Here is a 144,179-nt window from a genome sequence, read left to right as displayed (position 1 = left end):
CTTTTAATCCTTTGCCCTCCTTTATTACCAGTTCCATATTCAGCCCTTTCACGATCACTGCTTGAGTGATGACATTCCTTCTTCTTCTTCTTTTTCTTCTTTGATTCTTTCATCTTCTGTTTCCTATTGCGCTCGACTCGATTGAAGTGCAGGTGTTTGCCTTCATACGGACCATCTGCAAAGCTACACGGAAGATTTAAAAGTGACGACATGTTTGATGATTCAACAGTACTGTAAACATTGATAAATATCACTTTATTTGAAGTATGGGGTGGGAATGTGGAAACTAGAACTATCACTCAATGTGATTAATACCCCCACCTCATACCGAGGGAATCACAATGTAGCTTAACCAGCAATTACTTTGTATGCTTTTTGTTCCAAAAAAAAAAAAAAAATAGTTACCATAGCAGTGGATTGTTCAACACTGAATTTTTGTTCACTGATAGTCACATGTGCCATATCTCAAGTCAAGTGCTCAAAATGTGAGGGAGCAAGATAAGAAAATTGGCAATTTCTATGATTTTCATAAACAAGGCAAGTAGTCCAGTCAAAATATGGTTTCACTCACCGCTAATTGCAACAGTAGGAATTCCACTGCAGTGCAACTTGTTATGGGCTTCTAAACACCATACTAAAAGTCCCAAGAAATCCAGCGGGGCAAAGTGGTTAAATTTGTATAATATGCAAATTAGCTCCCATAATGATAAAAAGCTGTGTTTCTATGAAAACTAGGCTTCTAGGTTTCAGATTGGAACACCGAAATTGTTGAAACCTATATTTGCAATGTTAGTTAGTGCGATGCAAACATTTCCATGTACATAATCTGGACCTCATTTGCATAATATGCAAATTAGCTCCCATAATGATAAAAATACAGTGTTTCCATGAAAACTAGGCTTCTAGGTTTCAGATTGGAGCACCGAAAGTGTTGAAACCTATGTTTACAATGTCAGTTAGTGCGATGGAAACATTTCCATGTACATGGTATGGGCCTCATTCGCATAATATGCAAATTAGCTCCCATAATGATAAAAGTACAGTGTTTCCATGAAAACTATGCTTCTAGGTTTCAGATTTGAACACCGAAAGTGTTGAAACCTATGTTTACAATGTCAGTTAGTGCAATGCAAACATTTCCATGTACACAATCTGGCCCTCATTTGCCTGATATGCAAATTAGCTCTCATAATGATAAAAATAGTGTTTCCATGAAAACTATGCTACTAGGTTTCAGATTGGAACACCAAAAGTGTTGAAACCTATGTTTACAATGTCAGTTAGTGCGATGCAAACATTGCCATGTACATAATCTGGACCTCATTTGCATAATATGCAAATTAGTTTCCATAATGATAAAAATACAGTATTTCCATAAAAACTATGCTTCTTGGTTTCAGACTGGAACACCGAAAGTGTTGAAACATATATTTGCAATGTCAGTTAGTGCGATGCAAACATTTCCACGTACATAATCTGGGCCTCATTTGCATGATATGGAAAGGGTACCGCGCCAACGGAGTATTCAAATGCTTCAAAGCGCCCGATATGAGCATATTAAGAATGTTCAAATATGATATTTCAGTTTCTCTTCACCAAAAACAAACCCTACAGCATTAGTAACCTAGCATGAATGATATTATGCAAATTGGAGTTTGTTATCAGACAGATAATGATAGCTTATCCATTCATTACATAGAATCAAAGTACAAAATTAAACAAGTGTCAACATCTATAACTTGTCCAATTTTGTAATGGATGAACTCTATTTGGAGGGTGGTTTATTCAAATCTTAATGATTCAGCTCTTGCATTATTGAGGCTTTTGAGATATTGAAGATGGCACAGTCAAAGGAAACCCTGTGGGTAGTGCCCAAAGTTACCCCTATCGATCATATTATCCCCACGATCACTTACAGAACATGCATAAACCAACGTGATTTCCGTTGTTCTAAGTGTACAATATTTTTTTTTTAAAGTCGTTTGGCCGTCTAGCAAAGACTCTTTTATTTCCATGAAATAGAATTGGCACTGACAGCGGAGACATTTTTCTACAATGTGTATATCTTTTTAAATAAAAGGTGGTGCACAGTCAAAGTCACTGGCAGGGAGGTACCCGAATTTATCCCTATACCCTCACGGCCCGGTACAAAACATAATCATACGTACATGAATACAGCTGTTTGAAGCGAAAAACCTCTATAACGTCCTCTTCATTTCATTCCCATTAGAATTCAGTGGAAGTTATAGAAGAATTATTGTTTTACAATACCTATAAGGTGAAAATGGTTCACATACGAAGGCAACCACGTGGAGGTTGGAGGTTACCCAAAATTACCCCACCCAAAGGCAGTCTAAGACCTGCAATAATCATGTACCAACGCAAATACATAATTATGTTCTATGGGTACATGCCTTTAAACAGTCCTTCTGGTCCTCTAGCAAAGAAACTTTTATTCAATGAAATTCAATGAGGTTAACAGAAGATATATTGCTCTGCAATTTTGACTTACACTGACATAGTTAAAGTGGTGATCATTCGAAGGGAGCCTACTACAATATGGGAAGTGCCCACATTAAATGCCTCTATACATGACCTATATAACGCAAATACCAATGCAATTACAGTTGTTCCAAAAATGCATGTCTCAAAAAGTTTTATGACTTTCAATTGAGTTTTATGACTATGTATAATTATTGTAAGGTGCTATACAATCATTGTACATTCTTTTCAATCAACATAGTTTTATGCACCTCATTTTCTGTTCCCCCCCCCCAAAAGTGACGTCTATATGTTCTTGTCGAAAAATGAAATAAGAATTGAATTGAATTGTATTGAATTGAATTTCTGCTATATCAAGACAAATTTATTTCTATAAAAATTGCCAGGGTAAAGATAAAATAAAAACATTGATCTACAATATCTATACAGTCCAAAGGGTTCACTTGCAGAGACCACCTTGTGGGAGGTGCTCAAAGTAACCCCATACATCCTAAAGGCAGTGAAAAACATGCAGTATATACAACCGCGAAAAATGTTCCATGGGTAAATGCCTCTGAAAAGTTCTTCCGCCTGTATAGCACATACGCTTTTATTTTCATTAAAATGCAATTAGAATGCAATTAGATGTTGCTTTACAATATTTATTTTGTCAAAAAGGTGGACATTCAAAGGCAAGCCCTTGGGAAGTGCCCAGATCACCCCTACCCTGACCGTCGTGGTCACAAAAAAGGTTAACAACACATGCATTATATGCCAAAGCAAACTCAGTTGAACATGCATGTTGAAAGTCGTTTTGCCGGGTGGTAAATAAAGACACTTTACTTTTCATGATTTTTAAATGGTAGAGACTCTGCTTTACAATAATCATGTAGTCAAAGGGGTGCACATTCAAAGGCAACCGAGTGGGATGTGTTCAAAATCATCCAACCCCCAGGGTAATATAGGTACACGCACTACCATATAGCACGAATATGTTCCAGTTTTCCATGCCTTCATATAGTCAAATTGTCAAAAGGGTGAACATTCAACAGCAATCTCTTGGGAAGTGTCCAAAATTACACCTCCGCTCAAGCCTCATAATTACAACACACGGATACTATGAACGCAAATACCGACGTTCTTTCGTGCATGGTTTTAGAAGTAGTTCCGGCAATACAGCTACACACTTTTATATCAATGAATGTCGTGGAAATGGTAGAAGAAGCATTGCTTCACAATGTCTATACAGTGAGAGGATGCACATTAAATGTCAATCCTGTGGGATGTGCCCCAAAGTACACCACCCTCATGGCAATATAAAAAAACCTTGAATATCATTAACGCGAATATACTATATGTTCCAAACGTACATGTTTTCAAACATCGATCGTGCTGTGCATCAAGGGCACTTTTGTTTTCAAAAATACATTGTAGTTAATAGAGGAGACATCGCTTTACAATATCCATATTGTCAAAAGGGTGAACATTAAAAGACAATCCCTTGGGAATGGTCCAAAGCTACACCTACGCTCACGCCCGCTTAAGACAAAACACAGATATTAGCAACGCAAACACCATTGTTCTAGCATGGATGGTTTTAAAAGTAGTCCCTGCAATACAGCAAATACACTTTTTATCAATGAAAAGTCATGGAAATGACAGAAGGGGTTTAACTATACAAGATCTATACAGTGAAGAGGATGCACATTAAATAGCAACCCTGTGGATGTGCCCAAAAATATTCCATCCTCACGGCAATATAGAAAACATATGATACATTGTATCATCAATCACGAATATATATTATTATGTTCCAAACGTACATGTTTTCGAAATTCCATCGTGCCGTACAGCAAAGGCACTTTTGTTTCCAAGAAATACAACTTATTAATAGAGAAGACATTGCTCTACAATATCTATATTGTCAAGAGGGTGAACATTCAAAAGTAATCCCTTGGGAAGTGTCAAAATTTACACATATGCTCACGCCCCCTAATTACAAAACACAGATTTTAGCTACGCAAATACCTTTGTTCTAGCGTAAATGGTTGTAAAAGTAGTCCCGGCAATACAGCAAATACAATTTTCATCAATGACAAGTAATGGAAATGATAGAAGAGACTTAACTTTACAAAATCTATACAGTGAAGAGGGTGCGCATTAAATGGCAACCCTGTGGGATGTGCCAAAAAATAAACCACCCTCACAACAATATAGAAAACATAATATCATATAACGCGAATGTTATGTTCCAAACATACATGTTTTCGAAATTCCATCGTGCCTTATAGCAAAGGCACTTTTGTTTCCAAAAAATGCAACTAATTAATAGAAGAAACATTGCTCTACAATAACTACATTGTCAAAAAGGTGAACATTCACAGGTAATCTCTGGGGAGGTGTCTAAATTTACACCTACGCACACGCCCTTTATCACAAAATACAGATATTAGCAACCCAAATACAGTTGTTCTAGCGTGAGTGGTTTTAAAAGTAGGTCCGGCAATACAGCAAATACACTCTTATATGAATGAAAAGACATGAAAATGATAGAAGATTTGCTTTACAAGATCTACACAATGAAGAGGGTGCTTATTGAAGGGCGATCCTGTGGCGCGTGCCCCCAAAATGCCCTTTATCCACTTGGCAATATAGAAAACATATAATATCATATAATGCAAATATATATGTTCCAAACGTACATACTGTCGAAATTCGATCGTGCCTTATAGCAAGGGTACTTTTGTTTCCAAGAAAAGCAATGTAATCAATACAGGAGACATTGCTTTACAATACTTGTATAGTAAAAAGGGGTGCACATTTAAAGCGGCCCCTTGGGAGGCGCCCAAAGTTACCCCCTCAACCCCGCATCCCCATATGCAAAACGTGCATTACACCAACGTGAGTACCATTGTTAAAAGAAAACTGTACTGACATTTTCTAATTGTCTGATAATTCTAATCTACATTTTTTGATGCCTACAACTGGAAAGAGAGGATTCTAAAACCCAGGATAAGCCTGTAATGATTTTTTGAAAAAAAAAATGAAAACTAGGAAGCCAAGGAACGATCCACACAATTTGGCATACGTCACAGGTGCCACCCTCTGACTTTAGCAAAACGAACTACACATGTCAATTTACTGATGAAATCTCACATGAAGTACTGCAAAAACTGTTATTTAATAAAATTGCATTATGGAGCTGAAATAAACATGTTAAATAATACTAATTAATTTTTAAAGGAATCTCTTCAAAAGCTTTTTATTTAGATAAAATTTGTGGGGAATATTCCAGATATGCAAAATGAAATTGGCATCATTGTCCGGACGTGCTGCCCATAGAAAACTGTGTGGAAGTAACGTTGCACTAACTAGCTATACTATGCATTGATGATGAGCGATAATGGTTTGACAGTTCAAACTTATCTAACGAAGATGAGGACTGAGTGATAGTCAACGGTAATTACGGTTTACGCCTAGTTAGAAGAAAACGGCACCCAGTACACATAGACTCTTGACTAGAACTAGGACTAGGACTAGTGAGCAGTCAAGGACCGAGTAGATTCTAATGTTACGTGGCAGTTCAAGTCTTGATGAGTGGCCCCTACACTCACTAGCCGCCCCGTCGACAGCTGTACGTGCACAGCGCTAATAGGCACAGCGTAAATGTTATAGTATACATACCCCTGCTGCCAGAACTTGAAGAAAGTCCAGACGAAAGTCCAGACTCCAAGGTCTAGCGTTGCCGTTAGATCTAGGCCCTTGTGCTGCAGACCCTGTTGTTTCTGTGCTGAATTTTGCAGGTAGGGTATCTGCTTTATGGATTTTCAATGTTTTTGTAGTCGAGATAAATTTCATGGTGGTCGTATTAACACCAAGGACTAGATCTAGATCTAGTTTAGTTTTAGTAGTACCCATACCTTGGAAGAGTGGCCTGACCACGTAGATACTAACAGTGCCGCCGCTTCGCGATCCAAGCGCTGGTGTAGGTATAGTGCTAGCGTACTTCCATATCCATGTAGATATCTCAAAATTCACTTAACCAAATTGCACCAAAATCACAGGAAATACTTTATAACTCATGTCCACTTGCTCACGCTAATTGGAACCAAATCGCAAGTCGGGAAACGTAAGTGAAGTTGTCGACTTTCCTGTCGTCGCTAAAAATAATCTGCTCTGTACGACTAGACAAGAGTGATCACGGCATAGGCCCTACCTGCCTGCGCACGCACAGACTGAAGTTAGCCATGTAATATGATGAAACAAATCTTTCAAGTAATCGGGAGCAAAAAATCAATTCATAAATTATTTGAGCTAAGTCAAATGAAAAATATAGATCGTAAATCACACAAATCGCCAAAATCATGACATTTTTTAGTTTAGTTCCCGCGTAAATTCCCCGTTCCAAAGTACTAGTCGGCTAACTTCAGTTCTAGATTGTGCATGTTGCGTTTACCATGATCTCTCACGAAGAGTGAGTTTTTTTGAGTGACGACTCGAAAGTTGGCGTCAATATTGATACTTCTCGATTACCGATTTCGTTCAAATAGAAGACAGTATTTTGAAATATGCTTAGAAGTATATCCTGTAATTTTGGTGCGATTTGGTTCAGCGAAATTTGAGACAGCTGCATGAATAAGACAGTACACAAGTGCAGCCTGCTAGCTAAATTGGGCCTAAGCGTCGTCTGCTACTCAGTACGATTTAACGCACGCGTATGCGAGAGCTTGTAATCAGTGATATAGTTGGCACCTGTGACGTCACGACATCCGGGCTCGTCAGCTCATTAGCATAATTCTCACCCAAAAAGTTCAATTTTTAACATGAAATTACGGGTTAAATCGTTATGAAAATTTTGATTCTGTTTGCACCGCTGGGTCTTTTAGAATTAAAAGAACAACATATAAAAAAATAAAAAACCGGTATAATGCCCTTTTAAGAATGTACTCTTACAGCTACCGCTAATTTGCATTTTATGTAAATTATTTTTGTATGACCAATTCAAAAAGGCATCCATCGTGTTTATTGGCCTTGGCCTACAAAATATAAGTTCATAACTTAGCTGAGATCTGTCAATTTTCTCTCATTACAGGTGCTAATTTGCATATTATGCATATTAGACTATTTTGCCCCACTGGATTTTTTGGGACTTTTAGTATGGTGTTCAGGAGGCCTCAACGACTTGCACTGCAGTGAAATTCCTACTGTTGCAATTAGTGGTGGGTTACCCCCTAAAAAGCGCTAGATTGACTGGACTAAAGTGCCAACATGTGTCTCGCCCATCCCCGTAAAAGGAAATTAATGTTTTTCTAAATCCTGGAAGTTCATTAACCATGCCTATGATCTTTGACCTTGTGGTGACCTTAACCTCCCCAAGGGACATTTACCAGCCAAGTTTGGTCACAAACGGACATACGGATCAAAAGTTATGAGCCATAATTGAAACGCGCCGTAAAAACTTAACATTGGGCCCTAAAAGTTTGTTGACCTGTCTTTGACCTTTGACCTTGTGATGACTTTCAACTCCCCTAGGGACATCTACCATCCAAGTTTGTATGGTCACATACAGACATTGGGATCAAAAGGTATTAGCCATAATCGACCTTAAGTGACACCTACTATTAAAGTTTGGTCACAAATGGACATACCAATTAAATGTTATGAGCCATAATCAAAACACGCCGTAAAAACTTAAAGGGTGTGTACAGTTCTGGTTGAGGTGAGGATTAAGCTTTTAATGTTTTGTGAGACATTCAGAAACCACTCTATGAGATGTCAAAGAGCATGCAATTCTAAAGGGTATCAAAAGTTTATTTGATGAAAATCGGTTTTGAAATGGCTGAGATATCCAAAAACAAGGTGAAACAAAGAGATCCTAATGAAAGGTATGGCCTGTCACATTTTATTATCACTTTTTTTGATATCTCAGCCATTTGAAAACCAATTTTTATCAAATAAACGTTGAATCCTTCTTAAAACTAGAACTATCACTCATTGTGTTTAATATACCCCCACCCACAACTGAGGGAATTAGCTCAACCAGGATTATTTTTTTTTTACTCTTTAATGAAAAAAAAAAAATTTTATCATGGCAATGCACTGTTGAACAGTGAATAAATGTATTGCTCACTGTTAGTCAAATGTCCCACATTCCAAGTCAAGTGCTCAAAAACTGACTGCGCAAGATAAATAAACTGACAATTTCTTTCATTAAAAATAGTGTTACCACGGCAACACAATGTTGGACATTAAGAAAAAAAAATGAAGTTTGCACAACTATATCATAGGCGTCACATGTGCCAAATTTCAAGCCAAATGCTAAAAGGCTGAGGGGCTTAGTTGAATTCACAATATAAGTGTATCATTTTCATTCAAAATACACTGTTACCATGGCAACACATTTTCAACACTGACAAAAGATTTTGTGCACATCTAGGTAATGTAGAGGCAACATGTGCCAAATTTGAAGCCAAAATGCTCTAAAACAGAGTTAGGAGAATCGAAATGTTTGTATGATTTTCATTTGAAATGCACTGTTACCATGGCAACACATTGTTCAACAATGATGAAATATGAAGTTTGCATATCTCTGTACTATAATGGTTGCATGTGCCAAATTTCAAGCTAAATGCTCAAAGACTGAGGGAGTTACTTGAATCCACAATATTTGTGTATGATTTTAATTCAAAATATGCTGTTACCATGGAAATGCATTGATCAACAAAAACAAAAGGTTAAGTTTGCACATCTGCATACCATAGTGGGCAGGTATGCCAAATATCAAGCTAATTACTCAAAGACTGAGGGAGATAACTGAATCCACAGTAATATTGTATGATTTTAATTAAGAATATGCTGTTACCGTGGCAACGTATTCTTCAACAATGACGAAAGATCAAGTTTGCACATATACGTACCATAGCAGTCACATGTGCCAAATTTCAAGCCATATTCTCAAAGACTGAGGGAGTTAGCTGAATCCACAATATTTTTGTATTCTTTTTTAGTGAAGAAATGCTGTTACCATGGCACAGCATTGTTCAACATCGACAGAAGATGTGCCCTGCCAATCTACATACTGTAGTGGTCACATGTGCTAAAATTCATATCAAATACTCAAAAACTCGAGGAGTTAGGCCAATTCACATATTTTTGTATGATTGGTATAAAAAAAAACTGCTGTTGCTATGGCAACAGATTTATTCACAAACTAGAGACCCGGGGGTCTCGCGCTCACTTGAGTATCGCAAATTCACCTTCCATGCATTCTTGCAGACTCATAATCTGAGAACACTTGAAACTTGTGGGGGGGGGGGGGGGGTGGGGTAGCTCTGAGAGCTGGGGGCATGGTGTCCATTTGCATATTCCATCTTACTGGTAAAAATACCTGCCAAGTACACCGTACTTAATTTACCATAGAATGTTGGATTATGCAGTTAACACAAAAAAAGACTTTAAGCCCTATCACTTTGATTTTAGAGAAGAATATTATTGAATATTCCTTAATTTAGGAGGTCTGGACCCCCTGGGGCCCCCAAGGAAAGCATAGTGCCCATTCAAACACTTTGAAATCCTATCCCCTGAGGAATGCTACAATATGTACTAGCCAAGTTTGGTGGAAAACAATTATGTTGCTTTCAGCAAGAAGATGAAAATTTACATGTAGGTCCACATTTGGATCCCCTCCCCCCCGAGTCGCAGGGGGCAGCCCTGGATCTGCAATGAACACACTTGGAACTAAAGTCATCAATGTACAAACTCAAAGTAACTGTGCTTCATCACTTCTGATTCTAGAGAAGAATTTTAAACATTCCTTAATGTGAAGGATATTATTGAATATTCCTTAAGGAGGTCTGGACCCCCTGGGGCCCCCAAGGAAAGCATGGTGCCCATTCAAACACTTTGAAATCCTATCCCCCGAGGAATGCTACAATACGTACTTGCCAAGTTTGGTGAAAATCAATTATGTTGCTTTCAGCAAGAAGATGAAAATTTACATGTAGGTCCACATTTGGATTTGGATTTTAAACATTCCTTAATGTTGGGGGGAGGGGGAATTAGACCCCCTCAGGTCCACAAGGGGAGCATGGTACCCTGTTGAACAAATTGAGATCTTAACCTCCTGGCATTGCAACCTGTCAAGTTTGGTGAATATTCATCAAGGGTTTTTTTTGAACAATTTTGAACATGTATAATTTACATCACCATTTGGACTCATCCCAGCCCACTCCCTTGGGTCCCCGGGGGGAAGGGAGGGCACCTCTGATTCTGCCATTAACAAACTTGAAACAACAGACATCAATATACTGACTCAGTGTATTAAATTAGCTCAATCACTTCTGGTTCTAGAGAAAATCTTTAAAGATTCCTTACTGGGGGGGGGGGGGTTGCCCCTAGGGATAGTATCTGCCAAGTTGGGTGAAAATTCATCTTGTGGTTTTCAAGAAAAAGATGAAAATTTACAATTTCTATCCCCTTAGGGATGCTACCTACCAAGTTTGGTAAAAATTTACCATGGCATTTTCAAGGAAAAAGATGAAAATGTACAATTTAGGCCCCATTAGGACCCTTCCCCATCCCCTCCCCTGGGTCTCAAGGGGGTCACCCCTGATTCCGCCATGAACAAACTTGAGACTACTGTCATCAATGTACTAACTCATTGTATTAACTTAGCTCTATCACTTCTGGTTCTAGAGAAGAAGATTTTTTAAGATTCTTTAATTTTGGGGGGCTTGGGCCTCTCTGGGGGGCCCCAGGTGGGGTATGGTACCCACTTGAACAAATTGAGATCCTATCCCCCTAGGGATGCTACCTGTCAAGTTTGGTGAAAATTGCTCAAGAAGAAGATGAAAATGTAAAAAGTTTAGGCACCACGCATGACGGACGCCGGACAAAGAGCGATCGCAAAAGCTCACTTGAGCATTCGGCTCATATGAGCTAAAAAAAGGTGTCCTACACAACTACACATTACGTGTACATTGATCGTATATCCCAAATTTCAACTGGATTGCTATAAAACTGAGATTTTCTGATCCACATTTAGTACATAAAAAAAATTGCCGTTGCCATGGCAACACATTATGCAATGCTAACGAAAAAGGTGTCTTGCACATCTTCCTTTGATAGCGGTCAGACATGCCAAATTAGGGGTCAACTGCTCAAACAAGGCAAGTGCCACAATGTGTCTCGCCCATTCGCATACAAGAAATTGTACACGAATGGGATATAACAGATAAGAGGTATAAAAGGGTAAAAATTTATGGCAAAAAAGAAATGTGCCATAAAAACTTAACATTGGGCCCTTAAAGTTTGTTGACCCCTGCCTGTGACCTTTGACCTTGTGGTGACCATCCACTCCCCAAGGGACATCTACTATCCAAGTTTGGTCCCAAACGGACCTATGAATCAAAAGTTATGACCCATAATAGAAACGCGCCATAAAAACTTAACATTGGGCTCTAAAAGTTCGTTGACCCATGCTTGTGACCATTGACCTTGTGGTGACCATCCACTCCCCAACGGACATCTATCATCCAACTTTAGTCACAAATGGAGTTATGGATCAAAAGTTATGACCCATAATAGAAACGCGACATAAAAATTTAACATTGGGCTCTAAAAGTTTGTTGACCCCTGCTTGTGACCTTTGACCTTGTGGTAATCATCCACTCCCCAAGGGACATCTACCATCCCAGTTTAGTCACAAACGGACCTATGGATCAAAAGTTATGACCCATAATAGATATGTGCCATAAAAACTTAACATTGGGCCCTAAAGTTCATTGACCCCTGCCTGTGAGCTTTGACCTTGAGGTGACCTTCATATATAGTAAAATGTGAAACTTTGTATGACCCCTCTTCACTCGAAGTTTGATTGCAATTGAAGCCCAGAGTAAAGAGTTATTGAAGTTTTTGTAGCGTTACGGACAGACGACGGACGGACGATGGACGGACGGATGGACGACGGACGGACGACGGACGGACAGACGCCGCAGGTGATCCCTTAGTCTCCCCTCACCTCCGGTGGGCTCGACAAAAATGAGAGAGTAGTTCGATCCACAAAATTTGGAAGATTTTTTTCAAAATTTGCCATTGCCATGGCAACACATTATGCAATGCTAACAAAAAAAGGTGCACTGCACATCATCTTGATAGTGGTCACACATGCCAAATTTGGGGTCAATTGCTCCAAAAATGAGAGAGTAGTTCAATCCACAATCTTTAATGAAAATATGCCGTTGCCATGGCAACACATTATGCGATACTAACGAAAAAGGTGTCTTGCACATCTACCTTTGATAGTGGTCACACATGCCAAATTTGGGGTCAATTGCTCCAAAAATGAGATAGTTTGATCCACAAGATTTTGCAACGGACTGACTGACCGACCGACCAACTCAATATTTAAGTGATACTGAATCTTAAAGGAAACCAAAGTCCCAAAAAAGCAGCAATGCTGGTAGAACAACATCCTTGGAAGGTTGAGGAAAACCAGACTATTAATAAAAAAGTAATGAATTGTTAAAAGTCTGATGCCGTTGGTGCTTGATAAGGAAACTTCTACAGGTCATCATGTCGTTTTGGAAACCAATTGATATGAAGAAAATATAACATGCATTCCACAAAACTTGTCTTTTTTTTTTCACAAGAAGTACAGATTCCATCACTTTGTTACTGACAATAAAGAGCAATATTATTCCACCTGATTTATGAAAGAGGAAAGTCAAGTACTCTTTCATAATGCTTGACAAGTGAAAAATGTTGAATTTTCTTTATATTGTGTCATTATACATACCCTAATTGTTTTATCTATGATGACTTATCAAGGTGTAGTAGTGTCATTATGAAGAGATGAAAGCACAGGAACTTTAAAACTTCAACATTTTTTCATCAATTGTCCAATATTCCTCAAGCTTTCATGGATGTGATCTACAAACATTTTCTGCTTTCACTTTAGTCCATATCTATATTTAGGCTTCGGTTTCCAAACATGCTTTATGAATGTGCTAATTCAAGAAAAGCCAACCACTTCCTTGATGACCATGGCTTGGAAGAGTATGATGACTTACTCGTGACGTTTCTTCAGCTTTTGCAGCAACACTGCATCTATTCCTTCAGTTCTCGCTCTCTTCTGTGAAGATAAACACAGCAACAAAACTAGAGCAATTCCATCATTGCACAATGTCAACTGGGACCCCTACACTTTTCATGTGATCATTATTGGTGCCAAGGAACACAGCCCTTCATTTATTTAGATGATTCAAATCTGCTTGGATCACCCTTTGAATATCGAAATTGTCAAATCTGATTCACTTCTGCCACTTTTTTTGTGTGTGCACAACCCCCCCCTCCCCCCACTAGAAATGTTGCTATGGCGACTGGTATGCCTCCGCCATAATGCATGATTCTCCTAATAGGTCTATAGTAAATGTATGTGGACAATGTGTTATTACATTTTCACAAAATTGGCAAAATATTGAAATGACATGTTTGTCACAAATGTGTTGAATGTTCACCTTCCTTGACCTATGTTTAATTGGATGAATGGGAGAGCATGTATTTGGGGATTTTAAGACTTTTACTTGACTTTGACCCTTTCATAAATTTATGCATTGAGTAATTTTCAAGGTATGGAGAAAAAGTGCAATTTCTGTATTGAAATAGTAAATTGTTACCATTTTCATCTGGCCTTTGACTCTTGCCCTTTGACCCTAAAATTCATAAGAGAATCACTGTCAGGCAGAACATGCATAAACATGTACTAAGTTTCAAGATAACTTGAGCCACTTCCGAGATATGGAGGAAGAAGTACAGTTCAGCACTTTCACTTGATCTTTGACCTTTTGGGCAAAAAAAAAAAAAACTTCCCAGAGAATCTCTATTGGGATATACATGCATGCAACAAGTTAAAAAAAAAAAACCCTGCAGACATTGCATATGAGGGAAATAGTAAAATTTTGAAGTTTGCCCTTGGCCTTTGACCCCATGAACCCAAAATTCCCTAGATAATCACTGCCACTCAGTACATGCATATATAGCTTCATGTTCCATGGTGATACCTTGAACCATTTCCAAGATATGGAGAAAAAAGTGAAATTTTAACATTTCTACTTGACCTTTTGAACTTTGACCTCATGACCTCAAACTTTCATCAGAGAATTCTAATTGGGTAATACATGTATACACTAAGTTTCAAGAAAATATCTTCAGGCACTGGATAAATATGGGGGAAATAGTGAAATTTTGAGCATTTGACTTTGACCTTGAGCATGTGCACCCAAAAGTTGATAGGTACAACTTCACCCCCTAATACACATACATGCCAAGTTCCATTAGGATACCTCAAAATGTTTTTCAGTTACGCTGTCCACAAAATTCATTACGGACGGACGGACGGACTACCCGAAAACATAATGCCTCCAGCACCACTTCGTGGTGGAGCCATAAAAATACTTTTGTGCACAGCATACCATAAACACTCATGTATTGTTTAAGGCACATCTGACTTGGACATTGGGCAGAAAACAACAAAACAAAACACAGACACAGGTACTCAGGTACTCAGGTACACTGATAGTGTTTTCTCAATGAAACAGTTATAATTCTGTCAAGATTTTGACATTCGACACATTTATCTCCATTTTACATGTTTTACATGTTACACACGCTAACAGAAAATGAAACACACACACACACAACTTAATTTTTTTCTGTGAATCAATTACTGATACTCTACGATTAATTTATCTGACACTCATGAAATTTGCATTAGTTATCAGTGAGCAAAGTTGATTGCAGTTTCATTCTGGGCAAAAGAAAAAAAAAAAAGATTACAGTACACATGAAGATTTTTCTTTCAGCAATCAGATTTTGATCATTTCTAGACTTAAAGAAAAATCCAGTGCAATGGAGATTGTTAACTTTGTTGTTTAACTGCCCTGATGACAATGTCATGCTACTTTCTTTTGGAAAAAAAAAAAACAGGAAGAGTTTACAAAGATTTTTGCCACATGGTGGCCATATGCATACTGTCCATCGTTTATGCTCATGCATACATGTGGTATCACCAGGTAGGAACTTCATTGTGTGTGTGGCTGTGTCTGGCTGTGTGGTGGTACATGTACGGTACTTTATATACAATGTTCAGTAGCGTCACCCTGCATCGCAGATATCACACATGCTGCAAGTGTACCGGCAGTGGGTTGAGTTACAGCTTGGACATATTCTACTGATGATCACAGGTGCATACACAATTGTCAATACAGACAATACATTGGCTTCTCGCAATAAGGCTTGTACACATTGGCCCGAATTCTCAAAGCTGGAATAACTATTCCGCTGAATAGTTATTCCGGGGAATAAGTTATTCCACCTTTGAAAATAGATTCCGGGGAATAAATCGCGTCATTTTACGTCACGAGGGCCTGATTTGCATAAGAGGCGTAATAAATCGGCAGAATAAGCGGTGTAATAAAGTTATTCCACCTTTGAGAATTCGGGCCATTGTGTGTAGTACAAGTGAGCGGGGATTTGCTTGCATTCATGTTTAAGGTGCAACCGCGACTTTTGATAATTTTCACGACAAAAAAAGGTGTCTTATACAATAGTGAGTGTTTACAGTATCTAACATATCATCTCATGTCTTATGATCTTTTAATTTTTATGATTTATTATTATTATCATTTCTTTAATTCATTGGTTAATATGACTTTAAGATAGTATGGTTGCAATTTCAGTCTGGTCACTCATGCATGAAGTCAGTGTGATCAGTCTGTAAACTGTTGGACTATATCTCTATTTATTACTGAAGGTCATATTTCTAAATGAAACTTGGTAGAGTACAACTGTAATAATAATAGCCTGTACAAGACTCAAACTATGCATTTTGCACATGAATGTGAACATATGCTTGCATCAAAATTAAACAAAAGACCCGAGGGTCTCGTCCTCACCTGGGCACAATGTACTGTAAGTTCACCTTCCATGCATTCTTGCAGACTACTGAGAAAATTGTCAACCTGGGGGTGAGGGGACAGCTTTGAGGGCTTCTATGGGGAGCCATAGTGTCCATTTACATATCACTCCATTACACTGGTATGAGTTATCTTTGTTTTGCTTTTATTTCTTCATCGTTTATATCTCATGTGAGTGTTTAGTTATGCCTCAGCCATATTTCTCCGTATCTTGGAAATGGTTCAAGGTATCTTCATGGAACATACTATATAAGCATGTACTGACTGGCAGTGATTATCTAGGGAATTTTGGGTTCATGGGGTCAAAGGTCAAGGGCAACACTTCAAAATGTTACTATTTCCCTCATATTTATGCACTGCCTGCAGGATTATTTTTTTAAAATTTGGTGTATGCATGTATAACCCAACAGAGATTCTCTGGGAAGTTGGGTTTTTTTTTTTTTTGCCAAAAAGGTCAAAGGTCAAAATAAGATCAAGTGAAAGTGCTGAACTTTACTTTTTCCTCCATATCTCGGAAGTGGCTCAAGTTATCTTGAAACTTAGTACCTATGTGACCTGCTACAACAAAAGGATCCTAAAGTCGCTGACGGCTGAGCTGAGAAAATCGAGATTGAATACGCACCATCAAAATTGGTCAAAACAGTCGGATTTCTGTTTTTGGCATAATTTTGTAGTCTCATGTTTTGTCTATCATCTGCCAAAATTTCAAAGCTAAATGATCAAAGGAAAGCCAAGAAATCAGTGTTTTTCTGGACGATTTTCTGACTCTCAATGTAAGAGAAACATGTCCGAAGATTTGGATTTACCGCCGTAGCTAGACTCCGCCCCTAGCAACGAGGGAGTGATCTTATTGGTCAGAGCGTGGCATCCTGATTACTGATTGGTCGTGCGTAGACCACTGGCACTAAGCTTGAATGAACATTGCGGAGGTCGCTAGGAGCATGCCTTCTATTGTAAAGCGGTGAAAACTGATAGCGTCGGAAGGAAAACTTTGAAGGCGTTTTTCTCGAAACTCTGATTTCCTCAACCACTTGACATGCGCTGATAAAATCATTGATATCTCCGCAACCGAGTACTCTTATGAGTTGTGCTATATATGAAATTAAAGAAGAAGAGTAAGGGAATAACGTCGGATCCTTTTGTTGTAGCGGGTCACATATTTATGCATGTTCTGCCGGACAGTGATTCTCCTATGAATTTTAGGGTCAAAGGTCAAGGGTCAAAGGCCAGATGAAAATGGTAACAATTTACCATTTCAATACAGAAATTGCACTTTTTCTCCATACCTTGAAAATTGCTTAATGCATAAACTTATGAAAGGGTCAAAGTCAAGTAAAAGTCCTGAAATCTCCAAATGCATGCTCTCCCATTCATCCAATTAAACATAGGTCAAGGAAGGTGAACATTCAACACATTTGTGACAAACATGTCATTTTGATATTTTGCCAATTTTGTGAAAATGTAATCACACATTGTCCACATGTACTACAGACCTATTAAGAGAATCATGCATTATGGCGGAGGCATACCTTTGACCCCATAGCGACATTTCCAGTTTTGTTTTGTTTTGTTTCTTTTCGTAGCCTTCTACTCAATTGTCACTTTTTTTTACTTACATGTTCTTCGCATATATTGTTATTGCTTGCTCTATCAATTAATTACTTATTTCTTGCGAAGTTGTTAACTCTCCCCTACTGAATGTTTGTTTTTTTTGTACTTCAGTTTGGTTAAACCCCTTTGAAAAAGGTGTGTTTGTGTGTTTCTTAATGTGTCTGTATGTGTGTACTTCATCTTTGTTTTACTTCACTCTTTTTTGCCTTGTTTCATCAATTTTGTAATTACAGTTTTTTCTTATGAGGGAACTGCAAACTATGAGCTCTGCTTTTTAGCAGTCCCCTCCATTTCCTACCATTTTCTTTCTGCACTTGTCTTGAAATTTAAAAAATTAACAAAATTGTACCGTTGTTAATTGTTTTTCATAACATGTGGAGCCACGTCCCACCCTTCAACTATTGAAGTAGGTGTACCTCAAGGGTCAATTCTTGGTCCCCTTTTATTTTCAATTTATGTCAACGGTCTACCTGAGTGTACTTCAGAAGGTGTTATAGATATGTAGACTGACGATACGACCCTCACTGTCAGTGCTAACGCAGGGAATAATTTTCCTTCTCAAAATTGAATAGCAATTTTTGTCGATGGACATACATTTTCAACAAAATGGTATACAAATCTATGTAATGAAACTGCTATGCAAATTACGTTTTGTATAGCAGTCATACCAAAATGCACAGCAAATTGCTATGCGATACCAGGAAAATTATTCCCTGTGATGACACAGCAGTTCTAGAAGAAAAGATAACTGTTGCACTAAACAAAGTAATGGGATGGATTAAGGAAAATCGTCTTGTCCTTAACACTGACAAAACTTCTGTCATGATTATCGGTTCCCGTGCTAATCTTGGGAAAATTGAAAATTTCAGTATTTCATTAAATGGTAGTCTGATTGAAAGAGTTCAGTTCACCAAATGTTTATGTGTTTTAATAGATGAAGAACTAAAATGGTCTAAACAAATCGAAAATGTATGTAAACGTACCCAGAAAAGTGTCTACATGATAAAGAGAGTGAAGGCCTTTTTGCCCCAACAATTCTTAAAATTACTTTATAACAGTCTAGTGTTACAATTTGATTACTGTTCTGTTGTTTGGTCAAACAGATTTCAATCCCATACAATTAAGCTACAAAAAATTCAAAAGAGGGCAGGACGAATAATATTGGACAAAACATATGACACACCGTCGGCTGATTTATTCAAAAGTCTTAAATGGATGACACTAGACAAACGTTTCGAGTTCAGTCGTGTTATGATGATATATAAATGTGTTCATCACTTAGCACCTTCATACCTTCAGGTATACTTAGATAAGCCTAGTGATGTACAATGTCATGAACATCTCTCTCTCTGTTCTGCCATGGACGTCACTGTCCGTTGGCTATCACTGATGCAGTAAGCCTCCTCCAGCTCCCTCTATTGTCGCACGAATGCATCAATGTGGATGCTCTCTCGCAAGCTATCCCAGCCACTGTGGAAAGGAAAGTGAGTCGTTGTTGTCCACGTGATCTCTTTCCGTTTACAAATCCAGTCAGGACTAGATGTTCCGCTTCCCTCTTCCTCACGACATGACCAAAAACTGCATCTGGCGTTTCCTGATGGTCGAGAGCAGTTCACGTTCAGCCAACACCATTTCTAGTACTTCTGTGTTTGATTTTCCCTCTGTCCATGATATTCTCAACATTCTCCTGTAGCACCACATCTCAAAACTTTCTATTCTGTGTCTCATCGCACTGTTACATGACGTGTAAGTGACCATGTCTCTGCACCGTATGTCATAGCTGACCATATGTATGTCTTCAAGACCGTTTCCTTGTAGCGATGGACAATTTGCGGTTCGTCATCACCTTGTGCATGTTCTGAAACGTTGTCTTTCCAATGCCGATTCTACACTTGATTTCTTGTTCTGAGCGGCTGTCTGAAGTCACCAGGCTACCGAGGTAATTGAAAGATGACACCTGCTTCAGCTCTTGTCCATTTATCATTATCGAACATCAAGGTGGCTGCGCAGTTTTGCTGAAGACCATGGTTATCAATTTAATCGACAGTCCCTTTTCCTCGCTTGCTCTGGAGACAAAATTCATCAATCTCTACAGTTTCTCTGCACTGTCAGCTAGGATCACCATGTCATCGGCGTACCTCATGTTTGTGAGTTGACTGCCCCCGATTGCAAAGCCAGGTAATTCGTCCAACTGTCGCATAATTGACTCTGTGTATAAGTTGAACATGTATGGCGAACCGACACATCCTTGTCGCACATCTCGCTCAATATCCTGCCAATCACCAACTTCTCCATCATGCTGCACCGCGGCTGATTGCCTCCAGTACAGGTCTGCCAACAACCTTCATCTTTGTCATCAATGTCTAGCTCGTTGAGTGTCTTGAACAATTCTTCATGTTCAACCTTATCAAACGCCTTCGTGTAGTCGATAAAACATACATACATATGTTGCTGCTTCTCTATAGCTCTTTCTGCCAAGCAGTGCATGACGAAGATCGCATTCTGTGTTCCTCTGGCTGGAACAAATCCATATTGCTGCTGCGAAATCTCATTGCATGTTCGACCTCTGATCCGGTTTATCAGCAAACTAACAAGTATCTTAAATGGCTCATCAAACTGATGGTTTGGTGTTCCTCACATTTGGTGGTTCCTGCTTTCTTCGGTAGAGCTATAAAGATTGATCTGCACCAGTCGTCTGGTATACGTCCTTCCCGATATACTGTGTTCATCATCTCTGTGACTGTGTCAAGGATTTCGTCTTCAGATGCTTGTAGCATCTCAACCAGTATACTATCCGGTCCTGCCGCTTTTCCGGAAGCGCTCTTCCATATCGTGTTTCTGAATTTATCTTTGGTAAATTCCAGCAACCGACACTCTCCTGCATTGTCATCCCCATATGTAGGCTGCGGACCCCTATTGTCAGCGAATAATTGGCCCATGTACTCTTTCCATCTGTCTGATATTGCTGTTTTTTCCATCAAAATTTCACCACTGGTATCTCGTAGGCAACCGCCGGCAGCTGACTTTTTCCACTTTCCAGTCACTTTCTGGATGGAGCTGTGCATGTCGTTATACTTCTTCTCTTCTTCCAGTTTCTGGATGTGATCACATTGTGCGTTCAAAAATTCCTCCTTTGCCCTTCGGCACTCGTATTGCACTTCCCGGTCCAGCTGTTTGTACAGCACAGCATCTTGATTTTTTTGCTTTTCTTCTCTGATCCATTAGTTGAAGGATATCGACGGTCATCCATTTCTGCTTTGCCTGTCTCGGCTGCTCAGGTACTACGTGTACCTCTTCTGCTGCCTGTACCAATGCTTCTGTCAGCCTCATGTTCAATATCTCAGCTTCATCTGATGCCGACTCCTTGTTCAGCAGTTCTCCCACAAGCTTTCTATATTGATCAGCTACCGCCGGGTCCGTTCTTAGTAGATCAAACCGACGTCTTGGCTTTTGAGATGGATTCCTCTTCGCAGGCCGGTTGATCTTTAACCGCAGATTGCAAATCACTGGAACATGATCACTCCCGCAGTTTGCCCCAGGGTACGTCTTCGTTGCTGTAATCCAGCTATGAAAACGATGGTTGATGGTGATATAATCTATCTGGTTACGCACTCCATCTCCAGGACTGCACCATGTGTAGAGGCTTCCAGCTTCAATCTCTTCATCTCCAGAACGTTTGCAAGTTTTTCCTGACTGATACAGTGATCTCACGTTCCACGTGCCTATTCTCTTTTCCGATTTTAGCTGCATGGTAGTTTGAAGACAATCGAGGGAGTCTCGTGCTGTTGACGACTCAGCACTACCGAGTCCGTTGTCTCGAATAGCATTAGTACATATGTATTCATTATTGCATCATTAATTCTCATAGCAATTTAAGATGGTGGTTTTCCGTTGCCTTCCGAATCGCAGTGGCTGCTAACTAGCCTGGTCCTGCCAGTCGATAGGAGTTATCCTGCGTCTCCACGACACTTCGCCTGCCAGGGTGACATTATATACCGTAGGTCTGGTCATTTCACACCCGCCATACAATGTCAGCCGACTCCTGCTGCCAAGCCGACTCAGGCAATCAATTTTACAGCCAGAGGATGCCCTCGACTCCGTGCCAGCGTGGTATTAATCAGGACCACGGACCCTAGATGGGATGCAGACGATGGTACTGCTGAAGAGCCCACGTAGCTCCTTAGACGAAGGTCGGACGGAGTCCTTAATCAACTCGCGTGCCAACGTGCTGTGACTGTCGGTGTGCATTAAACAATTGACGTCACAATTAATATTGCGTGCTTATTATTGTTTTACTACTCACAGTTCCTTAACTCTTATGACGTCACAATGAGATGTGTTGACTGGTTATGCAAGCGTTGTACAATATGTATACGTTTCCATATGCCTGTTACCATCCTGATGAAAAACAGTGTTGTGATGTCCTTTCCTTATCTCCGGTGATGTCACAATTGTGGATTGCGTCACAGCTGGCGGGTTACGCGTGCTTTGTGTGCGTTTCCACAGCACAAGTGCCTGTCCACATACAGATACTGGATAAACGTGGCTCAGAGTTCAACAGAAAGAAATGCATTGTTATAGGAGACAGGTGTAGGGGTTGCTACAGGGGACAGGCGCAGTGAAGATAACAGGAAGATGCGTAAAATCGTCACACACACGGATACCAGAATATAGTTCAAAGTTCAGTAGAGCGACGTGCAACTTCCGCGTCAATCCAATGACGTCACAATGAACTCAGTTAATATTGCGTGCTTCTGCTGGTGACGCACTCAGGGCATGCGCGAAGTTTGTTATGAATTTACGCGATAACAGTCATAGAGCTAGGACCAAAAGATGACGAAAATTCAAGCATAAAACATGTAACTTACGAAAATGAGACAGGATACACTTGCAGTCATTGATTCCTTGTTGAAGAGGATCACTTCCACTTTCCAAAGATATAAAGAATGACTGCACAGATCCAGTATATGGCAATAAAAAGATCAGGAGTATGTGAGCTCGATCTGCACACGTCCGTCCTCAATGTACATACTAGCATGAACATCACACAAGGCTAATAGACAGTGGAAGTCTACATGTGCCAAGATTTCGCTCTGATTGTCACAAGTGCAGCCCAATCGTATCTTCTCTACTTGAATGGAACAGGCTGCATTATTCAAATAGATCAGCTTCTTCCATATATTCATTTAAGAGATTGTTTAAGCAAAGTTATTTGTAAGTAACACACCAAATTTATTCTGGGCTAGTTAATCATTCCTGTATGATAGCGTTTTAATTGTTATTTCGGCATTCTTGTGAGCTCTTGTTGTGGCATAATTAACATACACTGTATTTTTTATGTTACTTTGCAATGTACAGTACGTATCTATATGTTATCTTCTGTATATATGTTTGCTATTTAATGTACATATGTTCATCAATATTATTCAGGGCTCCATGGAAGACCAGTATTTATTGATGAATGGGCTACCCTGACCAAAGTTTAGAAATAAATAAATGTTGTACCATTAGTATATATTTATCATTTATTCAGGCGGGTGGCTGTCTGTCCAAATTCATGTGAAATGCAGTGTGGTTCCAAAACAATGTCTGTATAGTCATCATGTGAGTATGTGTGGTGAGCAGAACTGCTGTGGTGTTGCAATCTGTGGAAAAGGTTTGGATAACTTTTTTTCCCCCACATGTAAACTGCTGTTCTTTTTAGCCAGATACTGTGCTAGTAATCAGACAGCAAAGCTGGGCAAGTAATCTGAACTGCAAGCTCACACGTGGAATCACCCTTGAAGGCAAGTTTTACCCCCGACGGTGATTGTTTCTTCAAAGCTCACCCTTGACGGCCCAGTAAATTTAGTATGACTTGGCTTTCAGATGTTTAGGGGTATACTCAGGGATATAATCAGGACCTCCCAGCACATCACCCTTAAAGATAATATAAAGTTTTGGTATTACCTCAAAAGTTTCCCTGAATTTCCTTGTCTTAGTTTGTGTTTCAGGTTAAAGTACCTTTCATATAACTAACACTGTGAGACTTACTCGCCCCAAAGTGCTCTCATGTCTTAGTAATCATGCAGTAATGGTTTCGTACCAGAGCCACCGCCGTATGGCGGCGAGGTAGTACACGTATTGTACGAAACCATTATTGCATGATAACTGCGACCAGCAGCATGCAGCCCCATACGCATACTGAGTAGCTAACTGCGACCAGCAGCCCCATACGCATAGCTAAATGGGGCTTCGCATTGTAGCTTACAGGATCATGACAGATTTAGTATCGCGGGTAAATATCAACTTAAAATCCAACAAGGAAAAGTAGAAATTACGCGGTGCGTAAAATATGTCCCCGCCGGAAGTAGCATTTAGTAGCAAAATGTACAATATAGGTAAAAAGATCAAGGTCAAAGGTGAAAGAAGTCAAGGGTCAAAATTCTATGTAGAAGTTTTGAAGCCCTCACCTAGTGCCATCACATAAAGCAAACGGAATCGAAATCGGGTTAGAAATGACGAAGGAGTAGCATTTTGTAGCCAATGTACAATATAGGTAAAAAAATCAAGGTCAAAGGTCAAAGAAGTCAAAGGTCAAAGAAGTCAAAGGTCAAAATTCTGTGTAGAAGTTTTGAAGCCCTCACCTAGTGCCATGACATAAAGCAAACGGAATCGAAATCGGGTTAGAAATGGCGAAGGAGTAGCATTTGGTAGCAAAATGTACAATACAGGTCAAAAATCAAGGTCAAAGGTCAAAGAAGTCAAAGGTCAAAATTCTGTGTAGAAGTTTTGAAGCCCTCACCTAGTGCCATCACTTAAAGCAAACGGAATCGAAATCGGGTTACAAATGGCGAAGGAGTAGCATTTGGTAGCAAAAAAGTACAATATAGGTAAAAAATCAAGGTCAAAGGTCAAAGAAGTCAAAGGTCAAAATTCCGTGTAGAAGTTTTGAAGCCCTCACCTAGTGCCATCACATGAAGCAAACGGAATTGAAATCGGGTTACAAATGGCGAAGGAGTAGGGCAATTCCGCAGTTAGGTGGACATGACATGGATAAAAGAAATGTGCCTCTTTATCTTACCCTTTAATCTAGGTATCAACTAATGCCATGGATATTCACCAATCATTAGGGTCTTTCAAATTCAGTAGATTTTATTTTTCGTATTCATTTGATTTTGTGAGATCTAAAACCATCATTTAAAATGTACATGTGGGACTGGGGACGCTGAAATTCACTTAAATGCAAATTACAGTGGGTTCCTTTGAAATTTTTTCCTCAAAGTTTTGCTAAAGGGTAAAAGATGAATACATTTAAATACTCCAGAAGTCATGTGACATTTTGTCAATTTCAAAAGGGTGAAATGACCTGCGGAATTACTCCAGACAAATGTAACGTTACTAACCGTAACGTTACTAACCATGCTTTTGGAGGTCTAGCTAAAAAATTATTGGTCGAACTGGTAAAAAAATTTGCATGAACATTTGTCATGATGCAATAACTGAAATTAATGCAACACTTTGTTTGAAGTAACTTGAATTTTTGCACACTTTTTGTTACAAGACATTGATTTTTTTGTCATGTCCTTTTTTCGTAACGTTACTAACCAGCCCTTTAAGTTGCTATAGCAATTCTAATATTTCTTGGATTGTGTTCATTCTTTTCTGTATCATAAACCTGGGAAGGATGAACATGTTTTTGACATAATTTTGACTTGAAGTGAATAAATGGTAATTTAGTGGTAAAAACAAATATCTAAATTTGTTCAAATGTAACGTTACTAACCGCGGAATTGCCCAGTAGCATTTTGTAGCAAAAAAGTACAATATAGGTCAAAAATCAAGGTCAAAGGTCAAAGAAGTCAAAGGTCAAAATTCTGTGTAGAAGTTTTGAAGCCCTCACCTAGTGCCATCATATAAAGCAAACGGAATCGAAATCGGGTTACAAATGGCGAAGGAGTAGCATTTTGAAGCAAAATGTACAATATAGGTCAAAGGTCAAGGTCAAAGGTCACAACTGAAATTCTGTATAGAAGTTTCAAAGCTCCTATGTAGTGCTATCATATAAAGCAAACAGAATCAAAATCGGTTTGAACATTTTGATCACACACGGACGCACGGACACACGGACGCACGGACGGACACACGGACGCACGGACGGACACACGGACACACACACGTACGGAGCCCGTTTCATAGTCCCCTGCTCGAACTCGTTCGGCGGGGACAAAAATTTCTTCAATTTGAAGACTTACCAGTTAAGTTGAAGTATTGAAAACAGGTTCGGGCAATGTTTGGTTTTGCCAATAGTCCCTTTCTGTTCAAATTGATGACTGAATGTGACTCGGTCGAGAGGACCTTGGGAGAGCTACACTCGCGGCCAGCGCATGCGCACACAAACATCTTATCCGTTCATGGATTTGAAATTTGTTTGCATGTCATGTGTGCGTATGCGCTGGCCGTAGTAATCAGTGTATGTAGCTCTCCCAAGGTCCTCTCGACAGAGTCACATTCAGTCATCAATTCGAACAGAAAGGGACTATTGGCAGAACCAAACGTTGCCCGAAGCCTGTTTTCAAGACTTCAACTTAATTGGTAAGTCTTCAAATTGAAGAATTTTTTGGATTTTAAGTTGATATTTATCCGGGATACTAAATCTGTCATGATCCTGAATGCTACAATGCGAAGCCCCATTACGCTATGCGTATGGGGCTGCTGGTCGCAGTTAATTGCATGATTACTAAGAAATGAGAGCACTTTTGGGCGAGTAAGTCTCACAGTGTTAGTTAAATGAAAGGTACTTTAACCTGAAACACGGAAATTCAGGGAAACTTTTGAGGTACCAAAACTTTTTATTATCTTTAATGGTCCCTTCACGGGTGATACATATTGGTGAGGTCCTTGATTATATCCCAAAGTTTACCCCCAAAACATCTAAAATCAGCCAAGCCATACTAACTTTGCATAACTTTGATACTATGTGATGCATTGCTGGGACGTAACTTGCGTGACTACGGTAGTGTGACACTTTTCAATGTCATTTTAAAAGAACTGCACAGCAAGTACCAATATTCATACATAATGATACGGCATCACTCCTTCATTTACCAACCTACAGCAACATTCTGTGGTTCACAAGAGGTGGTAGCTATCAACAGGTCAGACATGGAATGGAGGGGACCGGGACAATTGATGTACCATTTCAAGGCCTGCAGCAGACATCAAACCTTTTCCTTTACCATCAAAGAGAAAAAGGAGGGAAAAAAAATCTGAAGATGCATGCCAGATGATGAATGATCACAACAGCTTACTTGAGCCTTTGGCTAGGTGAGACAGAAATATTCAAGACGGGCTCGTGATGGCATTAATTTACAGGCCTGATGGCGTCTGTCTGACCACAAGAAGATGACCTGCCTGTCATGGAAAGGTCTGAGTTATGGATGGATGTCCTCACCTTTTTTTTGTTCCATGCTGGAGGTGAACTTGTACTTGCAGTATGTGGACTTGGGCTTCGCTTTTGTTGACGAGGTTTGGACTTTGGCTGAAGTCTAGATGGAATCTTTTGATCTCTGTAAAGGGTGAATTAAACTGAATTCTCAATAAAAGTAAATAAAAAGTAATGTACGTTAACAAGATCTTTTGCTTTACCATGCAAAAAGTTAACATTTAGAAATTTCTAAATGTTAACTTTTATGTTAATGTCAATGTTTGCATTATGCAAACCATCCTTTAAAGCTTTAAAATAATACAAGCCCTGAATGAACTCATGGGCTTTCTACTTACACCTAAATACACATATGATTACACATACAGTCAGAACAGAAAGCAGACAAGAGTTTGTGTGATTTATGTTTTTATTCATGCCTATGGAAAGCAAAATTTTGAATAAAGAAAAAAGAAGAAAAAAAAAAAAAGAGTCAAGTCTTTGAAGAAAGGTTGAATGTGCATTTGCTGTAGCTGCACTGTGCATGCCAAGTTAAAAACAACTCAATGCTACTTCTTTATGTGCCACTTTTGCATGCCGGATTCAGTCGTCAGCATGTCAAGTGCCGGTATTATTTTGCTCAAATGCATAAACCTGCCCATAAATCGATAAATGGACCTCTTTCTACATCAAATATCAACGGGATTGTTACGATTTCATGAAGTACTACGGCTGTAATCTTTTACAATGCACGCGCTAAAAGGCATTGCAAATATGTTAAGTTTTTCCCGATAATCTCTTCACATTTCGTAAATGCGTTCTTAAAAGATATACGACATGGCCGAATTCATGATCCTTTTTGCACCTATTTCTACCTGAAATATCAGCAGGATTGTAAACAATTTCATGAATTACTTTGGCTGTAATATTTTACGATGCACCTGCCAAAAGGGGTTGAAAATGTGTCCTTCATTTTTTTCCAAATAAACTCTTCGCATTTCGTAAAAGCATTCTTAAAAGATATACGACACGGCCGAATTCAAGATTCTTTTTGAACCTATTGTTTCCTCAAACTTTAACGAGATTGCGATGATTTCATGATTTATTATTCGGCTGTAATCTTTATGATGCACGCGCCAAAAGGCATTAAAAATGATTTCATGAATTATTTCGGCTGTAATCTTTTGTGATGCACGCACCAGAGGGGTTGAAAATGCGTTCTTTATTTTTCTCCCAAAAATCCCTTCGCATTTGTGCATGCTTTTTTTTGTTGAAAACTACACAGCATGCAGGGCCGAATTCAAGATCCTTTTTGCGCCCATTGTTTCCTCAAATTTAAACGGAATTGCGATGACTTAATGAATTGATATTCGGCTGTAATCTTTATGATGCACACGCCAGAAGGGGTTGAAAATGTGTCCTTTATTTTTCTCCCGATAATCTCTTTGCATTTCGTACATGCTTTGTTAAAACGTATACGACATGGCCAAATTCATGATCCTTTTTGCGCCTATTTCTACCTCAAATATCACCGGGATTGCGATGATTTCATGAATTGTTTCGGCTGTAATCTGTTGTGATGCACCCACCAGAAGGGTTGAAAGTGCGTTCTTTACTTTTCTTCCGATAATCTCTTCCCATTTGTGCATGTGTTTTTGATAACCAACACGGCATGCAGGACCGAATTCAAGATCCCTTTTGCGACTATTGTTTCCTCAAATTTCAACGGGACTGCGATGATTTCATGAATTATTTTTTCTCCCGATAATCTCGTCACATTTTGTGCGTGCATTCTTGAAACGTACATGGCATGGCCAATTTCGTGATCCTTTTTGCGCCTATCTTCATTATGAGACCATTCTGAAGGAATGAAAATAGATGCGATGGGATTGTAAACATATCAACTGCCACGCTGCTGTGAAGCCAGGATCGGACCTTGCGTTAAGAAATCATGAGTAAAATGACCACAGAAATGCATGCGCCTCTATCAATACTACTTGTCTGTTGGCATGACAGCCGATTGCAAGCAAACAAACGAACAAACGAGGGTTGGGGAATTATGAATTTCAGCAGTTACATTGTACATACTTTGCATGTATTGCATGGCATGGCAGTGCGTGAGCAGCGCCAATGCGCAAGCGATCGCGAATACTAGTAACTATCTCGTTGCCCGCTAATGCTCAAAACTAACTATGTTTACTGTACAAATTGCACCGGTAGACATATTTCTCCCTGACTGGGGCTGCTCTTTTCCTTTGTACTGACCCCGCCAATGCTATTTTTTACTGGTCATGTCGGACCGGTAACTTGTGGATTTCCTAAAAAGTTACTGGCCCGACAGTGACTTTTACCGGTCTGGGACCGTCGGACCGGCACCAGTGTGCAGCGCTGATTAAGCAGTATTCTTTACTGGATTTGTGAAGAAATTCTGTTTCTGTCACAGTTTTGTGGAAAAGTGATGCCTGGACAATAATGTAACTACTGGTCATTTAAAAGAAAATAGTCATAGATTTGCCATAAAATTGACATCTTGGCATTGTGTCTACAACTTTGCTCATTACATGTGTGCATAACAAAAATAAAACTAGAAATGTTGCTATGGCGACTGGTACGCCTCCGCCATAATGCATGGTTCTCACAATAGGTCTGTAGTACATTTTGACAATATGTGTCGACAGTTTCACATAACCGGCAAAATATTGAAATGACATATTTGTCAAAATGTATTGATTTTTTTACTTTCCTTGAACTAGGTTTAATTGGATAAACGGCTATATTTGTCTAAGACAGCAAGTATTTGGGGATTTGAGGATTTTCTTTGGACTTTTGATCCTTTTATAAGTTTATGCACTGAGTAATTTCCAAGGTAGGCAGAAAAGCAGGGGACGCGCTTAGCTTTTTTTTGACTAGCCAGGTGGACCAGTTAGATTCAATTTTGGCTAGTCCGCAAAATTTTTGACTGGCCAACATAAATTTTTGACTATCCGTCTTGTGTTTTTAATCGCATGACTAAATGTCAATTTTGGGAGGGCCCCCAAGTACTTTTCTATTATTAAATTCCATGGTCTCTCCCTTGGCACCCCCCCCCCCCCCCCACCAACCACACACACATGATGTTAACTTATCAGCAAATGTCATGGGATTTTGCATTGAGTGACAATCAACAAATCTTATTTATTAACTTGCTGTTATAGTTGTTATACTTTTTTGCCATTGTATCTTTATCATATTCATTATCATTACTTCATCATCATCATTCATCATCACTACGTTTTTTAACTGTTTTGTGACAGGTTAAATTGTCTTCTGGGTCAGGGGCAAGACAACAGCCTACAGGCCTTCACGAAAATGTTGATGTTTATTTACGAACGCACGCACGCCGTAATCACACCAACACATTTACAAGAAGTGAACAGGTTGATTATTCATTTTTTAAATTTTTTTCTATTTCCAAACAAACGTTTCAGTAGTGACAAATACGGGCCTAATTAATGGTCGATTCGTTTTAAGCTAAGCATTTTTTGAGGCATAAATGTCAATACATGCTCACATGGAAAACTGGAAAAATATAAAATAGTAGCAACTAAAACCAACTATCTATCAAAATTCACAATCTTTGGTATACAGAGCTGCCAACCTCTGGAAGCAGAAATTAGTACTTGGCAGTTCCAAAATTTGTATTTTCCCATTAGAATTCACATTTTTTCAATCTCCTTCATTTTGCTATTCTAAAACCTAAAATAAACTCACCGACGTACGAGGCCTAGGGGCGCTAAAGAAACATTACGACGCATGCCAAAGTATCGTCGAGCTGGTCACCTGCTGCACCAGCAGCACAATTTGTATTCCAAATTACGCGATGTTCAGCGTTGATTGATTGCTGACACTTGTACTAGTGCATGCACCTCCAAAAGCTTGCAGGGGGTGGTTATGGAAACTTCCCTTGCCTCAAAGGGGAGGGGGGATGATTTCATCTTCTCAAGAGAGCTTTTGTGTGAGCGAATGCAAAACTTTGTTGGGTGTTTTTAATTATTGTTTACTAAAAAACATACTCATGCGTTTTCAGGCTTTTTCATTTTATTTATTGGATTTTTAACATCATCATTTTCCTAACTATCCCAGTTTCTTTTCCTGACTGAAATTGGAAAGTCTGCCATAACGACGATCGCTAAATGCCATGCTGTGTGTGGATTGTGCCAATGTGCGAAACACGTGGTTTCACTGTCAAGTTCAAAGGAATGCGCCATGTGCTTTTGGCTTGTGTGAGGTTATTGCGAGTTTGATGGATCGAATGCGCCGTAGCTGCGTTTAATGGCTTGGTTACAGTAAACAGTTTACGTGTAATATGAAGAAATTGTGTCAACAAAACAAAACAAAACAAAGCAAAAACAAAAACGAACAAATGTTGATAGCCAAATAACTTCACAGTTCGTAGGTGAAGTTTCTTCAAACTTTGAGAAGTAATAGGCTTACCCAGTTTTCATGAGCGTGAAATTGTCAGGATTTTGCTGTCTAACCGAGTAGTGGCTACATCACATACTCGTAGTGAATTTGTCTCGGCATACAAGACCTTTTATATATTTCTGTGATTTAGTTTTTAATCAAGTGATTATTCAATCCCTTTCTACAGTTCAGTAAACATTTAAAATACTTGATCAAGTAATGTACACTACTATAGTCTAATTGACTGTTCGATATTTCTACTATGGGTCAAAAGAAAGGCAATAGAAGCATGATGCATGTGTTGCTTACAGAATCATGATCTTTGCGATGATTCCTTTAACTCAACTCACGAGCTAGTTCTTCGATCGATATTTCCAGGCTATATTTACACGCTGTTTATTCCAGTGTGCGCATTCTTTCGTCTGGCACCTTGGGTGCGGCACCTGGTTTTGTGGAAATTTCCACAAGGGGAGAGGGGAGAGGGGTTTTTCGGAAGACCAGCGAGACTGCATACACAATCTCTCCGCTTCCATTTACTGTCGTGTTTTTCCCCTTTGCTGGTAATGAACATTTACGTGTAGATTTAACTTTACGAAGGTTGCTAGCACGTGGTTCTTGTTGTGGGGTGTATGTATTTTTTTTTCATCATTCATGGGCCGGAGGGGAAAGAAGAAGTATGCTCAGCAAGCTGTCTTTTACACCACAGCAGCATCAGTAATTATCATCATCATCACTCAGATCATTCGCCCCTTTTCCTATTAACATTCAGAAACATGAACAACATGATCACTCGAGATAAACTACACCTAAGCAAACAAATTACAAAGTACTGTACCAACAACATCCCCAACAACAACACAAACTCTCCAAAAGATCACACAGCTGGGATCAAACTTCCTTCGAAATACTGCAGCAAAGCAGAGAAATCGCCGTTACAGTGCCAGACACTTGAAATAATTACTTTTAAATACTTCGAAATATAAAGGGAACGAATAAAGTGACATTAAACGAAACAAATTGTACCAAACTAGTAATGAGAAACCATGGAAATAAAACAATAAGTAAGCCCTAGCCGAAGTTTGCAGCACCGAACGCCACGCGAAAATAATACAGTGGAAACTCGGTATGACGAGCTCCTTGGGACCAAAACAATTTGTTCTTTGTAATCTTTATATCAGTAGTCAATAAACAATACCAAACAAAGGAAATGAATTCACTTGGACCGGAGAAATCAGTTTGTTTTTCAGGTATTTTGATATACAGTGTATTATCAGATCTCCGAAGGCCTAGTGTATATATCGAGTTTCCACGGTACACGGGAAACAAAGTTCAAACGCTTTTCACTTGCACACTGTCGAACAAAGCATGCAACACATGAACGAAACTCACCTGTTAATTGCAGAAAAATGATGCGATAACATCGCAAAGATCACACAACACTCTAAAAAGTCAGTTCGTACTTGGGAGATAAGGGAATAAGCGGATGAAGAAGCAAAGAAGAGAGAGAGAGAAAAAAAACCCCCAAAACAGACATTGGACAAAATACTGCATGTGGCTGGCCAGCCCCCTGGCACGGGGTGCCAAGATGTGCAGGGTGCTGACAGCACAAATTGTTGTCCCTGCACATTTTGTTGCCTGGCGACAAATTGTGCTGCTCGTGCAGTTTCTAATTTTTTACCTCAATGGCGACAATTTGGGCAGGTAAAATGAAACGTAGCTGCACAAATTGTCATCGGTCATTGTCTTCAAGCTACAGATGCAGACGATAATGCTAAGATGCACTATGCATTGTGTGGTTGGAGCAGTTGCTCAGTGTGTTATGTTTGGGTGAGGTGGGTATGACTGGTTGTCATCATCAGAACAAACCTTCATTCATTAATTGATACTGTAAAAGTGGAAATTTTCACGGAGCTGAAATTTTCGCGCATTTCGCGCAATCAGAAACAAGTGCGATAATAAAAGCATGTAAATATTTTTGCTTGCCATGTGTTCCTGTAGTTGATGTCTTAATACCATGGAATTAAAAACACCTGAAACTCTTTTTATCCGGCCAAGGGCGAAAAATTAGTCGTGCGAAAATATCCACTTTTACAGTACACAAAATAACCCTTTTTAAGAGTGTACTTTCAATGTGCATAAAGACACGATGCCTACCCTATTAATGCATACAAAGGGGCCAATACCTATAGTCGCCAGACATTCACATCGCACGTAACACGCGCCGCGATTGGAGATCAGTTGGGCAACAGATTTTCATCGCTCTCAAAATACATTCGTAATTCATCTCTTTCCTCCATAACAACACAAATAATTGTAATCCAAATGTATTTTACCATATGTAACAGGTGACAAAACCATTTTTGATGTGAGGATTTTTTGATTTAGAATGGATTTCAGGTGGCAGATTAATACAGTTTTTCAAACCCGATGATGCACAATGCATCCTACATTGAAGTGTGTGTATAACACACACGCTAATAATACGTGGCGCGCTATGGGTGGTGAACTAATTCAGTGCCTATCGTTAGTACGCCAACCCGAAGTGCATAGGAAATACACACAAGTGGCGACTATACGGTAATTGACGTTAGAATGGCAAATGTACAGATTGCAGTTGGCATAATCTTTCGGGAACTTGTTTAGAAAATAATCCTTCCGGTATTAAAGGAAATGAAACCCCTGCAAATGTTTCTACGAATATACTTATAATTTGCTGACATTAATGACGAACAATGGATAGAGTGGTTCATGGTTCTGATTAAGCAGTGGAAATAATGTGTGAAAATTTTGTTACATCAAGTTTTGTTGCACTTAAGCGGGGTTCCCGCTAAAGCAGTTCTGGATTAACGGGTGACTCTAGAAACAGGTTGAAATACCCACTGCATTTCAATTGTTCTGAACTTGTTCCATGTCAACATATCGAGAACACATTATTGCAGACTACTGGGTGATGTTATCTTGCCTCGAATATGAGCCAGCTCTCCTGAAGCAGCTGCTGCTAGCATGGCTGGTCTTTCCATCACATGCACAACACCACCACTGCACGCGATCTAAACGTCACTAAGGTCACATTCCATCTTTATGTAGGGGTACATGTATACTTTTGAAGATTTCTTCACTTTCTATCGTGTGATCAGCACAGTGAAGCCTTGCAGTAACAAGCCATGTCTCTAGTGACTGCAAATCAGTAAATTTTAGAAATTTAAACTTTTTTTTTTTAAATTCTAAGTTAAATTCTAATCAAAGAAAAAGGCAGCAAAAAAAAAAAAAAAAAGAGCTGACAAAAATTATATTAAATCACATGGGAACTTAGGGTGAGTTTATGCTCAATTTGCAAAGACAGGATCAGCATTTTGAAAAGCTGATTCAAAACCCCGTTCACAGGAGCACCATTTATGCTCACTTTCTTCGAGCCTTGGAAAGAGCGCTAGCAATTGCTTCGTTGACCTATGCAGAGGCGGGTCAAATTGGGGTGCGTGCTTTTTCGTAAGTTCTCGCCTGAATGAGTGCACTGTTCACGTTTTGACTGGCCACATGTTTTAATAGCATGTCTAAAGGCCCGGTCCCACTGCACTTACGGATGCAAAGAGGATGTAAAGCGTACAAAAAATCTTGCCATCCGTTGGAAAACGCTACGAATCCGCTGTGTACCCATCGCATACGTGTTTCATCCGCTCTATCCATCGAGCATCCGTCCACTGTGATTTCATCCGCGCAAAAAGTTTTAAGCTGCTTAAAACTTTTAGAACGGATGAACTTTCTGCTGTGTACGATGTAAATCCGCGATATACGAGCAACAAACGTTGTATGTCCGTGCGGCATCCCTTAAACGTCCGCTGCATCCTCTCTGCATCCTCTGGGCATCCTCGCAACTCACATCCGCTGCAGCTAAAAACGGAAAGAGGGAGGAAAGATATGGTACGTGGAACGTCTTTACATCGTTAATAGCACGTTAATAGAAAGGATGTAAGCGTATGCATCTCGTATATAAAGCATTTCGAAAGCATCTCCCCTGTATCCGCTCTGCATCCGCTCTGCATCCACTCTGCATCCGCTTTTTCTGCTATGCGTCCGTTTTGCAATTATCTCCGGTAACCCCTTCGGAGCTGTCATCCCCTTCCATCCGCTTTCATCCGCTAGGCTTCCGATGAACATCCGTTTAACATCCCCGCTACATACTACCCACGTCCGTTCTATTTCCGTTCTGTTACCGCCAATTTTCACCAATTTTGTCAATTTCTGGAGCGGATGAAAGCGGATGAAGCCATCCCCGAAATTTTGCTCGTCCGCTGTGTCCTTTCTGCATACGCTTTGTGTCCGTCGGTGGGACCGGGCCTTAAAATACAGATATTGGCTATTACAAGGAAACTTTCCCGGTCCCAAATTTCTTTCCACACAAGTCTACGTAAAACGCTACTCTTATAGCCAGATTGCCTATTATGAAATAACTACACCATAACGAGATAAATTTTGTGATAATTTCGAAACAAAGAAAAACATAGTTAATCAAACTTTTGCCTGTGCGATCATGTTCCAAGATTGTAAAGCTCCATGCGACAAAAACTGTGTCAATTGTAAACACCTACTGGTATTTTATTCAGTGCACTCCACCTAGCACCACATATTGTATGTGTGTGTTTGTGTGCACACTGATACATGTCATGGGCGTCACCAGTAGGGGTGCATTGGGTGCGAACGCACCCCCTTCAGCCCCTTAAAAAAAACAAGAGACCCACGGGTCTAGCGCTCACCTGATTATCGCAAGTTCACCTTTCACGCAGTCACTAATCTAAATCATTCACAGCTCTACTAAAATTTGACCAGGCATTCTCAAGTAGAAGATGAAAATGTACAATAAGGACCCAAATTTTTTAAGATTCCTTAATTTGGGGGGATTGGGGCCCCCTGGGGCCCTCTGGGTGGGGCATGGTGCCCATTTTGATAAATTGAGATCCTGACCCCCTAGGGATGCTACCTGCCAAGTTTGACAAAAATCCATCATGAGGTTTTCAGGAAGAAGATGAAAATGTACAATTCAGGCCCCCATTTGGACCTTCCCAACCCCCCCCCCCCCCGCCCCCAAGAGGGGCACCCCTGGATCTGCTATGAACAAACTTGAAACTACAGTCATTAATGTACTCACTCATAGTATTATCTTAGCTCTATAACTTCTGATTCCAGAGAAGATTTTTAGATTATTTCATTTTGGGGGGTTTGGGCCCCCCTGGGGGCCCCCTGGGTGGGGCATGGTACCCATTTTAACAAATTGAGATCCTAACCCCCTAGGGATGCTACCTGCCAAGTTTGGTGAAAATGGGTCATGGGGTTCTCAAGAAGAAGATGAAAATGTACAATTTAGGCCCCATTAGGACCCCTTCCCACCCCCTCCCCTGGGTCCCAAGGGGGGCACCCCTGATTCTGCCATGAAATTTGAAACTACAGTCATCAATGTACTAACTCATAGTATTAACTTAGCTCTATCACTTCTGGTTCTAGAGAAGAAGATTTTTACAGATTCCTTAATTTTGGGGGGTTTGGGTCCCCCTGGGGGCCCCCTGGGTGGGGCATGGTGCCCATTTTAACAAATTGAGTTCCTAACCCCCTAGGGATGCTACCTGCCAAGTTTGATGAAAATCGGTCTTGGGGTTTTCAAGAAGAATATGAAAATGTAAAAAGTTTACGCACGACGGACGACGCACGACGGACGAAGTTATCGCGTAAACAGATACAATTTAATGATTTGACCTTGACCTTTGACCTTTGGCCGATTTCACCCAAAATCTAATCAATTAATTGCCCCATCATACTTTATACTTGGACCAAGTTTGGTAAAATTCCAGTCAATATTACTCAAGTTATCACGTAAACGAATGCGGACGGACGTACTTACGGACGTACGGACGGACGTACGGACGGACAACCCGAAAACATAATGCCTCCGGCACCACTTCGTGGCGGAGGCATAAAAACCCGAAGTTCGACTTTCAGCACATTTCAACCGTTTTGTATAGTGCCTGATACATGTAATGGACATAATTCTTTAGCGCATTTATAAGCAATCACACAGCTTTCGGGAATAAATGTATGTCTTAATGATTGTATCTCATGGAAGAAAACTCGTCTCCTTGCCTTAATTTTAGCTTCTTCCTTTTCAAGCTTGCGGGAAAGAAATAGTTGAACATCAATCGCAATCATAAAGAGAGACACATCCTTAAAAATAAACACAGGAGTACTGAGACACACTACGAAATAAAAACGGGCCTTTTATCACTATTGACAACGCATGACATTGAAATGCTTTTTTTTGGGGGGAAGGGTAATAAAATTGATTGTTCTGAAGGTTCGTTAATCACGCAATGAAATATGGTTCGCTATTAGCTTAGGTTCGTTAACAAGAAAATCAAATGCGGCTCCTTTTCCGGTGGTTCCTTTACCCGAAAGTAATCAAACAATCATTTTTATTTTAGTAAGGTTTGTGAATACAAAACGATATGAAGAAGGCCTAAGTATTAATTCCGAATATTTGTCAGTATAATTATCTATCTCAAATGCAGAAAGATTGTAACTGTAAATGTGATGTAAAAAACATTAAGTTTAAGCCACAAGTTAATATAATGGTTCTTTATATGCTATGGTATTACAAAAGTGACCGAGAATAAGAAGTATATTTATGATGCAATCATATAAACCCAACGTGAAGCTGTCAGGCCTACATCAACCTTTGCTTCTGATACGTATAGTATGTGCAGCATTGGCAAGTGTGATAAGCAATAATTACTGTGAACGCAACGTCTATAAAGGAATGTGCCTAATATGGCGGGAATTCAGAATGTTACGACTGTATACAGCTGCAGCAGAACAGACGCGAAAGCAGTCTTTGATGCTCTGCAACATTACGACCATGTACATAATTTGAGGGTTTTTAATACATGCAAAGAACACGATCTCAAAAGACGACTATCGTTAATTAACTTCATTGATTTTCTCTACCGATGCTGTCTTTTGAACTCCCGCTTAAAATGGGTTCACAGGTTCTATTTAGCTATTGGTACTTGCTAAACATTTCCATTGGCAACAACATGGGAGGAGAATGGAAGCGATCAACGCCCTCACTAAAAGACGCTTCTTGTAATACGCATTGCGTGCCTTTTTTTTTTCTTTCTACTGTTTCCTATTGTTTGTGAGTTCAAAACTTGCGGCAAACTGCACCGCAGCCGACACACAACGCGTACCGACTCAATCATGCGGCGGCAGCAGCACGGACACAAACGCACCGAAGTTTACATTCGGGCTGCCGTATTGGTCAGAATCGTTTATGATAGACCTGTCCTGCGATTGGTTAATTATCTTACACACCCAAGCTATCGCCTTATATGCTAGTGCGTGCGATGGAGCGTAAACGCCATCGCTAAGCAGGACTGTTGTATTGTTTCGTCCCGTGAAAGAAACAGGTCGTGAGCTTGAACATAGCCTGAACTTTGAGAGCGATTTTCTCCGTTATTTAGAAAATGGACTGACATCATAAGCGTAGTTAATATTCGTTTTTTATGATCTATAGGGATGTCGAAATGAGTTGTATGATATATCAGTGTAAAGCTTAGAGTCTGTAGAATTCACATATAGGCATAACTACGATTTCATTTTTTGCGACTTTTGACTCATTCCGACGGAGCGCATCACATATTTGTGCATTTTGAAACAACGTTTTGAAACAGCGTTTATATCAAAATGAGAAAGGATGCAACTGTGTTTTGAGCTAAATGCGTATACATCAAAATGCTGATTTTGACCCCACAAGGGGAGCTGTATAAACACAGCCTTAAGACGTGTGAAAGACAACCGGACCCGACAATGCTCCCGAGGAATCCCACAGTGCATCTGTGACAGCACTCGTCAGCATGCGCAGAATTTTTTTTTTTTTTTTTTTTTTGCATTGGCAATACCGAGAATTGTGCAACAACTCAGCATACAGTGGCTATACATACACTACTAGTAGATTGATGGGCAAAACAACTTACAAGGCTATCACAAGGGCTTCTTTCTCTGCCTGCTTCACAGCTTCAGCTTCAGTCATTTTGGAAGAATTCACACCTTCCTTTCGTTCTTTGTTGAACCACTGGAGATCCCTTCCCTGTTGCCATCTTCCAACAGGTGCCTTCAATGAGTGACCTTAGAAGTGATTAACAAAGTGTAAATAGCAAGAAAACAAGTAGGCCTAGGCTTCATAAATCAAGTTACATTAAAACCAACTGAGGACAAGTCCCGAGTATCCTGGGGTAGGTATGGGAAATGCGTGTTGTAGTAAAATCAGTCCGTCCTCAATGGGTTAACACTAACTAAGAGTTACATCTGCAATTTTTAACAAATGAAGACTACAGTACACTGGTTACTCATGTGTTCCATTAGGGAAATTCCATCCAGCTATGTAGTAAATACTGCACTGACATAAGATTGAAGAATATCCGAATATCCTTACCTAAGTAGCATTCTCGATCTTTATCACCTTTAACGCTGTCCCATGTAAATTGATCAGCACCACCTCTATTTCCACCTCTGGGTACATAATACATTGTGACAAGGTTAGTAGCAGAGACGCTTGATTATCTCTACTGTATCTTCGGTTAGTAGCTGACGGTTAGTTGTCAGGTTGCGTCGTGGACGCTCAACATTGCGATATATGGTTCGGTAGAGCCATGCCAGCCCGTGCAAGTGCGACCAAAGATTTATGGTGCTACACTGCATGCTCTGCTGGCGAGCTGACTCGACTCCTCTCGTCCGCGTACTCGGCGATCACCCAAATTTTCCCGTTCCATATAAATGGTGAGAAGGCTCTCGTCCTCTTTTTGTGTCCTATCCATCCTTTTCATGTCGCCCTCTTGTGTTCAATAACCGCATAAGCCTAGATCGGGGCCGGTGGCGCGGGCCGGTGTAGTAAGTGTGGTATTTAGTCGACTAAAAATACGCCCAGAAAGCCATAAACCTCCGAATAGAGCGTGTGGAATCGGGCGTGGAAAGATAGTTGCCTGCAGTCACATCTCGAAGTTTCTCTGGCTGAGCACCGATGTCAATCAAAGCACATGCTACTGCTCTCCTAGGTTTAATACAGATTGTCTTTCAATGAAAACGGTATTGTCCCTGTCTCTTTCACAAATACAGTAGGGCCTAGGCCCTGATTTTGTTCATTCTTTCCCATTCATTTTGAGGTGTACTACATTAAAAGAACAATGATCATAGCAATCAATGCAAATAACTTCATTTGAAAATTCGTGAAGGTTTTTTTTACACGTGGAAACTACTCCAAAACTAGGCCTAGGCCTACTGCCGAATGCAAACCTTTCACATTTGGGGTATAATCTAGGTGATATTCACTTTTATTGTCTGGTTTGGGAGTGGTAATATTGCGATGAGATTTGTTGTTGTTGTTATTTTAAAGATCGAAAGAAGAGAGAGAGAGAGAAATGGGGCCCTATACAAATAATTTGCCCCAGACAGCACTTATAACATAAAACAAACATTATAAGAATATTAAATGCATACCAAGTCTCCTCGAGGGAGCTCATATCGTCTCCACGAGGGAGCTCATATTGTCTCCACAAAGGAGCTCATAAAGTCTCCACGAGGGAGCTCATATTGTCTCCATAAAGGAGCTCATTACGTCTCCACGAGGGAGCTCATATGATATTGATGAATACCTCATATTATTCTTCAGACAAACTCAAATAACTACACAATACACGCGCGCGTGTACCGCACACTAACTCATCCACGTGCACACACTCAACCACATACACACACCTTCAACCACGCACAGACACATCCATATCATGGTTCAACCCAAAATAATGTACAGTATTTAAATAGAGCACACACACAATGATATGTTTTTTACAAAATAGATAAAATTACTATAACTGTATCATTGTTTCGAAAGAAAGAAAGAAGAAGAAAAAAAATATATATATACAGTGTTTATATCAAGGAGCTCTGAAGGCGTTGATACAGAAAAATATTTGCATATACAGAAAAATATTTGCAGTGTTTATCAAGGAGCTCTAAGGCGTTGATACAGAAAAATATTTGCAGCAAACAACGGAGAAATATGATACAGATATAATCCTGGAATCAAAGACGTATGAGTATACCTGCGGGCTTCAAGCCCCAAAAAATAAAAAAAAGTACAATTTAGTGCCAGAAAGTGGGAGTCATAATAATCTTCAAAATAAATTCAAACCACAGATTTAAAGTATTAATTAGGTGCAGGCGACTCATACGATGAGATTTCTCCCATTTACTATTTTCCCCTTTCAAGAGATACCCTATATTTTCATATCAAATTAATGAAGAATTGCCGTCAAGATATGAAGCACCATTAACTTACTGTTCCTGTTGGGTGCTTTTGATTTCTGCTCTCACGGTAAGAACTTTTTTTTTTTTGGATGTTGTAAACGGCTTTTGCCCGCTTTATCGACGTGAAACAGTCCCACTTGTTTAAGGTAGCAGTATATTTTGATATAGATTATTAATGAACAATTTTCCTATGAAATGGTATGATTTAAATACACTTCTTGTATTAATTCTTTTCACTGAATATCATGAACGCGACTGAACCCGAGCGAGCGGAGCGAGCGAGGGGGAGGGGAGGGTGTGTCCCCCTCCCATCACGGTGAGATCTTTTTGCATTTTAATGTTGCAAATGGTGTAAATTGATGCATGTTTTTGCATGTTTTAACGAGTTGAAACAGTCCCACTTGTTTAAGTGATACCTAATATATATAAAATAGTATCATTAAAATAAACTTTTTGTATTAATTCTTACTCTTAATATCATGAACGCGACTGAACCCGAGCGAGCGGAGCGAGCGAGGGGGAAGGGGAAGGTGTGGGAGGGGGGTGTCCCCCCTCCCACGGTGAGAACTTTTTGCATTTTGATGTCGCAAATGGTGCAATTTGATGCATGTTTTTGCGTGTTTTTGCGTGTTTTATCGACTTGAAACAGTCCCACTTGTTTAAGGTAGCAATATATTTTCATGTCGATTATTATTGAACATTATGGCTATAAAATGGTATTATTTAAATAAACGTCTTTTATTAATTCTTACACTGAATATCATGAACGCTGTCTGCTCAGCAATCAAACAGAAAAAGCATGCACATGAGGGGCATTTTCCCTCCCAAACGAAGATGATTGTGCATTTTCAGACCTTAAATTAAGCGATCTGGAGCAAATTTTTGGTGCAATACTTTTTCATCGAAGTGTTAAAATCACGGAATTTAGCTCTTATTCCGAATGTGCATCATCTGTGTGTATATTATGTACAAAGTCTAATGAGGAAGAGCTTAGGGGAAGGGGGATTCCCCCTCCCGCTCGGCGGATCTTTTGTGTTTAAAGAATTGAAATAGAGCGATCTAGAGCACACTTTTTGTGGAAAATTCGGAAATTGTCATTCCCAAAAATGTACTACGTCTAAAGTGGGTAACAAGCAATGGAATGGTGGCAAGATACCTCTCCCGTATTCAAGGGAGCCTTTTTTTTCAGTTATAAGCTTTTAGAACTGAAATTCAACAATCTGGCGTACACTTTTGTTGGAATATCTGGAAATTTTTCAATCAGAAGAGAAGTGTAGCAAGTCTGTGGAAGGAGATTCTATATAATTTTCTGATTGCACTTAAACGTTTTGGTGCACACATTTTGTGTCATATTTGGAAAACTGTTTATGTTCAAAGTGTAGCCACAGTCTACACGCATGGGGGGGGGGGGGAGGGGGAGAGGGGCGGGCGAGCCGGAAAAAGGTGTGGGCGAGTGTTATCTCCACCCTTCCCGTACGATGGAGCTTTTGCCTTTTTTGAGGTTGAAATTGAGATACCTCGTATACGCATATTTGATGGAATATATGGGAAATCATAAAAAAAAAAAATGATGTTGGGGGGCGTAGGGAGGAAAGGGTCGATAAAAAGGGGAAATTCCCCTTGTACATGAGGGAACATTGAGTTTTTGGAATATAAGTGATAAGTCATGTGCACTCAGAATTTTTCATAATTTTTTGTAAATCTAAGAAGTGTACTAAGGCTAGGGAAAGAGGCACAGAGGGGGAGGGTCTGGGAGGGGGTATCCCCCTCCCAAGCACGAGAGATTTTGCATATTTTGAACTGAAATTCAACGATCTGGTGCACACTTTGAGTAAAATATTAACAAAAATTATGATCTTATTTGATGAAAGGTTGAAAAGGAGACCCGCTTCATGTGCATGCATACAGTATACACGCATTTTTTTTTCCGCCTCGCAAATACCCGGTCAAAATCTTAGGGGGGGGGGGGCGACCGCCCCCATCGCCCCCCCCCTACCCTGGCTACGCCAGTGCCTGGTTGGGGATTTCAACATAGACAGGTCTCCAGGTGCACACCGAACAAACCATCATGCCTACCTGGAGGAAATCACTTCACAGCATGGACTGGCTCAGTTGGTGTCTGTTCCCACAAGGCCTTCCGAAGCCAACATGCCTACAACTGGTTCAACGATTGACCTTGTCTTCACAAACTGCCGGCACTACGTCTCCTCCGTCAACATCTCACCGTCACCCGTCTCATCCGATCATCATGCAGTATCCATCCACCTTCGCTCTTCACATTCACTCCTTCGAAACAGTCTAGTGAGATCATTTTTGCAGTTTCAGCGAGGAGACTTTAACCACTTGCGAAGGCTAATCCAGCTTATTCCGTGGTCTGTATTTAATAATAATAATAATAATAATTGCATTTATATGGCGCTTCATACTGACGTTTCTAAGCGCACTTTGCTACTCATACAAATAGATTAGAAAACACAATAACATTAACAAAATCAGCGTTAACAGTAACAAAAGAAGAAGAAAGAAAAGAAAAGAAAAGAAAAAGACATGACATGTGATACAATGGTACAATAATTGAATAACTGTGTGCGCCTCCAAAAAAAAAAAAAAATTACAACTGATTAAACAGGTGAGTTTTAAGAAGAATTTTAAATGATTCGACAGATGAGGCATTCTGAATATACAGAGGGAGTTTATTCCAAAGAGTGGGAGCAATGGAAGAGAAGGCTCGGTCACCATAACGGGTTTTTGTACGTGGGCCATGAAGTAATTGGAGAGAGGAAGATGAACGGAGGGGTCTGGCAGAAGAGGAGGAGCGGAGAGAGACTATAAGGTTTTGAAGATATATGGGTGCAAGATTACGTGTGATTTTGTACGTCAGAAGCAGGATCTTAAAAGTAATACGGGAATGGACTGGAAGCCAATGTAGTGAGCGGAGAACAGGAGATATATGGTCATGTCTCCTACTAAGGGAGACTAATCTAGCGGCTGAATTTTGGATACGTTGGAGAGGGGATATGTGAGAAAGAGGGAGGCCGGCAAGGAGGGAGTTGCAGTAGTCCAGATAGGAGGAGACGAAGGCATGGACGAGCCGCTCAGCTGATGATTGATCAAGCAGACGCCTGATCTTCCCTATTTTGAAAATACCCCATGATGCAGACTTACAAATGTTTGTGATATGGTGTTTAAGAGTTAAGTGTTTGTCCAAAGTAAAGCCAAGGTCTCTAACATAGTCAGAGACCTTAATAATCCCATCCCGAGTAGTTAGATCTTGTAGAGGAACTGTGCTCCTAAACTGTGATGAGAAATGGATGAGTTCAGACTTGTCTTCGTTCAGACGGAGTCTGTTGGCAGTGGACCAGGCTTTGATGTCGTTGAGACATTCTCTCAGTGAATTAACAGCAGCAATCCTATCGCCAGGTGACATAGTTATGTAAATTTGAGTGTCATCAGCATACATAGCGTAGTTGACTCCATGATGACAATTGATGATTCTGGTGAGTGGACCTGTATAGAGGAGAAAAAGAAGGGGGCCGGCAACGGATCCTTGCGGAACTCCGCAGCTGATAGGACTAGGACGTGAACAGGTCCCATTGATTATCACCCTCTGTGTGCGATCTTGAAGATATGACTTGATCCATTGGATGGCAGTGCCTGTGATGGAGTAGTCATTACTAAGTCGTTGTAGTAGCAACGTGTGGTCGAGCGTGTCAAACGCAGCCGAATAGTCAAGAAGAAGAAGAGCAGCCTCATTGCCCTTGTCGACAGCAAGAAGGAGATCGTTGAGCACTTTCAACAAGGCAGTTTCTGTTGAGTGGAGGTTGCGGTATGCTGACTGGTTTGTAGGAAGCAGATGATTACTGTCAACATAAGACATTAACTGTGTAGACACAATCCTTTCAAGAAGCTTACTCACAAATGGCAGATTGGCAATTGGTCGGTAATTGCTCAGGACATCGGGATCTAGGTTCGGTTTCTTCGACAGAGGGGAAACAAGAGGTGTCTTGAAAGGTATTGGAACTATACCCGATGACAATGATGTGTTAATGATGTTTTTAAGAACCGGAAGCAGCAAATCAAGGCACTCTTTGAGCAGCCAAGTTGGAAGAGGGTCCAGAGTGCAAGATTTTGGTGGAGATAGCATGATGAGACGTCGAAGCTGTTCATCAGTGACCGGATTAAACTCGCTCAGGTTGCAGTTCAAAGAGTTCTCAGGAGCCTGGACGGATAACTCCAAATGGTTCACGTCAGATACAAAGGAAGACACAATATCATCGATTTTCTTCATGAAGAATATACTGAACCTGTGCGCCAGTTCTGAATCAGATGAGTGTTCAGGATAAATAGAAGAGTCAGAAGGGGTGGACAGTTTCTTCACGAAGTTGAATAGTCGTTTAGAGTCAGCATTGGCGATCTCTTTTCTCAGGTACTGGGACTTTGCATCGGTAATCAGACTGTAGTACAGCTCACATTCTTGACGATACAGGTCCATGTCAGTCTACATGCCGGACTTCAACATGCGACGTTCAGCACGACGCCGACGCCTCCTGGCCTCCCTAATCTCATCAGAGAACCAAGGGGCATTGGGTCTAATTGTCACAGTCACGGTTTTAACAGGGGCATGCTTGTCCAACAGATTACTCAGCATGTCATTATACATTGAAATTGCTTCTGTAGGACAAGATGTACACTGGGAAGTCAACAAAGCCTGTTTAATATCATGGCGGAAAGAGTTGGTGTCAATATTGCAAAGCTTTCTAAAGCTAAGTTTCCTTCTAGGGTTTGGTGGGCTTTTAAGATTAATGGCGTGAGATCTAGCAGTTCAAAAGACAAAAATTTGTGTGTGTCATTGACAACACAACGCGCAGCAGACCTATACAGGACGCAGATACCACCTCCTCTAGATGTCTTTCTGGGATGATTGATAATATTGAAATTTGGAAGGGATAATTTCAATTCAGCAAGGGTAGGCTCATCCCTCTGGTCACCTGAAAGCCATGACTCAGTGATGACTAACACATCAATATCATTATCTATAATCAGAGTTGACACTGCATCGACTTTATTCGTCAAGGATCTTGCGTTCCATAAACCAAATTGAGACCCACTGGAAGCATCACAAAGGGACTGTGACCTTGGAATCCTCCGCCTGCGGCGTTCCCTGTGAGTACGCCGCTGCTGCGCAATCCCAAGATCACATACCCTTCTCCAAACAGTCAAAGGAAGTAGATGACTGGGCTTCCCATTAAACTGATGGAGGGCATGTACATCATATGTAATACGATTCGGTTGAAAACTACTGCAATACTCATTAGCATGTTGCATTACATCGACTTCAGTACATGGACCTGGGTTTGTTTGAATGTCACCGGACAGTAGGATGGCTAACTGAAAACATGCACATGTGTTGCTATAGTATGCAACAGGTTTACCACAGTGTCTGACAAGCCTGTGAACAGGAGAAAGTAGACTGTGATTACAGTTACAAGCATCAGTTGGCAGCATGAATACATGTTTCACGTTCAAGAGAGATACAATCAGAGGTATACAAAAGAATAGATTCCAGAGACGCCAGATCTTAATCCCCTCCATTGCTGTGGAGGTGATGCTATTGACATACACATGTGAACGGTGTGACAACAAAAGGTGCTATTGAAAGTACAAAGCAAGTACACATACAAGATGCACGAAGCAAGTGTACAACACTGGGCTGGACACTGAAAATGGCAATACAGAGTAGGCAACAGTATCAAGATACAAAATTCATCTGCTTAAATATACAGCTAACTTACCAACAAATTGACTGGAAATGGTCTAGCAAGATCCTTGACACAAACAGAATACAATATAAACAACCATACTGCAAAAATGCAGCAAAAACCTGGTAAAAGAGACAATATAATCAGAGCCCTAAATGAGTGGGGCTACCTATGGAGGTGCACACCAAAAAAAAAAAAAAAAAAAAAAAAAATAATAAAAAAAAATTATGGATTCCAATGACCCAAACTCTATCAGCAGAGATCTTCACAGACTTACTTGATACAGCTGTAAATGACTCTATTCCTAGAGTATCCAAACAAAAGTCGAAATTTTCACCTTGGATTACTAAAGAGCTGAGAAAACTTGTTCATAAAAAGCATGTATTATTCAAGAGAGCTCGCAGGTCAGGCTTGAAAACTGATTGGGAAACATATTGCAAGGTACGAAATGATGTCAAGAAACAATGTAGACAAGCATACTGGTTCTATGTAGACAATATGTTTATGTCTAACGACAACAGACGTAGGTTCTGGAGCTATGTTAGATCATGTAAGCAATCATCTGCCCCTCGTGTGTTTGTTCATGATGGTACTATCAATAATCCTGACAGTATATCGCAAGCTTTTAATGACTACTTTAGTTCTGTGTTCAACCCTGCACAACTTATCCCAGATGAACCTCTAGACAGCTCATGCCTAGTCCCTGAACTGAGTCAGTTGTCCATTTCTGTAGGTGAGATTATTCCAATGTTGCTCTCTCTTCCAGCAAATAAACCCCCAGGGCCAGGTGGAATTCACCCTAAAATCATCAAGGAAACTGCTTATGAGATTGTGTATCCCTTGTGTGCCCTATTCAATTCATCTCTTCATACAGGGGTTGTACCAAACATGTGGAAAAAGGCAAACATTACTCCCATATACAAACAGGGTGATAGAGAGTTGCTCACTAACTACAGACCCGTTGCACTAACTTCTGTGCTCTGTAAAACCCTTGAACGAATAGTAACATCAGCTATTCAATCACACATGGATTCATATGGCATGTGGAATTGTCACCAACATGGCTTCATGAGAGGGAGAAGTTGCGTTACCCAATTAACCAATGTCCTTCATGATTGGTCTTGTACCCTAGACAGACCTAAAGCTCCCCGGATCAATGCTGTGTTCTGTGACATGTCAAAAGCATTTGACAAAATGTCACATTCTGCATTGCTCGATACAGTTGCCAAGGATTACAGCATTCGCGGAATGGTTTGGAAATGGCTCAAATCTTTCCTTGTTCTGCGAGACCAACGTGTGATGTACCAGGGCGCATTCTCCTCTTGGACTAGAGCCTCTTCGGGGGTACCGCAAGGAAGCGTGATCGGACCCTGTCTCTTTAACTTATTTGTTAATAATGTGGCTCACTCCATAAAGTCTACCACAGTTCTCTTTGCTGATGACATCCTCGTCTACAGAATAATACGATCCTCACATGACCAAGCAGTGTTACAATCAGACCTTGACAAAATTCATGAATGGTGCACGTCAAAGCAAATGTCACTTAACACCGCGAAAACCAAGGTGATGCACATCACCCGGAAGCGGATACCGGATCAATACCCAGTCTACACCCTTAACAATGACCCGCTAGCCCATGTACCATCCTATAAGTACCTTGGAGTGATCATATCGTCCGATCTCCGTTGGAACTTGCATGTGGACGCTGTTGTAGCTCGTGCCAATCGGCTACTGGGTTTTATTCGCTGCATCGCACGTGGGGCCTCCACGCAGGCGACATTTTGTCTCTACCGGTCCCTGGTACTCCCAATTCTGGAATATGGCATACCAGCATGGCACCCCAACACTGCAGCCCAGGAGCATAAACTAGAGCAAGTTCAACGGACAGCGACCAGAGCCGCACTCCATCAAAGGAGGTGTGAGATGTCCTACGATGAGCGCCTCCGCTTGCTCCATTGGTCATCGTTACAGTCCAGAAGGGATTATGCTCTGTGCGCGTTCACCATAAAATGCCTTTCAGGGGTTATTAAATGTGAAGCTACATTTGTATATCCAACACTGTTCAGATAAATACCCGGCACCCATACCTTCTTACATTCACTCACCACCCGTCCAGAACCCAGCTACTCTTCCTGTCCCCCACCCGTAGGTTTCCCAGACTCTGGAACAAATTACCTGACTCGGTAAGGGGCTCGGCAGTTATTGATTCTCTCTCATCTTTCCTTCAACAACTGAGAGGTTCATTTTAATGTAGTGTATTGATAACCACAGGTATCATATACATACAATGTACATGTGTATGAGAGTCTCTGTACTTTGACTTTGTTTGAAATACACAACTGTGTCAAGTTGTATGAGTGTGTTATCTCAGGTCGGGTGCCCTGGTGCCCTGATTTCTGCTCTCATTTGGAGAGAATTTTACCGACTTTTTTCAGGTTTCTGTGTCATCAGTATATTGTAACTCAGTCTGATTTCAATCCCTGGAAGATGCAGCTAGGACATGTCTAAAGGAGGATTATGATTGATTTTACCTGATAATTGTGATTTTTTTTTGCTGCTTTTCTTATGATTGCTCTTGGTTGCCATAAAACACAGAATATTGATTGATATTCAGTTTTGTTTGCGACCCAGTTATATCTTTGTCTCTGGGTTTCAGATTTTTTGTGTAAGACATAACATTAACTGATTAGTAATTTTATAGTTTTTTTTTTTTTTTTGGTGTTCATGCCTTCATTCATGCCTCACATTATTTAATATCATTTATGAATTTTGGCGTCTGATATATGATGTATATTGCACAGTGGTGTGTGTAATACCACACAAGGAAATTTTAAAGAAAGTACTGGGTTATGTAGTCCCAGGGTAATGATGAAGTTAAAGTTTTGAAATTATTTTTATATTTACTGTGTATCGAAGATGGTTTGGGGTATGTTGATGATACTTGCTGGCTTCGTACACTGTAGTGTAGTAGTTAGAGGGGATATTTGTTGTTGTTGATGTACTCTGATAACACTTTTTTGTATACTGGATTTTTTTTTTTTTTTTTTTTTTACGGGGGGTGGAATGTATACACATTTGCCAAAATATTTTTAGCTTGTTTGAAGAAAAAAAAAAATCCATCTGGTGTACACGCTTAATTCAAATTGTATTATTTCCTTTCTTTTATGTTCAACAACTCCCTGATGTGCTTCCTTAAGTTTGTTGGAGAGGCCCAAGGGTCATAGTGATTTTGATTGCTTTTCTCCAACCCGGCTCCTTCGGGAAGCTCAACAGGGAAAGCCTGACACTTTGTTTTCATGTGTTTTGTTTGTTTATTCTGTTTCTCTGTTATCACTTGTATTGTTTTGCAAATGCCGAATAAATAATAATAATAATAATAATAATGATATCACACTGTCACACTGCAAAAGCCAAAGGCCCAGGGTAAAATTAATGGTGCATTCTTTGCAGTCATGACATTATGACACGACAGAAGGCTCAAGATGATGGTATAGGTATAAGAAATTGATACAATCTGATTAACATTTTCAACACAAATGTAGATGAGGACATCTCTTCTAGACATTCGGAACTAGTGCATGCCTATGTATGTAGAAAATGTGAAGCTGAATTAGATATCAACGAGCTAAACCAGTGTGGATGATGCACAAAAAACGGGGTCATCCCACGAGACCGACACCCACGAGTCATATACGGTCCACGAGACCGACATCAAAAAATAGGTCCATGAGTCATACAGCCCATGAGTTATAGGCCCTACGGCTCACGAGTCATACAGCCCATGAGTTCGACACTAGGCACAAAAGGCTCACGAGACCGACATTAAGCAAAGAAGCCCACGAGACCGACACTACACAATTAAGGCTCACGAGACCGACAGTATACGCAAAAGAGGCTCACGAGACCGACACTAGGCAACGTAAGCCCACGAGACCGACACTATAGGCAAAGACGGCTCACGAGACCGACACTAGGCAAAGAAAGCCCACGAGACTGACACTAGGCAAAGAAAGGTCACGAGACCGACAGGATGAACAGCGCCATCTACATGTCAATTACAAATATGTACCTGTACAGGGTGTTCCATTAAGAGGAAAATTACATACTGGCGGGTGCAATTTCGTTACGCTGTCGAGCGAGAGATTGTATACCAAGCGCGCCGGAACACTTCTGTTTTTTTGTTTTTGTTTTTTTTTTTGGAGGGGGGGGGGCAAAATCTCAACGGGGGCACATTTTTATGTGACGATGTGAGATCCTCGGCGCGGGAGCGAAGCGAGCGAGCGAGCGGGGGAGGGGGGTGTGTGGAAAGGGGGATACCCCCCCCCCCCCACACACACACACACTGTAGGGAGCTTTTGTAAAACAGGGTACAAAAGTCGCATTTATAGACCATTTAAAAGCAAATTTCATAGTGAAAAATAATCAGTGCGAAGGACTATGATTATTACATAAGGGAGTACATGATAATATGGTGTGAGATCCTCGGCGAGGGAGCGAAGCGACCGAGCGGGGGGAGGGTGTGGGAGGGGGGATACCCCCTCCCACGGTAGGGACTGTTTGTAAAAACAGAGTATAAAAGTCGCGTTTATAGAGAATTTAAAGCAAATTTCTAGGGAATTTAATATTGAAAAAATCAGTTGGAAGGACTATGATCATAACATACGGGAGTACATCAATAAATGTGATGGTGCGAGATCCTCGGCGTGGGAGCGAAGCGACCGAGCGGGGAGAGGGTGTGGGAGGGGGGATACCCTCTCCCACGGTAGGGACTTTTTGTAAAAACAGAGTATAAAAGTCGCGTTTATAGAACATTTAAAAGCAAATTTCTAGGGAATTAACATATTGAACTAGAAATGTCGCTTTGGCGACTGGTATGCCTCCGCCATAATGCATGATTTTCCCAATAGGTCTAGTACATGTGGACAATGTGTGATTACATTTTCACAAAATTGGCAAAATATTGAAATGACAAGTTTGTCACGAATGTGTTGAATGTTCACCTTCCTTGACCTAGGTTTAATTGGATGAATAGGAGAGCATGTATCTAGGGATTTAAGGACTTTAACTTCACTTTGACCCATTCATACATTTAGGCATTGAGTAATTTTCAAGGTACAGGTGTGGAGAAAAAGTGCAATTTCTGAATTGAATAGTAAATTGTTACCATTTTCATCTGGCCCTTGACCCTAAAATTCATAAGATAATCACTTTCAGGTAGAACATGCATAATATGTACTAAGTTTCAAGATAACTTGAGCCACTTCAAGATATTGAGGAAAAAGTTAGTGCAGCACTTTCACTTTATCTTTGACCTATTGACCTTTGAGGCAAAAAAAAGAAGAAAAAAAAAACTTTCCAGAGAATTTCTATTAGGTTACACATGCATACACCAAGTGTAAAAAAATAATAACCCTGCTGGCATTGCATAAATATGAGGGAAATAGTAAAATTTTGAAGTGTTGCACTTGACCTTTGACCCCTGACCTTTGACCCCATGAACCCTACATTCTCTAGATAATCACTTCCAGTCAGTACATGTATATACTATGTTCCATGAAGATACCTCGAACAATTTTCCAAGGCATGGAGAAAAAAAAAGAAGTTTTGATATTTTTACTTGACCTTTTGACCTTTGACCTTTGACCTCATGACCCAAACTTTCACCAGAGAATCTTAATTGGGTAATACATGTATACACTAAGTTTCAAGAAAATATCTTCAGGCATTCAATAGATATGGCGAAAATAGTGAAATTTCATGTATTTGACCCTGACCTTTTGACCTTTGACCTTTGACCTCATGAGGCAAACTTTCACCAGAGAATCTTAATTGGGTAATACATGTATACACTAAGTTTCAAGAAAATATCTTCAGGCATTCAATAGATATGGTGGAAATAGTGAAATTTTATGTATTTGACCTTGACCTTTGACCTTGAGCATGTACACCCAAAAGTTGATAGGCACAACTTCACCCCCTAATACACATACATGCCAAGTTTCATTAGGATACCTCAACAGGTTTTGATAGTTACCTTGTCCACAAAATTCATTACGGACGGACGGAAGGACGGACGGACGGAAGGACGGACGGACGGACGGACGGACAACCCGAAAACATAATGCCTCCGGCACCACTTCGTGGCGGAGGCATAAAAAAAAAAATCAGTTGGAAAGAATATGATCTTAACATACGGGGGCATATTATGTGATGGTGTGAGATCCTCGTCGAGGGAGCGAAGCGACCGAGCGGGGGAGGGTGCGGGAGGGGGATACCCCCTCCCACGGTAGGGACTTTTTGTAAAAGCAGAGTATAAAAGTCGCTTTTATAGAGCATTCTAAATTGAATTTCTGAGGAATTAAACATAGTTAAAGAAATCACTGCGAAGGAATATATGATAATAACTTACGAAAATTCATTTTACTATAAGTACGGGCAGAACGAGCGAGCCACTTTCACTTTGCAATTTATCTGAAATGTGCTCATTAAAAGCTCTTAAACGTGATCGCATCATTCGAACAATAAAAAAATATTCTTATACTGCTAGAAAGCAAAGAAGAAAATGAAAAATGTAAGGTTTACTAAAGGCAGGGCTCGACACTAACAGTGGCCCGGGGCCACCAAAAACGCACGTCGGGCCACCAAAATTTCAGAAATGAAGAATTTGGTGGCCTGATCGGGCCACTCAAAAAGGTCGGATGTTTGACTTTGGGCTACCAAAAATAAAAGTTAGTGTGGAGCCCTGCTAAAGGTATGTTTCAGCGGGCACACTCGAGGACACGAGGCTACCATCTATACACTAAGTTTACTCATAAGTTACTGTTAGTGTATAGATACAATAATGTTGTTAGTGTATTATGAAATTACAACATTTAGACAAGAAATATATGCCTTTATTGTTCATTTTGGTCTTTAAATCAGTGATTAATTATTTGTTACAGGGGGCACTTTTTTTCTTTCTTTTTTTTTTTTTTTTTTTTTTGGGGGGGGGGGGGGGGCAAAAACTCGCTTTGCCCCCCAACATTTTGTTGGGGGGGGGGACCCCCCCCCCCCCCCCCCGCTTCCGGCGCCCTTGGCCACCATCACTGAGCCTTCTGTCGTCTCGTAATGTCATGACTGCAAAGAATGCACCATAATTTGCCCTGGGCCTTTGGCTTTGCAGGAACCACTTTCTGTCGCAGCTCCTCTTTTTACCCTTTCACAGTAAATGTATCTCGGACAACTTCTCCCATGACAGTGTGATCACGCATGAAAACGACAGGAAATGCCTGTTTAAAGTCTATCTTGCTCCGTTACAGAGATTGTTATCTTGATGGTAGTTTTGTTGGTGTAACGCAAATATCTTAATGAATCTAATATGAAAATATAGGGCATTTCAAAGTGAAAAAATAGTAGATGGGGGTAATGTCATCAATAACACTTCCCGAACTGACAATTATGAAAGGGAATGGCTAGTAACTGAGCAGTGGGAATCAGTGGGAATGCTGGGGGATGATTGTTCCAATCCTTGTGGGATTCATTTCAGAGTACATTATATATCTATTGTTGTGTGAAAATTATTTGCTTCAGAATCGTCTCATATTCAAGTAATGTGCAGCTTAATGTTTCCAGGTTAGCATGCCTGTACAGTGACGGGGCGATCGTTAACATTATCTAAACTGCACATTACTTGAATATGAGACCATTCTGAAGCAAATAATTTTCACCCAACAGTAGATAAATTTATATAATGTACTCTTAAATGAATCCCACAAGGATTGGAACAATCATCCCCCAGCATTCCCACTGATTCCCACTGATTAGTTTATACTAGCCATCCCCTTTAAAGTGAATATCACCTAGACTTTACCTCCCCAGGCCCGTAGCCAAGGGGGGTGCGTCGGGTGCGTACGCACCCCCCCCCCAAATTCTGAAAGGTCCACTTTTTCATAATAACTGTTTTTAGCAATTCTCAAGATAACAATCCAAATAAATATAAAGACACATTATATGCTACGTAAATGTGGAAGAGTACGTTTAACAATGTTAAGAATAATTGTAAGAAACCCTTTTGTTGTATGAACCATCGGATCGTCCCCATGCACACAAACACAAATGTTATGTATCAATTTGTGCGAGCTATTATTATATTGGCACTGCATGCCATGGCCCTTGGCGCGTGTGACCGGTGTTTTTTTTTTTTTTTTTTTTTTCCACTGGCCGCCCGAGTACGTGCGATTCGTGGATGACATTGAGGTTGACACTTGCATTTTTTCACAGGAACAGAGGTAAGTGGATGAAAATCTAATAGCCTCAAGTTTACATATATGATAAGAATTAAAGAAATTTCCTCGAAATTACTATAATCGAAAACCTGAGACATTTTATATCTACGTCTCACAAAGATATAGTACATGTATATATAAGTACATGTTGGCATGATAATGCCTGGGGGTAGATTATTATGTCAACTATTTTCCATTATGAATGCATGCTCCAATCAAATTGTGAAAAGGTGGTCATGAATTAGCATTTCTTACGAACGATCAGGAGAGACAAAACAAAATGAAAGACCTGTCTTACTCCAGTTCTCTTGTAACACTCATTGGGCCATTATGCATGCCTAACGAATTATAATAGCTGCTTTTTCTAGCCCTTTTGCTAGTACCAATATTCGAGAAAAGATCATCTATCAAGTAACTGTACGATCTCCGTGCATAATCTAATGCTTTTAAACACACTTGCCTACTCGCCTTCAGCTGGCATTTGCTTACGGTTCCAACAAATTATTAGTTATACATTTTCTCATGTTGTGACAGTTCGATTGGTTCTCATTTTGAAGTGAGCCAAAACCTAAGAACATTCTCACTTATAATTTCCAAAGAGTATTATGCAGGCACGCAAACTCAATTTAGTTGTATTTCATTTAAATGTAATGGGTAAGAGGGTATGAGAGAGAATGCTGAGCTATGAAGTAAAATGGTAAAGTAAAAAGTTTGTCAGATAGTATTACAAAAGCCTGAATATTGCAAGAGCTCCGGAGTAAAAACAGTCAGGGAAAACCCCTACGTATGATAACATTGTGAGAGCGTTAGACTGCATTGTGACGCGTCGTTATTTAATTTACATTCTTTATTCATATTTTTCATAAAAAACACAGGTAATGAGCCGGATTGGGTTAAAATTCTCACTTACAGCTTTGTAGAAGTCTGAGTCAACAGTATCACACAGTACTTCAAGACGTATTAGTACAAACGATTTCTTGAGCCTGCACCGTTTCAGGCTCTGTTCTGGATACGGCGGTAGAAACTCATTCTTTTTTGTTGTTTATTTTATCATTATTTACTAATCTCTTTTCTAACTTACAGGTAGCGGATTTCTTTGCAGGCCAAATTCGGAAATGTACTGTTGATTATTAGTTATACATTTTCTCATGTTGTGACAGTTCTATTGGTTCTCATTTTAAAGTGAGCCAAAACCTAAGAACATTCTCACTTATAATTTCCAAAGAGTATTATGCAGGCACGCAAACTCATTTTAGTTGTATTTCATTTAAATGTAATGGGTAAGAGGGTATGAGAGAGAATGGAAAGTGCTGAGCTATGAAGTAAAATGGTAAAGTAAAAAGTTTGTCAGATAGTTACAAAAGCCTGAATATTGCAAGAGCTCCGGAGTAAAAACAGTCAGTGAAAAACCCTATGTATGATAGCATTGTGAGAGCGTTAGACTGCAGTGTGACGCATCGTTATTTAATTTACATTCTTTATTGATATATTTTCATAAATATCTCAGGTAATGAGTCGGATTGGATTACAATTCTCACTTACAGCTTTGTAGAAGTCTGAGTCAACAGTATCACACAGTACTTCAAGACGTATTATTGTACAAACGATTTCTTGAGCCTGCACCGTTTCAGGCTCTGTTCTGGATACGGCGGTAGAAACTCATTCTTTTTTGTTGTTTATTTCATCATTATATTCACTAATCTCTTTTCTAACTTACAGGTAGCGGATTTCTTTGCAGGCCAAATTCGGAAATGTACTGTTGATTATTACTTATACATTTTCTCATGTTGTGACAGTTCTATTGGTTCTCATTTTAAAGTGAGCCAAAACCTAAGAACATTCTAATTTATAATTTCCAAAGAGGCACGCAAACTCATTTTAGTTGTATTTCATTTAAATGTAATGGGTAAGAGGGTATGAGAGAGAATGGAAAGTGCTGAGCTATGAAGTAAAATGGTAAAGTAAAAAGTTTGTCAGATAGTATTACAAAAGAAACTCATTCTTTTTTGTTTGTTTATTTTATCATTATTTACTTATCTCTCTTCTAACTTAAAGGTAGTGGATCTCTTTGCAGCCCAAATTCGAAAATGCCTAGAGACAGCTAGTAACCAAATATGCTACTATAATTTAATAAATAAGAAATAACCATTCCAGTATGTATCTTAGTGTGCACAGTAAGACAGATCAAATTAAATAGGAAAACATCTGAGCACTAAGCCTGAGGTCTGAATTTGCACTCAACTTCTTCCAATGGCTAACGGATGTTTAATTTTTGAATTTCACTGACCTCCAAATTTCACAAAGAAAACCTTCTTAGCATGATGGTTAATATGACATTTGACTGATATTGGAGATGTTTGCGAATCGCATCTACTACCTTTAATATTATTAAATCTATAATGATTATTTGAAAGTTCGGAAATGCTGGAAATATCCTACCACAAGGAGGCAAAATATAAATGGTTCACATTTACAATTCATTTTGTTTTAAAAATTTTCTTATTTATTTTCGTTTTTGACAAACTCGCATACCAGGCTTCAGGCCTGCTAACGCGGGTATACAATAGAAAAAAATAAAAGTTAAAACAACACCAGGAAAATCACTATTCTCAATTTTGCGGCGCGCTACGCGCGCAGAGTCTCGAACACAATTAAACTTTGCAACTTCCTGGCAAAATGAGTTTTTACTATTTCCTAGATGAAATACCGTAACGCGATTGCATGCAACAGACAAAAATACAAATTTCCTCGAGACTTTAAAACGTCATTAAAACAGTCAAAATTCACAATTTGCGGCGCGCTTCGCGCGCAAATTCTTATACAACTTTTGTAGTTCGGTCGTCCAAAGAATATATATATATATATATATATATATATATATATATAATTGTGTGTGTGTGTGTGTGTGTGTGTGTGTCATCATTGGTATTGGTACCGAAGGTCCGTTTTTTTAGTGACCGCACCCCCCCTTGAAAAATCCTGGCTACGGGCCTGCCTCCCCCCCCCCCCCCATAGTAAAAAGTTTGCATTCGGCAGGACTGTAATTTTGGAATAGTTTCCACATGCAAACCCCTCATGTATTTTCATATGAGGTTACCTGCATTGACTGCTATCATTTCTTTTTTATTTGAAGTATAAAAGGCAAGATGTAGTACACATCAAATTGAATGGGAAAATGAGAAGATACTGTAATAATGTGACAGAGACAGGGGATATATAATTTCTATTGAAAAACAACATAGGAGAGTAGACTAAAATTCCTTCGGGCTCTGCAATGTGCTCTGATTGACATCGGTGCTCAGTCAATGAAACTTAGAGATTGACTATACATGTAGGCAACTATCTTTCCACGCCCGGTTCCACGCCTCTTTTCGTAGGTTTCCTTCTCGACGTATTTTTTAATAGTCGAATACTACTGTAGTACATTACAACATCGGCTAGCAGCTCTTCTGAATCGCGCCCTCTATTGCTTATCAATCAAGGAATGATTTAGACTAGGCGCCACCCACCAACAGAACTCCATACACGTACATGTACGTAGCAGAGCCTTAGAAGGCTCTGGTATGTGGAGTTCATGGCGCCACCCCGCGCTTCTTTCCGTTCCTTTCCTTCTTTCCATGGCACTGTTGCTGCTGTCACACATCCTCAGTGTCCTGGCGCGTGGCGTGTCGCCCGATTCCTCGCGTTCATGGTCTAATGTCTTCTTCATTTTTTTTGGACTACTTTTATACTTCTTTCCAGCAGTGAATATGTGTTTGTTCGGCGTCATCTGTTTGTATTTGTTCTTTCTTCCCTTTTTCTTGTTTCATCGGGAAGTTCCAACACTCAACACTTCTCCCATCCTGCATTCTCTTGCACAAATTGATTTTCATCCAAAATTAATACAAACTAGAGAAGCGGCACTCTGAGAGCGCAGACCTCCTTGTTCTTCAATAGAGATATCAGTGATTTCCACCCATACGTACTTATAGCACTGTGTGCTGAAAGTTGCCTGATTTCCCAATATAGAAGCCTTTGTTCGTCATAAACCCTCAGCAGCACGGCGCGCCTCGCCCCAGCAGAAACTAGAAAAGCACTCTGAGAGCGCAGACCTCCGCCAAGCAGTTACTTTCCACCGATGATCTTGCTCTTCCCAAAGAGATTTTTCTCCTCTCTACCACTGGGGAAAAGCTCTTTGGACTCTTCCATAGAGATCAGTGATTTCCACCCATTATACGTACTGCATTGTGTGCTGAAAGCCGCCCAATTTCCCAATATAGAAGCCTTTGTTACGTCATAAACCCTCAGCTGCACAGTGCGCCTCGAGCTCGCCCTAGCAGAAAGCGGAGCACGCACTTTAGTGCGCGCATGCAAACCTCAAATACGCGCAGCCTGAAGTCCTAAGTTCATTGACCCTACCTGCCAAAATATCAAAAATCCTTCATAAGTTCCCCCAAAATTCTCGGATCACTATCAAAAGTTAATTGTTTGTTACTTGTGTTATTCTCAACCTTTCCTGCAAGTTTCATCTCAATCCGTTAACTACTTTTTGAGTTATTTTGTACACGGACAAACGAACGAACGAACAAACAAACCAACGGTAACGAAAACATAACCTCCTCCATTGGCGGAGGTAATGATATGGCTCTTAATTCTTGAAATGATGGATTTTAGATTTGTTAATGCAATCAAGTCATGGTAATGTTATCCACAACTCTGATTCTCAGGAATATAATATTTTTGTGTGTAGCAGATAATTTTAATTCTTCTTCTGAAACATTGGAATTTGATTTTGATGAGGATGACCCAAGTACAAATCACTCGTACTAATATTAGGAGTTTGAGTAGACATTTTGATGATTTTCAATTATCTCTGAATACTATGTTTTGAAGTATTTATCTGTAATAAGACTCACCTAGACATGGCTCCCTCAAGACCCAACATACCATTTTCTCTTGAGCATTACAATCTTATTTGTAGAAACAGACAAAACAGGATGGGAGGTGGTGTTGCTCTTTATGTTCTGAAAAATCTGATTATGTGATTCATGATTCATTATCTCTCATAAATAGTACTTTCGAGTTGTTATCGATTCAAATCTCAATCCCTGGCAGTAAAAACTTAATGGTTGGCATTATCTTTCGGCCACTGAACACAAATGTCAAAGATTTTCTCATGTGAATTTCTGATTTACTTTGTAATTCCTCTATTTTTTTATAAGGATTGTTTTATAATGGGGATTTTAATATACATTTGTTACATTATTGTGACAAAGTGTGTCACAGGATTTAAAAAAAAAACAACTTTGTTGTTTACTTTTTTTACCCCTCATTTCCAAGCCAACTGAGGTTGCTGAACACTCTGCTACCTTGATTGATAACGTATTTACCAATGTTATTCCTCAATCTGATTCTTATGTTATTCTTTCTGATATCTCTGACTACAATATCTTATTATGGCACATTATTTAATATCAAGCAAAAATACCAATGGGCCTTGCCCAATGAAAAGAAAAGCTACTCCTCAGAATATTGCGCGTTTACGTGACAGTCTTGATAACCTAGACTGGTCACATATTTCTACTATGGATGATGTTAATTCCTCATACGATGTGTTCTGTAAAATATATGAACAATTTGATAAACTTATCCCTAAGAAAAAACATTTTGATAATGATTACAAAAAGTTCAAAGACTTCCCTAACGTGCTGATCAATCCAAACTTAGATACACTTCTTATAAAAACACTGTTGAGACTTATTTGATTGGAAAAGCATTATTTTGTTAAACGCTTGGAAATTTTCAAGCAAGATATGCAAAATACTTTGAAAACTATGAAACAAGCTATGAATCTTTCCCCAAACATATTTGACATTACAAATATTGAATTTGATGATGTAATGTATGAAGATTCTGAATCTATAGCTCATATTTTCAACATGTATTTTTCTTCTCTTTTCACCAACCTCTTGATGAATATGCCTCCTTCATATGATCACTTTGCTAATTATCTAAGCCCGATTAACCCTAAATCCATATTTTTTTTTTCTCCTCTACGTAAATATAAAAGGTTTGATATTGTTTCATGTATGCCAAACAAGAAAAGTTCTGGATATGATGGCATTGATAATCACGGTATTCTGAAAAATATCGAGTACATAGCTGAACCATCAGTTAATATCTTTATCTATTTTCATTTAAAGGTGATGTCCCTGATGCAATGAAGATTACAAAATAAGGTTATCCTTTATTTAAGACAGGTAATACTAGTAGATTAGACATCAACATATAAAGACCAATTTCTTTATAATCTTCCATCTCAAAAGTTGTACAAAAATAATCATTAGGACAGCCTCTTTCATGAGAAAGAACATTTTTTTTTCTAATTCATGCTTGATTATCTTTTGTGTAAGAAGTTGCACATGCTATCAATAGATTTCTACACATCGTGGGCATCTTCCTGAACTTCTCCAAGGCCTCCGACATGATCAACCACAAAGTACTACATGTACTTCACAAAACATTATGGAATACATGGAATGGCCTTGGAGTGTTTCCGGAACTAGTTTTCCTACAGAAAGCGATGTTTTCTTAAATGAGCATTTGACCGAGTTACAGAATGAACACTGGAGTTCCACAGGGCAACCTGTTAGGCCCACTGTTATTCATATTATATATAAGTGACTTCAGTAAATCTTCCAATGTAATGTCTTTTATTCATTTTGCTGATAATATTAGTGTATCTTTTTTCATATCACAATCCTCATATACTTGTGGAAACAATCAATGTGAAGTTGGTTAAGATATTGCGCCAGTATTGGTTGTGTTATATACAGTGTATGTAGTAATCTACGTTTGTACACAATTGGCATGCCGTAGTCGATTGTCTCGGCCACGGCAATAAACCAGATCCAAACCTCATCCGAATCGTCTACGGTTTCCCCTTTTATTTACTGGCGTGGTGGCAGCGGTGGGATGTGTGTTTTTGTAGTTATTACCATTTTGGCTATCGGGTAGGAATATGGTGCCTTTTTGTTTTTACTGTTCCTACAGTAGTATGGCAGCTACAGTGTATGTACTATACTGTATTTCATTTATACCTGTATTTAATCGGACATGTAGATAGACTGGATATGTACGATTTTTGGCAAGGTTGATGTCAACATACGGTTGACTGTGTATGGCAATGCACAAGCCTTTTAGCTATTTTAATGTTTATCATTTCTCCAGAGTTTCATTCTGAATCACACACTATCTGATAATATTGTTTTGCAGTCTGTGCAAGTACATACAAATATCTTATGCTGATGTCGTATTTAGTTAGCCTAAAATTTATATTATTTGTCATTTATTTTTACTGACAGTCATAGATTGTTTACTGACCTAATGTATAGGTCACAGGAGTGGAATGTACTGGTATGTATAATTTTTTAAAGACAGTACACTTTTGTATTTTTCTGTTCGCCCTTTCCAGTACATAATAAACAGTCGTATACACATCTATTACTATGTTGTTTTGGAAGCATGGCACATCAAAATTCTGATAAGTTTTCTTGTTGTTTTTTGTACTAATGTTGATAAATGGTGGCAACCTTCCCTGCTACCTGATTACTGTCCATGGTACACATGTAAACTAGACTCGTACGACTGTATCCTACATTGTATGTTTCCAGTACAGTATTACAGATTTGCAGTGTTATCATGCTCATACCCCGTATTAGCACAGTCGTGTTCATTTTTCCCATAAGATTGGCACACATACATGTATGTATAGCTTAAACATATTTACCGGTATGTATATTTACATAGTGTGGTTGTCTGGATTGTTTATCCATTATTATTGAGCAGGACGATTCATGAAAACAAAAGAGTGTTTTCCACGTCTGCACTGGTTTAATGTTACAATCCATATACATGTACAGATATGTTTTTATGAGTACCATGTACATTGTACGTGCTCAACTTAGTGAAGAATTTCATGTTTTATTCAGATGGCCGTGTATAGTTTATGTATCTGATTATCATATATACATGTATGGGTTTTTTTCAATTTTGTTATGCTTTATTAGTGTCATGTTAGTGTAGTTAACTAATTAATGGGGGAAGAGAAGATATTGGGATACAGTACACAATAGTGAGATTGTTGTGAAATGTGATTTGTGTTCAGTTGTTATCAGAAATCTAGGAACAATATGATGTTGGTAAGTTTGATGCACATACAGTGTAGTTTACATGAATATGATGATTTTGTGTTTTTTTGTGAAAATCATAAAGCAAGTCAAGTTATATTTGTGTGTCGATATACAGTGTACATGCATGTAGAGGTTAAATGGTAAAGATTTTTGTTGGACATTGATAGTCTGTACGATCAATGTGTTTATGCATAAGGTTATCAATTGTTTGTTGACAGCGATAGAGTTTTGTTTGGGTGATATGCTAATTGTTCAGTTGTGGTTTTACTTAGTGATTAGTTTCCGTTTTTTAGAGTGTTTGTAACAGAGGCAAATTTTGAGGTTGTATAAACATATGATTGATTGTTGAATGGAAAGTAATGATTAAGCTGTCAGAGAACAGAGGAAGAAAGAAGAAGTCACGCCAGTATTGGTTGTGTTATATACAGTGTATGTAGTAATCTACGTTTGTACACAATTGGCATGCCGTAGTCGATTGTCTCGGCCACGGCAATAAACCAGATCCAAACCTCATCCGAATCGTCTACGGTTTCCCCTTTTATTTACTGGCGTTGCAATGGATACGTGCTAACAAATTATCCCTTAATTTTCAGAAAACCAAATTACATGTTGTTTAGTCATTTTCAGAAAACCAAATTATATGTTGTTTAATAGTACTTTATCTTCTTTACCAACAAATATTTTTTTGATGAGATATCAGTAGAAAATGTTCTCCATATTAAATTTCTCAGGATTATTATTTATAATAAACTCTCCTTGAAATGTCATGAAAAAACATCTCCAAAATGTCATGAAAAAAACATCTCCAAAAACATCTCCAAAATTATATCTTGGAAAATTGGTATTATTAACAGAGTAAAGTTTCACCTCCAATTACTCCGCTACTTACATGCTGTATTGCATTCCTCTCTGATATTACCCTATTTACATTACGGTTTGTTGTCTTGGGGCAATGTCCATCAAAATCTGTTAGATTGCTTCTTCTGCAAAAAAAGAAAAGAAGAAGAAGAAAAAAGGGCATTTCATGTTATTTTCTATTCTTTTATGAGATCTACACAGATTCATTGTTTTTTGAGAATAAATTGCTAAAATAAAAGATTTATATTATTTCCAATTTGGTCAGTTCATGTTTAATTAAAAAAAAGAAATGGACCCTTACCCGAGTTATTTACTAATATGTTTTATAAGCATTTGTCCATTCATAAATACCCCACAAGACGATCTGAAGAATATCATTTACCTTTGTTGAGGTCCATGTTAGCACATATATTATGTTTATAATATGATGGGCGAAGATTCTGGAATGCATTAAGTGATAATAGGCCCTATAAAAATGCCCCATCATTAGCTGTATTTAAAAGGAAGCTGATGTGGATATTGTTGCAATTATAGATGTATACTAGAGATTGTAATTTGTCATCACTGACAAATTAAGGTGATCCGATTTTTTTTTTTTTTAATCAATGATTCAAGTCCTGATCGCAATAGGCATGGCCATGCAGGTTTCATCTGTGTTCGAGACATTGGCCGTGTGATGTTTGGATTCTCATTTAGAAAAGGGAGTCATATCTGCCATCTTTGGTACCAAATCTGTATACACTATAACGAAGATACAACAACAAGTACATATGACCTTTGACCCCACTTTGCACAACCTAGATGGCATCTGAGCAAAAAGTGGTTATTTTGTGAAATGATTCTTGTAACATGATCTTTGCGTGTGCAAAATATGGGAAAGATAAGACATGTATTCACCAAGATACAGGATAAAACATTTATGACCTTTGACCCTAATTTACATACCCAAGATGGCGTCTGATCAAGTAGTTGTTATTTTATGAAATAATGTTCGTGACATGAACTAAACATGTGCAAAATATGGTGGTGATAGGGTATGTTTTCTTGAGTTATTGCACATAAAGTTGTAAAAAGAAAGAAATATTACAATACATCGAAGATAAGCTTTAATTTCAACCAAGTTTTTTCACGTGATCCCGACAACGTATGAAAAAACAAATGGCACATTAAGATAGCCCTACGTCTCAGCTAAAACATATTAAAATCTTAGAGAAATTCACCGAAGCATAAGTGAGCTAGTGCTCGATAAATATAGTCATGTCAATTTTCATTTCCATAAAAATTGCACTCCCTTAGAGATTACACGTAAACTGGTCAAATTTGACAAGGTTACCTTCAATCCATTTTTTTCGAGGTGATGTCGTCATCTAATCAAATTTGTGTAATTACATTTATGAAAGAGCATTTCATAAGCTACAACATATTGAAATTTAGGTGAAAATTGGCAAAGGATAAGTGAGATACGCTCGAGCAAACTTGAAATTTGATGACGTCATTTTGAAAATTTACTTTTTTTACTTTATTCAGAAATTTGATATCTTTCAATCATTTTGTCAGCATAGCCAGCCCATGAAATGACATGTACAACTCATCAGCTTTCAGAATATGTGAGTTGTATGACGTCATATTGAATCGGATCGGATCGACCTGAAACTTGGTATAAATATTCCTTGACATTTCGGACATCCGATCCGTGTGAAAAAACTGAAAATTTCTATTTCATATGAGCTGTGCGTACGAATATGTGCGCGCGCGTACGCGTCCGTCCAATTTTTTAAATTTTTCAAAAAATGCTCCAAATGGTCTGAAACGTGTGCAAAAAAGTTTTGAGCTCGATTTGAGCATACAAATATTTTAATGCGCGCGTTTTGAGATAAAAATGAATTTTGAGAATATGAGTAGAATTCGCATGACTTGAATTATGTGACGTAAATTTCATTGAAATATTCTATTCCATTAATGAGATATGCATGAAAATGTGTTTTCATATAATGACGTCATAGTGACGTCACGGTCGACTGATCACTATGATTTTACTTGCGCTGTCGTCTTTGCGACATGATACATATATGGTATAAGTTTGACATTGAGAGGCAATGCACTTTCTGAGCTAACCTCTGCACAACTTTTGAGGAGAAATAAAGAAAGAAACAAAGAAAGAAGAAAGATTCAGTACAGATACAGAAGGTGATCTGAGAGGATACTCGGATCACCTAATAACTAAAATGTATGAGTGTAGATCTTTAGTGGATTAGTATAATCAGTATTTATTATTATTAAGTCATAGCCTGATCTGTGCATTTGAATGTCTCTGCCACATGTCTTTCCTCTATCCCTTTCTTTCTTTTCTCCCTTCTCAACACCAGTCCAGATTTTCATTGTATTGTTGCATTTGAAGTCTTTCTTGTTTGTATAGAGATAACTCGCAAATGGATCAAATTTGACAAGGTTACATTCAATCTATTTTTACGAGGTGAAGACTTCCTCCAGCGAAATTTTGGATTGATTAAAACTGATAGAGTATTAAATAAGCTACAGCATACTGAAATCTGGGTGAAAATTGACTAAGGATAAGTGAGATACGCTCGAGTAAACTTGAAATTTGATGACGTCATTTTGAAAATTTACTTGTTTTGATTTATTAAGAAATTTGATATCTTTTCATCATTTTTCCAGCATTGCCAACCCATGAAATGACATGTACAACTCATCAGCTTTCAGAATATGTAAAGAAAATGGGGGGTCACCGTCCATCCTGACGAGTAAAATCGGATTTAAAATTGGCGGTTTTTTGGCATTGTTGTACTGTATATCGCCATTGACGCGCGCGCGGAATTTCAACTTTGACGGGCCCGTATGACGTCATTTTGAGTGGGATTGACTTGAAACTTGGTAGAAATATTCTTTGACATTTCAGACATCCGATCAAAGTGAAAAAACGGGAAATTTTCATTGCATATGAGCTGTGCGTGCGTATATGTGCGCGCGCGTACGCGTCCGTCCAATTTTTTAAATTTTTCAAAAAATGCTCCAAATGGTCTGAAACGTGTGCAAAAAAGTTTTGAGCTCGATTTGAGCATACAAATATTTTAATGCGCGCGTTTTGAGATAAAAATGAATTTTGAGAATATGAGTAGAATTCGCATGACTTGAATTATGTGACGTAAATTTCATTGAAATATTCTATTCCATTAATGAGATATGCATGAAAATGTGTTTTCATATAATGACGTCATAGTGACGTCACGGTCGACTGATCACTATGATTTTACTTGCGCTGTCGTCTTTGCGACATGATACATATATGGTATAAGTTTGACATTGAGAGGCAATGCACTTTCTGAGCTAACCTCTGCACAACTTTTGAGGAGAAATAAAGAAAGAAACAAAGAAAGAAGAAAGATTCAGTACAGATACAGAAGGTGATCTGAGAGGATACTCGGATCACCTAATAACTAAAATGTATGAGTGTAGATCTTTAGTGGATTAGTATAATCAGTATTTATTATTATTAAGTCATAGCCTGATCTGTGCATTTGAATGTCTCTGCCACATGTCTTTCCTCTATCCCTTTCTTTCTTTTCTCCCTTCTCAACACCAGTCCAGATTTTCATTGTATTGTTGCATTTGAAGTCTTTCTTGTTTGTATTTTGGTGCATCTCAGTTCATGTGCTTGTCTTGTATCTTGCTCGCTAGTGCTGTTAGTCTTGTCTCTGCTGGATTTTTTACATTTCATTTTGTGTATCAGCCCTACGAAATAATACAAACTTATGTATGTATTCATGTTTAATTTGGTATTGTTCAAGCAATATGAATTAGGTGTGGTTACCATGAATGGGGGGGGGGGGGGGGGGCACCACAATCTACAAGCTTCGCTTTTCAGTGGGTCCCCCATCTCCATCCTGTGATTAATTTATCACTATAATGCTTATTTGTATCATGATCCCCTTCTAAAGTATAATGTACCTCCCTTTTCATTGATTGCTAATGATGAAATTCTTTAGTTTCATGTACACTGTGAATATATGTTATTATGTTGCGATGGAGAAAAATGTAAAAAAAAAGAACTTAACTGAAGTTTAAAAGACAAACAATGAAAACCTTCTCCAGGTAGGTTTCCACGAAAAAGGAGTGTGTCCACTGATGCAACTACTTTGCCCACTGGCTAGTGCCGTCTATTCTACATTGTTCTGGTTCTAGAGAAGATTTTTACAGATTCCTTAATTTTGGGACCTACGGGGTGCATGGTGTCTGTTTGACCAAATTCAGAACCTACCACTCTAGAGATGCTACTTGTAGAGTTTGGTGAAAATCCCTCATGCGTTAAAAAAAAAAAAAAAATCTGAAAATGTAAAGAGTGCGTGACAGACATCAGTTGGCAGATGATGAATAATTGCAATAGCTCACTTGAGCCTTTGGTCCAAGTTTGCTAGAAATCTCTAAAGCCCTTTTTACACTTGTGTTTCTTAACCCCGTATTTTCTCTGACCCAGGACTATCGTTAGTCCCGTACCAATTTTTTCAGCTTTTTACACTCGCCAATAAATACCGTACTAAGCTCTTGTCCTGGGCTAAGGAGAAAACTGACCGTTTTACACTCGTATTTCTTAGTCCCGTACTTTCCAAACCACATGAATATTCATGATTACGCCGTGCACTGTACAAGTATATGCACGCACCGGCAGCACTTGATTACCTCGTTTCTGCTTGGTCGGTGGGGGGTCGGACTTCGTCTCTGTCGCTTAGCCCCGGATTATTTTTTCGTTCTGTTTACACTCGCTTGCTTGCCACCGCAATTGCAGTGCTAACCCTGCTTTTTTGCAGGGCCAGATTGTACGGGATTATCGGTGGGGCTAGCCCACTTTGGCAAAAACAAGTGTAAACAGAAAGTAGGCTAAGGAAAGTCCGGTACCAACGGTGGGGCTAAGGCCCCCCCCCCCCCCCCCACCCCTTAGCCCCATCGTTGGTACGGGACTAAGCAAAAATTTGCAAGTGTAAAAAGCTCTTAATTTCAGCTTGGGGCTCACAAGCAGTCTTTTGCAGAATGAGGCACAAAATATGACACAGAGAGGAGACAAGTAGGACATGGCAGAAAAGAGTAGCTAACAAAGCAGAATGCCAGAATTCAGAACAATCATGATCAAATGTTTATTTTTTAGTCATTCATTAGAGTAATGGAGATTTGCAAAATCTGATGACAAAACCCAAGAGGACACTCATAAGAATACCATCAACACTATCATGAAAATAAGGAGTATTTCCTGGGGATAACATTTACCCCTTTCAACTTACATTAATCTAAGATTAAAATTGGAACTGTATATGACTGCACACCTGTTTCGTATTATTCATATATATTTACAACTAGAACATCAGTGTGCCCCTCATTCTTTGACACAATCTACATTGCAATGTGTTTACAATGACATATTCAAACACTTCTGAGAAAAAAAAAATGATAGTGTGAGTGTATAAATGTACAACACAATTTGGTGACACTATACTGTATAAGCTGTTATTTTTGCAAGGGTTTAACATTCATGAATTTTGGAAATCACTGTTGGACTGCGAATTTAACATGCAAAAATGTCACCATGCTAGGGTAACAGTGCACTTATGTTAGCATTGGTGTCCATTGGCGAAAACAACATTTCGTGAAAATGTCTGTGATCTCCTCATTCGCAAAAATATCTGTATGTGAAATAACAGCTTATACGGTAGTGTGATTTACTATCCATAATCTATGTTTAAAGGGACTGTACAGTACTGGTTAAGGTAGGGTTTCATGTTTTGAACATTCCTAAGTGAGATAATGAGAAATCTCTTATGAAATATGAAAGAGCATGTAATTTTAAGGATTCAACGTTTATTTGATGAAAATTGGTTTTCAAATGGCTGAGATATCCAAAAAAGTGATAATAGTAAAAGGCGACAGGCCACGCCTTTTATTGGGATCTCTTTGTTTCACCTTGTTTTTGGATATCTCAGCCATTTCAAAACCGATTTTCGTCAAATAAACTTTTGATACCACTTAGAATTGTGTGCTCTTTGACATCTCATATAGTGGTTTCTGAATATCTTGCAAAACATTAAAAGCTAAATCCTCACCTCAACCAGAACTGTACACACCCTTTAAAAAAGGAAGATATTTGCTCCGCTCTTAAATTCTCTAGGACAGCCTTCCATATAATTATGATAATCTTGATGCTGTCATCAGCGACTGATATAATGGGCACTGGTGTAATCTCTCATTTCCTCACTTAGCAGGTGATATGCAGAAACAATTAGCAAGTGGTGATATAAAAGGTCCATTCACACGTAAATAATCCATGTGGTTTCCATATAGTACAGTAATCTACATGTATATCTACTCCATGTAGGCAAAAAGTAATTAAATTCATCTAAAACATACTTCCAGTATCCCATCAATGCAGGTAACTGTTACATTTACTGATAAATGCAGTCATTACATGAAGTTAATAGGGCTTGATAGCGCCATCCATGATTGACATATCTGTTCTACATGTGTAAATGTTTAAAAAAATGTTTTTCCATAAAAAAACACACACCCTAGGGACTACTGCAGATAATTGAATACACTGGAAAATAATATACCATTACCAACATACACATTGATAAATGTAATACAATAATAGCTCAGGTATAAATTTTCTGTCACATGAAGAGTACATCATTGGCAGTAATACAGACTTTTTAAATGCCTTCCTGCAAGTTCCTGTGTTTTCTTGGCCATCTACACAATGAAATTTCAGCTACATTTCCTTCCATGGCTAGCATATGAGTGTCCCTTATGTGTTTAAATAGTCTTGCATTATATACATTCCCTACTTTCTATTTTGCAGATACTCACAGTCTGCTGTATGAACAACAAAACTACAAATTTCACTGAAGGTGATTAAAACCCCCATCTAACACTTCTGTACTGGTACACTGCTGAGAATGATAAACAGTAACAAATGTGCTGTTTCCACGGCAATGCACTTTATGTTACACTTGAAAAAATATGTCTTGCAAAACTTTACATCACAATCAATACATGGTCAAATTTCTTCCGAATCACTTACAAACTGGAGAATTTCAATCAGCAAGGCTTCTTCACTGTAAACCATGGCAATGCACTTTCTGCTGTAATGACGAATTTGTTTTGTACAACTTTGCATCAAGTTCAACATATGTACCAAATTTTACTTTAACTGCTAATAAAGTGGAGAAGCTTCTCCTACAATGTTTTTTTTTGTTTTCCCCTTTGGGGGCCACAATAAACTAATATCATAACAATGCAGTTTCCACTACTCTTGGAAATCTTACGTGCGCAACTTTACATCAAGTTCAACAATTGTACCAAATTTGATTTGAACCACTTTAAAGCTGGGTTCCACCTGCAAGGCTTTTTTTTTTTTGGGGGGGGGGGGGAGAGGCATAATTGCATTGTTACCATGGTGATGCACTTCACTTTTTGTATAAATTTGTCCTGCACAACTGTATATCACAGTCATCACATGTACCAAATTACTGTTACATGGCATAAAAGCTGGAAAATTAAATCTGCTTGGCCTTTCCTGATTTGGGGGGAATTATGCATTGTTACTAAGGCAATGCACTTTCCAGTACTCTTGCAAATGTGTCTCACACAACAATGGAAGTTTTTTCATGTGTGCCAAATTGTTTGAATGTCTGAAAAACTAGAGATTAAATCTATCTACAAGCTTTTCACCTGATTTTGAGCCATAAAGTGTTGTTACCACAGAAATGCTGCTGTACAAACATGTATCTTGTACATAACTTTGCATTAAGCTATACATGTCTGCCAAATTTCACTCGAATCAATTGAAATCTGGACAATTTACTCAATTTGAAAGTCTCTTGCCCTATTTTGAGCCCACTTGTGTTATCATGGCTACACACTTTCTGTTAAAAATTGAATCTTGCACAATTTTAAATTGATCTCAACACATAAGCCAAATTTTGTTTGAATCATTTGAAAACTGGAGAAGTAATTTGACCAGCAACATTTGCAATACACTGACCATCTGACCAACCACCTGCCTGATCACATGCTGATTCATATACATACACTACCTAAACTTTGTTTAGAAGGGGTGTAAAAATACTCCAGCAATTATCTTTATGAATAAATTTATTGTAAAACTTGTGATTAATTTGGATAATGGTGGTTTACTTGAACAGCCATTGTGAACTCTTTACTCACAAATATTTGAGAAACCTACTGCACATACACAAAAAGAAAAGAAGAAACCTGGGGGTCATGCACTCACCTGAGCATTGCAAGTTTACCTTCCATGCATTCTTGAACACTATTACCTGAGAACATAGCAAACTTGGGAGTGTTGTGAGGCAGCTTTGAGGGCCTCCAGGGGGTATGGTGTCCATTTACTCTATTGAAGTAGTTAAAATACCTGCCAGGTACATTGTGTTGGCAGGTAAAAACTAGAGATGTTGCTTTGGCCTCTGGTATGCTTCTGTCATAATGCACGGTTCTCTCAATGGGTCTAGAGTACGTCTTGACAATGTGAGACGACAGTTGCACATAATTGGCAAAAACTGAAAATAACATGTTTGTCACAAATGTATCAAGTGCTAACTTTCCTTGACCTGGTAATGCTTTCAGATGTACTGAGTTACGTTATAATCATATGATGTGAGGATGTGCAATTGTGCGATGTATTGATACGAGTCCATTCAGATGCAATGCCCCGTTATCCGGTAATTGTATGGAAGCATTCAGACTTCGTGCTCCGTTGAACTTTCATGGGAAGCTCATGAATGCACAGTATGAACTTTGTGCAGGCTTTGCGCTTTGTGTTTATACTTTGTGCTGGACTCATTTTCTAGTCGGGCCCTAGGCATGTGTTGCAAATAAACCCCGCCTATTTATACGATGTTAGTGAAAAAAATGAGCAAAGAAAACGCTTTTTTTTCACTAATAAATGATATTCATTTCTTGTCAGTTTTTTCTGTTTTCGTTTATTTATACGATGTACGGATTTGAGAGCTTTCACACCCCCAAAATGTCTCATGGATATAGCATTATCATACAAAATGGTGCTCAAAACATTGTTTCAAAAGAATCCCACAATAAAATGACAAATAAATATGCACGCATTCAGATGCGAAAAAATATCCTATATGAATACGCTGTATATCCATACATCATATTCCTGATGGAATCCCATTTTCTTCGCTCAATTTTCCACTTATAATACATCATATACTTGTCTGAAAGGGGGGGGGGGGAGAAGGTTTAATTTCGATGGATGGCTAAATTGTTTGAGAGCAAGTATTCAGGATTTTGAGCATGTTCACTTGACCCTTGACCCCATGGTCCACAATTCTTCAAATTATCACGAACTGGTGACATCCATTATCGTGATAATACTTATTTTCAATATATATATATATATATATATATATATACATATGGAAAAATTGTGCTATTTGAACATTCTCCCTTAACTTTTAACCCCAAGGCCAAAATATTTCCCTTCAGAAGCATTGTAAAGTAATGCATGTACAGTGTATATACCTATGTAGTTTTATGAAGTTTATACATTGACCTTGAAGTTACAGAAAATAGTGTAAGTTCAGCATTACCTAGTAGAATTTTAGTACTCTAACCTCACCTTTGACACCATGACCAAAAAGTCCTGACAGTATCACTCTCAGAGTTTTCAGATGAGTATGTAGTAAGATCCATGAAGAAACCTTGAGCCATTTCCCATATACGGTGACAAAAAAATGAAATGTTAGCATTGTCACTTGACCTTTGACCCCAAGCCCCGACACTTTCCCTAGAGAATCTTTATCTGGGTATTGCATGAATACACTAAGTTTCAAGAAAAATACCTTCAGGCACTGCATAGGGAAATAGTGACATTTTGAGAATTTGACCTTGACCATGAGCATGTGCATCCCCAAGTTGATAGGCACAACTTTGTCCACTCATACATATAGTTTTACATATGCCAATTTCATTAGGATACCTCAAACAGTTTTTAGGTTACGCTGTCCACAAAATTGAGGATGGAAGGACGGATGACCCAAAGACATAATGTCCCCAGCGACACTTCACGGCAGAGGCATAAAAAAAGTATCATTTTAGAACTACTTTGAAGCACTAAAGCTGGGTTTTTGTTTCATCTGCAAATGGTAAACTAGACTTGAAAAATTGTCAATTCTGACAAATTAGGTGATCCAATGTATCCAGAAATGTTTTGAACCCCTACACTAATTCTGTCACCCTTGGGTGGGGGGGGGGGGGGTGAATGGCTTTGTGATTTTTTAGATTTTCATCAAAGAAAGGGACTTGCAATCTTACCTACAGAACAAATTTTGATACAGTATGTACACTAAAAAAGATGGAAAATGAAAATTTTGTACCTTTGAACCTCATTTTCACATCCAAGAACGGCGTCCGAAGAAAAAGTCGCTATGTTACCAAATGATCTTTTTGACATGGTCTATATGTGAGTAAAATATGGGGGCATTATGCCACATATTTACCCAGAAAGATACAGGACGAGATATTTTTGACCTTTGACCCTACTTTACATCGCCAAGATGGAGTTTTGTTAGAAAGTTGTCATTTTATGAAACAATCCATATGACATGGACTTGATATGTGCAAAATATGTGATAAGGCATGTAATTACCAAGATACAGGATGAAGTACATTTGTAGTGTTTGACTCTTGACCCTACGTTGCACAGCCAAGATGGCGTCGGAGCAAAATGTTGTTATTTTCACTTGACTTTAACCTTTGACCTTTAACCCTCTGGGCTATTGGGTTAAAGGTCAAAGGTTAAAGTCAAGTGAAAATATCAATTCAGGAGAATGATTATGATCGTGGTGTGATATACATTTTTGTCAAAATACATAGACCCACATTTTTGTATGTTCACACGCATACATGCACGGATATAACCTTCAAGACTTTTATACAATCATTTATTTAGACATAAAAATGCATTCACTTATGTTGTTTAAAATTCTTATATAGTTATCATTATTTTGACACACATCTACACACCCGTACATGTTCATGCACATCACATCTAACACAATGTTGACTTATACAAATCAATTGCTGTATATCTCGTATGTCTACCATATCTATGTATCTATGTTATACGTGTGCTTTGTATATGTATGTATCAGTGTAACATGTATGCAAGCAAACAAAACAAATTTCCAGAAATGGACAAGAAAATTGAATTGAATTGAATTGAATTATGCAAAGATCCAGGTAAAATGGTATATACACATGCGCAAAATCTGGCTCCTGTAGAGCATATGCTAACCATGTTAAAAAATAATGACTCTGTGACCTTTGAATCTCATTTGCACAGCCAAAAAGGCATCTGACCAATGAGTCCTTATTTTACAAAATGAGCCATGCATCAAGGTCCATATGTATATGTGTAAAATATGAGGATGACACTGCATACACTATAAATGAAGAATGGGATACAGAATGAAACTGAAACATATTTGACCAAGCTTTGCTCAGCCAAGATGACATCTGAGAAAATAATTGTTATTTTCTGAAATGATTATTGCAACATGGTAATAAGTGAAAACATTGGAAAAATAGCTGATTTATTCACCAAGATACAAGATGAAACCTTTATAACCTTTGACCCTAATTTACACAGCCAAGACGGCGTCTGATGAAGTAGTTGTTATCTTATGAAATGACGTTCATGATATGGACTGAATAAACATGTGCAAAATATGGGGGCCATAGGGCCTGTTTTTCTTGAGCTAGTGCACAAAAAGTGGAAGAAAAAAAAAAGGAAGAAATAAGTGAAGGTATAATATAGAAATTTAATCTAAAAAAAATAAAAATCAGAAAAAGATACAGTTAGGAAGGGAGAACAAGGCGTTACTAAAGAAAAAGGAAAAATACAAGGATTAAACAAAGAAAAAAAGTCATGTGCATTTAAGCTTGGAACACCAGATATTTGAATCCAAAGTCTGACGCACTATCCATTGAGCCACATTAAGTGCAATGTGCTAGTATTATGTATTGCTCAATATCTCCCTACATCAAAGCTGAGTTTCAATTTCATCCAAGTTTTTCGATGCGATCCTGACATCCATTGTAAAAATGGAGGGCACATTCCCGAAAGCCCAATGTCTCAGCTGCAACATATTCAAATCTGGGAGAAAGTGAGCTACTGCTTGATAAAGACAGTCATGTAAATTGGCATATCCAGAAAATGGACTGTTAATGGTCAAATTTGACAAGGTTACCTTCAATCATATTTTTAGGTGATGACGTCTTTCAATTTAAAATCTGAGGTTATGCACCTGAAAGAGAATTTAACAAGCTACAACAAACTGAAATCTGGGAGAAAATTGAATTGGAAACAAAATAATTTTAGTTTACTGTACAATTACAGAGTTGACACTTAGTATAAAACTTACAGCAAATGGAAACATGCTTTCCCCCAGCATCACTACACTTAAAGACCATCATACACACCAAATTTGACCTTCATAGCTTGAATGGTTTATTTTGATACAAAAATGAGTGGTTACCATGGCAACACATTTTCCTTAAACTAACACATTGGTGTCTTGCAAAACTACACTTCTAGATCATGATACATACTAAATTTGACTTTAATTGCTTGAATGATGGAAAAGTTATTCGATTTGCAAGGTTTTGGTAAAATTGTGGTTACCATGGCAATGGTTTGTGTGACAAACACAAAAATTATGTGTTCCACATCTATACCTCAGGGCCATAATGCCTACCAAATTTGGTTTCAATTGCTTGAAAACTGTGGAAGAAGTTCACTCCACAGGATTAAAAAAAAAATGCGGTTACCATGGCAACGCATTGTCCGATACAAATACAAAGGACATTTTGCAAAACTACACTTAAAGAGCATCATACACACCAAATTTCACCATCATAGATTAAATGGTTCAATTTGATACAAAAATGAGTGGTTACCATGGCAACAAATTTTTCTTACATTAACACATTGGTATCTTGCAAAACTACACTTCTAGATCATGATACATACTAAATTTGACCTTAATTGCTTGCATGATGTGGAAGTTATTCAATCCACAAGGTTATGATAAAGTTATGGTTACCATGGCAACGCTTTGTCCAACAAACACAAAAATTATGTGTTCCACATCTATGCCTCAAGGCCATAATGGCTACCAAATTTGATTTCAATTGCTTCAAAACTGTGGAAGTTGTTCACTCCACAAGATTTCAAAGAAAACATGCGGTTACCATGGCAACGCTTTGTCAAGTACAAACACAAAGAGTGTCTTGCATAGCTACACCTATAGATCATCATAGATGCCAATTTTGAAATTGATTGCTTAAATACTATGGAAGTTATTCAATCCACAAGGTTTTGGTAAAATTATGGTTACCATGGCAACACATTGTCCGACAACCACAAAAAACACGTCTATACCTCAATATCATCATTTACCCTAAGTTTCATTCAAATCGCTTCAAAACTGTAGGAGGAGTTCGCGATGCAAGATTTTGCAACAGACCGACTGACCGCCCGCCCGCCCGACCAACGTCGCGGTGATTCCTATATACCCCCTTCACACTAGCATTTTTTTTTTCCATATTTGCATTGTGTATTGTCATTGACGCACGGGCAGAATTTCAACTATGACAGGTCCGTGTGATATCATATTGAGTTGGATGGACTTGAAACTTGGTAGAATCATTCCTTGACATCTTAGACATCCGATCCACGTAAAAACAAAGGAAAATTCTATTATGTATGAGCTGAGCATGGGTATATGTGAGCGTATGTACGCTTCTGTTGATTTTTTATCATATGTGACCGTGCATCACAAAACGAAGAAAAAGTCGCACACACTGATTTTGCGTGAGGACTGAAAATAAGTGAAATGAGTCAACCTAGTCGATCTTGACTTTTTCATATTTTCTGAAAGAGCAAGTCTTCCTTTACATTATGCTAAAATTTGGGATCATAAAACGGGCAGGAAAGTGTATTTTTTAGCAGTTTATCTCGGAAGTTTTTTGGTAGAATAGTGTGATTAGGTATGTCTTTAGAGCCCCCTTTTCATTTCTTAAAAACCTTGTACAAACTCTTCACTTTCAACTCTAATAACCTTTGAAAGGATAATGCTACTGCTTTGAATGTTGGCATTAATTATGGACAGAATGTGTTAATAAGGCATGCTTAATTTCAGTTTAATCTGATAATCCCTTCATTGTTGTTACTCTACTGGTTTACTTCCTGTTTTTTGTCCCATTCATCTAACAGCCAGCACGGCTTGGTTAAGATTGAGCGCTTGAATAGACACTGTACTTCAGAGCCTCTTTTCTCAGTTCACACTTTTCCTGAGTTTGTGCTTTCTTTCCAATATTTAGATAGGTTAGGAGAGTCCATTTGATTTGAGTTATACATCATTTTAAAGCTTAAAGTCTGCTCTATCAGAATATGCTCTTAACTAAAAATTCATGTCTGGCGACTTTTTGTTTGTTTTGTTGTACAGGGTCACATGTGCTCTAAGTGACCTAAACATGTGCAAAACAATTTTGAGCTTGACTGGAGCATGTTAAAGTTTAAACGTGAGCGCACGTATAGCGTGTACAGATGAATTTTACAAACATGAATGGATAGAACTTGACCGGAACTACATGTGTATAACATGAAAATTTCATTGAGAATTTCAATTCCATTGATGAGATATGATTGAGTGTGTGATCTGAGACAATGACTATAAAGACGTCATGGATGACTGATCATGGTGATACCTTTATAGATCTGTTGTCTTCATGACATGATACATATTGTAAAATGAGGAATGCTCGCGTGCATTTTGATTTCACGAATTTCGCGAGAGCCAAAATTCGCGAAATTAAAATGCATGCAAAAGTTCTTGTCTACACTAGATGCACTGAATGTTAAAGGCAACTTGCGACAATTTCATGCTGCAAAAAAGGCAGTCGGCTCTAATTCGCGAAAATTTCATGCCGCGAAAACATTGTGTTTTACAGTATATGATGTAAGTTGATACTTGAAGGATTTTTTTAGTTAACCTCTGCACAAGATTTGAAGAGAAATATAGAGGAATAAAAAATAAATAAAAACTAGAATCAGTATAGATACAGAAGGTGATTCGAGAGGATACTCGGATCACCTAATAATGCCTTTAACTACTGGAACACATGGCATGCAAAAATATTCACATGCTCTAATGTTCTCACTAGCTTCTGGTTGCACAAAAGGCGCATAAATTTCCACTTTTACAGTACATGATGCCATTGGGCAAAAAATCTTCCAAACTGAGGGGGCTTTTAGAATCTCTTATCTAGACATGGAGCGATACAAAAGAAGTCAGGACGACTCCTGAAGAATCAGGGAGACTTGGCAGCTCTGCAGTGACAACGTCCCAGCAACACTTTGCAGGGACCATTTTAACAGGCAGGGTAAAAACAGATTACCAGTGCTCAACCCTGACGTTGTCGCGATAACTCTAGATTGAAAGGTTCTGTTAAAACAGGCTTGATAGGGAGGTTCTGGGGTCCTTGTATCAGATATACATTGTTATTCTAGTAAAAATGCCTGTTAAGTATGGTGACAAATTTGACCGTGTGTTTCAGAAAGAAAAAAAAAAAAAATTGGGCCCCAATTTGATCAACAACTTCTCCCCCTCTCATTTGTAATGATTTCCTAATTTTGGGCCTTTGTCTCTCCCATGCGACACTGTGCCCCCCCCCCCCCCCCCAAGTGCGGTATTGTGCCCATTTGTACAAATATATTTTCTACACACCAGCGACAACACATCTCAAGTTTGGTGAAAATCTGACCATGCACTTTGAAAAGGTAGATGAAAATTGGGCCCTACCTTGAAACCTCCCCTTGTCCACCTGTGAATCAGCCATGAGCAAGTGGAATTTACGGTCACCAATTTGCACTGATATACATACTGCCCTAGCCATAATCCCACCAAAGTTTGGTGAAAATCAGACCATACATTTTGGAAAAGAATACGAAAATGTGAAAATTGGCCCTGATTTGATCTCGCAGCACATTCCCCAATCTGTCACAAACAAACTTGACAACTACAGTCACCAATCTAACTTATTCATAACACTAAGGTTTTGAGAGATGAAGATTTGTAAAGATTCCTTAATGTGGGGATAGAGCTCCAAGTAAGCCCCAGGTGGGGAATGGTGCCCATTTATACAAAATGAAATATCTATTTTATCACCCTACTGATAACATCTGCCAAGTGTGGTGAAAATCTGACCGTGCATTTCTAAGGAGATGGAAATGTACAATTTATGCCCCAATTTGGATCCTGCCACAGGGCCCGAAGGGCAGCACCTCTATAGCCGCCATGAACAAGCTTGAAACTGCAGTCATCAATGTACTAACTTATAGCATTAACTTAGCTATATTACTTCTGGTTTTAGAGAAGATTTTTAAAGATTCCTTAATTTGAGAGTTTTGGGGCCACCTGTGTGCCCTCCCCTTGGGTGCCCATTTGAACAAGTTGAGATCCTATTCCCATAGGGATAATACCTGAAGGGAAGGGATAATACGTGTCACATTTGGTGGAAATCTGTCATAGGGTTTTAAAGAAGAAAATGAAACTGTAAAAAGTTTATGTAAGACGCATGCCGGAAGCTGGACGATGAGTGATCGCAGCAGCTCAATTGAGCCTTTGGCTCAGTTGAGTGAATGACATGCTGGCACTTGGGCTACCATCTCTGCCCCCTCCCCCCCCCCCAATAAAAAACAAACAAACAAAAGAATTCACATAATCCCCACTGTCAGGTGCAACAGAATTTACAAACCCAAACATGAATATAAACATCTGATAATAGGGGAGTCACAAATTGTGGCTGTAATACCCCCATTCTACAGAGATTTTTCTTATTGGTCACTCGTCCGAACCAAAGTTTGATGCTTCCATCCACCAAACGAGGTGTATCAGATTGCAGTCTGTTGAACCTGACTTATGTTGGTCGACTATCAGGTCAGTGTCAGACATGTAGCATGTGATCCTCTTCAAACGATCTTGTCTCATTGGATCACGCCTCGACATGTCTGACACTGACCTGATAGTTGACCAACACAAGTTGGATTCATCAGACTGCGATCTGACAAACTTCTGCTGGTAGGCAGAAGCAAAGTTTTTTGCTTCCGACAGGTGATTGATGAGAAAAAAAAAAACCTCAGTGGAACAGGGGTATTAGTTTTACATTGATGTTGGAGAACAGGCGATCAAAGTAAGAACAAAAAATTATCAAGGCAAAAGATAAAAGTGCCATCATTGGTTCTTCAATGCGTTAGAAAGCCAGTCCAAGCCTTCATAAAGGCCATCTCCAGAGGTTGCACAAGTAGCCTGCACATACCATGATCGGTTCTTCAGCGAGCTTAGAGCAAGCTTTTCTTGAATTTCAGCAGTACCCAGTGCATTGGGCAAATCCTGGGGAGAGCCAAAAACAGAAATAATTTGTAACTTTCCACGAAAAGTTTCCATTTACAAGAAAAGATATGAAAAGTGTTATCAAGAAAGTAAGACATAGAATGTAATCATAGAAGTTGACAAAACAGGACAATTCAAAATACAAACATTGCAAAATACACAGAAGGTTTGAACAATAACAATACAAAAACACCCATAAATGTCCCTTGAATTAGCTATGTGTATAGTCTACCAAACGAAATTGTTTCTATTTGAATTCAAAATTATTCATTAATTTTAACACTTTGATTTCTCTAGGGATTGAATAACACGTAAAAAGAACCTGATAGAGAACTGAAGTCTAAAAAATTTACTTTTGTAATCAATTAAACTGAATTTGGGAAGAGTGTTTGTTTGGAATTCATCACAGAGTCGTGGATAAAGTGAGTACAATTTATTTTCTATGGCAAGTAGGGAATTATTGAATTAAAAATGGAAACTTAGTTTTCCTCAAGGTTTTTTTGTTTTTTGAGAACCTTCTCTTTCTAGGTTTTCATCAGCCAATCCACCTGCCTCGAAACTGTGCAACATCTGCATTATACACACATACATGTATATTCAATTAGATTTACCGGTCTATATGCTAATAGAAAGTTAGCTTCTTTTTTTTTTTTTAGCTGGTCACACACAATATATCACATGTAGACACACACACAGATTCATATATCTAAAGAGGAAACCCACCAAAAAAAAAAAAGAAAGAAAAAAATAAGAGAAAGAGAAAGATATCCCTTCACAACATTCAAAAACTAGAAATGTTGCTATGGCGACTGGTATGCCTCTGCCATAATGCATGGTTATCTTAATGAGTCTAAAGTACAATATCTTAACAATGTGTGATGACAGTTTCACATAAAATTGGCAAAATATTAAAATGACAGGTCTGTCACAAATGTGTCGAATGTTTACTTTCCTTGAGCTAGGTTTAATTGAATGAATGGCCATACTTTTTGTATGTCTAAGAGTGAAGGTATTTGGGGATTTGAGGATTTTTACTTGATTTTTTACCCTTTTATAAGTTTATGCATAGAGTAATTGTCAAGGTATGGAGAAAAGGTGGAATTTCAGTGACAAATATTAAAATATTAGCAATCAGAACATGCATAAATATGTACCGAGTTTCATGATACCTTGAGTCACTTTCGAAATATGGAGAAGTGAAATTTAGCACATTCACTTGACCTTTGACCTTTTGACATTTGACATGTTGGGCAAGAAACTTTACAGAGAATCTCTATTATGCAATACATTTATATTAAGTTTCAAGAGAAATCATGCAGGCATTGCATAAATATGAGGGATATAGTGAAATTATGAGTTGACCTTGACCTTTGACCCCTGACCTTTGAACCACGACCCGACCCCCAAGTTCCCTAGATAATTACTGTCAGTCAGTGCATGCATATGTACTAAGTCTCCATGAAGGTACCTTGAACCATTTTGCATCATCCAGATTCAGATTCAGCATCCTCGAAATACGATAAAACCATCAATTGTTTTCAATTTTTCACCATTTAGAAGGAAGTACATGTGAATATCCATTTTTGGCGGCCATTTTGGTGGCCATCTTGAATATCTCAAAACCCTCAAGGATGCAAGAGTTGCATCATCCAGATTCGGTCTCAGCATGCCAGAAATAGGATAAAACCATAAAAAAAAAAAAACAACATTGGGTGGGCGGTAAAACAAGGTTCAGCCTCTGTCACCCAGACTACTATGACTGCATGCTCTGTGATTCTTACACTGAACACTATCATTTATCAAAATTTTCGTGACCTTTCACCCTTATATCAGATTTTGCATAAAAAGTAATTAGCACCTCACGTAGCATACTCACAACAGGCACTATAACTGGCAAAATCTTGATGCATTCAATTGAATTTTAGCATGGAAACAACTGAATTAACAAAATAAAGCACAGTTAAATTGAATTAACTTGAAATATTTGACTTTTCTTAACTGACCTCAGGTAAATTTGCCCCTGAATCTACATACAATGCACTGCCCTGTCAAAATCTATTCCTGCTCTAGCTTAGCAGAACGGTACTTTTGATTTTCAATCTAGTTTCACATAAATGAAACTAGAAATGTCGCTACGGCGACTGATGCCTCCGCCATAATGCATGATTCTCCCAATAGGTGTATAGTACAATGTCTTCACAATGTGTGATGACAGTTTCACATAACTGGCAAAATATCGAAATAACAGGTTTGTCAGAAATATCTTGAATGTTCACTTTCCACGAACTGGGTTTGCTATAATTGTCTATTAAAGAGTGCAGGTACACATATTTGGGGAATTGAAAATTTTTACTTTACTTCTGACCGACCTTATTATAAGTTTATGCATTGAGTATAATTTTCAAGGTATGAAGAAAGAGTGTAATTACAGTACAAAATATTTTTTTTCCATTTAAACCTGACCTTTGACCCTTAACCTTTGACCTTTAACCTTCTGGCTGGAAATTTCCAAGAGAATCTCCATCAAGTAATACATGTACATATATTAAACACTTTTAAAACTAATAATGCAATCATTGCATATACTAGTTATACATGTATGAGGGAAATACAGTAACATTTTGAGGAGTTGACCTTGACCTTTGAACCCCTGACTATTGACCCATGACCCCTAAATTCCCTAGATAATCCCTGCCAGTCAGTACATGCATATGTACCATGTTCCATGAAGATACATTGAACCATTTGCGAGAAAAGTGATATTGCAACATTTTCACCTAACCTTTGACCTTTTGACCTTTGACCTAATGACATGAAACTCTCTCTGGAGAATCCTTACGCAGTAGTACATGTCTACACTAAGTTTCAAGAAAATAACTGCGGGCATTGCATAGATATGGGGAAATAGCAACATTTTTAGCATTTGACCTTGACCTTTTGACCTTTGACCTCTTGTCAATGTCACTAGAATCTACTCAACTAATTGTCCCATCATACATCATCCTTGGACCAAGTTTGGTGAAAGCTGCTTCATCCAGTTTTGAGTTATCACACAAACAGATAAATTTTAGGATTTGACCTTGATCTTTGACCTTTGACCTCTGTCCGATTTCACTGAAAAACTAATCAAGTAATTGTCCCATCACACATCATCCTCCAACAAAGTTTGGTGAAATTTGCTCCATACAGTCTTGAGTTATCGCGTAAACGGATACAATTTCATGATTTGACCTTGACCTTTGACCTTTAGCCGATTTCACCCAAAATCTTATCAAATCGTTGCCCCATCATACTTCATAATTGGACCAAGTTTGGTAAAATTCCAGTAAATATTACTCAAGTTATCGCGTAAACGAAAGCGGACGGACGTACGGACGTACGGACGTACAGACGTACGGACAACCCGAAAACATAATGCCTCCGGCACCACTTCGTGGCGGAGGCATAAAAACACTCTGATGGGCCAAAATAAAGATAGAAGAAGCCCCAAATGCATGTATTTATTCCTCTAGCACACATGGTGCAGAGGTGTACTGACTTAAAAAAAAGAGAGAAAGTATACCTGCTTATTGGCAAAGACCAGGAGTTTTGCATCTTTAAGGTCATCTTCATTCAGCATTCTGGTGAGCTCGTCCCTGGCCTCACCAAGTCGCTCCTTGTCATTACTATCTATCACAAAGATGAGACCTACGACAGAAACACATGAATAAGATATTCAGATAACATTCTTACAATTTTCCCTCCTATTTATGATTGATTTTCCATGCCATGCATGTAAATTTCTACAAAAAGGTTACCATACTGCACTGATTTTTTTAAAAATAATCACATTGTAAGACGACAAAAGCCAATGCATTCTGATGTTGAAACTGACAATGAACACTTAAATACTTGTCTTCAAAGTTAACATGTAACCAGCTTACTGATTTTGTCAAACCGTTTCCTTTCACAATCCAATTTGAAAAAGAAAAACTTGTGAGTAAATCATTGTGACTATACCTTCTAAAAAAGGAGAAATCCATCCTGAAAATTAGTTTTTGTGAATGAAATCAGCAAAATTACAGAAACAGGAGAGAAAGTTTGAGCAAATTCTGGTGAAAACTGATAAGAATCATGATTTTTAGATGTGATCAATCGAAAATACATTGAAACTATATTGTGATGCTACATGTGAACTCATCCCCAATTTGCTCTGAACTATAAAATGACTTAGTTTTTCCCATCAAGAAACTCTCCAATTGTACATATACACCCTCAATACAATTGTTATATTTTCCATAACCTCATGCAAGCAATATATTTCACCATCAATAATCAAAACTAATAAAAAAGAAAAGATATTTTATGAAATTTTATGCACAAAGAAAATGGAGGGTGAGTCCACATATTATCACAGAGATATTAATTTGATTTGATTGATTACAACTTCAAACAAGAAACTGGGGTGGGGGAGGGGTCTCGTGGTCACTTGAGTATTGCATATTTACTTTCTACACATTCTTGAAGACTATTACCCATAAGAAACTACATGTAGCAAACTTGGGGAGCTTTGGGAAACCTCCAGGAGAGCATACTGGCAATAATATCTGGTAAGTTTGTAGAAAATTTGCACCTGCATTTTCTAAAAGAAGATCAAAATGTGAAATGTGGCCTGTAGTTTTAGTCCCAACCCCAAGGGAGCCATCCCTGAATCTGGCATCAACATACATGATAATACCACTCACTAATACTGTAAAAGTGGATATTTTTGTGCGACTATTTTTTTTTTTTTGTGACTAATTTTTTTTTTTTTGCGTTGGCTGGGTAAGCAGAGTTTGTGTGTTTTTAATTCTGCGGAATCAAGACATCACGCACAGGAACATATGGCAAGCAAAAACTTTTCGTGCTAGTTTCTGGTTGCGCGAAAATTTCAACACCGCGAAAATTTCCACTTTTACAGTACATATTTCTGTAGGAGTATTTCTGGCTTTATAGATTTTTTTTTTTTTCAAAGAATCTCTCAATTCGGAGGACCTTGGCACCTGGGGGCAATGGTGTGGTGACATTTGTACAGATATGTATTCAATCCTAGCAAAGATGGCTGCCATGTATGGTGAAATTTTAACCATGCATTCTCAAGAAGAAGATTAAATGCAAAAATTTGGTCTGAACTTACATTGTATTTCCCTCATCCCAACTGGCCTAGACAGGAGCATCCTCTCTTGTTATCAACAAACTTTAAAGGGACTGTACAGTACTGGTTGAGGTGGGGATTCATGTTTTGAACATTCCTAAGTGAGATAATGAAAAGCCTCTTATGAAATATGAAAGAGCATGTAATTTTAAGAAGGACTCAACGTTTATTTGATGAAAATTGGTTTTCAAATGGCTGAGATATCCAAAAAAGTGCTAATAATAAAAGGCGACATGCCTCAACTTTATTAGGATCTCTTTGTTTCACCTTGTTTTTGGATATCTCAGCCATTTCAAAACCGATTTCCATAGAATAAACTTTTGATACCCCTTACAACTGCATGCTCTTTGACATCTCATAGAATGGTTTCTGAATATCTCGCAAAACGTTAAAAGCTAAATCCTCACCTCGACCAGAACTGTACACACCCTTTAAACTATAGCCATAGCACTAAAGCTCTATCACTTCTGGTTCAGAAGTTTTGAAGAATTTTGAGAGATTCTTTAAATGGGGCTGGGGGTTGGGATGCTAACTCCCAAGTTTGGTGACGATCCATCATGGGCTTATCAAGAAGAAGCATGAAAATGTGAAAATTTAGCGCATATTTGGTTTTCCTTCTCATGGCCTCACAGGGGGGCACCCCAGATCCACCACTGAAATTGCACTTACCAAGAATGTACTTACTCCTAGCACTAAGCTCTATCACTTCTGGTTCTACAGCAGATTTTTAAAGCTACCTTAATTTGGGGGCTTTTGGGCCTCTATGGGGGGGGGGGGTGGGGTTACGGAGCCCATTTGAAGAAATTAAGATCTACCTGTCATGTTTGGTAAAAATCTGTCATGGGGTTGAAAAAAAGAGATAATCTAAAAAGTGTTCGCACAATGCATGCCAGACGGTGAATGATCACAAAAGCTCATTTGAACCTTCGGCTCAGGTGAGCTAAAAATTATACATAATTTCTCTAACTTTCACTGTCCTGTTTCTCTTATTTGTCTGATTACACAGAGCACTCTTGTGATAGCAAAGTCCTTGGGACTGGCAGTTTTCTTTCACGGCAGGCCTATTGAAATTTTATTATTGGAAAAATGAGCACAGAAAATGGGATTGAATTTTATTATAGCACAACAGTACAGCATAAAACGATATAGATAATAATTTCGGGACCTAAATTTTAATTTCATTGTAACTAGATTTTGTATTAACTGTGTTCATTAAAATAGGAGTGCACTGTATTCATATAAACTTACTTTTGTGGTGGACTCCTCTTTAACTGGTGATTCTACAATTACACTAAAGGCACCCATTTTGAATCTCTGCATTTTAAATGTAAATTTGTACAAAGATGTCACTTTTAACTCTCTGTCATTTTCTACAGTGTTGACATTACAATACACCAGGTTTGTGCTTCTTGCCAAATGTCAAGTTCATGATTGCTATATCAGGTCTGGTTGCCAGAGGCTGAACCTTGTTTTGCCGTCTGCCTGATATTTCTTATGGTTTTACCCTATTTTGAGGTGCTGAATCTGAATCTGGATGATGAAACACTTGTATCCTTGAGGGTTTTGAGAAGATCAGAATGGCCATTAAAATGACCGCCAAAACTGGAAAGTTTGATGTATTCCCTTTGAAATGGGAAAAACTGAGAACTATTGATGGTTGTACCCTATTTTAAGGGTGCAGAATCTGAATCTGTATGATGCATCTCTTGCATCCTTGAGGGTTTTGAGAGATTCAAAATGGCCACCAAAATTGGAAATTGCTATGTATTTTTATCTGAATTGTGAAACATTGAAAACAATTGGTGGTTTTACCCTATTTCAAGGGTAATCAGCATGATGTAATTTTTTTTTGCAGGGTTTTGAGATATTCAAGATGGCCACCAAACTGGCCGCCAAAAACTCCATCTGGATTTTAAACACAATTGAAAACAATTGGTTGCTTTACATTAATTTGAGGGTGCTGAATCCAAATCTGGATAATGGAATTTTTACATCCTTGAGGGTCTAGAGATATTCAAAATGGTTATCAAACTGGCCGTGGAAAAAAGAAATTCATATGGATATTTCCATCTCAATCACTGAAAAACTGAAATAATTGGTGGTTTTGCTCGATTTCGAGGGTGCTGAATCTGAATCAGCATGATGCAAGCTTTGCATCCTTGAAGGTCAAGATGGCCACCAAAATGGTCCCAAACAAGAGACCCGCGGGTCTAGCGCTCACCTGAGTATCGCAAGTTCACCTTTCACGCAGTCACTAATCTAAATTACACACAGCTCTACCAAAATTTGACCAGGCATTCTCAAGTAGAGGATGAACATGTACAATTAGGGCCCAAATTTGCCCCCCCCCCCACTCATAGTATCAATTTTAGCTCTATCACTTCTGGTTCTAGAGAAGAACACTTTTTTTTTGAGATTCCTTAATTTGGGGGATGGGGGGCCAGGAGTATGGTGCCCATTTTAACAAATTGAGATCCTAACCCCCTAGGGATGCTACCTGCCAAGTTTGGTGAACATCCATCATGAGGTTTTCAAGAAGAAGATGAAAATGTACAATTTAGGCCCTAATTTGGACCTCCCCATCCCCCCTCCCCCGCCCACAAGGGGGCACTCCTGGATCTGCTATCAAACAAACTTGAAACTACAGTCATTAATGTAACAACTTATAGTATTAACTTTGCTCTATCACTTCTGATTCCAGTGAAGATTTTTAAAGATTCCTTAATCTTAGGAGGTTTGAGTCCCTTGGGGACCTCCAGGTGTAGCCTTTTGACAAGGCCTCGTGGCTGAAGATTGAGACTAACTCGCCATACCGAGCACTGAGAGAAACGGGTGAACGCGAGACCGAGTGGCGCAGCCACGAGGCCTTTTGAAACCTGGTTTTTTTTTCTCTACCGCCTCCCGACGAAGGCGAGTATGAATCATTCATGATATGCATGAGTCAGATCAGAGTTGGCATGCTAATGAGGACGTGTCAACGCTGGCAATGCAGGCAGCTACCGCAGGCAGGCAACGCAGGCTGGATACGGATGAGCGAGCCATCGACATGCATATTATGCATTTCATTAGATGCAACGGTGTGATGAGCAATGCGGTCGCTGATTGGCCGCTACCCTTTTTGGTAGCAGAATCGGCGAGAAACAAGGCTCAAGATAAGGAATTCATGTCAGGTTTCAAAAGGCCTCGCAGCTGCATCGCTCGGTCTCACGTTCACCCGTTCTCTTGCAGTTAGTCTCTTTTTCAGCCACGAGGCCTTGCCAAAAGGCTATCCAGGTGGGACATGGTGCCCATTTGAACAAATTGAGATCCTACACCTCTAGGGATGCTACCTGCCAAATTTGGTGAAAACGGGTCATGGGGATCTCAAGAAGAAGATGAAAATGTACAATTTAGGCCCCATTAGGACCCCTCCCCACCCCCCTCCCCTGGGTCCCAAGGGGGGCACCCCTGATTCCGCCATGAACAACCTCAAACTTGAAACTACAGTCATCAATGTAATAGCTCATAGTATTAACCTAGCTCTATCACTTCTGTTTCTAGAGAGAGGATTTTTAAAGATACCTTACGGTTTGGGCCCCCTGCGGGCCCCCTGGGTGGGGCATGGTGCCCATTTTAACAAATTGAGATCCTCATCCCCTAGGGATGCCACCTGCCAAGTTTGGTAAAAATCCATTACGAGGTTTTCAAGAAGATGATGAAAATGTACAATTTAGGCCCCATTTTGACCTCCTCACCCCCCCTCCCCTGGGGGGGGGGGGGGACCCCTGGATCTACCATGAACAAACTTGGAACTACAGTCATTAATGTACTAACTCATAGTATGAACTTAGCTCTATCACTTCTGGTTCTAGAGAAGAAGATTTTTAAAGATTCCTTAATTTTTGGGGGGTTTGGGGCCCCCTGGGGGCCCCCTGGGTGGGGCATGGTGCCCATTTTAACAAATTGAGATCCTAACCCCCTAGGGATGCTACCTGCCAAGTTTGGTGAAAACCAGTCTTGGGGTTTTCAAGAAGAAGATGAAAATGTAAAAAGTTTACGCACGACGGACGCCGGATGAAGAGCGATCGCAATAGCTCACTTAGGCTCAGGTGAGCTAAAAAGGAAATCCTGTGTATTTCCTTCTTAATGGTGAAAAATTGAAAACAATTGGTGTTTCTTTCCCATTTCAAAGGTGGAATCGGAATTTGCATGAGACACCTGATGAATCTTTGAGGCTTTTGACATATTCAAGATCATTGCCACAATGGCCATCAATCTCAGATATTCAGATATTTTTATGTATTTTCCTCTACATGGTTAAAAATGAACAACATTTGATACTTTTACTCATTTTGAAGGAGCTGAAGCCAAATCTGGCTGACACAATTTTTATGTTCTTAGTGATTCAACATTACTACCAAAATGGCTGACGATTGAATTTCCAATTTAAATATTTCCTCATAAATGATGAAAAATTGGAAGTAAATTGATGGTCTTAATCTATTTTGAGGGTGCTAAAGCCAAATCTAGGCAATGCAACTCTTGCATCTTTGAAAGTGTTGAGATACTCAGGATTTCCTGTACAAATGGAAATTCCTTTATAAAGTTCAAAAATGGTAAAATATTGTGCTCTTAAGTGAAGGAGATTGAACTCAGGTTGAAAAGCAATGATTTATATTCTTAAATTACAAGTCAGTTAAGAGAATTTGTCAAATCAGCCAAAAATCAGTGGTATCCGAAATGGCCGCATTTGGTGTTTATACATGTACTGAAAAGATTGATATTAACATTGTACTGAAACTTATGAAAACAAGATACTACTAATAATTTAATTTTGCTAAATAGAAATACAAAATGACTTTGTGGCCACCAAATATAGTTCAAAAGATACAAAGTTACTCCATTTCGGCTGGAGTAAGTCATGTGGTCTGCTGTTGTAAGTACCTTGTCTGGTATTCTTATGAATCTTGTCTCATATTCTTATTGAACTTGTTGCATATTCTGATGTCTTTAGAAATGGCTGCATCTATGACCACTACAATATATCGATATGGTTTCTCAAGCATTCTGCATAAATTTAATATTCATATTCCTTAATACCCAATTTCTTTAGAGAGGAAAACCTGAAGTATTTAGGCACAACAATATTCATTTGCTAATATTTTGATAGTGCCAGAGAGGCATTATTGCTGTAAAGTTCTTACTGACTTTACAGGATGATTGCGAGGAAACAGTGTGAACTATTGTGCCCAGGGAGGAACCTCACGTGTGGAAAAAAAAAAGTGATGTTGTGGCAAAGGCTAGAATGAGTGACAAAACCCTAAACTACACCTATCTCCTCAGTGGCCATGAGTTACAAGTTGTAGAATGGAATACTTTCAGAGAGTTTTGAGGTTGAAAAAAAATGTTCAAAAACACAACAATTTTTCTGGTCCCATATCTAACGGCACATATTTTCTCTTCTAGAGTATAATTGTCAAGGTCATTTTTCTCCATTTTTTACATGATTATTCTTCTCCTAGATATATATATATCAATCATCATGATAAAGTTCAATATGAATGATCAAAGGCCATTAACACTATTTTTCAAGTCATAAAATCTCTGAGTGTTCCACACGTATCGCACGCGTTATCTTGGACTCGTCCTTTTACGGAAGGGACAAGGACTGATCATAACGGAGATGGAGGAGCTTGATCGGAACAAAATGAACCAGATGAGACTGACTTTGGTGGTTTGCCAATTCAATGAAATCCACCTGTTTAAAAATCTCAATGTGAGAGGAAACTTTGTCAAGTACTGATATAAGCAAGAATAAGTCTTTCAGTTTGTTTGTTGTTTTTTTTTTTTTTGTTTTTTTTTGTTCGATGTATGAAGCATAAAAACTAATTCAAATTCCACCCCTGGAATACTCCACATCTAAAGAATAGTGGTCATACAAGAAATCATTGCTAAAACTAGAAATGTCGCTTTGGCGACTGGTATGCCTCCGCCATAATGAATGATTTTCCCAATAGGTCTAGATAGTACATGTGGACAATGTGTGATTACATTTTCACAAAATTGGCAAAATATTGAAATGACAAGTTTGTCACAAATGTGTTGAATGTTCACCTTCCTTGACCTAGGTTTAATTGGATGAATAGGAGAGCATGTATCTAGGGATTTAAGGACTTTAACTCGACTTTGACCCATTCATACATTTAGGCATTGAGTAATTTTCAAGGTACAGGTGTGGAGAAAAAGTGCAATTTCTGAATTGAATAGTAAATTGTTACCATTTTCATCTGGCCCTTGACCCTAAAATTCATAAGATAATCACTTTCAGGTAGAACATGCATAATATGTACTAAGTTTCAAGATAACTTGAGCCACTTCCGAGATATGGAGGAAAAAGTTAGTTCAGCACTTTCACTTGATCTTTGACCTTTTGAGGCAAAAAAAGAAGAAAAAAAAAACTTTCCAGAGAATTTCTATTAGGTTACACATGTATGCATACACCAAGTGTAAAAAAAAAAATAACCCTGCTGGCATTGCATGATAGGAGGGAAATAGTAAAATTTTGAAGTGTTGCACTTGACCTTTGATCCCTGACCTTTGACCCCATGAACCCTACATTCTCTAGATAATCACTTCCAGTCAGTATATGTATATACTATGTTCCATGAAGATACCTTGAACAATTTTCCAAGGTATGGAGAAAAAAAAAAGTTTTAATATTTTTACTTGATCTTTTGACCTTTGACCTTTGACCTCATGACCCAAACTTTCACCAGAGAATCTTAATTGGGTAATACATGTATACACTAAGTTTCATGAAAATATCTTCAGGCATTCAATAGATATGGTGGAAATAGTGAAATTTTATGTAGGTGACCTATTTGACCCTGACCTTTTGACCTTTGACCTTTGACCTCATGACCCAAACTTTCACCAGAGAATCTTAATTGGGTAATACATGTATACACTAAGTTTCAAGAAAATATCTTCAGGCATTCAATAGATATGGTGGAAATAGTGAAATTTTATGTATTTGACCTTGACCTTTTGACCTTTGACCTTCAGCATGTGCACCCAAGAGTTGATAGGCACAACTTCACCCCCTAATACACATACATGCCAAGTTTCATTAGGATACCTCAACGGGTTTTGATAGTTACCTTGTCCACAAAATTCATTACGGACGGACGGAAGGACGGAAGGACGGACGGAAGGACGGACGGACGGACGGACGGACAACCCGAAAACATAATGCCTCCGGCACCACTTCGTGGCGGAGGCATAAAAAACATTTGAATCAGTATGTAAGAAGGGTTTCAAAAAAAAAATACAGATCTATTGCTCAATCGTCAGTGATTATTTTCTGGAATTTCAACTAGATGCCTCTGCCATAATGCATGATTCTCCTAATAAGTCTATAGCGCAATGTCTTGCCAATGTGATGACAGTTTCACATAATTGACAAAATATTAAAATGACAGATTTGTCACAAATGTGCTGAATGTTTACTTTTGAACTAGGTTTAATTGGAACAATGGCTAAATTGTCTAAGAGTGCAGGTATTTGGCAATTTAAGGTTTTTCACTAACTTCTCTTTTGACCCTTTTATAAGTTTATGCATTGAGTAATTTTCAAGGTATGGAGAAATAGTGTCATTTCAGTATTAAATGGTAAAATATTAGCATTTAAACCTGGCCTTTGATTCTTTACTTTTGACTTTGACACTAAAGTTCCCGAGAGAATCACTGTCAGGCAGAGCATGCATGTACTAAAGTTTCATAATGATAGCTTGAGTCACTTTCGAGATACAGAGGAAGAAGTGAAATTTAGCACTTTCACTTGACCTTTAACCTCTTGACCTTTTGGCAAGAAACTTCCCAGAGAATCTCTTTTGGGTAATAAATATATATCAAGTTTCAAGAAAAATCCTGCAGGCATTGCATAGATATGAAGGAAGAAGTGACATTTTGAAGAGTTGACCTTGACCTTTGAATCTGACCTTTGACCCATGACCCCCAAATTTCCTAGATAATCACTGTCAGTCAGGTCATGCACATATACTAAGTTCCATTAGGACACCATGAACCATTTGTGAGATATGGAGAAAAACATGAAATTTCAACATTTTGACTTGACCTTTGACCTCATGACCCGAAACTCTCTCTGGAGAATCTTTATTCGGTAGTACATGTATACACTAAGTTTACGGAAAATATCTTTAGGCATTGCATGGATATGGGGGAAATAATGAAATTTTGAGTATTTGACCTTGACCTTTTGACCTTTGAGCATGTGCGCCTAAAAGTTGATAGGCACAGCTTTGCCTACTCATACATATACATGCCAAGTTTCATTAGGATACCTCAAACTGTTTTTTAGTTACGCTGTCCACAAAATTGATTACGGACGGATGGACAGACAACCCGAAAACATGTCTCCAGCACCACTTCGTGGCGGAGGCATTAAAAAAAATGCATAAAACAATTGAACAAGTGAATATAGGGTAAGTGATAGATTATATTGGAATATAGGGTAAGTGATAGATTATATATTTGGAATATAGGGTAAGTGATAGGTTATATACATTTGGAGCTACACTGATTTCCCTTTTTTGCAAGTCATCTATCTTTTTTTATTTAATATACCATTAGTCATTATATCTGTGTTTGTAAGTGAAAAACATTTACTTCTTCTAGAGAGGATGTCAATAGCAACTATTCCAGTACACGTGAAAACATCCCATGAGGCATGCCTTATTGGATTTTGGTGCATATTTTAGGTCTCAACCAAAACTATACGATCCCTTTAACACTGTGGTGGCCATTTTGGATAGCAATTTGGCTGATTTGACAAATTCTCCCAACTAGCCCTAACCTAAGCCCTCAAGGATGCAAGAGTTTGCAACCAAATTTGGATTCCCGTTCAGATTCCTCCTCAAAATAGGGTAGGACCATCAATTTACTGTCAGTTTTTCATTACTCACAGTGAAATACTCATATCATAGTTTATTTTCATCCCCATTTTGGTGACCATTTTGAATAATTCATCAAAACCCGGAAAGAATGCAAGAATTGCATAAACAACATCCGGATTAAGCACAATTAAAATTAGGTAAAACCATCAGTCTATTTTCAGTTTTCACCATTTGTTAGGAAATATTCATATTGGAATTTCAATTTTTGATGGCCCTATTGGCAACCATCTAATCTTGGACATCTCAAAACTCTCTTGGCTGCATGAGTTACATCATCCAGGTTAAAGTTAGACACCCTCAAAATAGGGTAAAACCATTTTTTTTGCCAAATTTTTCACCATTTACAAGGAAATAGATGGCAGTTTTTGTTTTTGGAGGCCATTTTGACAGCTATCTTGAATATCTTAAAACCCTCAGGGATGCAAAAGTTGCATCAGGCAGATTTGGATTCAGCACCCTCAAAATACACACTCGTCAGCTCCAAAATGGTTCTCATCAGATGGTTCTCCCAAAATGTTCTCATCAGATGGTTCTCCCAAAATGGTTCTCATCAGATGGTTCTCCCAAAATGTTCTCATCAGTTGGTTCTCGCAAAATGTTCTCATCATATGGTTCTTGCAAAATGGCTCCGATGAGAACCTATACATAGTTCCCAATTGAAATGGTTCCGTTCTTCACCATTAGCTGGTATACGACCCAGTCCCCAAGTGTTATTTGTGGTACTCCTGCAGGTCAAACAATATCTTTAGTTCCACACTCATTTTTGCTCTTGCTGTAGATATGAATGCCACATGTAAAAATTATCAAAAAATTGTTTGACTCTGTAGAATCTTAATTAATATTGTGTATGTTTCTACTCTTTATTATAAAAAAATATACAGTCAAACCTGTCTATAACGCCATCCAAGGGAAACGAAAAGAGTGTCCGTTATAGACAGGTTATCCAACTTTGTGTGCATTGCCTACCTGTACATGTATCATATCGTTGTATACATCTATAAGTACTTACATGTACATGTATGTGTAAACGTATGCACTTGTGTGTTTCATGCATTGAACAATGCCGGTGTTTATGAAATTGTAACAGTAGCATTTGTACAGTTGTGAAGAAAGCTTTACTGAATGAGTGATGAATGCAGTGGTGGCGATCACTGAATGTTGCCCATGAATGACTGGCACAGCTACAAAGCAGATAAACACGCTGAATTATTGGCTATGGCTACGGCTCCATTGGGTCTGTGGCCGCTATAGACAGGTTAAAAATATACCGAGAGAAACAAAATTTGTGGCCGTTGGCCACGTTGGACAGGTGGCCACTAAAGCAGATTTGACTGCAGACATTGTTTTCATCGTAGACTAATGACTTCTCTTGGCTGCGTACCAACCGACAGTTGCCACCATCCAATTTTTGTGCTCGATCCGATACGCAGAAACATACACTGCACTGCATGTTGCACCACCGCATGATAACCTTGAGTGTGTAACCAGCAAGGCACGCACCGCGGTTATGTAGCCCTGCATTGCCTGCCCACGCAAACTTTTTTCTTATTAGCGGGCAGAGTGCCAGTGCAATACCGTGCAGATGGTAGTCATCATGGCAGTCATCACAATTTAGGAGAACAGGTGAGACTTTTAGTTTTAATGTGGTTTTATCAAATCTAATTTTACATGTCATTCATCGGTACAAAATCAAGTAAGATAAATTTTCTCAGTGAGTTGAACCTATTGAACGAAGCTGTTTTACTAAACTTAAAGGGATGGTATAGTATTGGTGGAGATGAAGATTGGGCTTTTAACTTTTTGTGAGATCTACCAAGAAACCACTTATGAAATAATACAGAGCAAACCATTCTAAGAGGAATTCAAAGTTTATATGATGAAAATTGGTTTTGGAATGGCTGAGATGTCCAAAAACAAAGTGAAACAAAGCAATCCTAATAAAAGGTGGGTCCCGCCTTTCATTAAGATTGCTCTATTTTGGATATCTCAGTCATTTCAAAGCCAGTTTTCATTAAAAAAAAACATTGAATCCCTCTTGGAATTACACGCTCTTTTGTTGGTTTTTGTAATGGCGGGTCACATAATATCATGTTTTGTTATGATCCCAATATTTGCAACTTACAATGTACCAGTAATTACTGTATACACCGAATATTTCACAAGGTTTTTATTTTCATGAATTTTGCGAGTCAGCTGCCATTTGCGAAATTAAAAACACGCAAAAAATATTGACTCTGATCCCGATATGAATGTGATGTACGTACACATTTCTCCGTTCAGTTCAGTACTCCACAATCGTGAATTTAAGCACTCCCGAAATCGTCAGGAAGTCTCGATTCGCAAAAAATTTAGACTCGCGAAGTATATGGCGTATACAGTAATATCTTTCACTAATATGCACTTAACAACTTTGTATCAACTGCATGGAGGGGGGTGGGGGCGTAGACCAAATGAGGTCAGACTAGATGCCAATCATCTGAGAAATGGAGTCATTCATAGTTAGAAATTAGTGCAAAAAACAACAAGCAAACCCCTCCAGAAATTAATAATTTTTTTTTTTTTTTTTTTTAACTCAGAAGAGGAGAGACGAATACTTAATAACAATTCCCTTGTACAGGGAAACAGCAATATTGAACTCCAAATATTGCACTTTGTCTTTTTTTTTTGGGGGGGGGGGTAGAGGGAGGAACACACAAAATAGGAAAGTTTCATTTTAATAATCATAATTTGACAATATTTGATATTCCATTGATCCATTTATAATGGGCTTTGCCTGTATTTCTTCCCATCTTTGTATATGATGAAAAAAAAAGAGTGATTATGTAATAATGACCTGGACATGAATGGAACTTGCAAAATTGGAGCACATTGTCATTAAAGGAGAAATTCCATAACAAAACACTCTTTTTAAGAATGAGCCCCACATATTAACATCACCACCAAATTCACACCACAGGTACATCACCTAAAGATGGGGATAAAATTCAACTACTCAGTATTGGTGAAGTCCAACAAAGTTGATTAAATGATCATTACTTGATTTGAAAAGCACTGGATTAGTATTGTGATTTACTCTCAATAACTTTCCACAGCTTCTAGCTATGACCACCAAATTCATACCACAGGTACATGACCTAATAGATGCCAGTCAAATTGGAATGTTGGTGAAGTCCAGCAAGGTCAAAGGTCAAAAAGTCAATGAACTTGCACTGCAAAATGGTATACTAACAAATTGCGATATGCAGGTGGGACATCGCTTGGTGTTTGCCTTGTACGTAAAGTGCAATATCACTACATCTTTATATGTTTCTGTGTCCACATGTGTAATTTACGTTTTAGTATTGACAATAGGGACAGTCTCTATCACATTTTTTTTTTTTCCTGTGAAAATTCTGTAAATTGCCAAAGGTCATGATTTACCCGAATTCACATTCTTGCTTTTGTTGTCTCGCTGTTGTGTAGATAAGTTAAGTGCTTTCAAAATTGCATGACAAAACAAAAAGTTACTAAAATAGAACCAATAAAAACGAGACACGAAACTCATCACTGTAAAAGACGAGTTAGGTGATACGCTGGGAGTCATCAGATATCGGTCACCTGTGATCGACAACGAAAACAATGAAATATAGCGACTTTAAGTTATAGTGCTGCGATAATATGTTAGTAAAGTTGAATTTTTTGTACCTTTATAATTCAGATAAAATTGTTTATAACACTGGCAAACCACATGGAAAGTCCCGTACGTGTCTGCGTGTGCAAGTCCTTGACACGAACAAATTGAAACATGACAATAAAGTGTTTCAAAGATCACCTTGACTTTAATATTGGTCGTTTCAAATATGAACTTATAGCCTGATACTCTGTTCTTCACTGCCCAGATGCCAACAACACTATCTCCTACGGCTACATAGAGAGAAACAGCCATGACGAAAATAAAAGTTTTGCCTTTTCTTTGGCAGAACAACACACAACCCCTTCAAACACACTATAATTGGCAGGGAGGGACATGAAAAAGTTCATTACTAAATACTAAACAGTGATGCCTTCCACTCATGTGGCACAAGATACCTCTATAGCAACATAAAACCTGTCTACAACTCCGTTATTGGGTCAAACAATAACAACCTGAAATATCAAAGAGATGAGCGAGACGCTATACACGATGTACACCTGGCTCAGAGTTAATTAATTCAGTTCTTATTCCCACTCAAGTTGGTGTTATGTAAATGCACACATTCCCTTCTACAGTATAACAAAAACAAACGTAGCGAAAAGGGAAGAGCAAACGAGAGGTGGCAAAAGTTAAACAGCACAACTGCAATTTATAACCTTGCGTGTGACAAGGGAAGCAAATGTATGAGATGTTATAGCAGTGTTTTTTTTTTTAAGCATAAACAGACAAATAGAGGACAGACAATGTCAAATTTAAAAACCATCAACTTAATGACAGAGAAGATGCTAAACAAGATGCATTAAAACAGTAACTTAAATCGCTGCTCTACTACTCGGCCACGGAACATTCACACACACACAAAAAAAAAATGTTAGGGAGAGAAACAACTTTAAATATAACATTCTTGAATTTAAAAAAAGAAAAGAAAAAGAAAATGTCCACGTCAGGATAACAAAAGCGCCCGCACGAACATGCATTATATTCTAGATGGGAATACGGTCTTGATGCAAATGATTGTGTCATTAATTTAAAAGCAATGATTCCTTTACCACCACCAGTACCACACCACAATGACGTCTCTGAAATCAATGGTAGCACTCATGCACATGTGATTGCATCGTGCATTAACTTCCCTTTTCCTAAACTACCAGTGGAACTTGCCATATTATATTGTGTAATTCGATCAGCAGTGATTGACTTTAAAGAAGAAAGATAATGCAACAAATTGAACGCTTACCACATTGCTTAGGGTGATTCCAGTTTGATACTGATCTGTTCTATTGTCCCAGATGCCAACAATACATATCACCTACGGCTACTAGTGAAACAGCCATGATGAAAATAAATGACAGAGAACCCCGTCATACCCACTACACCTGGCAGGGTGTGGCACGAAATACCTCATATAATATAAAACAATATCAAGCCCATTCCTTCCCTGCCTGTCTTTAACTCCATTATTGGGTCAAACAATAACAACCTGGAATTTCAAAGAGATGAGTGAGATGCCATACACCTGGACTAGAGTTAATTAATTCAGTTGCCATTCCTGCTAGTTATGTAAATGTACACGTTCCTACCTATCCTGTTACAGTATAACAAGAACAAATGAAGAGAAAAGGAAAGAGAAAAGGAAAGGTGGCAAGCGGGGCACTGTTTCAAGGGGCAATTTACAACATTACATGTGACAAAATTAGTGAAGCAAACCCAATCTCCAAACTCCGATACAAAACAAGGGAAATAGAGTAGCTGTGTTCAGGGGGTTGCGTATACTTGATGAAATAATACCAGGGGTGTTGTTAATTTTTTATAAAGAAGGTAATTTTAATTTGGTAGGAGGTAAGACCATTGCGAGGGAGCGAAGCGACCGAGGGGGAGGGGAGGGTGTGGGAGGGGGGTTTCCACCCTCCCACGGTAGGGAGCTTTTGGGATTTTTCACTTGAAATTGTGCAACCTGGTGCATACCTAAGAAGAAAATTTGAAGAACTTTTTTCTTACCTTGTATTATGCATATCGTGCAATCAACACACATACTGTTCATGTTTATTGCAAACAATCACATTGGCCGATTATGCGCGGTCCAAAATCGAGGAAATTTCAGATTAGTATCCAGATCTAGATCTAAGCTAGGAACCATAGCAGGGCTGCACACTAACCCATTTTTTCTGCCGGTCCGACCTGTCTTTGTCGGACCAGTAAATACCCCGTTTTACCAAATTTTTACCGGTCCTAACAGAAAATTTACAAGTCAACAACAACCTAAAAAAAGCATTAAATGACTTGCAAATTTATTTTCATGTGTTTGTTTTCACTACTATTACCCCCTCCCCCCCAAAAAATGTACATTTTACAGATAAATATTTTGTAAACTTGCATTGTTTGCACAAGAAAGCCTTTATGGATAATTACATTGAGAGGGAACAAAAAGGAATCAAATGCAAATTGATTTGTTGATACGGAAAGGAAGAAGAAAAAGAAAAAAAAGAAGGGATTGAAATACGGTTTTTAATTTCCTTCGGAAAATCTCTTCTCATATCTTGTTTGCGTCCTTGAAAATATACTGCAGGGTCGAATTTGTGATGCTTTGTACTCCTAGCTCTTCTTCGTGTATAAAACCATTTCAAAAGAATTGAATGTTTGTTTGTGAATTAAAGTGTAAAATGATAATGAACAAAATCAGATTGTATCAAATGCGTTTGTGCTTTTTCTAAACATCGGCGCACGTATAGAGTAAAATGCTGGCATTTCACACTCTTGGTGCTCAGCTGGATTGCAATGATTTCATGAATTATTTTAGCTGTAGTATTTTCTGATGCAGGCGCCAGAAGGGGTTCCTTATTTTTCTCCTGATAATCTCTTCGCATTTGTGCATGCATTCTTCAAAGGTATATACGGCAGGGCCGAATTCGCGATCCTTTTTGCGCCTATTTCTACCTCAAATATCAGCGGGATTGTGACAATTTCATGAATTACTTCGGCTGTAATCTTTTATGATGCACGCGCCAGAAGGGGTTGAAAATGTGTCCTAAATTTTTTTCCCGATAAACTCTTCGCATTTCGTCAATGCCTTCTTAAAAGATATACTACAGGGCCGAATTCGCGATCCTTTTTGCGCCTATTTCTACCTTAAATATCAGCGGGATTGTGACGATTTCATTAATTACTTCAGCTGTAATCTTTACGATGCAAGCGCCAATAGGGGTTGAAAATGTGTCCTAAGTTTTTTTCCCGATAAACTCTTCGCATTTCGTCAATGCCTTCTTAAAAGATATACTACAGGGCCAACTTCGCGATCCTATTTGCGCCTATTTCTACCTCAAATATCAGCGGGATTGTGACGATTTCATTAATTACTTCAGCTGTAATCTTTACGATGCAAGCGCCAATAGGGGTTGAAAATGTGTCCTTAATTTTTTCCCGATAACCTCTTCGTATTTTGTAAATGCTTCCTCTCGGATTAGAAGACATGACACGGCCAAATCCATGATTCTTTTTGAGCCTATTGTTTCCTCAAACTTCAACGGGATTTTGATGATTTCATGAATTATTTCGGCTGTAATCTTTTGTGATGCATGCGCCAGAAGGGTTGAAAATGCATTCTTTATTTTTCTACCGTTAATCTCTTCGCATTTGTGCAAGCGTTCTTGAAAGGTACACAGCATGCAGTGCCGAATTCGCGATCCTTTTTGCGCCTAGTTCTATCTCAAATATCAGCGGGATTGTGACGATTTCATGAATTAAAACGGCTTAATCTTTTTCGATGCACGTGCCAAAAGGGGTTGAAAATGTGTCCTTAATTATTTCCGATAAACTCTTCGCATTTTGTAAATGCGTCCTCTCGGATTAGAAGATATGACACGGCCAAATTCATGATTTTTTTTGCGCCTATTGTTTCCTCAAACTTCGATGGGATTGCGATGATTTTATGAATTATATCGGCTGTAATCTTTTCTGATGCATGCACCAGAAGGGTTGAAAAAGCGTTATTTTCCCCCCGAAAATCTCTTTGCATTTGTGCATGCGTTCTTGAAAAATGCACAGCATGCAGGGCTGAATTTGAGATCCTTTTTGTGCCTATTGTTTCCTCAAATTTCAATGGGATTGCGATGGTTTCATGGATTATTATTCGGCTGTAATCTTTCAAAAGGCACTGAAAATTTGTAATTTTTCTCCCGATAATCTCCTTGCATTTTGTACATGCGCTCTTAAAAGTTTTCAAACACGGCCGAATTCATGATCCTTTTTGGGATTATTTCTACCTCAAAATCAGCGGGACTGCGATGATTTCATGAATTATTTCAGCTGTAACCTTTTGTGATGCACGCACCAGAAGGGTTGAAAATGCATTCTTTACTTTTCTCTCGATTATAGTCTCTTCGCATTTGTGCATGCGTTTTTGATAACCAACACGGCATGCAGGACCATATTCAACATCCTTTTTGGGCCTATTATCTCCTCAAAGTTAAACGGGACTGCATTGATTTCATGAATTTTTTTTTTCTCCCGATAATCTCCTCACATTTTGTGCATGTGTTCTTGAAAGGTATGCACGGCAGGACCGATTTCGTGATCCTTTTTGCGCCTATCTTCATTATGAGACCATTGTGCAGGAATGAAAATATTCATTTGTGAAATGTGTAAAGTGAAAATGAACGCTATCAGATCTATTTACTGCTGAATATGTTTTTCTTTTTCTAAAAATCAGCACAAGTAAATTAGTTCTGACATGTCAACTGCCACGCTGCTGCGAAGCCGGTATCAGATCTTGCGTTAAAAAATCATGAGTAAAATGACCACAGAAATGCGTGCGCCTCTATCAATACTCCTTGTCTGGCATGACCTCCGATCGCAAGCAAACGAACGAACAAACGGGGGTCGGGGAATTACATTACACGCATTTCAACAGTTACATTGTACATACTTTGCATGTATTGCATGGCATGGCAGTGCGTGAGCAGCACCAATGCGCAAGCGAGTGCAAATACTTAGTAACCATCTCGTCGACTGCTAATGCTCAAAACTAATTATGTTTACTGTACAAATTGCAATGGTAAACATAAATGAAAACTTGCGTAAAACTTGTTGAACAATGCGATGTATTACATTCTATTTCTCCCTGATCGGGGCTGCTCTTTTTCTTTCTACTGACTGTAGGAATTACAGCCGGAAAGAAACAAGTGAACAGGCGGTAAATTTTACCGGTTACCGGCTGTCAATGACATCTCTGAATACGATAAATGACATTGGAGTGAAGCTGAACTGCCGAAAAAAAAAAGAAAAAGAAAGAAAAGATAAAAGTCCTGTGGGACTCGAACTTCTCGCCTTCCGGTATGGCATTATGAACACGCAGCGCGCTAAAGGTGTGATTTCACGGAGCACGCGAATGGCAAAATCCAGCATTCATATTTTAGTCTGCAAAAAAATCGCCAAACGAACGCGAGGGTTTGGAAGCATCATCAATTGTTCGCGAATGTCGTTTTTACTTTGGCGAAAATTTCAAAAAATTCTGAAATTTTTTGCGAACCTTTTCCGCACACTTGGTCGTGATTTGCTCATGAATTGTTCTCGAAAGTGTCTTTAAAGCCTCGTTATATGCGCAAGACCTTCGCAAGACACGCGCAATGTTCGCAAAATATTTGTGAAGCCCCAAACAGACCCCGAAACTTTTGAGAATGTCTCGCGTATGTTTCGCGTATGTTTCCCTGGATGAGGGAGGCCTGGAAAAGCAAGGTGATGACAGGTGAGATCTGGTAAGTCGTCTCCTTGAGTAGTCGGGCAGAAATGCCGTCTGGTCCGGTGGCTTTGTGTGGCTTAAGTCTTTTCATCAGCTTTTCTACTCCGACTTGGCTAATCGATATGTCAGGCATGGTTGGGTAAGGACTTGGTCCCAGGTCTGGCAGGGTGTTGTCCTTGTCAGATGTGAAGACTGAGGAAAACTGCTTGTTCAGGATCTGAGCTTTCTGCTTTGGGTCACAATGCAGTATGTTGCCTTCCTTCAGTGGTGCTACTCCCAAGCGGTCACACCGCATGGTCTTGACAAGCGCTCCCAAGCGCTTGTTGCAGCCTGCGTCATTGCTGACAAGGTCTGCAATGTATCTGTTGTAGGCCTGTCTACAGACTTTCTGGGCTTTCTTCTTCAAGATGTTGTAGCGGTGCCACAAAGATGTCACCTTAGCCTTCTTGTATGCTCTGGCCTTCCTTCGGCATATGCGCTTGGTAGCGGTGTTGAACCAGCACTGATTGAGTCTTGTTGACGACATCTTTTTGGGAACGTTGTCTGTGAGGATCTTTTCCAAGCCTTGTTGGATCTCATTTAGGAGCGTTTCCACTGGGGTTGATGTATTATAAGACTCCATGAACTGGTCTGCCCATGCCTCAGCATCACTATGAAGTGCTTCAAGGTTGGCTTTGTTCCACAGAAAAATCTCTCTCCGTGTTGGTTTATTCCTGTGGGCCCTGGTTGTCATGTCCATGAATATCACATCGTGATCACTCAGACCGGGCATGGGTTCACATTGCCTGACTAGTGTTGGACGATTTGTGATGATGACATCCAGTGTATTTTCCCCTCTGGTAGGGAAGTTGACAATCTGCTCAACTCCAACGTCTCCCAAGGTCTGCAGGTATGATTCACTTAGTGAGTGTCAATACTGGTGAGATGTGATCTCTTCTGTCTCCCAGTTGATGTCGGGTAAGTTCATGTCGGGTAAGTCGGGTTGTGTACCTTTTGAGACATTCTCACGAATGTTTAGCGCATGTTTGAGGGATGTATGACCTACGTTTTCTACAAATCAAAATTGTAGCATACATCTAAACATCAAACAATTATTAACAACTATAGTAAAAAAGAAATTAAAGACTAGCAAAAAGAAAGAGAAATGTTTGATGTACAAAAAATCGCAGAATACAATTAAAATGAATCCAAAGTATGCCAAAATTACATTTGAAACAAGAGATTATTTGTTGGAGAAACTGCAAAAAAAAAAATCAAATTCTATACTAGTGGAGATACGTCCTAAGAAAAAAATTCTAGGCACGTACACAATAGAGAAATGAAAGAAAAAGATTGGAGAAATACAGGAAAGAAAAAAAATTCAACTCAAGACAGCTCCCACCTCTCCTAGTCTACATTTTCTCCTACGATTATTGGAAAATTTGCGTTGTTCGCATTTCCGTCGCGTGTTCTTCGTGTACGTAACATGCTGTACTTTAGCATTGATACACACGACATTTGCACATATGTCGTGAGAACTTCGCACAAATAGTGCAAGAATGGTTTTCAGCTTCGTGGTCGGAACACATTTGGACAAAAACTTTTCCGAATGTTGGATTTTTCCATTCGCGTCCTTCGCAAATCGTTCGCATGCTCTGTGAAATCACACCTTAAGCGATTATGCCACACGGCTCTCCTAAAGATCGTGTGCGAAACTTAAATCTATATACTATACACAACACAAATTTACTTTGATGAAATTTTTGGCGGGATGCGTCTTTAAGTGACTGTGATTGACTGTGATGGCGCAATTCAACTTCCCACAACTGGCCGCATGGATTCGATCAATATACAGTTGCAAAGATAAATCGGGAATCGTTTCGTCCAGATTCCATTCTCATTTTCAGTTTTAAACTACAAAATTGTCAACATGATGTGGATATTTGAAAAAAACAAGGCAAGTGCCAAATTGTGTCTCGCCCATTTGCGCACAAGGAATTAATATTTTTTATAACTCCCAGAAGTTAATTGACCTGCTTATGACCTTTGACCTTGTGGTGACCTTCAACACCCCAAGGGACATTTACCATCCAAGTTTGGTCACAAATGGACAAAGGATCAAAAGTAATGAGCCATAATCGAAACGTGCCATAAAAACATAACATTAGGCCCTAAAAGTTTGTTCACCCCTGTCTGTGACCTTTGACCTTGTGACGACCTTCACCTCCCCAAGGGACATCTTCCATCCAAGTTTGGTCACAAATGGACGAAGGGATCAAAAGTTATGAGCCATAAACGAAATGCGCCCTAAAAACTTAACATTGGTTCGTTGACCCGTCTGTGACCTTTGACCTTGTGGTCACCTTCAACTTCCCAAGAGACATCTACCATCACCCAAGTTTGATTGCCATTGTAGCAACATGTGCTGAGTTACGTGTGATAAGAGAGTCTTGCAAGTAAACTTGAACGTATGACCTCAAATGACCTTTGACCTTATCATGTGACCTCTTACGGCACCATAACATGAAGGTGCCCCAGTGCATCCATCACCCAAGTTTGATTGCCATTGTAGCAACATGTGTCGAGTTACGTGTGATAAGAGAGTCTTGCAAGTAAACTCTAACGTATGACCTCAAATGACCTTTGACCTTATCCTGTGACCTCCAATGGCACCATAACATGAAGGTACCCCCAGTGCATCTATGACCCAAGTTAGGTTGTAATCCAAGCAACTTATGTGAAGTTATTTGTCAAAAGAGAGTCTTGCAGGTAAACTTTAACATAGAAAAGAGTCTTGCACATACTCTTTAATATATGACCTCAAATGACCTTTGACATCATCACATGACCTCCGACAACACCATAACATGAAGATACCCCTAGTGCTTCTATCACCAAAGTTTGGCTGCCATTGCTGTAACAGTTGCCAAGTTATGCATCATAAGAGAGTCTTGCAGGTAAACTTGAACATTTGTGACGGACGACAGACGGACGACAGACGGACGACGGACGGACGACAGACGGACGACATTTGGATCCCTTAGTCTCGCCTTCACCTCCGGTGGGCGAGACAATAAAATGCATGATTACTACAGCTTATTGTGTCAGCCACAATATACCTAAGTTTTAGAAGATAAAAAGCGAAATCAATTGAGATACAGATTCCATTCTCATTTTCAGTTTTAAACTACAAAATTGTCAACATGATGTGGATATTCGAAAAAAATAAAATGCATGATTACTACAGCTTATTGTGTCAGCCACAATATACTTAAGTTTTAGAAGATAAAGAGCAAAATCAACTGAGATACAGGTGCTAGAACGTTGTCAAGTCAATGCATGGTTGTGAAAAAAGTCACCTCCCATAGACATAACACGTAAATTTGGTTGATTTTGAGTCTTTGCCTTTAATCACAATTTCCAGTATGATGACATCATCAAATTGCAAAACAATGACATGGACTTGAAAGTACAACATATCCGAATTTGGGATGATATTGAGCTAAAACAACAGAGATACCAGCAAATGAATGTCAGAAACAGTACCTCAAAAAAATTAATTCCAATTTTTTGATTTCAGATGATGACGTCATCGAGTTTTCCTCGAAATATTGATACTTGAAATGTTATTTACAATTCATATGCTTATGTAATATGCAATAAAAACATAGGGTTGCAGGATGTTCTAGAGAGTTATGGCGAAATAAACAGACGTTTTTTCACTATATTAGTACATAGACGCGCGCGCGGAATTTCAACTTTGACGCCACTACACTTTGTGTAGTTATGCCAATTTGATAAAGAATCAGGTAGTCATAAACCATACACAGAGTTCCCTGAAGCATAGAGTGAAACTGCAGTCCACCAACAAAATATGAAGAAGCATAGAAGTTTCCAAGCAGCCTTGTTGTTGTTGTTGAGTGTGTGTGTGTGTGTGTGTGTGTGTGTGTGTAATGTACACGTATGGAAATTTTAAAACAATGTGTACGTACCTTGTGTGTTCTGAAAGTAATGCCGCCACAGTGGTCGAATCTTATCTTGGCCACCCACATCCCACACTGTGAAGGCAATGTTCTTATATTCCACTGTCTCTACATTGAATCCTGCAATAGCAAACATATGACAGTTTATAAAACTTTGAATTATGCAAACATGAAAATGAAGATATCATTGAACAAAACACGAAATTTGCTCAACATGTGCAGTCATCTAGGATGCCTTTGCCTTTCTCATGCCATTGCTGTAATCACCCAGAAGTATGGCTCCTCAATTACAGGAAAACAGAGTTAAAGGGATGGTACAGTTTCAATTGAGATTGGGCTTCATGTGTCTGTTTTTTTTATGATGAATTTTTGAGATAATGTGAAACCTCTTCTTACATATGAAAGATCATAATTCTAAGAGGAATTCAAAGTTTATTTGAATGGCTGAGTAAGCATTGTTGTCTCTTTTACCGAGTAATTCTTTGTGTAATTCAGTCTCATGACTACGAGCCATGAATATCTCCAAAAAATACCATTCATCTATCTATCTATACATGCTCAGGGAGGATTCAATCCTACAAACTCCTGATCACCAAACAGGCATCTTATCCACTAGTACTAGGTATCATTAAAAAAATTTCCCACTTTTGACCATTAATAGTTAAAAACTATATACCAGATAACACTGGAAGTGATATTAGCAATATCCGAATAATGTACAATTTTGTTGGAGGTAATTTAAAAATGAAAGGATAAATCAGTTTCATTAAAATTCAAGATTAATTTTCAAGTTCGGGTTCAGATTTTGCTCTATTTTCAGCCCTCGGTAAAAAAAAAAAAATTAAATTTGCAGCATCAATTGGCGCGTATAGGAGTGTGTGGTTAACACCCGATGACCACGGTTTGAACGCTTATCATTTATTTACGAGGAATTCTTCTATCACAATTAATCTTCATTCATCCTGAAATGTAATGTATGCAATCACATCTAGAAACATGTGCTTACTTTTTTCAGGTATATGCATTTTACCTTTTACCATGAATTCAGACTAGTCTTGCCTAGGGCAATACATCATGAACTAGAACTATCACTCAATGTGATTAATACCCCCACCTAAAACTGAAGGAGTTAATGTAGCTCAATCAGCAATTATTTTGTATGCTTTTCATTGAAAAAATATTGTTTCCATGGCAATGCATTGTTCAATATTGAATAAATGTCTTTTGCTCACTGTTAGTCACATGTGACATTAATAAGTCAAGTGCTCAAAACTGAGTAAGATAAACTGGCAATTTCTATGATTTTCATCTAACAAGTGCCAAAATGTGTCTTGCCCATTCAAGTGTAAGAAATTAATGTTTTTTCTAAACCCGGAAGTTCATTGACCCCCATGACCTTTGACCATGTGGTGACCTTCAACTCCCCAAGGGACACTTACCAGCCAAGTTTGGTCACAAACAGACATATGGATCAAAAGTTATGAGCCATAATCAAAACATCAATCACACAAGTATATTCTTTGTAGGATTTGTATAAAAATTGCTGTTGTCATGGCAACAGGCTAAACACTCATGAAAAAGATGCCTTACACAACTACACATTACATTAATCACATGTGCCAAAATTGCTCAAAAACGGAGTTAGGTCAATCATATATGTTTTGTAGGATTTGCATAAAAATTTCTGTTGCCATGGCAACAGATTTCTTAACACTCACAACTATACATTACATTGAACACATGTGCCAAAATTCAGCTAAATTGATTTAAAACTGAGGGAGTAGTTTGATCCACACCATTTTGTGATTTTTAAGAAAATTTGCCATTGCCACGTGGCAAAAGGTGTCTTGCACATCTACCTATGATAGCGATAAAACATGTTTATGCCAAATTTTAGGTCGATTGTTAAAAGAATAAGAGTAGTTTGTCCCACCACGTTTTGTATGATTTATAAAAATGTGCAGTTACCATTGTATGGCATAGCTCCATACAGACGAAAAAGGTGTCTTGCACAGCTTCCTACAGTGTATGATAGCATCTACCTTTGATAGTGGTCATGCATGCCAAATTTGGGGTCAATTTGAGCCACAAGTTTTGCAACCACCCCTCGACTGACCGCCCGGCCAACCAACCTCAGAGTGATTCCTATACATCCCCATACACAATAAGTGTGGGCGAGGTTATAATTACTTTGTTCAATTGACTTTGTGTGTCACATTTATATGAAAAAAGAAATGCAGAAATAAAAGAAACACATCCAAATTACATGCTCTCTCATATTTCAGAAGTGAATCCTCATTATCTCACAAAAAAGGTAAAAATCTGAAGTGCCCTCTCAACCAAAATGATGCCATCCCTTTAATCTAGTACTTAGTACCCTTTTGTTTAATATAGTGCTTCAGTTCAATCCACTAGAGAATAGCAAAATTGTGCTTCTGCATTCCTATTCACATCCATCTGCTGCCTCAAGTTTACTTACCAATTGTGGGAATTGTTGTGACAATTTCACCCAGCTTGAGTTTGTAGAGAATTGTTGTCTTTCCAGCAGCATCAAGTCCAACCATCAATATCCTCATCTCCTTCCTACCAAAGAGACCATTGAAGAGTTTTGCAAAAACATTGCCCATCGTGGACTTATATCTACTCTCAAGTAACACAGTTAATTCTAGTGTTCACTGCTTTGGTCCTTTTGCTAGAGCCTGCTGTGACCGTCTCTTGCCTTCCCGTATTTGCCTGTGAGTAAAAAAACAGAATAACATTGACTAATGAGTACTTTTAATGATGACCTGGTAAGGAAGTAGTAATCACAAGAGTTAAGTTTCTGGCCCACCTTCCCATCCAAAGCATGTAAAAAATAGGTACTTGTGTTCATATACCTCATTCTCATCATTTATTCATGTTAGAGAATTGGTTACATATCCTGCAATCTGATTGGTAAAGAACTTGATTTTTACTGGCCCTTCACTGCCTCACTGCAGACAGCCACTGCAAACACGTTGCTGCTAACTAAAGCAAGCGTTGGCATGTTCTACTATCGTAAGGAATGTGAGGTAACCATGCATCAGTAAATTTGTCTAGTAAATAAAAGTATGCAGCTAGTAAATTTCAACCAGTGGAAAAATAACAGATCATGGCATCTATGGTCAAAGGAAATGCATCCAGTAGCTTTGTCATCTGGTTACATGATAAAAAATGACCCCCTGAGCCCCATTCTATAAAACAGATGATGTACATGTCTTTTGTGTCAGTAGGAAAAGTGTGTATGTAGTAAACCAAGGAGGTAAATAAGCATTCTATAGTATACCTTATGCACACAATTCCTATTGATGCACGCAGACCTGAGCATCGTATACTCTGAAAGACATGCCATATTTAATAATAATAATAATAATAGTGGCTACTTGTATAGCGCACAGGTCCACTTTTCAGTGCTCATGGTGCTTCAAAAATGAATATCATATATTTACATGCATATACATATTCAAACATTTCAACAAAGAAGAAAATGGTAAACAAAAGCAAATATATACCAAATAAAGAATACAACATACAATTGTATAATATCAATTAAAAATACAATATTGATCCAATATTAATGACATACAGCAATTACAGTCCTCAGTATGAAAGGAACAGATAAATTTTAAGTTTGGATTTGAATGACTCTGTAGATGACAGTTCCCTTAACTGAAGAGGTAACTGATTCCACAATTTTGGTCCCATAACTGAAAAAGCACCATCACCATACCCATGTTTTACTCTGGGTGTTTGGAGTAAGAATGCATCTGATGATGAACGTAGCCTTCGTGTCGGATTGTATTTTTGAACAGAATTACTTATGTATATTGGGGAAAAACAATGACCTGAATGATGTACTAATAACAGAATCTTGAAAATAATCCTTTTTTCTACAGGTAACCAATGTAAGGAACAGAGAACTGGTGACATGGAATCAAACTTATTAGTAAAAGTTAACAATCGGGCAGCAGAATTTTGCAACCGTTGAAGTTTTGTGACATCTTTTTTTGAAAGATTACACAACAATGAATTCGAAAAATCCAACCGAGAAGAAATCAAAGCACGAATAAGTATCTCAGCTGCAGATTTAGACAAATATTTCCTTATGAAACTTAAATTACGCAACTGATATCGAACATTCCGCGGAATATGAGTTACATGACTTCGAAATGACATTCCCTGATCAAATATGACACCTAAATTACGGGCTGTTTTCGTCGGAGTACATGTGATGCAAGTGCTACCGATGTTGACATGACATGACTGATAATCAACTTTGCTTAACATATGCTTTGATCCCAGTAACAGAAACTCAGATTTATCATCATTTAGTTTAAGGCCATTGGATGTAAGCCAAATTTTCAGGTCTTGCAAACATGCTTCAAGTTCTTCTTCTTCTTCTTCTGGTTAAGTCTGCCTCCTTCAATAGCCTGAAGATTCTTGCAGACTGGTGCTATTTACATAATACAATTTATTTACAGATATTTACAAGCACATAGAAAATTTGACGAAAACAACTAGCCACTGTGATCAACCGTTAGACGGTTTCGAAATGATCCCACAGATGGCGCAGAAACAATGTCTGACGACAGGGAATTCCAGTTCCTTACAGTTCTTGGGAAGAACGAATGGCGATGCGATTCAGTTCTCGAATATGGTACCTGATAGGAGTGTGGTTGCGAGGCTCTCGTTAACTGAGTAGCCTGTTTGATAATATAGTCCTGTGCTGAAAGAGGAGTAAGATTATTGTGTATTTTGTACATCATAATTAGCCTGTCATTTTCTCTGCGCTGTTCCAGAGTGGTCCAATCAAGCTCTTGTAGCATTTTGGTGACACTTGAGGCGTTACGGTAGCGATTTAAAGTGAATCGCGCAGCTCTTCTCTGGACCATTTCCACTTGGTGGATTAGGTTCTTGGTGAATGGGTCCCAAACTGTAGAAGCATACTCAACAATTGGTCGAACCAACGTTTTGTAAGCTGTGGCTTTAACATCAGAAGATTTTATGCGAAGATTGCGTTTTAGAAATGCAAGCACGTTATTGGCTTTATTGACAGTATTATTGATGTGTTGGGTCCACTTCAAATCAGAAGTAATGGTTACACCTAAGTACTTCACGGATTCAACAGATTCAAGAGGGGCGTTATTTAGATGATACACGTGTTGCACCTTACTTCTTTTCCTGGATATTGTCAAAACCTTGCACTTATCTGTGTTCAAAACCATCATCCATTTTTTCGCCCAGTCACCAATTTTGTTTAGGTCCTCTTGAAGATTTTGCGTATGATGTTGATTGTCGATGGTCATGTAAGAAATTGCATCATCGGCAAAAAGGCGAACCTTTGACGCGAGACCATCAGGTAAGTCATTGATGTAAAGCAGAAAGAGGCAAGGTCCAAGAACCGAAGTTTTACAATGGCGGATGACAATGAAGACACAGTGGGCTTAAAAGACAAATAAAGTTGTATATCATCCGCATAACAATGATAACTAATACAATGCTTGCGAAATACTTCACTAATTGGTTGCATATACAGAGAAAAAAAGCAGCGGGCCTCCAACAGAACCTTGAGGTACACCAAACTTTGTCATAGTTTTACAAGAGGTAGAATCACCAATTCTGACATAATGAGATCGATCACATACGTAGGATATAAACCAATCAAGAACAGTTCCTTTGATGCCCAAACATCTCAATCGTTGAATCAGAATAGCATGATCGACTGTGTCAAAAGCTGAGCTCATATCAAGCATGATAAGAGCAGTGATGTTACCACTATCTAATTCTCTGAACACAATATCTGATAAATTGACTAACAGTGTTTCTACACTATGACCAGGCTTGTACGCAGATTGAAATGAATCAAGCAATTCATTATCTTGCAGATACATTGTCAGTTGTGAGAAAACAACCTTTTCAAGCAATTTACTTAAATAAGGTAAATTTGAAATTGGACGGTAATTTTTTAAACACTCCTGATCTAAGCCTGCTTTTTTCAAAGTTGGATGAATAACTGCTTTTTTACACACTTGTGGAACTACACCTAATCTCAGGCTAACATTTATGATTCTTGTGATATCGGGTGCTAAAACTCTGCCACACTTCTTAACCAAATCTGTTGGGATTGGATCAAGTTCACATGATTTGTTAGGTGAGTTCTTAATAAGCTTTTCTATCTCATGAACAGTGACAGACTGAAACTCACTCAATTCTGACTTGACTTCACATACAATGTCATTTGGCTGTTCACAACGAGTTGGGAAACTCCGTTGGATTTGCAGGTGATAAGGCCACACTATCTTTTACAAGGCAAGAGTCAATATGTGTCTCGCCCATTCGCATAGAAGAAATTAATGTTTTTCTAACTTCCAGATGTTCATTGACCACACTTATACCTTTGACCTTGTGGTGACCTTCAACTCCCCAAGGGACATTTACCAGCCAAGACTGGTCTCAAATGGACATAGGGATCAAAAGTTATGAGCCATAATCAAAATGTGCAGTAAAAACTTAACATTGTGCCCTAAAAGTTTGCTGACCCCTGTCTGTGACCTTTGACCTTGTGATGAACTTCAAATCCCAAAGGGACATCTACCAACCAAGTTTGGTCAAAAATGGACAAAGCGATCAAAAGTTATGAGCCATAATCTAAACGCACCATAAAAACGTAAAGGCACAATTTACCATTTGCAGAAGAAACAAAAACTCAGCATTAGTACTTTAAAATAGTTCTAAAATGTGAGTTAGGGATAGAAACCACTGTAAAAATTTGAATCTGTATAAATGATATTTTAAGTATTGTTAAATACCTAAAATGTGAACAGTAGTTTTAATAAAAGTGTTTCCAGACTAAACCGTCTGCAGTTATGGTTTAATGAGAAAATTACTGATATCTCCTTATATCTTAGGCTTTATTGCAAAAATTTAATCTGGTAGGATGTTTTGTGATACAACAGACCTACACATTATGCATCAAATGTGATATCTTTAACATTTTTTAAATCACTGCTCCCAAAGGTAAACAGGACCTTTAACATTGGGCCCTAAAAGTTTATTGATGCCTGTCTGTGACCTTTGACCTTGTAGTGACCTTCAATTCCCCAAGGGACATCTACCATCCAAGTTTGGTCACAAACGGATATTACACATCAAAAGTTTTGAGCCATAATCGAAACGCACCGTAAAAACTAAACATTGGGCTCTGAAGTTCATTGACCCCTGCCTGTGACCTTTGAGCTTGAGTTGACCTTCATGTTTGGTAAAATGTGTAACTTTGTATAACCACTCTTCCCTCTAAGTTCGATTGGAATTGAAGTCCTCAGTAGAGAGTAATTCAAGTTTTTGTAGCGTTACAGAGGGACGACGGATGGACTTTTACAGTACTTGGCTATTCAATAGTGTGTTTGAGTGTACACACGCTCAGCCATTCTTCACATTAGGGTCCTACACACGAATATCATTCCAAATCCTGACATGCAGTTTGAAACAACCTGAAAAACTTTAGATATAACAAATATGAATTATTGTTAGGTGATACATGGAAACATGTAGAAATAACAAAGTTTCTCATCAAAAATATAGTACACTCAGCAAAAAAAGAAAGTGAATGCTTTTTCAAGTTCAGATTTCACATAGAATATTTGGCTGAAAGTTAATGTATTATATATACCATATTGAAGGTAATTTAATTGGCTATCAACCTGGTAGGTCAACAAAAGGGAAACTTAATGCATGAGTGAACACCATTGTTTTTCTCTACCAGGGCACAAAAGTAAAAATTGCAAAACTGAACAAGTTGTCATTCATGCGTATGTGCTCTTCCATAGAACAATAAGAACAAACAACAAATTTCACACAAAAAGAAACATGAATTAACTTGCAAAAACGAACCCTTGATCTCTATGATATCTTTAAAGCCTAAAAGACCAATGAAGGCTAAAAATGATGGAGGAAAATAAAGCATCTTATGTAAAATCTAAATTCAAATGAAATAAGAGAAGTAATAATTAACAAAAATGGTGCAAATTTGAGTTGTTTTTTTTTTTTCAAATTAGGAAATTGTAAATAATGCTTGATTCTTGAAATTGTCACATGGATTTTAAATCACTAGTTTAAAAGAAACAAAGAAATTCTGCTCATTTAACCATCTTTATGCTTTTTATTCCCTATGACATTTGAAGTTTGACTTGACAGAAAATTCTTATTTTTCCCCTTTAGTTTCCCACTTGGTTTTACTTAGAGGTAATAAAGAGATAAAGAGAACAAAAACTTATTTTTCCTATTTCATTCATGTCTCTCGTTGTGTTAAACTGGTCTTTTGTTGTCAATGTTATGGTGCAGGGCATTTGCAAATGAAAGAGAACATGTCAATTTTTGCAATTTCTAATTTTGTGCCTTGGAGGACAAAAACGAATGTGCTCACTCATGCGTAAAGTTTTCGTTTTAATTAACCTATGAGCCTAATAGCCAATTAAATTACCTTTGATATGGTATATGATACATTGATTTTCATAAAAATCTTCTACGAAAAATATGACCTCGAAAAAGTGTTTACTTTCTTTTTTTGCTGAGTGTAGGTAAGTAATGAAGTTGTAATAAGATCAAATTCCCTCAGATTTTTTTTTTCCTTGTATTTCATTTTCAAAGTCTGGATGCAATTTATTCGCATTGCAGCCTTATCGCCGGCGAATACAGGACACATAGTCTGTACTCAATAGAGATTTCTATGAGCACTTCAGATTTCAAAGCAACAGAAAAAGCACCTGAGTGGAGGCTGCCCCTAGGAACTACTAGTATTCATGACTGGTTCATTCTAAAGTCTGACCAAGGAGTTTGAGTAACAACAGTCATATTCCCTTTGATCCCTTTGAATGCCGCCACTCAGAAATATTTGAAGTACAATTGTGCATGCTAAACTGGAGCTGCCCGACAGTTAGGAAGAAAATTGATTCATGTGTCATTGCATCACAACTAGTCACTATCAAAGATACAGTGTACAATATCACGTGTTTATGAAGATAATTACTTTTTACTGTCCCTTCTTATGAAACATGAGCGGTATATACAGATACAGACAATGATGTATGAATAAAAATTGTGCCCCTTCAAAATAATGAAATAACAAAAGACGCGGGGGGTCTCGCACTCACCTGAGTATCCCAAGTTCACCTTCCACGCAGTTACTAATCTAAATTACACATAGCACTACTGTAGCTTGTCGCTTACAATTTGAGAAAAGAAGATTTTTCAAAGATTCCTCAGTTTGGCAGTTCTGACTGTCCCCCCCCCCCCTCCCACTTCAGGCATTGTGCTCCAGTCTCTCCCCCCCCTCCCCAAGTGAGGAATCATGCCCATACGTATCACGCAGGCAACAACACCTGCCAAATTTGGTGAAAATTTGACAACACATTCTCAAGGAAAAGATGTATGTATAATATGGCCCCGATTTGTCTAGAGAAATAGATTTTTAAAGATTCCTTATTTTTTTTTTCTTAATTTATTTATTTATTTATTTATTTATTTTTTTTTGGGGGGGGGGGATTGGGCCCCCTTGGGGAAGCATGGTGCCCATTTGAAGAAAATGAGATCCTGTCCCCCACGGATGCTACCTGCCAAGTTTGGTGAAAATCTATTATGGGGTTTTCAAGAAGATGAAAATGTACAATGTACACATTGTAGGCTCCAATTAGGACCCCTCCCCTCCCCTCCCCTGGGTCCAAAGGGGGCACCAATGGTTCAGCCATGAACAAATTTGAAACTATAGTCATCAATGTACACTCTTAGCATTAACTTAGCTCTATCACTTCTGGTTTTAGAGACGAAGTTTTTTTGTTTGTTTGTTTGTTTGTTTGTTTGTTTGTTTTTTTTTTTTTTTTGGGGGGGGGGAGTGTTTGGGCTCCCCTGGGCCTCTAGGTGGGGCATGGTGCCCAATTAAACAAATTAAAATCCTATACCCCTCCGGGTGCTACCTGCTACGTTTGGTGAAGTCATGGGGTTTTCACGAAGATGATGAAAATGTACAATTTAGGGTTCCATAAGGACCCCTCCTACCCCCCTCCCCTGTGTCCCATGGGGGGGCACCCCTTATTCTGCCATGAACAAACTTGTAACTACAGTCATCAATGTACTTAATCATGGTATAACTTAGCTCTATCACTTCTGGTTCTAGAGAAGAAGTTTTTTTTTTAAGATTCCTTAATCTTTTTTTTTTTTTTTTTGGGGGGGGGGGGGGGAGGGGTGGGCCCCCTTTTGGTCACGACAAAATTTCGTGACCGGGTCGTGAACTATGCGCAAACTGTTTGTAAACTCGTTGTGAACTCGTTGGGACGATGCGGGAGGATGCGTGCCAGTGCGTGGCAGTGTGCGCCATGCCACGACTGTCATGAACTGTCAAGAATAGTTCACGAACAGCTCACGTTGAGTTCACGAGTAGTTCACGACATGTGCACGAATTGGCGCGCGTCGCAGCGTGGCCGTGCCTTCCCACTGACACGGTCACGTGTACTTCACATATTGATGGCATGAGCAGTTCACGACTAGTTTAAGCACTTCACAAACAGTTTGCGCATGGCACGAGCAGTTCATGAACAGTTCGCGTGCAGTTCACGACTACTGCGCGACAGTGGCGCTCGCGTCGGTGTGGGGGCATATATAGGGCAAGAAATGCAAGAAAGTCCCCTCATCCACCCCGAAATCCTTTGTTTCTTGCGTTTCTTTTCCGTTTCTCTTTCTTTTTGTTTCGCTTTTCATTTACTTCCATTTCTTCATTTCTTTTTTCTTTTTTTTTGGGTGAGTGGGGGAGTGGGCTTCTTTTCTTTAAAGGAGAAGTCTGGACAATTTTGAATAAATTTCACTACAATCTACAAAAATCAAGGACCCTAATAACTAAGTTTCATTGAAAAATACCCTCCCAACTTGTCACAATCGATTTTTAGCATCACTAATTTTGAATCGTAACTGTTCAATTACTGTATGCCGGCGAGAAAGATCACATGACGGCGTTACGTATCAGCATCACATTGCTTTTTGTTTGGAGTGTCAGCTGGCTCGGGGAGCCCTGCTTGAGCAACGGCGATACGGGCCGAGCAAGCGGTAGCGTTCCGCGTGGTTCCGGCAACGCAGTGGATGCATGCAGCATGATCTATTGCTTCACTTCGAAAATGCTGATGTGTAAAGCGTTTGGGTGTTCTAATAAACGGGGCGATGGCCAGAAGAAGAATTTTTTTGCCATTCCGAACCCAGAAAATGAGCGGGAAAGGTGCGCATGATGGCTCTCCAATATTTTAATTGACAAGTTTGTCGTCAAAACTTACAAATACTACTCGATGCAGCCTTGTCATACTCCCTATCGGCGGCGTAACTGCAACCAGCAGCCCCATACGCATAGCGTAATGGGGCTGCGCACTGTAGCATTCAGGTTCATGATAAGGTAGTATCGCGGATAAATATCAACTTAAAATCGAAAAATTTCTTCAATTTGAAGACTTACCAGTGAAGTTGAAGTATTGACAACAGGCTTCGGGCAATGCTTGGTTCTGCCAATAGTCCCTTTCTGTTCGAATTAATGACTTAATGTGACTTGGGTGGAGAGGAGCCTGGGAGAGCTACACTGAATTGACGGCCCGCGCATAACCGGTTGTCAATGGATTTGATTGTGCGCGTGTGATGTGTGCGCAAAGAGATGTCTCTTTGTGTGTGCGCCTGTGCTGGCCGTCAATAATTCAGTGTAGCTCTCCAAGGTTCCTCTCGACCGAGTCAGCAATTTGAACAGAAAGGGACTATTGGCAGAACCAAACGTTGCCCAAAGCCTGTTGTCAAGACTTTAACTTTACTGTTAAGTCTTCAAATTGAAAAAATGTTTCGATTTTAAGTTGATATTTATCTGCGATGCTACCTCATCATGATCCTGAATGCTGCAGTACGCAGTCCCATTACGCTATGTGTATGGGGTTGCTGGTCGCAGTTACCGGCGGTACAGTACTATGATGAAGCTGGCGCTGGCGTTTCTTCCGCGGTTCAAGTTACACTGTCGTAATTTACCACCGTCAGACATACTCAACAGTCTCGGACAACAAGAGAGGAAATAATTCTGAAATTGACAGACTGATTTCAGATTGTTCACACTCAGAAGTCGAACAAAACGATCGCGGATTGTGATAGCATTTGGCAGCAGCAGATGTACATGTATGCCTGATCACTCTAATGACAACAATAGCCAATGAATTGTAAATGATGGGGTGGACACTAATAAGTATGGCAGTATTACAATACATATAATATTTCAATAAAATGAAAATGTTATAACATTGCAACTATTTTACATTAATCTTTGACGGATTTTATATAGATATATACCGAAGATCATTTGAATAAAGGAATACAGCATTTGGCAACAGCACTCCTAAAACATTGTATGGACTCCTGCGGTAGCGCCAACTAACGAGACCTCGGCAGTCATGCAGATACCGCGCCGCAGTCAGCAGTGCAATGGGAGATCGATGCGTAGCTGGGCTGCGCTCGCAGTGCTCTGCTGAGGAAAGTGAGTCTGTGACGTCACGCGCAATGCATACTGGGACAGATAGTACGATGGGCTGCTCGCGACAGATTCAAACATGAAGAATTAACTTATTTAAAAAAAAACCATAGTAAATGTATCTGATGGTCTTTTCTCGTCGGGAAAAGGGTAATAGGTTCATGAAATATTGTTCTTTACACGGGAAACGGCTGCTAATCGTCCGGACTTCCCCTTTAATTATTCGTTTTCATTTTTCCTTTTCTTTTTCTTTTTTTCCTTTTCTTTTCCGTTTCTTTTTTCGTGTCTTTTTTTTTGTTTCTTCGTTTTTTTCTTTTGTTTGTTTTCATTTCTTTTTCTTCTTTCGTTTCTTTCTCGTTTATTTTTTTCATTTTGTTTCGTTTTCGTTTCTCTTTAACTTTATTTTAAGGTTAAAAAGAAAAATAAGTGTTTTGAAATAAATATGTACAAGTATTCAGCATGTTGTCTCTTCCACAGCCAATCCAAAAATGACCAGGGGTTAGGGAGGCCCCCTTTTTATATGGTGTGCCCAAGTCCGCACGACGCCGTCCGAATTGCGCAAACTCGTCGTGCCAATGGGGGAAGTGCGCAAACTATGCGTGAACTCGTCGTGAACTCGTCGTGAACTATGTGTGAACTAGTCGTGAACAGTGCGGGAGCCTCCCAGTTCGTGCCCCAAAATGGCACGGCTTGCTACGACAAAATCGCGGCCAAAAGTCGTGCAAGTGTCAGCCTAGCATACGAGTCCCTTAACTAGTGCTACACATGTATAAATAGATTAGTGATGAAATTTCATGTTTGATTATGGCAGATTCAGGGATGCCCAGATTGGGGGGGGGGGGGGGGGTTATCGGGAGGAGGCAGATTTTCTAAATTGTCGGCATCTTCTTGACAAGGCAAGTGCCAAAATGTGTCTTTCTAAATTCCGGAAGTTCATTTACCCCACCTATGACCTTTGACCATGTGGTGACCTTCAACTCCCCAAGGCACATTTACCAGCCAAGTTTGGTCACAAATGGACATATGGAACAAAAGTTATGAGCCATAGTTGAAACGCGCCGTAAAAACTTGACATTGGGCCCTAAAAGTTTGTTGACCCCAGTCTGTGACCTTTGACCTTGTGGTGTCCTTCAACTCCCCACGGGACATCTACCATCCAAGTTTGGTAACAAACGGACATATACATCAAAAGTTATGAGCCATAATCGAAATGCGCCATAAAAACTGAACATTGGGCCCTAAAAGTTTGTTGACCCCTGTCTGTGACCTTCGACCTTGTGGTGACCTTCAACTCCCCAAGGGACATCTACCATACAAGTTTGGTAACAAATGGACATATACATCAAAAGTAATGAGCCATAATCGAAATGCCCTGTAAGAACTTAACACTGGGCCCTACAGTTCATTGACCCCTGCCTATGACCTTTGACCTTGAGGTGACCTTCATGTTTAGTGAAATATGTAACTTTGTATAACCACTCTTCCCTTTAAGTTTGATTGAAATTGAAGTCCTCAGTAGAGAGTTATTCAAGTTTTTGTCGCGTTACGGACAGACGACGGACGGACGACGGACAAACAGACGCCGTAGGCGATCCCTTAGTCTCCCCGGTGGGCTCGACAAAAAGTCTACAACAGATTTTCATCAAACTTGTCGGATAGCATCATTACGGTGATATGATCTTAAACATTTGATAAAGCCAAAACATAGTTCTGGTATGCCTGCAAAAGTTGTCAAATTTCGCTCCCAAATGTGAACGTATGCCTAGGAAATGCGCGGAATAATGCTGTAATAACAAGATATTTGATGGGTAACGACGAAAATGCGAAATAAAACAAAAAAGGTTCTGTCTCAGAACTTACCTGAATGGGGTAAGGCTAAACTCGGACTCGGGGATAACTCGGCCTCGCTTTGACGGCGGGCTGAGTTGTCTTGGTTGTCCCTCTGGATTGAACAGTGTTGTACTATGGGAGCGGCCTGTATAGCGCTTCGCGTTCTGGCTACTTGCAGTAATGGTGCGAGTTGTTACAACGCGTGCATCAAAAAAGAACTTTTGGCGCGCATGCAAAATTAGTGTGCGCCTATCAAGCACCTCTAAAAACAATCAAAGACGCTTGACAAACAACAACAAAAACTTCAAAGACAGCGCGTCTCAGCAACTGAGGTGATGTGCGCATACGCTTGAGGACCGTGCGCTGTCCATTTGTTTTGTACAGGATTAGCACGCACTTTCCTGTCTGTTCAGTTAGGCCTCGTTTGGTATTATACAGTAGAATACATGGCGATCACGAACTGCGTGTAAATTGTCTGAAATAGGGTCGAGTTTTCCCTGAGACGGAGTTAGTCTGCATCCTTCTGGAATAAAAGTCGGTTTTCCGACTTTTATTATTTTTCCTCAAAATACTCCAAAGCGACTCCATCATCCCGGCAAATCGTGTCAGCCAGGTAAGTTTCTTTGTAGACTCTTTTGATATATTGCAAGCAAATATGAAATGGTGCCAGACAGGTTTTCAAACCCTTACCAAAACTACATGTATGTTTTCACTTTAAAATGAGCCCCCACCCCACTGCCGAAGGGGGGGGGGGGTGGAAGTTGAAGCCTCAGAGTCCCTGAACTCTGGATATTTTTATCTCCTTCTGTCGAACCGAAAAAAGATAGAGCTAAGTTACTGCTTTGAAGACATTAAAGGACAAGTTCACCTTCATAAACATAAGGATTGAGAGAATGCAGCAATGTTAGTAGAACACATCAGTGAAAGTTTGAGGAAAATTGGACAATCGATGCAAAACTTATGAACTTTTAAAAATTTTGTGTTGGAACTGCTGGATGAGGAGACTACTAAGGCTCGTGATGTCATATGAGTACAACAGTATAAAGAAAATGTAAGGAAAATTCAACATATTTTCACTTTTTTCGCATAATAAAAGAGCACTTGACTTGCCTCTTTCTAAAGGCAATGGGAATAATATTACCCATAACCTATGTCAGCTACGAGTCAAGGGAATGTGTACTATTTTCAAAAGATGAAATTTTGTGAAATTCTCTTTATATTTTCCTTATATTGTTGTACGCATGTAACATCATACACTGCAGTACTCTTCTCATCCAGAGGTGACTGCACAAAAACTTTTGAATGGATTGTCCGATTTTCCTCAAACTTTCAATAATGTGTTCTACTAATATTGCTACATTCTCTCAATCCTTATGTTAATGAAGGTGAACTTGTCCTTTAATGACTGAAATTTAATGTCTGATTACGGTGGATCCAAGGGTGCCCTGACCGGGGGGGGGGGGGGGGGGGGGGGGGGGGGGGGGGGAGAGGAGCGGGATTGTCCACATTTACTGCATCTTCGTGATAAATCAAAATTTGAAGGAGGATTGAAGTTTCCCAGTCGCTAAACTCTGGATTTTTCTCTTTTAATCTTCTTAGATCTGGGCCCCGTCTTATAAAGCCTTCAAATCAATCACAAGTCCCCAAATCAATCGCAACTTGCATTGCAACACACACACGCATACACACATGCATGTACACTTCACACATGGCTACCTCATCTCATTTTCTACATTCATGTACCTAATTTCAATCTGTCGAAGAGGTGTATTTTACACAAAATTTTGAATCGAGACAGTGCAGTGGAATTAATTATATAACGGGGCAACTTATTCCACTCTTTAACACAGACTATTCTGAATGAATTTCAGGTAGTTTGTGTTTTTGCATATGGCTGATGAATGAGGTTACTCTGGCGAGTATTATAACGATGGATGGAAGAATTTTCCACAAACACAACTAAAGACAAAAATGTATATTGAAGAGATCGACATTTAAAAATAAATATTAAGCACTGAAGAGAAACCATTTCATCAAACGGCAAAATATGATTCGGCACGCCGTACACCGGGGTACCGTTGTAACCCGGGGTACCGCGTTGTATAGCGCCATCTCATGCCCATTATTTACAATGCGTATCCGAATTCAGATACGCCGATTCTGAATTCGGATACGGCAAAGTCGTCGCAATGAACTAGCACCATAGGTGTTTTTTGAAGTACACTTGCATGCATTAATTGATGCATAATCACAAATAAGAAAACATTTTTGTGCATAATAATACTAAAAAATATTTTGACACATTTTTTGGTAAGCCAGGGTACAGCACTGAAAAAAAAATAATTAATTCAACAAAATGGCGAATTTTCATTTGGTACCCCAGGGTACCAAATATTGCATCATATGTAGCTGCAAAAACAAAGGAGTACTAGGTGATCTATAGTTTGAATTTGTTATGTACCTGACAACTTTCTTTTGAAGAACATACAACTTATGTACATGAGTCCTAAATGTGTGTCCCCAAGCAATATTGCCATACATCAAATGAGGCATAACAATTGCATTGTATAAAGTAACTAGAGTATGCTGGGGAAGGAAGAAACGAAGTTTGGATATTACACCAACACTGCAAGACACTTTAGTACATACGTTATTAAGTTGTTCTTTCCAAGATAAAAATTCATCAACTGTAACCCCAAGGAATTGCACATGTTGACTGCGGTTGATCTGATGACCACTAACATCTAAGGGAATAACATTTTCAGGGATTTTCTTCCCTCTGGATCTAAATAATACACATGTAGTTTTACCAGTATTTAATAACAGTTTGTTACAGCAAAACCATGCAAAGAGTTTACAAATTTCAGAATTAACTAACTGCATTAGAGTGTGAATATTCCTGTGAGAATATAACAAGCATGGATCATCAGCAAAAAGAGAATAAGTAAATAATTGAGACGAATTAATGATATCATTTATATAAATCAAAAACAGTAACAGACCAAGAACAGATCTCTGTGGTACAACAAGTGTACACCATAAGTTACATTACTGGATTGTGATTTGGCACGATTAACAACAACAAATTGTAATCTTTCTTCCAAGTAACTTTTAAACCAATTCAAAGCTACTCCTCGAACACCATAGCGTTCAAGTTTGTTTAAGAGTATATTGTGGTCAATAGTGTCAAATGCTTTTGACAAATCTAAAAATACATCAAGGCAGTACTTCCCATCATCAATTGCACTAATAATTGTATTTACTATAAATTCAAAACACCCATACTAGTGGAGCAGTTTTTACAAAAGCCAAATTGCTGGGGGATCAAAATATTATTAAGAAGCAAAAAGTTATTCAATCTTTTATAAACTATTTTCTCCAGAATCTTTAAGAATATTGGTAACAAGGCAATGGGTCTATAATTCTCAATGCATTTACGATCATTCTTTTTGTACACTGGAACTATTTTTTGCTATCTTTAACTTGATAGGAACCAAACCTTGAGACATTGACTTATTGAACATGTCACATAGCGGATCTGCAATAACATGAATACAATCTTTTACAATTCTAGGAGAAATATCATCTGAGCCAGATGACTTGGATGGTTTTAAGGCCAAAGCAAACTTTACAATCTCATGCACAGATGTTGGTCTCGAAAATAAAGAGGATGAGTTATCCTGATTTAACAAATAATTTACAAATGATGACTGCACAGGTGGAATTTCTCTGCTTATTCTTGCTGGCAAATTAATGAAATACTTATTAAAATACTCTGCTTTAGCTAAGTCTGATTTGAAGTGTGTGTCTCCATGGAACATTTCATCTGGTATGAGATCTCTTTTCCCCCTCCCAAGTAGCTCATTTATGTGAGACCAAGGGTGGTATTCTGAAAATCTTCCTAAGTTTCTTCCTAAGTTTCTTCCTAAGTCAGAAACTTAGGAAGTGCCTAGGAAAGACAAAATTGGTATTCTGAAATTTCTTCCTAGGCACTTCTTAATGCAAATTAGGCCATCCTTATCCCCGCCCACGTCCTTTCCTAAGCCAATACGAAATGCCGTATCATAAGGAACTAACCAATGACAATCGCATATTACTATGACATAGGGTCAAATACACGAGTGCGCGGCATGTCCCCTTTCTCACGCTCATTTCGCGCATCAAAGTACATGTGCGCACAATGACTGACAAGCGCGCCTATCACGATGCTTGCAGTTTGCTATTCTTAACAACGTACTTAGGACAGGGGTGGGGCTTTCCTAAATATTTTCCTAAAATTCTTTCCTAAGTGCAGTCTAGAATACTAACTTCTTCCTAAGTCAGAAATTTGGATATTCCCGCCCCCTTCCTAAGTTTCTTCCTAAGTGTACTTAGGAAGAAACTTAGGAAGATTTTCAGAATACCACTTAGGAAAAAATCCTGACTTAGGAAGAAATTTCTTCCTAGGAAGGATTTCAGAATACCACCCCAAGTCTTTCGGATATCTCTCTGAGTATTTTTTAAAAACATCATCATAATAATTTTTCTTATTTGTACAGACTAAAGTAGTCAATACGTTTTAGCATTTGACCTTGACTTTTTGACCTTTGACCTCTTGCCAGTACGTGGGTCTTCATCAGCTCGAGCTTGAAGAACAGCCGGCTATTTCTGATCCAAAGAATTAGCCCGATCAGAAAATAGCCCGCTAATTTTGCAATGAAGACCGAAATAGCCGGCTATTCCTATCGGAAAGTAAGCCAAAGAAATCTTGGATTTATGTGCAAAATAGCCAGCTAAGTTGCAGAATAATCTTAACGCGGCTTCATCAGCTCGAGCTTAAACATCGGCACTGCATGCGTTGCGCACCACGCAGGAATGTAGGCAGTCGGGTGGGAGGATGTTAGCATTGAGCTTATAAACCTGACTGTACCTGAAGCTCGAGCTGGTGAAGACGCGATTGTACATTTCAGCTGACTGCGGGCTTATTTCTCTGATCCCCCATTAGCGAGCTATTCTTCAAGCTCAAGCTGATGAAGACCCACCTAATGTCACTAAAATCTACTCAACTAATTGCCCCATCATACATCATCCTTGGACCAAGTTTGGTAAAAGCTACTTCATCCAGTTTTGAGTTATCACATAAACAGATAAATTTTAGGATTTGACCTTGATCTTTGACCTTTGACCTCTGTCTGATTTCACTAAAAAACTAATCAAATAATTGTCCCATCATACATCATCCTCTGACAAAGTTTGGTGAAATTTGCTCGATCCAGTCTCAAGTTATCGCGTAAACGGATACAATTTCATGATTTGACCTTGACCTTTGGCCGATTTCACCCAAAATCTAATCAAGTAATTGCCCCATCATACTTTATACTTGGACCAAGTATATTAAGCAAATAATCAACGCTGTTGAAGGTGATGGGACAAACTATCACTTCCGAGGCGATCTGGATGTAGCTATCTTTCCGAAGCGCAGCTGAGGAAAGATGGCGTACACATTCAGATCGCCGACGAAGTGATAAGTTTGTCTCATTGCCTGAAACTAAAAGTTGATTATTTGCTTTTTATACAACACCTCAGAATGATGTCGAATTGTGATTGGCCAAGAACATGTCACATGACATTCAATAGAAAATACCTATCAAACTCATTGAGAGTGACAGCCATACAATAGGCCCCTGGCATGAGCCTATTGCACGGCTCAAAGGTACTATAGCACGGCTTCGCGGGGGGCTACTAATGCATGGCCGCTCACAGAGTTCTGTGGCTCACAGCAGCAAAGCGCCAGCAATCTACATTGCACGTGCTGGCCGGCTGCGCTGCGCTGCCGGTAAGTCTCACAGACCAGGCGCGGCGGAGTACTGCAACGTTAACGTGTACGCGCAGCTGCTTTACCTAGCTAGCTGCATGTATTGCGGCCTTTATACCTACTGCTGTGTTTTTACTTTTGACTCTGATCTGCTACGTGGACCACAGTGATCCCAAAATCAAGACTTCATTTCAAGTTGAGAAACCGTAATTTGGTTATTTTTCTGTGTTTTTATACAAAATCATTTTCGGAAATAGACAAAGTCTAGACCTACTACTAGATCTACCGACATCTCAGATCGGCCTAACAGTCAGGCCTAACTCGATCTAACGTTAGCGTAGAATGGGTATAGACCCTGCGAAGTTTGTGATTACTGTGACTGTTGTGGTCGAATCATGACGAGTGTTTGAAAGCAGTAGGGCCTACACAGGGTGGTTTACAATTCTCGGCCTAATTGTTACATTTATTTTTGGGCCTTCCTGAGTTGGCGGTCACTAATTTAGTACTGTGATTGTGGACAAGGTGTTGTATAAAACGAATAATTTATGATTTTGTTTGTGCATTGGGGCACGTAATACCGCACTCGGCGCGAGATTCGCCACTGGTCTATTCAACGCGGCGCTACGCGCCTTGTTGAATAGACCAGTGGCTTATCTCGCGCCTCGTGCGGTATTCGTGCCCTATGCACTCACAACTCATAAATTATTCGTATAATATTCCACATCTAGGGTCCTAGAAATTCCCATTTTATTCCACATCTGAAACCGTTTTAGCCGTCTTTAGGTATCCTTAGGGCTTAGGCTACGTGTGCGCGTAAATGACAAAACAATGAATTTGCTGCGCGCACCGCACGGCACCGAAGTGAAAGTGCGTTGCACTGTGTACTATCAAGTGACCTAGGTCACATGATACATGTAGTCCACAGTGCAACGCACTTTTATTTCGCGCGTACTCATCTTGCGTTAGGACTGTGTGGACTGTGTGGAGATCAGCGAAACAAAAGGGACTATCAACATAGAGTGTAATGAACTTTTCTTCTCAGGTGATGTGATGGGCAAAACTACGCTTCATCACGTGAACAGCTCTGGACCAATCCTATTGCAACATTCTTAGTATGTGGAATATAAATACTTATATTGCCGCCTGGTCCTTTGGAAGACTAAGGAAAAATATCTGGACTATCAAAGACACTACCAGATCTCTGAAGGTACGCATATACAGAGCACTTATAAGACCTATTGCAACATATGGGGCTGAAAGCTGGACATTGAAGAAAGGAGACAGGGACAGATTGCAGGTCTTCGAAATGAGATGCCTGAGAACTATTGCCAGGGTATGCCTCATGGACAAAATAAAGAACAGTGACATCTAAGCCAACTCCAAATCACTAACACCATCAATGATGAAGTGACAAAAAGGCAACACAAGTGGTTCGGCCATGTTATCTGGATGTCAGAGAACCGACTGCCCCTGAGGGCCTACAGGAACAACTTTGACACTCCCAGACCGCCTGGATGCCCCCCATTGCGCTGGAGTGACCAGATTAGAAGTAGGATACAGGATGCTGAGGAACTGGCCAGGGATAGAGGCATATGGAGGAGGGCCACCCGAGGGAGCGCAAGGGGACACCACGTCCTGTGCAATTAATACCCCTTTCATAAACTCAATAATGCGGATAATATCCGCAACATTTGGTCGTAAAATCGGAGCGGGGATAGAATAATGCGCATTATTTCGACCCTTCTATTATCCGCACAATAGCAGCATCGGGACCAGATTTTGAGTTTATGAACGCAAACCCAAATAATGCGGATAATTGCCGGGGTGCGGTCAAACGTCACCTGTCTTTCCCGCAGGAGGGACGTGTGCAGTCACCATGACGATTATCCGCCTTTTCCAGGACGGGTGCTCGTAAAAATAATGCGGATTATTTTCAGAGTTTGTGAACGCATTTTTTATTGAATTGTCCGCATTATTCTTATGCGTATAATAGGAGAATGAGTTTATGAAAGGGGTATTAGTCAAGTTTGGTAAAATTCCAGTCAATATTACTCAAGTTATCGCGTAAACGAAAAACCTCGCAAAACTACCTCGTATAGGTAATATTAAATATTCCTTACTTCTTTTGCTACTGAAATAATTCTAATGAATTATATTGATTTGTCGACGGTAAGTCACTTTTTTTACAATGATTTCACACCTATGTTGTACAAGTTTTAATGTGTATTTTTCGCTGCTGTTGTTTTTTATATGAATTTTATATGTATGTCAAGTGGACCCCTTTGAAAATCAGCTGTGCTGAAAGGGCTATCCACCCTAGTGCTGGAAATAAATAAATGAATAAATTAATAAATCATTTTAGGAGGTCTAAAGCCCCTGGGGCCCCAAGGGAAATATGGTGCCCATTGAACACATTGAGATCTTATCCCTCTAGGAATGTTACTTGTCAAGTTTGGTGATAATCTATCATGTTGTTTTCAAGAAGATGAACATTTACTTAAGCCTGTATTTGGAGCCCTCCCTCCCTCCCTCCCCCTCCCCCCCACAACTCCAAGGGGGGGGGGGGGGGCACCCCTAGATCTGCAATGAACGAACTTGGAACTCAGTCATCAATGTACATGTACTAACTCATGGTATTAACTTCACTTTATCACTTCTGTTCTAGAGAAGCTGTGTAAATACTCCATAATTTTGGGGAGGGGCCCCCCAGGGGAGCATGGCACCCAGTTGAACAAGGAAAAGTAGAAATTACGCGGTGCGTAAAATATGTCCCCGCCGGAAGTAGCATTTAGTAGCAAAATGTACAATATAGGTAAAAAGATCAAGGTCAAAGGTGAAAGAAGTCAAGGGTCAAAATTCTATGTAGAAGTTTTGAAGCCCTCACCTAGTGCCATCACATAAAGCAAACGGAATCGAAATCGGGTTAGAAATGACGAAGGAGTAGCATTTTGTAGCCAATGTACAATATAGGTAAAAAAATCAAGGTCAAAGGTCAAAGAAGTCAAAGGTCAAAATTCTGTGTAGAAGTTTTGAAGCCCTCACCTAGTGCCATCACATAAAGCAAACGGAATCGAAATCGGGTTAGAAATGGCGAAGGAGTAGCATTTGGTAGCAAAATGTACAATACAGGTCAAAAATCAAGGTCAAAGGTCAAAGAAGTCAAAGGTCAAAATTCTGTGTAGAAGTTTTGAAGCCCTCACCTAGTGCCATCACTTAAAGCAAACGGAATCGAAATCGGGTTACAAATGGCGAAGGAGTAGCATTTGGTAGCAAAAAAGTACAATATAGGTCAAAGGTCAAAGAAGTCAAAGGTCAAAATTCTGTGTAGAAGTTTTGAAGCCCTCACCTAGTGCCATCATATAAAGCAAACGGAATCGAAATCGGGTTACAAATGGCGAAGGAGTAGCATTTTGAAGCAAAATGTACAATATAGGTCAAAGGTCAAGGTCAAAGGTCACAACTGAAATTCTGTATAGAAGTTTCAAAGCTCCTATGTAGTGCTATCATATAAAGCAAACAGAATCAAAATCGGGTTAGAAATGGCGAAGGAGTAGCATTTTGAACATTTTGATCACACACGGACGCACGGACACACGGACACACGGACGCACGGACGGACACACGGACACACACACGTACGGAGCCCGTTTCATAGTCCCCTGCTCGAACTCGTTCGGCGGGGACAACAAATTGATCTTAACCCCCTAGGCATGCTACCTACCAAATTTGGTGAAATTTCATCAAGGGGTTTTCAAGAAGAATATAAACAAGTCCTTATTTGGCCCCATCATACCCCCTCCCCTTTGGTCGAAAGGGGGGCACTCCCAGTTCTGCTATAAACAACTTTAAAACAACAGTTTTAAGATCCATTAATTCTGGGGGTTTGGGCCTCCTGGGGCCACCAGATGGGGCAGGGTGCCCATTTGAAGGAATTGAGATCCTATTCCCCTAGGATACTTGCCAACTTTGGTGAAAATTCATTGTTGGGTTTTCAAGAAGACAAAAATATAAAATTTAGGCCCCCATTAAGACCCCTCCCACCTCTTCCCCTGGGTCCCAAGGCTGGCACCCCTGATTCTGCCATGAACAGACTTGAAACTACAGTCATCAATGACTAACTCATAGTACTTATCTCTATCACTTCTGGTTCTCAAGAAGATCTTTTAAGATTCATTAATTTTGGGGGTAGGGCATGGTGTCCATTTGAACAAATCGATCTTATCCCCCTACGGATGATACCTGCCAATTTTGGTAAAAATTGGTCATGGGGGTTAAAAAGTTTTGCATGACGAACAATGGACAACAGACGCCAGACGCTGGATGAAGAGCAATGGCAACATTGTAAAACGAGGAATATTCATATGCATTTTAATTCTGAGAATTTCGCGAGAGCCGAGTTTCGCGAAATTAAAATGAACACTATATGCCTACGCTATATGCACTGGGAGTTCACACGGTCAGAGCTGCACGTGAACTCCCGATTATTTGAAATGGCTGTCAGTGAAAGATGATGTACCGTTTGCACGCACTGCATATCATCTTCGTTTTCGGTAAGTTGTGAATTGTGTGTGTCAATATCGATAACAAAGAAATGAAGTCCAATTAATGAAGATTGTCTTTAATGAGTTTGAGGGGACAAAAATGATGTCAAGTATCAAAACTCAACACAATTGCCATGTTCGCTGTGTTCGCTTTGTTGTTGTGCACCACCCTGGCACAGCCCTGTCACTTTTTTACAGTGACTCGGCTGTGTATATTAGTTAGTTTCAATGTAGGACATCTACAGTGTCGATGTGTTGTATAGTAGGTGTCCAACACATTGACACTATACACTGAAACCAATACCCATCTATTTATAGCACTGCGTGTAATTAAAGAACAAAGTTTCATGCATGAGACTATGTGCAGTGGTTTTGCATTTTACACTGGGGATTTGATGATGTCAAAATACTGTAAAAGTGGAAATTTTCGCGGTGTTGACATTTTCGCACATTTCGCGGTGTTGACATTTTCGCACATTTCGCGCAACCAGAAACTAGCGCGGAAATAAAGCATGCGAATATTTTTGCTTGCCATATGTTGATGTACTTGATGTCTTGATTCCGCGGAATTAAAAACAAGCGAAACTCTTCTTACCCGGCAAAGCGCGAAAAATTAGTCGCAAGAAAATATCCACTTTTACAGTATTACTGAAAAAATTTATAATAAACAAGATCAACAGGGAAACAATGATACTGTAGAATATAAATGGCACATAGGAAAAGCATTACATGCATTTCACACGTATTGTCGATAGAGGGTAGGGGTGTTGGTTTCAAAATACGGCGCAACTGAGCGCGTCAAAATAACAACCTACACGTCCTAAGCAGTTATCTTAGAGCGTGTACCACAAATTGCATTTTCAATGCGCACTTGTGAATTCAGAGTATTTTCTTCACATGTGAGTAAAATTTCAGGCAAATTGTGAGACATTTTAAGTATTCATTGTGTTACGACCAAAATCACTCTGAGAATGATCGAACAAAAGAAACAATCAACTAATGTTCAGGCGGTTTATTAACAGTGATATTGTGGGTACAGACTCGTAATCGGTTTTCACATCAGTACAATAATGATCAATAAAACAATTGTAAATCGGTAGTGAAATCACTTACAGCCAAATTTGAAAGCAAGTAATCCTTTGACAGTGTCCAGATACGATGTTCGATGCACCGATGAATGATCCTTGACGCACCGATGAATGGTTCCTCCGACGTAACTCCAAAGGCACTGGTTGCAATAATCCACTTTATAAATCCAGGGTATAGGTCCACAGCAAAATGTGCAGAATCCAATGTTATGACGACCACGTCCAGTCGATGCGTTGAATGATGATTCACTTTATAATGTCCAGCAAGGAATCCAGCCCGTCACAGCTTTGCCGTAATAATGTCCGTTGACACTAAAATATGGAGTCTCTCTCCAATGTAGGCAAATTAATTCTCTGCAGGCAAAATGTCTCCCAGGCCTTATCTCCACAAACACAGTTTGTATAGCAGGTCAGCAGATAACACTGGACTGACTATAACAAGTCGCTTCAGAGCCAGAAGTGACGTAACTCTCAGAGCAGAGGTGTTGGGTACTCTGCCTACCTCAGAATTTCTCCTGCTTATATACTATCCATTCACCCCTTTCTAGTACATTCTGTAATTTTCTCCAACCTGGGGCCCCATACCTGAACATACTAGCAAGGTCCAAATTCCAGGAATCCTGGATGACTCACTGCCTAATATGTGCATAACATCATTGCCAAAATTAACTACCAATCACATTGGGTTACAAGGGCAGTGCCTCACTCAGCCAGCACTTCCTAGAATTTTCTGGAATGGGTTAAATCATTCTAGGTTGAGTGAGCTATAATGTATTTCCTGTCACATGCATACATGTACTGTAGCTACATTGTATACCATGTAGAAAATTCTCCACTGATCTGGTCAGCCTGTATGTATAGTAAGGGTACTAGCTCTCGCGCAGGGACCTAATGATTGCGCATACCGTAACTGCGTATAGCAAGCGATATTACGCGTAGGACTAAGCGCAAAATTTGCCGATACGCCCATGGAATAAACATACCTGACTTACCGCCCAACATGAGAAGGAAGCAGGTAAGAAATTTTGATTTCCAACAAATTTTCCACTAAATTTCCAATTTTTTACCTTGTAATTTACCTACCTAACCTTAAAATCTGTTCTAAGGATGTTGTAGCCTAGACGTGTCGTCTCGCTTGTCTCGTCCGTAGTCGATAGAATTCGTAATTTGTTCGATCGATCGTTTACCACGTGACGTCATCATACACAAGAACAATGTATGCTGCCAGCTACGCTGAAATACTGTTAATAAATGTTGTTTTAAGTCAAATTTTAACACAACGATTATAATATTACAAAGGAATAAATATTTCAGTGTATCGAGGTTGAAGTGTGATTTCAATTTGAATTTGCTTGTGATTTCTTGCGCTAACTTGTGATATATTTGTGACAGGGGAGGGTCATAATGATACTGAAGAAAAATTAGATGAGAGTGTGACAAATGGGTGACGAAAATGAGAGGGTGACGGATGGGTAAGCACACACACAAACACACACACACACACAAAATATATGTTCATATTTTACTTTTTTCCATTTTATATTACGTGTATATTATTGGTTAAAGTGATTAGAAATATTGTAAGAAAACTTTATAAATGAAAATCATTAATGATTATGAAAATATCAATGATAAAAATAATGATAATAAGAATGATAAAATGATGATGGTGGTGGAAGTGATAATAATAATAATGAAAATGATAATGATGATGATGATTTTTTTTTCCATAATCTCTTATTGATTCCATATTCAATACAGTTTCATGATAAATCAAATCACATGTATCATAGAATCCACGATTCAACAAAACACAATTATAATGAAATCAAACCAAGCTGTACTTTCAGCAGAAACAGTGCATTCATAAAGAATATACAACGCACCGAAAAAAAAACCAACATACACTGCTTACTTACTTTCATTAAAATCAAATGGAGCTGTCCTTTTAGCATGACAGTGCATTTATAAGAAAAAAAAAAAGAATCGAGCTGTACTTTCAGCATGGCATTGCTTCATAAAAAAAAAGAAAAAAAAAAGATGATGATTATGATGATCGATGATGGTGGTGGTGATAATAGTAATAATGATAATAATAATAATAACAATAATAATACTGCTGTTGCTTAACAGGGACAAATTTAATATCAAGTGAAAAATATTCTACGAAAGCCGGAGCACGTTACAGCCGCAGAGGGGCAGACACTTTCACGCATGAAACTACAGAGGGCAGCTGCGCGATCTTTACATACCCCGAGAAATTGAACGCATAAAAAAAAGTCCGACATACAAACGGCGACAGCGCACAACTCCGTCATCGTATCATCAGGAGATTTTGGGAGGTGATTTTTCTGCATTTTCGTGATATTCATTGAGAAATTCAGGTACGATTATGGAATAACTTCTATTATAAGAGCATTTCAAATTTTCGTGCGCGATATCTAGACCCCTCAACCATACTATCTCTAAATCATATAGAATGTTCTCCATTAATCTGGTCACCCTGTGTACATACACATTAAACAACCATGCATACAGCCTTGATACATGTACATAACTACTTGTGTGTACATTTGTGACAATTGACAGAAAAACATTAGGGAAACATTTTTCTATCAATAGATATGTGAATAATCTCACTATTTGCCTGAAGTTCTACTCACATGTGGGAAAAATACTCCAGATTTACAAGCAAGTGCTGAAAATGCAATCTGAGGTACACACTCTAGATGGCAGCTTCGAACGCATGGGGTGTTATTTTTTCCCCACTCAGTTGCCCTGTAGGTGTTCTAGATTGAAACTGACCACCCCGTGCTCTTTTGACAAACGTATAAATTGCATGTAAATGCGTTTTTTCCAACACGCTGTTTTTTTTTTGTAGCCGTCATTTTCCCCCTCATAATATTTGATTCCTTCGATATCACTTTTGAAGGACTATTTGATGAATTTAAATTGAATTTCATTAGGAATCTTGTCATAATAATTGAGATAAATTAAATGAGTTGGTAATTGATTTTTTTTTTTCGCATTCATTTCTCGCTTTTGTATCTAAGCTAGATAGGCCTACTCTCTAGAGTTTTTCTAGTGTGCCTAGACCTCTAATAATTCTAGAGCCTATAAATACATTGCAAGCCTACAACTTCACAGTACAAGGCTTCAAATTGAACCGGAACCCCCTTTTCTGGGGTAGGCTTACTGAAGGCAGATTAATATCTGGACTATTATCGCACTTTATTGGCCCCAACATTTGTCACTTCACTAGCCTACTAAAAATCTAATGTTACATCTGTAGCGGTTTTCAATATTCCTGTATTATAGTGTCTGCCTTCTGTAAATTACGCTGTCTGGCAACCTGTCATTTTGTCAACATCGACGCGAACTTCTTTGTGCGCTGACACACGACAGGTGCGCACCACATTCTTCGCCTTTGTCATTGTGCCGATGTCCGCGTAACTTACATTCCAACTCTACTGTGGTCGGATTTCAGTACACACACCTCTTGTTTTGCTGTCATGGACACGAACTACCAATTAGTTGTGAGCTGTACAGTTTCATCAGCCAATTACACCTCTGTAGGGCCTAAGCTCTTGTCTGTGACAATTTTCCTCTGGCCACGCTGTCACACATTCCAAAGCTCCCTCACTTCACGATTAGCTTTCATCCAGAGAGCACGTCCTAATCGTTGGAGTCACTTCGTCCATACGTTACATTTCTTCCCATGCCTTTTCTCGCAGACGATACCTCGCGCCATTGACTGTCATACATACGGATTATCAAACGCCTTTTGGAATATACATTATACAGATTTTTACATCTTCGTACTTCACCAAGCTTGGATTTCTACATCGCGATCCTCGCTACACCCTATTTCATTTCATATGATTTCCGCAAGTGCAAAATTATAGAAATAGCGCACGGCACGGAGTGCGATAGTGGAAGTGCAGTGCACGCGAGGTTTCTTTAGATTGGTGCCACCTCTGCGTACAAGCCGCTAGGCGAGTACACAGTGCGCACCATCTGAAGAAACCGAGCGTCCAATGCACTTTACATTGTCGCACAACAGAAAATGTGCGCTATTTCTTGTATAAAATAGCGGTTTTTGATGAATAAACCCCCCCAAAAAATAGAAACAGCATAATACGCAATGAATGATTTATTGATAGACAAATTTTGGCAACACGATAACGCCAGGTAACAGCAGTCCAAAGGCCGCCTCACACTGTGACTCTTGCGATACGATGGGATGCATGTAGCATCGCAAGCGTTTGGTACGTACATTGTATGGTTGGACCTACTACTCATCGACCGCCTAATGTTTATTTGCTTGATAAGAATATTTAACACTGAAATTCAAGTAAAAAACTTGACCTACGTGATTGAGAAAATCCAGCACTATCAAATGCCGTTCCCTTTTCGATTCGAAGTTTCAATGCAAAAATATTGCCGTCGAACTTGCGTGGCCTCGTTTCAGCTCCCCGCGGTAAAGCTCCTTATTGAGATCGACCGTTGTTTTTGCATTGACAATGCACGCAAACCGAGTTGTATTGAACACCGTGTTGTACGAAGCTCTTTAGAAACTTCCATAGACATTACATTACGATTCGGTGAAAATATTCATTCGAAATTTTGTCTTTGATTAAAACCATTAATGAACAGTGAATTTTCGCGTTTTCCCACACCATCCTCATCAACGGTCAAAGCCAATCCATTTTTATGTGCTCTGCGTGCAGTAAAGTGCGTACTAAGCGTTCTGTGCGCCAATGTATACGCGGTCGGTTTCAAAAAGGGTGGTCGATATGTAGTCTAGTAGGGCTACCATACATGTACATCATTACTACGTTAGATGAATGATACACGAACTCTAGCAACTTCACGAGCGTGGTAGGCCGATATCACTTTCTTTGCACGACATCTGCACTCCCATGCAGTGCGCGAAAAAAGTTAAATGCCACGTGTCGCGTTTTGACCAATTACCATGCTTGAAATCCGCTAGCTATTTTATAAGGAGGATACTGTCCATCTCTTCGGGTGCCCTGGTGACTTCGGAGTTTGTCCATTTTAGTTTATTTAATACTACCGCCTACCACATCTCCCGGCTGTGCTTGTACCGTCCCACAACCTGTCCGGTCCAACAACGCTTGGTCATACAATACACGCTACACAACGCAGGCGGAACCTAACGTAGGCCTGTCTGCGTCTGTGTGGTTCTGTCTACGGATATTTAATCGTTTCCGGCTCGTAAACTAGGTAGTACGGTACTCAACTCGTAGTCGTAAATTACTCAACTCTTGCCCACACTCTGGAGTCTGGTTAGTGGTGGTGTAGTAATAAGATATGGTACGTAGGCTTCAGAACAATCAACTTCTCCTATGATCCTATCTAACATTAATAGTAGCCTAGGCCTAGACTAGTCCGTTTAAATTTACTTGAAGTTGTACCAGCCTAACGTAGTAGATAGTAGGCCTATACAGTCTGTGGTGTGAATCAGTCATACAACTAGCCCGACCAGACGCTGTAATAACATTAGTATTAACAGTAAGCTGTGTCGCTACTTACACTAAACAGCGACTGGGCTGTGTATAGTCTAGTTATCAATGATCATACAACATGTCATTGTATCATAATAACGTTGAAACGTACATTAAACTAGTTGCACACTTACCAGATGCTATGCTACATTTGTCATGAACTTCCTCACTTTCGCACGCTTTCTTTCTTGGCCGCTTCACCGAATTTTCTGTCAGAATCGGGACTATTCGTAGGGTTGTACCGGGTTTGTGTTGGGCGCCGGGCAAGCGTATACAAGTCATCACGCACATATATATGCGGTACTTTATCCCGTGTACAATTTTGTACGAAGTGTACAGCAAAGAGCGTACAAACCTACGCTCGGTGTAAAGCTAGATAGTAAGATTGAGTAGGCCAAAGAGGTTCTATACGTAATAGAGCGCGCGCTCGCATATAGAAGCGGGACCAATTGAACGACCCGCCGCCATTAGCAAAGAGGTCGACTACCAGAAGCCTGAACCCGGAAGTGCCTATAGTAATACACGTAAAGTACAGCTTCGAAGAAGGGGTTGGGTTGGAAAAATCATTCTAATTTTAAGGAAAATTAATATTTGTCCATATGCCTCCGGATTTTATAAGAGAGATACATTCTCAACACAGTATACATGTTTTGATGAAAAAAGGACTTGCTCTAATGTGTCAAATATGTGCCTTAACATGAAGCCAAAATTGCCAAACAGGCATTCATGCATTCATAATAAAGATTGCAGAAAGGTACAGTGTTTATACTCTTTGGTGTGGGAGTACTGATTTCACATCATATATCTGTCACTTAGAAACATCAGACACATACAGTCAAACCTACCTTAGCGGCCACCTGTCTATAGCGACCACCTGTCTATAGCGGCCACTAAAAAATCCCCCGAGAGAAAAGCCCTGTTAAAGACCCTTTCAGCGGCCACCTGTCTAACGCGGCCAGCGGCCACAAATTTTGTTTCCCCGTGGTACATTTTAACCTGTCTATAGCGGCCAAAAACCCGATGGAGCCGTAGCCGAGTCGATATTTCAGCGTGTTTTTCATTTTAAGTGTATTCTGTGATTTTTTCTCTAATCAACATTTCGTTCTCTTTGCTGGTTTTTAAAATGTTTGATACTATACAGTAACAATGCTACGATTTTGACTTGTAGAAAACGTATAGAGATTTAAAGAGGTCATACATCAAGGGTGCGGATTTGCCTTAAGCTGATATCTCACTGAGCGGCGAACGTTTAGCGAACGTAGCGAATTTGAGATTCGCCAACTTTTCTGACGAATGTTTGCGAAAAATCAAAGTTCGCTTCTGCCATTAGCGACAGTTAGCGACTTTTAGCGATGTTTAGCGACAATTAGCAACACTTCAGCGAATGTTTGCGAAAGTGTTTGCGAAACACAGGTGGCGACTATTAGCGAATGTTAGCAAATGTTAGCGACAATTTTGCAAATGTTAGCGACAGTTTTGCAAATATTAGCAACTGTTTGCAAATCCTTTGCGACAATTTTGCAAATGTTCTTGGACCTAGAAAAGTACCAGGCCATTATGTATAGTCAGACCCATAAAACGAACGTAAAACCTTCCACTGAATTCAGATCTCTTGTGACAACCGTTCAAGACTCGATGGATTTCCAGTATTATTATGGAAATAAATTTCTGCCAAGAAGAGGCTCAATGGCCCGAATTCACGAAGGTGGTACAAAATAATGAAACCATGGTTTAAACCATGGACAAAAACCATGGAGCGCCAAGTGTATACATGTATTTCGTTACGACATTGGTCATTTAGTCGACAAAATGACCTTTTCGTTAACGAAATTATCATTTCGTGGACGAAATATTCATTTAGTTACAGAATGTTGTCACTTCGTTACTAAATAATCATTTCATCGACGAAAAATGACTGATTTCGTTACGAAATATTCCATGCGACACTTGGCGCTCCATGGTTTTTGTCCATGATTTAAACCATGGTTTCATTTGTACCACCTTCGTGAATTCGGGCCTATGTGTTGCTATCCCTGAAGAGCTGCTTTGTCAGGCTGCTGCTACAGCTATTGTGCAGCATAAGAGAAATAAAATAAAGAAAAACAAGAAAGGAAGAAGAAAAGAATTGGGTCAGAGAGTGGTTGTTGCAGAGGACAGACTTGCAGCAATTACATGATGGAGATGTCAAGAGCTTCAAGAACTTTCTTAGAGTGGAACCTTGTCTGTTTCAGAAGCTTTTATATAGGAACTATATGGTTGGTCTTGTTCGCTAGCAGTGGCGAATCAAATAAAAATGTTTGCGACACCGTATTACGACCGTTTGCGAATTCTTACACGTGTTTTGCGAATGTTTGCAACTGTTAGCGAAAATAAAAATTCACAAAGGTTCGCAAAGAAATTGTGAACATGTTCAATTTTTTTTTTTTGCGACAAGAAAAACTGTTTGCGACAATAAAAACCGTTTGCGAACTTTCTTGCGACTGTTAACGAACCTTTTGCAACCCTTTACGAACCCTGGCGAAATCCCAAATTCGCTACGTTCGCA

At 39.0% G+C, this 144,179-nt stretch overlaps 2 protein-coding genes across 2 annotated transcripts in view; both read right to left on the bottom strand.

Moving 5' to 3' along the window:
- The window catches only part of LOC140243753 (uncharacterized), a 44,282-nt gene extending 3,611 nt beyond the window's left edge, over positions 1-40,671 (bottom strand). Inside the window, exons 1-5 of the mRNA XM_072323420.1 lie at positions 40,388-40,671; positions 39,930-40,080; positions 27,499-27,613; positions 13,551-13,612; positions 1-183 (exon numbers count right to left, since the gene is read on the bottom strand). The exon at positions 1-183 is cut by the window's left edge and continues 3,611 nt beyond it. Coding sequence (XP_072179521.1) covers positions 1-183; positions 13,551-13,612; positions 27,499-27,613; positions 39,930-40,080; positions 40,388-40,481 — 605 coding nt within the window. The 5' untranslated portion in view covers positions 40,482-40,671. The remainder of the gene's footprint in view (positions 184-13,550; positions 13,613-27,498; positions 27,614-39,929; positions 40,081-40,387) is intronic.
- Positions 40,672-82,548: 41,877 nt separating this feature from the next.
- Positions 82,549-141,906, bottom strand: LOC140243754 (ADP-ribosylation factor 1). Its single transcript, XM_072323421.1, has 5 exons — positions 141,769-141,906; positions 112,783-113,036; positions 110,313-110,423; positions 86,371-86,495; positions 82,549-82,808 (listed from the first exon to the last, which is right to left on the bottom strand). Exons 2-5 carry the CDS (start codon positions 112,928-112,930, stop codon positions 82,650-82,652), a joined length of 543 nt encoding a protein of 180 aa, XP_072179522.1. The 5' UTR covers positions 112,931-113,036; positions 141,769-141,906; the 3' UTR covers positions 82,549-82,649.
- Between the last annotated feature and the right edge of the window lie 2,273 nt (positions 141,907-144,179).

This window comes from Diadema setosum, chromosome 20 (assembly GCF_964275005.1).
Source record: "Diadema setosum chromosome 20, eeDiaSeto1, whole genome shotgun sequence".
Taxonomy (NCBI): Eukaryota; Metazoa; Echinodermata; class Echinoidea; order Diadematoida; family Diadematidae; genus Diadema; species Diadema setosum.
This window is presented reverse-complemented; position numbering and strand designations above follow the sequence as displayed.

What these genes read in the sequence shown, in the direction of transcription:
- LOC140243754 (XM_072323421.1), bottom strand. Translation starts at nt 112,930, where the DNA reads ATGGGCAATGTTTTTGCAAAACTCTTCAATGGTCTCTTTGGTAGGAAG. An exon ending in TTACTTTCAGAACACACAAG is followed by an intron (nt 86,496 to 110,312) that starts GTACGTACACAT and finishes TTTCTGTCGTAG; the next exon opens with GTCTCATCTTTGTGATAGAT. An exon ending in TGGTCTTTGCCAATAAGCAG is followed by an intron (nt 82,809 to 86,370) that starts GTATACTTTCTC and finishes GGCTCTCCCCAG; the next exon opens with GATTTGCCCAATGCACTGGG.